At 42.6% G+C, this 134,855-nt stretch overlaps 8 protein-coding genes across 9 annotated transcripts in view; 4 read left to right on the top strand and 4 right to left on the bottom strand.

The window, feature by feature from the left end:
• Nucleotides 1-49,455: 49,455 nt before the first annotated feature.
• Nucleotides 49,456-53,800, bottom strand: LOC131272463 (vesicular inhibitory amino acid transporter). The gene is made up of 4 exons (XM_058274202.1): nucleotides 53,551-53,800; nucleotides 53,282-53,456; nucleotides 53,084-53,207; nucleotides 49,456-52,414 (listed from the first exon to the last, which is right to left on the bottom strand). Exons 1-4 carry the CDS (start codon nucleotides 53,798-53,800, stop codon nucleotides 51,230-51,232), a joined length of 1,734 nt encoding a protein of 577 aa, XP_058130185.1. The 3' UTR covers nucleotides 49,456-51,229.
• Nucleotides 53,801-55,748: 1,948 nt separating this feature from the next.
• LOC131268898 (integumentary mucin C.1-like) lies at nucleotides 55,749-56,432 on the top strand. Its single transcript, XM_058271197.1, has one exon. The coding sequence runs from the start codon at nucleotides 55,749-55,751 to the stop codon at nucleotides 56,430-56,432; it is 684 nt and encodes a 227-aa protein (XP_058127180.1).
• A 53-nt stretch (nucleotides 56,433-56,485) lies between these two features.
• LOC131271260 (BSD domain-containing protein 1-A-like) lies at nucleotides 56,486-60,589 on the bottom strand. Of its 2 annotated transcripts, XM_058272681.1 has the most exons (6): nucleotides 60,469-60,589; nucleotides 60,021-60,404; nucleotides 59,769-59,916; nucleotides 58,432-58,910; nucleotides 58,206-58,357; nucleotides 56,486-58,136 (listed from the first exon to the last, which is right to left on the bottom strand). In XM_058272681.1, the coding sequence occupies exons 2-6, from the start codon at nucleotides 60,032-60,034 to the stop codon at nucleotides 57,532-57,534; spliced, it is 1,398 nt and encodes a 465-aa protein (XP_058128664.1). In that variant the 5' UTR covers nucleotides 60,035-60,404; nucleotides 60,469-60,589; the 3' UTR covers nucleotides 56,486-57,531. The 2 variants fall into 2 exon arrangements, with proteins under 2 accessions (XP_058128664.1, XP_058128657.1); XM_058272674.1 differs by having other exon boundaries at nucleotides 60,021-60,523.
• An 802-nt stretch (nucleotides 60,590-61,391) lies between these two features.
• Nucleotides 61,392-62,773, top strand: LOC131271899 (ribosome biogenesis protein NOP53). The gene has a single exon (XM_058273468.1). It carries the CDS (start codon nucleotides 61,428-61,430, stop codon nucleotides 62,709-62,711), a length of 1,284 nt encoding a protein of 427 aa, XP_058129451.1. The 5' UTR covers nucleotides 61,392-61,427; the 3' UTR covers nucleotides 62,712-62,773.
• A 2,146-nt stretch (nucleotides 62,774-64,919) lies between these two features.
• On the bottom strand, nucleotides 64,920-66,421 carry LOC131272377 (WD repeat-containing protein 18). The gene has a single exon (XM_058274094.1). It carries the CDS (start codon nucleotides 66,355-66,357, stop codon nucleotides 65,062-65,064), a length of 1,296 nt encoding a protein of 431 aa, XP_058130077.1. The 5' UTR covers nucleotides 66,358-66,421; the 3' UTR covers nucleotides 64,920-65,061.
• Nucleotides 66,422-66,704: 283 nt separating this feature from the next.
• On the top strand, nucleotides 66,705-68,389 carry LOC131272077 (m7GpppN-mRNA hydrolase). Its single transcript, XM_058273694.1, has 2 exons — nucleotides 66,705-67,041; nucleotides 67,104-68,389. The coding sequence occupies exons 1-2, from the start codon at nucleotides 66,775-66,777 to the stop codon at nucleotides 68,265-68,267; spliced, it is 1,431 nt and encodes a 476-aa protein (XP_058129677.1). The 5' UTR covers nucleotides 66,705-66,774; the 3' UTR covers nucleotides 68,268-68,389.
• Nucleotides 68,390-75,704: 7,315 nt separating this feature from the next.
• LOC131258580 (potassium voltage-gated channel subfamily KQT member 4-like) lies at nucleotides 75,705-107,980 on the bottom strand. The gene is made up of 8 exons (XM_058259929.1): nucleotides 106,860-107,980; nucleotides 99,421-99,638; nucleotides 89,904-90,079; nucleotides 89,575-89,826; nucleotides 89,236-89,484; nucleotides 79,999-80,383; nucleotides 76,486-76,627; nucleotides 75,705-76,347 (listed from the first exon to the last, which is right to left on the bottom strand). The coding sequence occupies exons 1-8, from the start codon at nucleotides 107,978-107,980 to the stop codon at nucleotides 75,705-75,707; spliced, it is 3,186 nt and encodes a 1,061-aa protein (XP_058115912.1).
• A 23,423-nt stretch (nucleotides 107,981-131,403) lies between these two features.
• LOC131268888 (fibroblast growth factor receptor-like) overlaps nucleotides 131,404-134,855 on the top strand; it is a 14,762-nt gene continuing 11,310 nt past the window's right edge. Inside the window, exons 1-2 of the mRNA XM_058271185.1 lie at nucleotides 131,404-131,533; nucleotides 131,597-132,203. Coding sequence (XP_058127168.1) covers nucleotides 131,404-131,533; nucleotides 131,597-132,203 — 737 coding nt within the window. The remainder of the gene's footprint in view (nucleotides 131,534-131,596; nucleotides 132,204-134,855) is intronic.

Below are 134,855 nucleotides of genomic sequence, written 5' to 3'. Positions count from 1 at the left end.
TACCACCTCTTCCATCAAGTTTCCATGCCAAGGCCAAATGCACAAAGCAACGAAAAGAATTTCTTTGTCTTAGTCTATGCTCAGGATATCAGGCCATCAGCAAAGAGATCCTTCACCGCTCAAGATATCGGTTAGCATTCGATCGTGTCCTCGAACTCCGGAGGTGCGGGACTAGCTCCCAGATATCTTGTGTATATTAATGAAATCGTGCTGCTACTCGGTCACCTGATCGCGGTGAGCAGGGAAGGTGCACCCAAGCGAAACCCGACAACCTTGCACTTGCGGGCAGCGCGTATGTAACATGAAAATGCAATTTGCCTGCAAAAGAGGCTCCGCCGCACAACAAATAGTAAACACCATCGGAACACTCACTAACGACACTTCATCACGATCGAGAGGTGAGGAACGCCATCATCAACAACAAGCGCTGGCCTCTAATGAGCTCAAGGAGAGAAAACGGAATTCGAATCGGCTCGACAATCGGTTGAGGAATGACAGCCTGAATGTTCGTCGAGTACTATCTGAATAATACTTTTAAAACATTTGTTTCCAAATCAAAAATACACATGATCGACAAAGGTTTCTCTCTGTCGACGATCATCTTAATACTTAGACATTCTTCTAGAGAACCCATCGATTTAGAATTCCAATTCGCAAAAACAAAACGACTAAACTGCCGCCATAAAACAAGGAAAGAATGTTGCGTATAAATAAAATGTAAGAAATTCCGTAGTTCAACGTTGAATTCCCATCGCTTGTGGAAGGTTGGTTTGGCATTCTTAGACCATGCGATCACATTTCCGCGACATTGTCACATGGCTGCCGAAGAGGACGTGAGAAGGCACCACCGACTTCTCCCTAATGCCATCTGTCATAAATTGTATTTCTGCGCCACTGTGAACGTCGTTCGGGATTGGGGCGAGTTCGAACTCCACCATCACCACCAAAGACTCGTTTTTAGCTGATGGGCGCGAGTGGTGTAAGTATGTGCAAATAGCACATCCGCTTCGAAGGGAGTTATCGTCTTCTTTTTTTTTGATTTTTCAAACTCCTTCTACTAAAGAGGAGGACGGACCCATGCATATGGATGTGGTTAAAATCAGGCAGAAAGAATGCCACACTCACGTAAAAATATGCAAATTTGATCGATTTTCTTCGGCGCAATGGGTCGTTTCTGTTGGGGAGAGGTGCAACTTCAGAACGGTGTGCAAACTACGCTCGGAATGAGGATGTGTGGCATTTCGATTATGGCCAGACTGTAGAAGTAAACTGCTGCCATTTTCCCAAACATTTGATTTGTGTCGTTTAGCTTGGTTGGGTGTTAAAAGAAACTTATTATAAATGATTTCCAGGCAAAACGAATGGTAAGAATTCTGGAATATAAATGGATTCGTATTAAAAAAAAACAAAAATAAACAGAAAAAGCGAACCGACAATACAGAAACAATTTATTATTAATTTAATATTTAAATTTGAACAAACCCACGAGCCAAATGTGCGTAACCGTTTTCCGTAATCGAAAACTACCGGATGAAACGGGTCACCAGCTGACCATTAAGGCACACGCCTTTCCTGGCGTCCACTAGTAGGTACGCACATACACCTACGAACCTCCCTCCGGGCAAGCGGCTTAACGCGACCCTAATTACCGAATTATGGTAAAACTAACTGTTGTCACGGTTTTAGCACGATACCTTATTTTACAGCCGAGAGAAGGGGCTCTCAACATCGCCCAGGGTGTGGAATGAAGTTGTGTTATTGTGGTTGTTTTTATTTCTATTTGACTCGACGGACCACAAACATTCCTTGCCTAGTTTTGATCGTTGCGAAAGCTCGTGCTCGTAAGCTTGGTTATACTCGCAAAGCGCTCGTTCAAAAGATCTAGCTAATGATCTGCGAATTATGGAATCCTGTGGGACAGTGAAAAAACTAGAGCCCACCCCGCGAACACTGATACTCATTTTTGGGGTGCAGCAACGCGGGAGACAACGCCCTATCGGTTGAAATATCCAGTTGGTCAGCACGAGACGAAAAAGTAAAAGGAAAAGACCACCGCAAGCTACTGGTCAGGAATTATCTGAAACCATAACCGAAAAGTAACAACTGTGGTAAATATCCAGCATGCATGTTAGTTGCAGCTTATCTGACAAATTTCGAGAGTATCGTTGGAGCAAAGACCAGCTGCGGTTTTGTGCCACCGGGTTTTGCGGTTAAACTATCTTGAAATGCCTTTTGCAAAGATAAAGAAAAGCATGTTACATTTCGATACCATAAAGACACAACATCTGTTTGGCTGATATTAAAAGTAGAATGAGTAATAGGAGACAAAAGAGCTGTAAAGATGCATTTCTTAGAGGTACTTCGTCTTTACACTTAAATCGAAATCATTTCAGAAGAAATTCATTTGTACAAGAAATCAAATCAATTAAATAATTGCTCAAAATTCATGAAACCAAATAAAAGGCCACACAGAAAGTAAAAGTCCCGCTTACCGATGCGAATTTCCATAGAATCGTAAACATTGTTGCCCATCGGCGTGAACCAACGGTACAAAAAGACCCCTCTCTTGCTTAATTGATTCCATCCCCAGTGACCCAAAGCAAACATCATAAAACAAAACGAAACCTTTTAAACAGCCCATAATTCCGTCGGAAAGTGTCACGCATCAATCCTTCCCGGCCTTTTCCGCTGCAATGTTCCCGTAGGTCATATATTGTTTTCTCGCATTCACACGCCTCGAGAAAAAGGGCGAAGAGAATTGGAGGCGGAGAAGAAGAAACCCAAGATATAAGTTCACCATAATTCTTGCTCCGACGGAGCGCGATCACGCAGGATTCGAATTCGTAAACCGAAAAATATGCCATCGGGCCGCCGCTCGATTGATTGCGTAACGACCTTTGCATCCGAGCCAAGGCATTCCATTAGCTTGCCGCAAGCCTTTTTCACAAAACAAAAAAAAACATTAAAACACCTCAAGACATCCAATAAACAACAACAACAACAAAAAAGTGTTCCCAAGCGGAATATCTTACGGCAGTCCAAAGGCAAACATAAACAAATCTGAGCACCTATAATTCATCCATGTGTTTGTGGGGTTTGTTTTTCTGTCTCCCTTTCCATTTTTCGGTGGTAATGCCTTAATTTTTCCGCCGTCATCTCCGTCGGGGAGGGAGCCCAGGTGGGGAGGCTGTAAAACCATAAACTACAAGCCACAGTTACTCACTCAATGGCCTAGGTCTGAAGAATCTCGAATGGAGTTTGCGATAAGATTAAGGTGTTTCGGTGCTCGCGCGGTGGCTATGTCTTGGGTGCGCTTGAGATTACGACAGATCCAACCGGTGGATGTCCACCGTCGGCAAGCCTGAGGCGTATGAACTTAACCCTCCCGGTATCTGTAATGGTTCGCCCGTAGACATGGAGTCGCCATCGAAGACAATTCCGAGGACCAGTACCAACGATCTTCCAAAGGCGTAACCGTCCTCGAGCCAACGATCTCGCTTGGTCCCTCGGTGAATACCTCCGTTTCGATGTTGAAGGAACGAGCAGAACGAATTTTGACAGTAGCTAAAATAACCCATAGGTCCGTGGAATGTCACTTTGCGTTTGCAATGGCTCTTTTAGCTTAATTCGGATAACCTTCGCGCGAGATTCGCCACGCTCGGGAGCGAAACCCTTTTAAATCATGATTTATGGGTTCACGCGACTCCCAGAGGGATTCGAAGGACTGGCAAGATCTTTACACCACCGTCGCTCTAGAAAGGTTTCTCCCTCTTGTCCCAAAAAACTGGGCCGTTTGGTTCGGTGCGAAAGTTAAACAAAAACAAAAGTCATAATTGGCGTTCTGGTCGTTCAAGCGTCAGGCGTAGTACGATGCGCACATTCAAGGGACCCACTTGAGGCACACCACTTATGCAACCGAGAAGCGTACCAACCAGCACACACCACACGCTGTCATCAACCCCGACGCCATCGAGGTGGCCACCAGAATTCCAACACCAAGCCGGTAAGAGGTTTAGTCCGTTCGTGCAAGATGCTGCGCCAGAGTCGGAGAGTGAGTTGGACGCGACGGCTTAACATCGCTTTTGCGCATCGACATTTTTGGTGAGTCATTGGATTTGGCTTTGGAGGAGCAGAAGCGCATCCGAAAAGGTGCAGAGAGATGCAAGCGAGTGATAAATGTAGCAGAAAATGCCATCAACTTCTGCAGCGCATCGAAGAAGGGCGCAGGCGAACGCGTCAGGGTTAACGGTTGGGAATGGGTATCCAGTATTTCACATGACTTGCAGAGACAGAAAAGATAGGATTTTGTGTGTTGAGCACACACATCTCCGATGTTTTCGTGCCTAAAGTAATACACCACCGAGGAATGGGGGTGAAACAGCTGACGACGAGCGGCTACATATTGGCCTGTCACGCCAGTGCTGGAACTCCAACGCGCTTCCAGTGCTGAGGATAAGGGACCCGAGGCGATGAAAAGGGAAATAATTTATGCGCACGCACTGCGCGAGTCGTTAAATTTAATATTGCCCTCAATTTAGATGCATTTTCCCAACGGCACGCAGCAGCAGCAGCCAGCTGATCAAAGCGAACGAAAGCGAATGCATGCGCACTTCTGGACGCCATGTGTCGGCCAATGACACCCTGTTGGGTCGTTCCGGGATCAGAGGTGTTGGCTACTTCCATTCCATGCGAATCTATGCAGAAAATGTTGCGGCAAGCGTTGAGGCGGAGTATGATGGTATGACAATTGCAGTGGTGTGTTAACGACAAGCTATCGTTGAGCGGATTTAACATGGTGTTAATAAAAATTTATTATGTTCTTCTTCTATTATAAAATATTCCAGGTTGATAATCAAATTAAACCTAGTTGTAAACATCTATACTAAATAGCTATTCTCAAGATACACATAAAACATAACGGTCTTCGTTAAAGTTAGCAACTTTTAGAGGTACTGTTCGTTCGGCCATTTCGAGAGCTTTTTTCAGATTGATTTTCTATGGAAGACTTATCCATTTTTTGATGAGGTCAAACTAGAGACACATATTGTCAGAAAAGATAATATCAAGAAATAGAAGTTGGAAAACCGAAAAAAGTGATAAGTTTTCATTGCTAATAATTAATTAACTGATTATTTTGTCTAACTACCAAAGCTACAATGTATATACCAAGGTTTTTGTACGTTACTTAAACTGTTAATGTCAATTCTAGAGCGTTTGAAAAACAAGGGACAAAACCCAAAATCTCCAAAACCCCAACTTAAACTCTAAAACATGAACTTGTGATTCATTTCAATTTAACTCAATTTTCCTATCAGGAGAAGCAAACCAAACAAATCTGTAGGGTAAAACAAGGATTTTAATAGCATTTCGTGCATGGAATCACACGTTGATGTTCGACAAACAACTCTATACTATCCTCCAATAAATCGAGTTTAGGTTAAATTCCATTTCGTCGAATTTCATATTCTCCAGCACGTCACAACGTTGCTGTAAAACACCCGGTTGGTCTATTTACCAACTTTCCGGTGCCGTAAAAGTCGGAGACCATCACTAGATGCAATCATTGCCGGGTGCAGATTGCCACCGGAATTGGTGAATGAGCTCGGACAGCGCGCACACGGTTTGTTTGTGTTTCATTTCGATTACGACTTTCGTTTACGTTTCGGTACGGGGAAATTTATTACCACTCAAGGCACGCCGGCACGAGCCACCGATAGCCTTGGTATCGCATGGACTGCATCATGCGAGGAAAAGGTCTATCAACTGAACTGAAGGGCTGGGGGGGGGGGGGAGAGAGTCTTGGCCAACATCTGGGCCACACTTAGCTGAATCGACCATGTCACGTGTGGATGACGACATGCAAGGCAGGCCAGTGTGGACGATTCACCTGGAGTTGGTAGTGGTGACGATGCAAAAGTGATGAGATTGCTCGAAAGCAGTGTCCGCCTTTAGCAGATAGTCTGACCTACAGCCGTAGTTCCTGACGTGACCAGGACCAGCAAACACATTTTGAGCATTTTATTCCCATGTTTTGCTTCCGGAATCGGAAGCTTTGGATGTCACCTGGATGCAGAGATATCTCTTTGGCGGGCTCATAGAATACCTGAGTGCCAATGGAAGTGGAATTGCATATAGAGGTCAGGGACTGGCATAGTGTGTCGTACCGGACTTCTTATCTCGTAGCACATTTGAGTGCCATATGAAGGAGCGTGGGCTTCTCCCATGGGAAAGAACGAAAAGATTTCTGGACTATTCCAGGAAACATGTTCTGTTCTGTGTGATTGCATCGGTGGCATCAGTGCAACCGTATTCATGAAATATGTATGCCACTAGAACCAAACAGGGCATCAGGGATTGAACATGTTTCGAAAGAAAGTAAACGTCATTATATAATGTCCTGGTTTCTGTGAACATCTATTAGTTTATAGACATTGAACTTTTGTATCCAAAACCTTTTGAAGTTCTTATAACAGAAGCAGAGCTTCTGAAGTTCTTATAACATAATTGCATACAAAACAATATTTCATAAATACCTAACAAAAACTCTGACGTAACCAAAAAAGTCTACATAACCGTTACTAAACCAGTTGAGGTTAATGTTTCCGGTTGATGAAAGATCGACTTCAAAAGGGTGGAAAATAATCTCCGAAATGAAAAACCGACTCTAATTACGATGAAGTAATAAGTAACTGAGAACCTCGCCGGACATTGATTTGGAAATACATTGCATCCAAACAAACATAGCCTGCCGGAGGAAAACTGACCCGTACAATGATGAATGCTTGCGCACTGGATTGAATAATTGGACTGCTCAGTCATGATGATGATGATGATGCCATAGGAAAAACATGGTACGGAAGCAAAAGTTTTTGCTTGTGGTTTTCAACCAACGTGCAAAGTAAAGTCGCCCTCCAGTTTCCCATGTGTTTTCCACAGAGCGGCTTCCATTTGCCCTGGAGTTCGGTTCTAACGATAGCGCACTCTCACTCCAGAACCGGGCGAGAAAAAACCAACAACAACCTATCGCCACAACACACAAAAATGCAATGCACATAAACATAAAACTCGCCCCGGACCGTAACGTTTATTGCACCGACGACCGACCGGCCGCATTAGCTACATTTTTATGCTATCATCCTTCTGCCTTCCGTTGGGTTTCCTTCTTTTTTTCCTATCCGACTCAATTTCGGAACGCTCTCGATGATGCCCGACTGAGTTTGCTTTGGCTCGGGGTACATTAAAAACCAACCACACTGTCCATCCGCACTTGTTTAGGTTTTTTTTTCCTCGGTCTCGTCCGATTTTCGATAGCATAAACTGTCTTTCTCCGTTCTCGGATGGCAGCCCATAACGCAAACTGTGCTACCCTCCCCGAAAAGGCAGGACCGGACGAAATGGACCTTCACGAACGATGGGCATGCTTCGGACCAGAACCATCGTTGCCACACGGCTGCCCGGGGTCTTCGAAATCGAAAGTAAACAAATAGAGTTCGGGTTAAGCAAGCGTTTGAGGAAAAAAAAAAGAGCGAACTCAAAATCCAGCTCCCGAATTGCATCGGAAATTGCGTCCAGAAGGCGCAATAGTATTACATCTCCCGGGAATTTGCTGCGCCGAACCTTTTTTTTCTCTCGTGTACAGATGTTTTATATCAAATTAACCAATTAACCATCGGCTATGGGCTGCATATGCGGCCTTTATGCTTCTGTGCTATCTAACAAAGGTCTCTCAGGGCTCATGAATCCCTTACACTCCCTTAGCATACTTCTGTTATGTTAAATTGTTGGTCAAACGCTTTGAGAACTTGGCTTTGGGCCAACGGGTTTTTGTTCCTCTTTGGCGGGAGTGTCCTCATCTCAAACCGTCGTATTTTGTTGACCTTATTTCCAGCAAGATTGTCGTACGATAATTCGGCCAAAGGCAACAGTATCACCACTCTGTGGTGAACCGAGGCAAAGAACAACCGTGCCAGAAGTTGCGCAGCCAACAAAGAATGATTTATGAGTAGCTTCGTGTGGAAGCAAAAAGAACGGGAAGATAAAAAAAAAGTAGAACAACATCTTGATCAACCGAACGAGCGTAAAAGTGAAGATGATGCAATGTTAGAACAAGTAAACTGAGGATTGCAATGGTTGATATAATCTCAACATTATACATTGTAATTTTGAAAAGGAACTCTTATAATATCATATCACATCCTCCAAAACAATGTTTTGGAATCTGAAAACTTAAACCAGAAATACAAAGAAGATAAAATTATTCAACGACATTGTTGCAAATGCCTTTAAGTAAGTATGTGTTTTGAGTGGCCATTTATTTTGCACCCACTTTTTCATTTATGAAATTTATCTTCATCTCCGGTTTTTCATTCCACTCAGAACATTAATTGAAGCGATTTGTCTTCCAACAAAGACTCGCCGCAGCCGACTAAAATCCGAATCACCACCAGATGCAAGTCATCAGCGAGCGATGTGTCGAGGGAAAAAGGTCAAAATACCAAAAAGACTATGGGGCCTCCGTGTGGCACATTCTTGGAAATTCGGATGCTCCAAAACATTAAAACCATCGGCCGGCTGTGTTTTTATACGAAACGATGATTAAAAATAGACCTAAGACACACACACACGCACACACAAACTGACCATTTTAGGCCCCCAAGAAGTTCGTTTCGCCGTTGCCCTGGGGGAGTTTTTCTGCGGGATGCCGAAATCGCCATGAATCATTGATCTCTCTCTCGAAGGGGGATGGGGATCTTCCATCCGGGATGTCGATCATAATCGATACTTTGGTGCACTTCTGGGAAGAAGAGCTGCACGATCGTTGCAGGAATCGTTGCGTTGCACCATCGTAGGTGCGTTACGGTGATCAACCCGATTATGTTGCTTCTACCCATCCCAACCAACAAGCCAAGCAGCCGGTGTTCGCTTTCGCTCCCATATGGAAGCGATTCAATCCGATTCATCCATGGACTGCACGCTCTCCGTGGGATTTCGGATGCCCCTAAGGAGGATGTGCCTCTGCTTGCCTGCGCGGCACCGGGTGGGGTAAAGACTGGATCTCGTTCACAAAGCAGTTATTAATAGCATTTCGAAGAACCATGTTTATCACCCGGCACGATTGCCTTCCCGCCCGCGCTCTCGATCCTCCACCTCGCTGGGCTCCGCTTGGTTTAACCAAGTCTCGTTTGCTTACTTTTCCACGTCTTTGGCACAACACAACACTACTAACCTCAATTTCAACTTCAACCTGCCCAGTTGCTTCGACTATTTACCGAGCCGAATGCCAATGTAAAACCCGTTCAACTAGTCCATCCAACACCGTTTCGTTTGTATGTTTAGGTGGCGAGGCATGCGTTTTAGAGAGTTTTAGAGGCCACGTTGTCCAGGCCCGCCCGAACTCGCCAGCCGATTGTAGTCAATCAGATTGATCTATGTGTTTATGGCCGAAAAGAAATCATTGCTGTCGATAAACCAGCACGCAATGTGATTATATGCGGAGTTCAAAGGAACGTTTGTGCATATTGCAATAAAATATAGAATCAAATGGAATCATAAACTTATCGGATTTATTTTTATTTTATTTTTCTATGATTTCTTACTAGTTTTTCCATGATTTACCACCTCGCAAACCATTATTGATACCTGAGGAAACTATTTAATTTTTATTTAAACCTTTTACAAATCGGCCAGTTCTACGCCTGAAGGTATGCAACACAGATGAACGTTGAGTTTAGCTTCTTCCATTATGTCCAAATTTAAATCATAAGATAAAAACCTACAAAATTCGATAGTAAAACAATACTAGGACCATTTAAACATATCTCCGATATGCCTTTCTATTCGTTTCCAGCCAAAACGCAACACACGCAACCGAACGCAAAGCAAACACAAAGCAAACAGCGTTCGTTTGTTTGACAGATCATATATCTTTTCGCTTTTGCTGATTTTTGTTTCTCCCCCGAGCCATTCGTCCTTAGCATACCCCGATTCTTCTATCGTTTAGAAAAATTCCAAACTCGCCAAACATTGTTGTTGAAAGGTTTAACAAGGAGACTTGCCTCGCTCTTCGACAAACAACGACAAGGACGATATGCCTTGTCTGGGCGGTTGATGGAAAATATTCTAAACAAAATCTGACCGTAAATAAAACAGAGAAGTCTTCCCCCTATCTGAACACCCACGCGGAAAGGACAGAAGAGGAAAAAAAGGGACGACGGACGAGGTCCACGGAGCAACCCTGGCAAGTCAAGTGAAGACGATAAGGTTGTCAAAGGGTAGGATAGGAAGGTTTGATTTAGATGTCGTGGGTCAGTTCCATTAGTTAGAAATGTTGCTTCTTTTAGGCATAAACACACATAGAGATACACAAACAAAAACAAACAGAGCAGTAAACCAATACACTTTCGATTGGAAATCAATTGTTTTGCAGTATGTAAACAACTGTTTCGCTCGAAATAAATCATTTTATGAGCTCACATTTTTCAAAACATATTTGGATGAACTGAAAATGCAAGACACCCAGCAATTTCGAAAATATCTGCAGACTGGTTCAACGATGCAGTGACGTTGATTTCCCGTCTGCAAAGTTCTGCAGTAACCCCGTGCTTTGCATTTATGAGCCGGAGTGAACGGTCGTAGAATCTAGTAGAAGCATTTTTCCCCAGACAGGCAAGCGAGGCAAACTATCTTTTTTTAAAGTCTATTTCATGCCTGCAGAGTCACGATATGGAGAGGCCAGGGAAAAAAATCTCATTCCTAGGCCACATGAAAACCTGTCACGAAAAGCATTGCAATTTCTACCTAACAGTAGAGATAGAGCGAGAGAGGGTGAGAGCATGAAAAACAAAATAAACCGTTGGTGCAATCGCAGAGAAAATGACTTATGAAATATTACGTGAAAACACAAGAAGCAACATGGGCTTTGAAGTCGGAAGTGCAAGTGCAACGAAGTCATAAAACTGCGGCACGTAGCATCGCCGTTGTACGAGAAGCACAGTCATGTTTTATGCAAACGCTACCTTCGAAGCACGAAAGACTATTGTCAGCAGACACGTGAAGCACCGAAATCTTTTTCAGTTTACCTTGAGGTAAGAAAGAAATAGGTAAGAAATGGGAAAGAAACAGTAGCCGACAGCAGCTCAATTTATTTATGTTTCCCATTGTTGAAGTTTTTTTCTCCAACATCCTTCCGACCAATTACCTACACTGATGTTTCATTTTCCTACTATCAATGAGAATGATTCACAACATCTCCATCCTACGGTACGATCTGAGAGCTGGATACACAATCGATAATTCTTCATTCTTCCACCAAACGTTCCGATACGGTAACAAAACATTACGATAGAGAAAAAAAATATGGCGGAAGACACAAATTATTTATGCACCCGCAATCGGTAGCAGATTATCCAGCTTTTTATTATATCTTTCTATCAACCGAACACGTTCGCTATCTCATCGAAATTAATCGAACCTTTCAACATTAATTGCAGCATAATCGCAGCACGTTATCCGATTCACAACCGGCCGGAAATCGCACGAAAAGGAAAGATTGAAACCAGCTATTCGATTAAAACGTCCTAGTCGGATGATTACGAATGCTTCCTTTCGCCCACGTGGAAATGCATCATTAATTCCAACTATAATCACGATAATTTTATGAGGTAGTGTTCACCTACCATCATCATCATCATCTCGATTTTTATCTACTGAATAGTTTCTGAGCGCGATGCGCGAATTTTGCCGAAAAGAATTGCATGACTCATTCACTGGTTTTACTTTTCGTTTCCGTTACTGAGGAAAACATATAAGATGGAAAACGAAATTTAAAAAGGCTTAGTTAAAATGAGAAGCCTCTAACAAAATAGGTAGAGTTTTGAATGATTGAAATGTATGTTCACAATTCACAGATAGCTCCAAAAGATTAAGAGAAAGATAATGACTCTTTAGATTAACAGTAATACTTATCATGTTTGACTTAAACAAGTACACCCAAGCTAAAACTGATCCTTACCTGTGAAAGAATAAAACAAAAATCATGTAAGCATTACGAATTCTTATAATGTTGGTATGTTTTTTTATCAAATAATTTAATAAAACACCATGGCATGTTCACTAAGCTTTTAGTAGCATTCGTTTACATAATACTTACGTTGTGTCCAGGTACTGGAAGTATTGATACACCGGCTTGCGGTATAGAAATCCTTCCGCTTTTTCCACCATCATAATATTTTGTCATAGAACTAGGATCGCAAAAACTTCGGAACGATTGCTGTCGTTATTGTATCTCGTGCCACGAGAGTCGGCAAACAATGAATTCACCTGCCAGGAATGCTCACTGGGTAGAATACTTGCTACGTTATGTGTTAACTGTACGTATTTCACTGGATAAAAATACTAAACGCGTTCAGGAGACGCTTCGATATCGCTCGATTATTCAAGTGTACACAAAAATCACTTTGCATCGCCATAAATCATGCGCTCTCGATCATTTTCGGGACCTTCTTGCACCACTTGGGTTTCAAACAAAAAAAACTGTGACGAAACTTTACCACAACGCCACGCCTTGATTAGTATAACCGTGGTTTTAACGAGGCTCTAAATTGCTTCCCATAAATCATTCGGTCGTTTGAAAACCACTTTTTTACGACTATTTTGGCATCTCGCACGTCTCGAATGCCAGTGGAGAAGTTTTCTCTTCTCCGCTTTGCTCGTAAAAACTATTCACTAGGGAAATGGGCAGCCGATCGTTTTATCTCCGCTTTGCGACGATTTCCTTTTGAAACTTTCCCACAAACGGAAGGGAAAAAATATTATTTCATTTTTCCGATGCAACACTCCCAAATGTGGTTGTGAAAATTCCAAAACGTTTTTGTTTTCTCCTGTTGTGAAGACTTCTTGCGTGCAATGGGTAAACTTTTTCGAAAACTTTCGGCCAAAACACGGTCAATTATGTCGGTTCATTAAAGTGTAAGAAAACAATCTGCTTTTACGATGACAACGAGCCTAGACGCGATGCCGCTTCTGTTTTGGTCAGTTATCACAGCTTTTTACGAGATTTTCTTGTTCACGTTCGGCACGTTCCGCTACTTAAGGCACCGATGTATGTAATGATTTAAAACCTTTGCTTTACAATCAATTAGCTTCCGCGATAACGAGTAGATGGTTCAGCGATTCAGATCTGGAAAGAAAATTCAAGGTTGGTTTGATATTTGTTTTCGCGCGAAACAGCCTTCAATCCGTTTGTAATCCTTTTGGCTCACTGCGTGGGAAATCAATCAATGTTCTTAAAGACCATCTCTGATATGCTAACAACATTAGATATTGGGAGGAAGTTTTCAACAACAATTCCTCCTCCCCCCCCCCCCCCCCCCACCACTCTGGTTGGAACAAATGTAGATGATGACGACAAAACAATGCTAAATATAACAAACGAACGGCATTAAAAATAGACTCTGACATAAGTTTTTGATCCACGAGACGAAATTGCTAAAATTAGAAACTATATATGAAAAAAACCACAGAAAACAATTTAGACAGTTTCAAATAAATAACCTTTTGTTTGTAATCAGGACAATCAAACATAAGCAAAAGACAAACAACAAAACGGTAAACTTAAGAAATTCTCAAGTTTCCTCCGGGCGGTCTGATTTTGTTTACGAATGAAAAACATTTTACATCAACTACCAACCAGCCAACAACCTCATCCCAACACTTGGTATTGGTATCCGTGAGTCATGAACAGGAGGCAGAATGGAAAAATTCTACTTATTTATGGCCGCTAAACAAAGGTCGCTTTTCCACGTCGAGCGGACACGTTTCTGGCGCATCTCGTCCGTACCATCGCTGGTAGAAGGAAAAGTTGGACACGCGATGCGACGAAAATAAACACACAAACACACACTGGTGTGTCCCACCGCGGTAGGATTGAGACCTCAAGAGGCGATAGAGGCCGGGTTGGAACAAATGTGCAACGCGAAGGCAACCGAAGGGACCGAAGAGTCCTGCAGTCCTTGCGGTCATGGTGGTTACGGCGGGTTCAGTCGAGTGCCTTCGCTGCTCACTCACTTTACGACATCCTTCAACGCGACGCGAACATTACGAAACCCAATTGTAAACAAACTAATTAACTCGTGAGGTCCTGGTGGATTCGCTTTCTTGCTCGTTTGGAAAGGAGGTTTTGTTTCTGTTTTCTGGCATTATCCTTCCCGGTTACGCTTGTCGGTTTCCAGCTTGAAGAGTTTCCACGCTCATGCTTCCCTCAACATACGCCTTTCTTATGCACGTTCGAGTAAGAACATATGTTTTATGTAATGTACTTTGAAATTGTCTTCTGCATTCTCAGGAGCTTGCATTCGAAAAGGAGAATGTGTCCTGCTGCAAGCAGCAGAAGTTCTTGCCGTGCAGAGTGAAGATAATAAACAGAAAACAGAAAATGGCTCGAACAGGGTAAACCATTGAACGACTCTATTAGTGTCACCATTTGTCACTTGGAAGTCTTCCTAATTGTGTCGCCTGCCACCAGTACACAGTTGAACAGACGAGTACCAAGGCAATAAATCTAACGGAGAAGGTCCCTTGCAGGGGTAAATCTTATTAAATTTGTTTTAGAAAACTAAGCCTTCATGTAAGAAGGAAAGGATCGGCGGAAAGTATTTCTGGAGTTAACTATTTGAACACAAACAAATAGATAGAACTAATTTATCTTAATTTGTGAGACTAGATTCCAACTGTTACTACTTTCTAAATTTATAATAGAGAGATAACGATACACACATTTAAAAAAAAAAAAATTTTGCATTTTTGTGAGTTTGCAACAAAGTTCCCCAAAACAACCAGGAAGCTCCGTGAGTATGCTGAAAAGGTTGAACATGGTCGAAACACTTCCTGGTTGTCATTCGGAAACCGTACAAACATGCTGAAACCATGCTTCAACACTTATGCGATGACAACGCGCATGATTACTTTTGACACGCCCGAGTGTCAAAATATGATTTAACTCCTTTTCTGAGCCGAACTCCATTAAATTCCTCCAAACATGGCTACATGAGCATTGACCACCAATCAAGAGCCTATGCTCAAGGATAACGGTTGGTTGTAAAACAAAACTTAACAACCATCGATCGGGCGAGGCGCTCTGGTCCATCCATGGTAACGGTCGCTAAATTTTAGGGGCGGACAAGAAAGAACCTCTCTGTTAAACGCCGTTCATATGCAAGTCACAGAACACGCACATGGACTCAGAGAGCTGTGACTAAGTTAGTCCCCGCGACCAGACGCCGAGACATCAAAACAACATCATTTATCATGGCAGGCGCGGGGACCAATGGTTGAGCGTTTGTGTGGCGACTATGGCGTCATGTCATGTATCACGCTGCTTCACTCGATGGAAGGTGCTGCCCAGATGTCTGGAGCGGGAAAAAAAGACCGTCTGCTGTGAGAGATGAGAGAGTCAGTACCGTATCATCGGGCGAGTAATTGTCGTTTCCTTGTGGTCAATCTGCTTCGGAGGAGAAGGTTCACCGGGGAGCTCCTCCGTCCAAGCGGATGGCCATCAGAACTTCCTGGAGTTCCTAATTTGGAGAGCCGTTTAAAGCGTTGCTAATAACACAGCTTCGATCGTGCCACGGTGGTGGTGGAGCTGGTATCCACTGCAAGGAAGAGGATGACGTTGCTCCGGCAAGTTACATGCCGAGAGTGTCGGACAGATATCGTACAGAACACATTCCGTACAGCTGTAGAACTCCGCACCGCAGCCGACGGTCATTAGCATACGATCCTGTTGTTTCCTTTTTTGGAACACTTACTCGGGTCGGCAGTGTCTGGCTTAAGATTAGTTCAACACCACAATTCATAACCAATGTCCATGGCAGCCGTGACTCGAGGTTCGACAGATCCGGCGGAGAGAGGGTTTGGGGATCGTTTCGACTCGGCCGTTTAGCAAATCGATGGATCAATACTCAGGCATCGGTGCATGAAGGGCTATAATTTACCATGCGATGCCTATCCTTCACATCGGCGCGGAATTTAAGTCGCCGAAAAGCTAACGGTGAGATTATTAACACATTAGCGATGATGACCGGTTGGAAGTGAGGTCCGCAACGAATGTCATGGAAATCGTGAATTTGCACCTTTATTTTGCGGGAGCAGTTCCTAGGCGACGCCATGGCTCCCTGGCACGCCTTTAGTTCTAAGCAACATTCAAACTTAGTGAAGGTTTGGAGGCCAGCACTAACTTCCGTTTTGCTACAAGAAAGCGTGCACTGTGTCTAGCGTTTGTGTTTTCGTGTATTTACACCATTTATGGCACACCACGTCCATTGCTGTACACCAGGAAGTACGTACAAAGAGTGCCCTTTGATTCCGACAAACAACCTCAGGTGTCCGTGGATGGCGGCTCTTTCCGTCCGAGCTCAGGTGACGGACCTAATGCGCATTTGATGCGGTCGGACTACACGCATTATCGAATTGATGAGTCGTTTTACGAACAGAGGACTACGGTTTTTAGCTAGCGCCATAAAGTCTTCGATGTTGCCAGCCGACACCGAAGCGGCTTGATGAATATTCAGAAGGAGTCTATAAAATATCTCAAAGAGTTGATTCCTCCCTTCATTAGCATACGTTAGAGCGGGTACTTTAGACCCGTAACTGGATCCCGTTTCTTTCCTCGCACACATAATTTCTAATCGTTATCATCGCCCTTCGCCAAAAAAGGGGTAGGGAGTCCATAAAACTCAAATGCGTGGACACTCCGCACACTCAAGAAAGCCCCCGGAATGGGCGGTGCGGTATGGGGCACACACATCAATGAAGCCGGCCCCTGAGCTGCGCTTTGTGATGTGTTTCTTAATTGACATAAATTGCTCATTTTCCCATCAATAGGCTGCCGCTGCTGCTGCCGCACTCGGGCGAAGCACTCTAATCACGTGCCGGGTCAACATCAGATATCATCAGTGGAACAGACAAGACGAACGTGAGGTTCCTCAAGAGAGGTTCGTCGTACGAAAGGCCTAGATTCATACATTTGAAAAAGTTTCTCTGCAGTTTGAACGTATATTTGGACCTCACTTCAAGCACAAGCTGGAGCTCTCCACTACGTAGCTCTGCATTAGGAATTCGAGGATGACTTCATGCAGCAGCTACTAAAAGAAATAATGTTTTTATCACTTCGAGGTTTCTAGTCCTCGAATATATTTTTCGTCTAGACCTATTTAGACCAACACCAGTCACAATAAACGTTACAAAGATCACCAATTTCGTCATCAATTCAGACGTACGCCGTCACCAAAACCAAATTAGGAACCTCTGTTAACGGGAAGAAGATTTCTCGTGGACCCAGTCCCCCCATAGCCGTCTTTGGTGGTCGCTTCCAGCGGCAACACTAACTCCATTCTGTCGTGCGACTGACGTGTTGAATTTCAATCACGCTAATTACCTGTACCCTGGTGTTAGCGACGGTGAAAAGAATATACCGGTAGCGCCCTCCCCGGGGGTTGTTGAATTAGAAAACCAGTCGGTTCCGGTACGGACCGCGGCCAAGAGAGAGAGCTACAGTATTGATCACTCGGCCGAATCGACAAGGGCCTGGTGTGGCATAATTGATTCTTAAACACACAAACCTTATAATGATATTCAAATAGTGAGACCCCGACCGAATGGAGAGCGCCCTTCTCCATGTCCCACCGCTCAGGTGTACGCCATCTGGATGATTACATCAGAGGCTCTCCATAGTCGGAAGAAAACAAAGCCGTTTGCTGCAAACCCCCGTTAGGTCCAGGCTGCATCCGTTCGGACCTCTAGAGGGGGTTAAGTTGGTCGTTTCAAATGCTAAGCACAGGCGGCAACAAAGTAACGTGAGCGTTCCTGAATGGTTGTCATATTTCATTGATAAAAGAAAACAAACCCTGAACGGGGAGTGAGGCATTCGACTAGCATTCCGATTTCAAGGTAAACTTTAGTGGAAGGGTTTACAAACCCTTCGGCAACGTGGAATGTCAAACCATGTTCAACCCGTGCAGTCAACACTGTTTCTACACAGTCCCACTAATGAGCTAATAGTTCAACTTGTTTCCAGATTACATTAAAAATGCCAAGGGACTCACATAGAACAATGAATACAACGGAACACGAACGAAAGATTTATCAGATTAACCGTTCGGGAAGTTACTTGCAATATATTGCATTTCCATTACCTTTGTCTGGTGCATGTTGCATTCGGAAAGAGCCGCTTGCTATGGCTTACGCTTCTTCTGGTATGAAGAAAAAGACAGGACCGCCAACAAATAACCACCCATTAACCGTGCGGATATCCTCCAGCACTGTTGGTACAAGCAATTAAAAACGAATAATACTTCATTATTCATTCGCGGGAGTTTTCCAAACCCCCCGTTTTTTTTGTGTTGCTCTCCCACATCGACAAACTAATCACAGCCCAAGAAGTTCTTCTGGAACCGAACCGGGACGACTTCTTCTCTCGGTTGCCAGCCATTTTTTAAGATCATCCATCAACGTAACGGTGGTCCCGCCAAGTGTTGCAATCGGTGAAGGATGCATCTGCTCCCCTTCCGACTGAACGCTGCAATGTGGAAGAGGTGTTTTCGTAGATGTGCATATTTATGGTATCTTAACATCTGATAGAAATCGGAATCCGAACCGGGCACCGAACAAATATTGTTCCTTCCTTCCTTCCTCAGCTTTTGCTGAGCCTAGGTCTTATGGATGTAATAAGTTTCATTAGACCACCATCAATTCTTGAACGCAAACAGGAAAACAGAAGGAATACGACAAGAACAAACAGAGACCCCCGTCCAGGCTTCAAAGGGGATTCGCTCGTTCGTACCTTAACGTTTCCCTTTTTCTGCTGCTCGTACCCGTGTTTCTGTACGCCGCCATGCTGCGCGTTGTATGCAATTTATTAACTACCATTGACAATAAAATTAAAAACTCATAATACCCGTTTCGTCGACGGGGAGAGAACGTTTAACTTATAGTGTCCGGTACTATCGCAGGGCAATGCACTGGGCGAGGAGGGGGTGATGTCTCCTAAAGCCGCAGCACAAAAGGTCGCTCGGTCGAAACAAAGGCCCAACATGCAACCGCCAATAGGGGATGGCGTGCAGTTTCTCTAGCCTAGCCAGTGTCGGCTGTGTGGTGGTGCACTTCGGGAATGGACCAACCGTACGTCGAATGCTTGGCCGGACATTGGACGAAACGGTGGATCGCATTTTCCGGTTTCCGCTCGACGGATGACGCACCGGCGACACACCGGGTGTTCGTTTGCATAGAATTTTAAGCCGGTGCTGGTCAGAAGTCACAAATAATGTTGCTTGCCGCACCAGACAAGACGAACACAACGAACCACGTGCGCGCATTAATATGGAAATTTATTGTGAAGGCTCAATTCTGCAAAGTGCTAACGGAGGCGAAGTCGTTCAGCTGTATTTTGCAAATTATTTTTGTACAACAATTCAGGACTAAAAGAAATCAATATTGGAATAAAATAAATATTAAAAGTTGAGTTTTAACAATTGAGTTTAAAATACATTCGGACACCCAATTTTCAACTAACGTATTAAGTTGGTCTCTTTCGGTTATGTTTTGTTTGTTAATTAAGGATGAGCGTTGCAGGAAATGGGAAAAACAATGTCTTAGACAAAAAGACTTAGTTTAAGCTCTGACCACAAACTTTTCTAAATACTTTTAATACTAAAAATGCCATTTCCACTTCTTTTTCAAGCGTTTAACACGTTTACTGCCACGCTGTTTTAGTACAGTTCTTAATACAATCATTTTTATTTAAATTTTGTCAACAAATCCATTTAAACAACCGTTTTCGAATACTTGGCAAAAACTATCAAGGCACTCAACAAGTTTAAATTATATTTTCCATGTACATGTTCCATGTAATTCGATTTCTCATATTTATGAATAAAATTTACTCTATTTTGAAACCTACATTATTTTACAATTCCAAAATCAAGTTTTGAAATATTCTTTCTGATATTAGTGTGGCATTTTATCATTTATAACACATCAATGAAGTATTGATTAGAACAACAAATTTTTCACATCTGTTTATTTTACCTCAAAGCATAAATTGTTTCTTGATGCGCAACATGTGAATTTAATGAGACTTTGCGCGGCTTGTAGAGAAGATGTTCCACATGTCGATTCTCAAGGAAACATTACGGGCATTATTACAGCAATAAGAGCCATATGACCATAGCTTACCGGCCTGTTTATTCACCCTTACTATCTTTAGTTTCGTTTTTTTTTTGTGCATCCTTAAACCCTACGTCAGCACACGGAACCAGTTTTCTCCCAAGACACTGACTGACAACAATCGACCTTCTGTTCGACGGGCGGTAACGGAAACGCCACCGAGATCCCCCGAAACCGTACACGCATCAGCATCGTTTATCATCGATCAACGGGTGGGGTGTGTTGATGGTTGATAATGTCGCATTATTATTATCGTTCGCAGCTGCGGCGGACACGAATATCTATCTCCCTCCAAACAACGGGCTTGAAGAAGCGAAACCTCCGCGGTCTTACCCACAAGCTGATGCATTTTGGGAACCATTGGTGCACCAAACTGCAACGGGATCCATCAGTACCCCCTAGACCCGGGGGCGAGGAGGTCCGGAGAAATTTACTTTTCACACATCGTCGGTTAATGAACTCGAAACGAGCGGACCAACATTAATGTTTCCTGCGCTTTCCTTGAAAACAATTTCCAGCAGTAGCGACCCCAAAAGAAAATGACATCCATATTCCGACCCGTCGTTTTGGCCAGCAGATCATTCCTCCGGGGGGTTCTGGCCGGAACATATTTAGCATGTGTCGACAAGATCGAGCGAACGAAAAACTGAAGCGAGGCGTGAGAAAGTAGGGCGACCGCTTTAACCGTCAGATGGCACGTGTTGCGAGGGGCCAGCCGAAAACTTACACTTTCGAAATTAACGGCCGGAAAATGAAAGTGTCGTTGCTTCTGTTTTATGAGCTTCTTACTTTTAGCGATCTTTAAAAGCTGTCTTTTTGACTGTACATAATTAAGTTAAGTTTCTATTTAAGGAACAAGATGTTTTCATATAGATTTTATGTCAAATAAGATGTACTTATTCACTCTAATTTTTATATTAGATTATCATGTTGTTCTTTCAAAAATATCGACAAACTTTGGGGCTTTTTTCAACTTTCAAAAATATTTCAACTATTTTAAACACTATTTGATTATCGATGTGGCTCAGGTTCGCAATCCCTCTGATTATATTTTACACTAGAGCCTAAGAAAATTGCGTATCCCTCTCACGACGCCGGGCGCTGTAAGCATCAGTATCATGTTTCATTCATAAATCGAGCTACGGCTCGAAACATATGTCACCAGTACGACTGTCAGCTGACAAATGCATACATCCTGTCACGCGTAGTACCACGCACGGAGACATGTGTGTCACTTTTTTTTCCCCACACAACATATCATGCACACAGCAGAGGAAAGAAGTCACCACCCTTGAAGCTCGCCAATGCGTCATATCGATTATTGGTTACGCTTGGAGAAACTGTTAACGCCAGCCATCTCTCCGTAAGCGCTGGCGAATGGCCACCTCTATTTTCCCTCCCCCACCCAGATCAAGATGTGGCCTACCCCCGGGGGTAATGATCGCCATATTTGGCGTTGAAGTTGATACGTTTGATTGATTAATTCTCGTGTGCGCGAGTCCACGTGCGCCATCTCGTCTCCATCGCGGTCTTTGCAGGACCGGTTTTCGCTGAAGTCTCTTCGGCGGAGGTTTCGCAATAAAAAAAAAACAATCGGAGGAAATATATAAAAAAGGAACCCTGAACATACGAGACCACATCCGGCGAGCGTTGAAGTAGTAATCGGTCAATTATTATCTACAAAACTCAATCTCCTTGCCATGGTTCTCGGAAACAAAGCAAAAAACCCATCGGTACCAGGACAACTACTCGGGGACTAGCTTCGTTGGAGGTCGACGTAAAAAACGTACCGAAAGTTTAAGAAAAATAACATCCATGGATAGTTTGAAGCAGGTATCAACAGGCGGTTCTCGACAAAATCAGAGCCTCTGATCTCGACGTTTCGACAATAAAGTCTATCGACAGCTGGCTATCATCGTTAGGGAACTAATAAAATGGTTAGGATGTTTAGGCAACTTGTTTTTGAAGAGTCTGTATTTCGGATGACATTGGCTCTTACGAGATGCGTCATTCAACGAAAGGCGATGTGACAACGATACTCTCCTAAATTAAATATATTATTACTTCTCTAAACCTAAAATTGCAAACTAATAATGTAAGCATTGAAACACTATTGATAAATGACAGGAAATAAGAACACCAACATAAACTCATACGATCATTACGTCTCCCACGTTCTGCTTATTCATCTTTAATGCATTATCGCTATAAACTCGCTCAAACACGAAAAAAGGGCGACGATGGCGTGTGCGCTCCCGCGAGAACTGCTTATTGTTTTCGCCACTGTCGCGCTTTATTCGCGATTTCGTCGCGCCATGAGCGCACACACACACGCTCGCATGGGCGGATGGACGGACCCGACCGAAAGACAGGAAGTCACATAAGATTCGGACTTCCTTTCCCTAATGGAAGGGCGTGCGGGCGCGCCTTTACGCCAAAGAATATAAGCCGATGAAATCAGCATTACATGTCGCCACCGAAACCGCGCCAGACACATTTCATCGAAACCGAACGGTTCGATCGAGACCGTTTGTCCGATCGGTTTTCCGGCATCGTTATTATATTTGTGGCTTTCAAACTGTTTTTTCTTTTCTTTAGGGGACGCCCGGCGAAAACCTCCTTCATGATGAGGGTACAAACCGGGATGGAGTCCTCGGGGGAGGAATTATGCGTCGTTTGTCGGGAACCAGCGCCATGTGGTTCGAACTGGGGGATCGTCCAGCGTTGTCGCGCATTGTGCGTAAACCGGGTAGGGTGAAAAAATCGCCACAACAAAGGTACATTCATGTATGCAAATTCTCGTCGGGCACATTCACACATATTCCCTTTTTTTTTGGGTTGATAAATTATGCATGAGTCATTTCCATCTCCATCCGGCGGTTGTTTTCCTTTCTCCCTTGTTTACCTTTCCGCTCAGGTGCACCGGGATGCGTCTACAAACATATACTAAATGCTACACAAAAAAACCCCGTTGTCAATGGTTCAACAAAATTGACCGATCACAGAACTGAAAAACATAAATTTGTTCACGTCAAACCATTTCAAGCGCCTTGAGATTCATATCCTCGCGGCATCGATTAAGGGTGGTCTTATGTCTTCAGGTTCAAGTTTACCACCGTCCAGACGATGAAAGTTTTAATAGTGCAAGCTACTGTCCAAAGGGAAAATAGAACCGGAACAGAGTGGAAAAATGCAACACTAAAGTAAAAGGAAATGCGACCTACCAAGACGACCCACGAAGTAGACGGCTACTTAATCATTTATTTATTGAATGGAAGAATACGGTAAGCGGCTTAGAAGAGATTCAAGGAAGCAAAAAAGGCATATGATTCTAAAAGGAGCCAGGGTTGTTTGCTGTTTTTTCCAGTATTTTCGAAAAAGATAGTTTCGAATTGGAGATAATCAGCTCTTCTCAGGCTCCTGTTATTCAACTCAAACGATAATAGAACCAATACTCATGACATCTTCTCTTATGTCCTCTTTCCAAGGATTAAATCAAAACGAATGTTTATTTTCAACACTTTTCATTTGCCTATCGAAGTCAGATAATGCGGAGCTCGTGGTTTGTGATTACTATAATGTTGTTCATTCCTCTGTGCCTATCCTTGGTATCTTCTTGAACGTCGTCTGAGCAAAACCTACGCAACCACACCCGATCGGAATGCGATGCATATTTCTGCAGCACCTCGAAGAAGCAGAGGGCCTGTTTGGCAGGGATTACATCCAATTTATGTTAGTATTTCTGTGCTGTTTATTGTACCGAAACCGGTCAATTCCAGCGATTCCACCGGCGTAGCGTATGCATTTAACTACGCTGTCATATATATCGACATTTATCATCAATTATCGAATCTCATCCCGCGACGCAGTGGGGAGGGGATCGTTAAGCAAAAAAAAAAGCGAAACCAAATGCTAAAGGTTTCTTATTAAACCTCGATATGTGTTTCCACCTCAGGCAACGCAAGCCAGAGATCGAAGAACGTGACCAGTTACCGTCAAATGGTATAAGACATCCACTCAATAGCGCATACCGCAACGGATGGGCGGAAATAATTCGTACAAATTGATGAGCATCGGGGAATCCTCTTACCGGTTCCGGTAATTGGCAACGGGACGCACATTTTCTTTCCCTTTGCGACACTTAACATGAAAGTGCGACGAAACGGCGGGAACTCCTTTAAACATGATGTTAGCCAAGTAATTAAAAACGCAAATAATGTCGCATGCACAAACGAGCTAATGTAATAAGGAGTGGTTTAATTCAGGCGATATGTTAATTCCAATTTTAAAAGTGAAATCGATCCAAACAATGTAAAAGAAGCATGTTTTCTCTTCCCAAAACAAGTTTGACAATGATTAAACGCCTGTCAATATGGTTATTCCAAAAAGGCTCGTTAGATATACAAAACGTGATCGAAATATTTGTGTTCCACCATATGGAAGGATCTCCAACACGCACGATTAGCAACGGAAAAGGGCGAAGACAGCCTTTAATATACCGCATCGGAGATCAAGTACCGACAACGGATTGAAGTTCATCTCCGCGTATGCCCGAGAGCATCATAAAATGTAAGCTAATACCGCCACTTGTACGCAACTGTTGGGCGCCACAGGAGGAACAAAAAAAAATCGCTGTAATAAAACCATCCACCCAGGGATGGGATGAGCCGTTGAGGCAAAGCCAGGCAAGCCAACGAGAGGTAAGTCATGTAACTCCATGGTCGAAGAGATGGTGTCGGATATCACCAACCCGCGAATGCTTAATAGACGCCACAGGCGTACAACAGGGTGAGGGCAAGTATATCTTGTTGCACCGTCTCTCGTGAGATGGACGTCCACTAAGTCCACTGAGGACGTGCTGTGAAGCGAGGTTTTTCCTCAACATAGCGCAGGGAGCGCTTTGATGCGCATTCGGTGGCAGAAAGGTATCACTTTACCACCGTCTCCGTTGCAGATCTTCGGCGCCCATTTTCCTCACAGTACTGGGAGCATCGCACGACGGAGTTTCTCTCACCCAACGATAGGAAAATCCCAGCACAAGTGAATCCCTTTTCACGGATTATCGTCAACTCGTCGTTCGGTGGTAGAAATAGACGAAGAGTATCACAAAACAAAACCATCAACCACATTCACCTCGCTAGTCGTCACCTACGACGTCGCGGCTTCGTCACGACGCAGCACGGTGAGTCATTGGGAACGTACGGTTCACGCACGACGCTTGGGACTAAATTTGCACCACACCACGGCGGTTTGCCAGTGGCGAAAGCCGAAAGCAGTGCCATTTTGCGGTACAGGGTCATCAAATTCCATTTTAATTACTTCCTTTTTAAAACTTTATTACGATAATTCCATCCATAACCTAGACTAGGTTGTGGATGAGGATCTAGGAAAGTGGAATGTGAGGCTTAAATTACAAAATTTACAACCGCATATGGCACTTCAATATGTTACTATGCTCGTTTACTTAGGGCTCGATGTGTTCAGCGCAAATAAAGGTTCAAATATGCTGAGCCCCCCCAAACGATCGCTTTCGTTTTCGAACCCATATTGCCAGGCCCAGTTTAATAACATCTCCCCAGTGGAAAACAGGGTTAGCCATTCCGTCATTCTAACACCTCAAACACACAGCGTTAGATACTTCTAAACAAGCGGCGGATAATCGTTTCCAGTGGGAAAGTCACCCGGAGAATTAATTTACTAATGTAATTACACAAACGACAGGCGAGCGGATATCCAGTCTTCCAAGTAAGGGTTGATTTACACAACATTATACAATGAATCACTTGCGTCTATCGGGAAATGTTTTATAGTAGCAGGACGCAAAGCTGAATTTTATTGTAATCGATTGAAACTGGGTACAATTAATTGAGCGTAACGAGGGCCGCATTGTCATTAAATTGTCGTTTTAATGAATTATTATATTTTGAGTTAATAGAAAAATTTAGAACTTATTTTATAAATAACTTGAGATTCGAACATATGTTTAAACTACAACTATCTACTACTTTCATCTACTTTTCATCAACAATAGAGTAGTAAAGTAAACAAATAAACTTTGCAAAAACCACCAAAAACCAACTCTATGGATTTGAACAATAAAGAAAATAAAGAAACTGAACCGAAGAACGTCGTTCTCTAAATTCCAAACGAAAGCGCTAGGCAATTTTCTTCACCGGGTCACGAAAAAACACCAAAAGGATTTCCTCGAGATGCCCGTTTATTGTGATCCGGTGGATTAGAAATTCACAGATCGCTGCTTCAAGAAAGCGAAACACAAGATTCTCCCTTAGTGAACTGGCTTTAGGTCCGTTTGAAATTGGTAGACACGAAACTGAAACCGGGGTTCGGTGGGCGAAACATGATGCCTTGAATTTCCGGACACAAAAACAGGAGGAAAAGTAATCAACCGTTTAGAGCAATCTCATCGCCGCTTTTGAACAGTTTGGGGGGAAAAGCTTTCCTCAACATAAAGCTGTCCGATTTGCCGTCGTCCTGGTTTAGAAACAAGAGTCTATGTTGGGTTTAGTGTATGACGCATTTAAATTTGTTTCCTTTCACTTTACCGCACATAGACTGGGGGGAACTAAATTCGGTGATTTGTCGACATAGTTTAGAATTAAATACTTCCGTGTTTCATAAAGAAAATGTACATAAAACTGAAGGTTACACAAATGGCAGTGAATATTTTACTAACTCTTGGCTTGAGCAACAAAGATTGCGGGCCAGAACAGAATAAATCCCTCCGGCAACACAAAACCCGACTATAATCCTAACGCAGTCGAGCTCTTCTTCATTTTCATAATGGAAGAATTAAAAATAATAAAATAAAAAGGCAACTATGTGTATGTTTATTTATCTAAACCATCACAATGGGTAGGCATAAAAAGGCAACAGTTTTCCTGCTCAACAAAGTTTTCTCCAAATGAGGGTTACAACGCGTTCCGGAGGCGAAGAAAACATCATTTGACCGTCTAGTCTTGGTCGTTTGAATTAAGCACCGGCCGGAAGAAAAAGCGGTACCGCACGAGGGGGAATGTTTTAACCTGCTAACACCTGCTGCAAGGGTAAGTGAAATTTATTCAAAAGCAGAAGCCAAAGCAGAGCAACAAGAACGCTGTTGATTCAGATAGCAAACGATTCGAGAAGGAGAATCATCGTTCCAAACGACAAGGGGCAGATTATTATCACCATCGATGGAATGATGCAAATCCCCGGAATCGGGTAGAACTCGAAAGGGAGTTGGCGGCGATTGGCTTACAACAAAACCACCAAGGTTTAAATATGCAAAGGATAATGTTCCCACCAGTAACAAAAGGAAAACTAACACAACTTTGGCGATAAGCAAGGCGTTACATATTTATGAGAAAGGGAAGGAAACAGTTTTATCGATGCAAACACCCGGATCAGTTCTTGCAATGGGGAAACACACACACACTAATGGAGTGAATTTTAGCCCGCGTTGAATAAAACAAACAAAAATCGGTAAAGGTCAAGAAGGTTAAAATAAGTATCTCACAACTCATACCGAAGTCCAACGCCTTTCCATCCCGCCTATGACCATGACCCTTTTTATGCAGCAAAACCAAAATGGCCCCTGCAGTCTGCTTGCTCTTGCGTGTTTGAGTGGCATATCCCGTTGTTCGGTGGATAAGAACATGAAATATATTTATGTTGACGTGGAGACCCCGAAAGAACGAAAGACAGTTTGCCGTGGCCATTCATAAAACTACCGAACCCCACGCAGTTCGGGCCTCGAGTGCCCCAAAGCACACGCCATCTTGTGGTGGAACGCGCTCAGTGGGGCAGGAAAGCGTGCTGGACATGGACCGACAATCCAGGAATGGGGTTATGTCATGCAACTTGTTTTGTAGCCATGAAGTTGGAAGAAAGATACAGGAGAGTTGGTGACTGCCGATGTTTACAACCGTGAGTATTTGGTTTACATAACAAATATGTAATCAATTCTCAGCAAGCTATGACTTTCTTAAGAACTTAAGGTAGTTATCAACCATAAAAGAGTAACATGGAAGTCAAATGCCAGAAGACGCTATTCTCGCTATATCCGCTGGTATCTCATGTCAGATGGTCAAGGCCAGAGAACCGGTTCCGACAAATCTTACGTTGACATTGAAGCATGTGCAAAAACAACAGAAAAGGGAAGTCCAACACACAACCAACACCCGTTCTGACTCAGACCAACTGATTATAGTAATTTACCGCCTGACAGCAAGTCCATCGGCAAGGTACACCCTGACCCCAACAAGCACCTCCAGACTGTGTGTAACTCCGCGGCTTCAATCCGCTCACTGTTCAATCACTGCCGACTCCCAGCACTTGGCTGATGGCAGTTCACTGACACTCCAGAACTGCTGACACCGGACAAAGCGCGGTACGGTGCTGCAGTTGTAGCTGTCAATCGTGCGCTGGAGTGACTACCACCATGGCGGCAGCCGGAACCACGCGTAACAGGCCGATAATGAATTTCTACCAGGGCCAACCGGGAGGGCATTCGCATCTTCTTATCGTAGACGAAAGCACTCCACATGTAGACTTGTCCTTATTCTAAGACGAATCTTGATAAGCGATTCTCCCAAAACAATACCTCACGAATCTTGCCTTCGGGTGTATAATTTCGTTTACTTTCCACGACACGTGTACGCGCCTTTTTGTTTACGCGCTGCAATTCCATTGCACTCCCTCCTATGGTCGGGGATTTTGGATGAAGTTCCGTGTCCAGTGTGCGGAGGCAAACAACCCTGCCGAACTGCCACTCGAATGCAGCTGACGCAGCGTTCGTATCGTAAAGGAGGCCAACATTGATAACGACCCTTGGTGCTTTATTCGGTTCGATGGACGAAAAACACGCATGGGAAAGAAAACTTTGTGTCCCATAGTTGCGTGCTAATCTATGGAGAGGCTCGGAAGATAAGTGGACGTCATAAGGGCCCCTTGAGAACGTTCCCGCTTGCCACTTCCGAAGGCGCAATTGCATAATGGAAACATTGTTTAAGATACTCGGGTTTAATGGTTTAATATGGGGGAAATTAAATAATTCAAAACAGTTGATCATAAGTAAAACCAAGAAATATAATTCTCCCAAGTTAACACTACAGACATAAATGGGAATACGATGATATTGAATTTATGTTCCCACTATTATCTATGATTTATGATTCAACTGCAAAGTAAATTATATTTAGCTCACCCCATAAACACCTCACCGTTCCAAACGCTGTTAACAACAACTCTGGAAATGATGTAGGTGTGTGTGTGTATGCAAATGGCATAATTTATGTCATGTCAACCTATTTGCACACAAGCAGTAATGTTGCTTCGGTATTTCTGCCTTCCTGTGAGACTTAAAATATGGGGCTCCGGTGATCAAACTGAAGCAAACGGTACGGCAGCCGTAGACATAAATTGTGGAAGGAAATTGAAAAGTCGATCAACTAGGGAAAGCGGTTTATGAGCCTCGTTTGTTTGGGGTGCGACGTCTATGAATGAAATGTTTAAAGTAGGCAAATGGTGTTGGATAATGTTGAATTCAAGGAATCGCATGAAACACGAACTAAGAAATTGAAACAAAAGGGTTTTCAACATGATAAAAGTAAATAAAGTAATAAAGTAGATAAAGTACTAACCATATAAGCAGCTTTAAAAGAAGAATCTCTTTTACTATCAACAAACACTAACCCTTATCTTAAACAAAATCTACTTTAAGAGTATTAAATTCTTTCACAAATCAAACCGAATGGTTCAATTCTCAACCAGTATGGTGGCGTCCGGTAGATGGAATACATAAATCCTTCGGAGGAGTAATGCGGATTTCCTTGCGCCCAAAAATAACCACCACCAGGACGTGACACTTTGCGATCGATTTCTTCAACAGTCCACAAGCAATTTTTCATTCCCTCCACCAACCGGTGCAATGTCATAATTCACTTTCAATCGCGACACATCTCGCACGGGTTTTGCATTTAAAGCATATAGAATGAGGCACAGAAATTGCCTTCCTCGCCTGAAGCAGGCTCTTCGGTGGAAGCAGTTCTGGTTTTGTTCCTTATCTTTTATGCAACGCCTAGCGCCATTGCAGGTTGTCACAGGACCTTCTGAAAGGGAGGAATTTAATCATTGAAAACACGCAGCAGCAATCAGTTGTCGTTTCCGCGGATTTCTCAATACTTGGAACGCAAGGAGTACCAACCAGCGTACTTTACCGCCGATTAGCCGAAGGGTCATCACCAACCAAAAACTCCCAGGAACTTACTTAGTACGAGTACGAGTAATGCAAGTGAAGAAGAAACTCGTTTCTGATTAACCGATTCGCATAAATTTGCATTCGACCATCAGATTAGCATCGAGCCGTCACGAAGCGATCCGGGCGATGAATCACTCGGGCGGCCGGTGCAATCATGTCGAATTCACCCGTGTGTTGATTCACTTTGGGAAAGTCTGCAGGTTGTGGGAGATACGCTATGGATTGTTTTTTTTCAGATATACGAAAACACGACTCTTGGATGGCGGATCGCCAAATGCCACGACGTCTGCGGTATCACATTTCCGATTTCCGTGTAGCCACCACTGCATCCCATCTGAAGTAACATTAGAAAGATCATTATAGGCTTCCTCTGGGAGGCCGCAAAAACCGCGAACATTGTGGTTAGTGAGTGGTTAAAGCGTTTAGGATAGATTGCTGTCAAGTTTCATCTGCGAAACCTTTCATAGACAGACAGAATAGTGCGTGCTTCAAACTTCTGCCTTCTGAGGAATAATAAAAATATAATAACTCCATGTGTGCTTACAAAGAAGAAGCGAAGCTTGCAAGAAACTTAACCAACTCTCAACAACGTTCAGTGCAGCCTTTTTCAAGGCCCCAGCCAAGCCAGCCCCGTGGAAGAGGAAAGAAACAAAAAGCTGATAATGTAATTGCGATGGATTAACCTTCCGCAGTCCATCGACGCAGCGAGAAGCACTATCCTCTGTATCAGCGCCAGCAGCGTATCGCATGGCACAAAAAGAGCATACCGACCGAATGAGGGAACAAAAACATGAGCATGAAGACTGTGTGCATTTTGTTTTGCTGCCTCAAAGCTGGCCGCGGAACATTGGCGAACCTTCTTGCTTCTTGATTGGGAAGCCCACTGGAGGGCTTTATCACTACACAGTCGACACCCAGCGTCTTTATCTGTTATTTTACGAGAAACGCAAAACACATTTGCGTATAATTTATTCCACATTCAAAAAGTGACTTGACTTCTCGAGTTAGTGAAGACATTATCACATTGTATGGGGTTGGTTTCAATTCACTTACTTATGTTCATAGATCATTTGCAAACTCGAAACGCCATAAGCAATCTCCATGTTACGCGATCATAACATAAAATAACATGAGTTTGGTCATGTAATTAATAAAGCAAGCACCAAACAAAGTCACATCAACACCGGACGCAGTGAAAAGATAACTTCTCCACACAATATTAATCTCCGCGTGTCCATTGATGGATTGATGCTGGGCTTAGGTTGCTTTTTTCCCTCTTTCCCAGACGTCTCCACGTGGCAGCAGGACAAGAAAGAAAAAAAATAGAACGCGATAAGAAAGCCAGGATAAGTCTGGAGAAGAACGTTCGCAAGCAGCAAAACGCCAGCTTAACGGGCGCTAACGCGCAAAACGAGAAATCTACGTCTCATAAAAATAAAAACCACCACGCGCAAGAAGAAATCAACCTCTCGCCACGGATGTTAGGCGCCAGCGTTTTAAATATGATAAGCGGCTCTAATGTGGCGAGAGCAAGGGGAAAAAAAGGTTGCAAAATACTTATTCCTGATGATGATGCAATAGGAGAAAACCATCGGTTTGAAAAAGTCGGCACGATCAACATCATCACAAAAAATCGCACGAAACCGGTTCCTGGCTTCGACAGTTATGTTGCCCCTCGAGGCATAAGCCTTTGATGGAATGTTGGGCATAAACGAAATACAAACTATGTTTAAAAAAAGTCAAAAGCCTAAAACACTAAGTTAATAACACAAAATCTATAGTGAAAATAAAATAAAATAAGGAGAAGAAATCTTAACAACTTATAAATGAAACAAACTGACATAAAAGTGTAACAAAGTAATTTAAGACACTTTTTTAACCTGATACGAACATCGATTGATGTTAAAATAAAATCTTAATCTACAAAAAGACATAAATAAATCTAGTTAGGTCCAACGTTAATCATCTGCATGCTGCACCATGTCCTTTTCTAGATCAGCACAAAAAAAGAATAGACCAAATAAATCTTGCACCTCCCACTCGTACAGAGGAAGAAACTGACACGGACGAACTGGCACAACCCGGTCATACGAGTGAGCGCAAATTATTCGTTCAACCATTGCACACATCCAAATCTGTGTCGCCCTTTACTCGCTTCGAGTACCCTCTTTTTATCCTGCTCCAGTATCTCCGGGCGGGCTCGAACGAGGCTGTGTTTTTATAACTTAATTTATAGAACAAATTATCTGTGCTCCGGCATCGGCCCGGGGTGCTTCGGGGGTGCAATCGGAGGAAAACACATCCGTAACCCGTAACGACACACGCTCATTGCCTATTCCACGACGCACCTTGCCTGGGTTGCTGCTTATCGGCCGATCGCCATTGCGAAAAAAAGCCGTAGGAAATCGCCAGCTTCGTTGACAAACGAGCGTTAACATGATTTATGCATGTGCACATCTCAAGAAACGGTCAGGCAGGGTAGGCAAAGGGTGTCATGTTTTCCCTCCCCCAACGTTGGTTGAAGCTGAGCCTTCGGTGCCTTCGGGCCAGCGTCCACCAACCCGATCCGAACGGCTTAGGTTGATGTTCCGGGTGTGATAAAATTGAAAATATTCCACGCAAGGATTACCGGAGGGACCTTTGCGGCGATTACTCGGCCAAGAAAATGGGCTGGAAAATAAATTTCTTTTTTTTCGTAGAAAAGGAAAATAAACCCATGCAATCGATTAAAACAAATCGATCGGAACGGGACCCAATTTGCAACCGTAACCTAAAGGGCACAGAGTGCCATTTCATCTATTTTACATAATTTATACGTCTGCTTTAGGAGGTGAATAAATATGAAAACGAATCGAAGTTATTATCCTTCATGCAGCACACGCCAACGGAAGCGGCCGCATTATCATTTCCACGGGCATTTCCTCGGACTGGAGCCGAGGACAGGAAAGTGTCAATCAAACGAACCCGGCGTAACATGACAAACAGTCGGATTGCAGACAATCCGACTCGCGATGTCTCTCAGAAGCGATAGAACGCGACAGCACCAACACCGGAAGGATGCGAAGTCATGTCCCGTCGATGTCCGATTGGTCGATGCTGACCAGTTCCAGTTGGACGTGGGTAGAAAGGAACGTGAAGAATCTTAGATTGAAATGTCGTCTTAGTACAACTCCGAGCCCAACTGATAAAAGCAGTGGAGTAGAAAAATAATTTGCCGATAGTAAGGATGGGGAGCAATGTTTAATTGCGTTCTTTTATGTGAAATGGTAAAATGATGAAACCTTTTTTATGTAATCAAAATTGATAATAATTTAGAAAACACAAAAATAATAACGAAAAGATTCATGGAAATGTTTGCAGATTTTAAAATTCAAAAAAACCGACTTACCACCATTTTACAAACACAGAAAGTTGTGTTCCAGACATTGTAAGAAAAGTAAAAGTAGCTTGCAATTAACATTAAATAAAACAATCATGTAAATCATAGGAAGTTAATCCTTGTCCTCCCTGTATCTGTAAGGAAGCTTGCCGGTAAAACAAGCAAAACAAGTTTACGTACCAGCACTACAACCCCGAAAGACATTAGCACCAGAAATCCGGGGTTTAATCCCGACTTCCGTCCATTTTCGACATTCCATAATCGCACCCGTCGCCATCTGCGATGTTCGCGGCGTGTTGTCCTTCACGGTGCCTTTTATCGATGGACGGATCGAACGGACGAGGAACGAAACCAAAAGGACACTGGAACCGATGGATCGGCAGAAAACACGCTTTGCCACCAGGAATCGCGATCGAGCGGTTTGGGGGATAAAATAAACCCGGTAGAAGAAGAAGATCGGGAGCCTTTTGGAAGGCAGCCTCATCAAGTGTCGCTTTCCGCAACAACAAGTGGAACAAGAACGACGAACGGCAAGATCCGAGAGCTCGGAACAGCAGGGACGGCGAGATTGGCGCGCGCTACGACAGCGCCGATATCGCGAACGATGACAACGTTCAATTAACAGTAATTGGATATCGTTCGCACGATAATCATCCGAATGCGTTTTTTGCCCCCCGTCGGTGGCTTTGGCCAGCATCGCGAACAAAAACAACATCACATTCACACACAGCATTGTGGAACATGTTTTCGTGGAAATTGGCAACCGGACGCAAACTGATAAATCCGGATCAGAGTCCGATATCAGTAGTTACGCCGAAAAGATTAACGCACTTCGGAGGAAAAGGTGATGAAATAAGATCAAAGCAGAGCTTATCAGTTAGTTTTAATTTATCAGCACTCTGGTTGCATAGATTTCAAGTAATCTTTTAACAAAACCTGTCTCAAGATCGACGTTATCTATGTTCGCTGGTTGAATTACTTGTTCGGAATTCAATCGAAAACTTTAAAGCAGATCCATCGAATTAAGTTCTCAAAGGAAGATATTTAATTTTATTGAACTTGAAAAATAAATCAAATGAAAAACAACAAGTATTGTTTTTCATGTGCCTCTACAGGAAATAAATAAGAAATATTTCAAAACAAAAATAGAAATATAAAAAAATATATATTTCGAATCCTCTAAACGGAAACGAAATGAACAAAAAATTCCATCCTTATATTTGTTCGTTTGTTGTGTTTGTTCGTTTGTTGTATATGTTTGTTTGTTTATAGATCATTCAACCTATTGATTACTGTAATCCACGGTCATAAAAGGACACAATGGACACTCACCATAATGTCTTAGAGAAGTTTCCCTTCAAATGGAAAGGAATTTAAGTATCTACAAAAACAAGATAAGTCCAGCGCTTTAAGAACTTGCATGAAAGGATGAAAGTTCCCTGTTTTTTGTATTTTAATCTTAGTTTAGGTTTAGTTTTTTGTTTTGTAAAATAAATTAAATAAATGTAAATAAATATAAAAATAATTATAAAATATTCCCTGAAGCAATAAAACAGAGAAATCAAAATAACAAATGGACAATGTAATAAGGAATTTTTTTCCATCGTCGAATTTTTGTATTCTAGATTGACCAGTTATTGTCGGCAAAACGGTAGGTGTGTGTTTCATTTTTCATAAATCCACAGTAAATGGAGCAACCAGGGAGCTAACATTTAAAGAGTTAAAGTTTTTTGAATGAAGTGTGAAGAGACAAGACAAAAAAGTATAAAACGATCAACTCTCCACCCGAAACATCCTGCAATAAATCATAACTCAAAATCACTTCCTTCACTGCTCAAAACTACACCGCCCCAACTTCCTTCCCTCGTTCACGCCGTTCACCACGTTCGATCATGACCGAAACAAAATCGCACTCACTCGAAAAGAAACCTTTCTAGGCGAGGCGCGGGGATATTATTTTTCAATCAACCACGGGCCATCATTATCGGACGATTATCTTCGTGGGCTTCCTTTTTTCCTTTCGCTGGCCGATTTCGGTTCCACCAAATGGGCTTCTTAATTTCCGTCCCGGCCTAATGCTTGCCACATTTGTATTTGTATATCCACACGCGCGTGTGCGGGTGTGGCTCGGTTTATTCATTCCTTTGGGGGGGAAGGCATTGTGGTTGCATATGTTGTCCTTCCCGAACGCAGGTTTTTGAACGTCCGGCATCATTACTGTCTACTGCTGGTTCTCCCTCCCCCGGTGGAAAGACTGCTTTATTTGACGCGCCTTAGATGTTTCGTTAACTTCCTTGACGGATCAAAAACCCCAGGCCGGGAAGCCGGGCAGGATCAAATTTCGCTACCACCAAAAAACCCGTCGAACAAAGAGGATCGAATCTCCCGTTTTTACACGCCATCATTTCGCCTCGTCAATGGACTTAATGGCCCCGATGGTTTCCGAACTCTTCGAGGACTTCGGCACACCAGGATAAGAACGGAAGGTGCGGGAACAAATTGGGATCCCGCGTGAAGCGAACGGACGAGCCCAAAATCAAGGCACACACTTCACGGCCTCCGGGCAGTCGGTTGCGCTTAATTTGATTAGTGTTGTCTGTGTGTGTTTAAGATGCCCTCGTCAGCAAGCCAATTTTTCCCGTATCGAATCAATTAGTCCTCGGGGTTGGGAGATAATCCACCCAGAACGTTGCAGCAACCGAAAACTGCATCGATAGCCTGCAGACAGCTGTGATTGCACTCATCTGCAGACGAGTGCCGCCGCTTGGGGCAAGGAAAAATCCAGGCAATGTAGAATTTTCCACACGATTTTTGCAACCGAAGGAAACCCGCAGAAATCACACCGAAAGGGCGGAGCGAGACGTGACGGATCATGCAAAACACAAATGGAAAAGAGAAGGGGGAAATGAAAAGCGTACAAATCCAATTTACTTCTAGCAACGTCGTCGCATTATAGCCTAGTGCAGCATAGTTGCGGGTAGATTGACTCCTACCGGAGCATAGAAGAAGCATTGCGTCAATCGGCGACCCCACAGGCAAAGGGAGACGACCGGACCCGGTCGGCTGATGATTAGATATATATGGGTCGTGTAGAACATACCGCTACGTGGTTAATTAAATTGAACTTATGTTTCCTTCCCGAGCCAAACCCGATGAGACATCGCACCGATTATTATTTCCCACCCTCAAACGGCCGATCCCAAACAATGGCCTCCATGAGAGGCACACAACTGGGTGAGAAAACTCTCCCTTCAACACACACACACACATCGAGAGCATGTTTCTGCTCCACTTTTGCCATCCCCATAGAGGGGGGACCCCACGGGATCAACAACTTTATTGGACCGCCTCGTGGTACGTCAATCATAAAAATTATGTTTTCTCCACTCGAAAACTCGTTGTTGATCTAATTTCCGAGCGAAAACTAAGAAGAATCTCTCTCCACCTAATGAGAACACGACAACCGGAGGGTGGTAAGGGAAAATATTTTCTTTTTCCACATTCACATCTCGCGTACCAAAGTTTTGACTGGCGACCACCACCAAAGATGAGAGGAAAATCTTCCGCCAGACTTGCGGGATTGTTCCTGGCAGCTGGGAAAGTGTTTTATTGTCGCGCCGAGGGGCACAAAAACATCTCAACACTTTTTATTAACCGCTTTTATTAGCATTTGGAGCGGCTTTTTAAAGTTTTTTTGTCTGGTTTTATTTTTTTGAGCCCACCACCGTTATGTAGTTTATTCCACGCCGGTTTGATAAGTGAACGAAAGCAAAGGAAAACAATCGCCACCGAAATATAACATTTAGTACGTTCCGCCCGGGGTGGAAAAACATCTTAATTGTGATAGTTTCTGAGACGACCGTACTCCAAAGAAAAAGTATTTCCCACTACTTCGCATTACTTTAGGGGGTCATTTAATCTTTTGTTTTTTTCCCATTCGTCAAGCAAAACCCACCAAGTGGCCTAAGAGGATTACGAACGGATTTCTCTTCATCTATTAAACATTCGACCGTCATAATCGGCCGCAACCGATTCGTTTACCTTTTTTTCAACCGGAAAATTTGCATTGCTTTGCAAAAGGGGAACACGCGTTTTCCCACTGCAGAGATACTACATTTGCAATGAAAGCACGTTACGTTTTCTCACTCTTTTTTCGCCGAAACCGACTGACGATGAGGAAACACAACTTTTTTGCACTTAGCTGTGGATGTTTTGGACTTTTCAGAGCTCGCACGAAACACTGACACTGAGGCACAATATTAGTATCAGAACATCACTTTATTATTTTTTCCTCTTCGGGAGACTTTCAAATCGACACGTTAATAAACCGAATATTGCAAGGTTTCCACCGGCACAACACTGAACACAGAAAGGAACCGAAATAAAATGGATTCTGACCATCCAAACCCAACAAATCGGGAGGGTTTAATTTGTCGGAAAATTCGGTAAAATATCTCCTACACCCAACACACATATAAACACACGTCTGGGTCGGCCTGTTTTTCCGGGCTCGAGCTGAACCGGTTTGCTGCAGTGAGGACGATGACGCACGTGTGTGACACACTGCCGTCGTTGTTGGTGGGTGTGTAGATCCACCACGAGGACGATCGGAACGGATCCACCTAATATCCTGCCCGGTTTTTTTTTTGGGGCACTTCGGTTCGAAGATTCGTTCGGTCTTTCCCCAAAACAGAGAGAGAGGGAGAGAAACCCGCACTACGGACGCACGAGATGGCACGCGCAAAAGCACACACAACCACACGGCGCGGCTTGGCCAACGTTTCCGTACTCGTATTCGTCGCTGGCGGGGACACGCACGCACGCACGCACGATCCGTCCCGGGGTTGCCTGTGTTCACTTGTTCGAGGTTCGCGGTGCACTGACGGCAGAAACACGGCACCCCAACGTGGCCAACGGTTCCGGAGCGGATCGAAAAACCGGCCCGCGAGTGACCATCGACGCCGAGAGCGCCGCGGTTCCAAGGATCTCATCTCGCCTCAGCGTCGGCCGACGGACAAAAGCGAGTCGCGGATTTTCGGAGAAATAACGCTTCGATGTTGCGCTCTCGCGACGGTCCCGTTGTTTGTTCGCTTATGCTGCATTCTATGCTGCAGCAGCGGAGAGATGCATCCGTTCCTCTCTCGGCAGGATGAGTGGCCGCGAGGTCGTTGAGTTCCGATCGCGATCGCGAACCGCAACGGCTTGTTTTGATCATGCAATGCTCTTTTTGTTTCTTTTTTAGCATAACTCAAAATTTACGACACTGCAGGTGCTCCAAAAGACTGCAGACTGAGCCGAACTAAAATGGAAGGAAGCTTCCAAATTTTGCTTAGGTCAGCTTTTATACCCCAAATCGAAATCGTTTAAGTTTAAAACTAACGAAAACGAAAACAAGAAACCTGTGTATGACGTAATGGATTCGTCATCGTTGAATCAAGTACCGACGTTGTGTTTTAAGAAGATTAAAACTCAAAAATATCGGAAATACCCAAACACACCGGATAAGAATCGCGAGAAAAATCGTAAAAGCCATCTAAAATCAAGCATTAACAGTGACTGTAAAATACCAACAAAAAATAAAACGAAACAAAATGAAGAGAAAAAAAACTTAGAAAAGATTTGAAAACAAATAAATAAACAAAAATGGAAAAAACGAAACTATGTGCCAAAAGACTGGGACTCGATTAAAAAATAAAACCATTTTTTAAGAAATATCAATTGACAGAAATAAATAAATTAACCTAAACATTACGTTTTTGTTCTCGTATGATGAAAAAAGATCATTATCAAGTTTTCTAGATTTATAACTATTTTTTGAAAGGAATTTTTTGAAAAATTCTCAAAAATACATTAAATAAACTTTACGGTGTTATAATTTTAACATCAATTTAAAAATGAAACAAAACATCTTCTCTTCAAATATATTTGTTTTTAAATTGACGACAACAAGAAAAACAGTTGACGGTGGACAAGGAACCCGTCGAGCATCTCATTGCCACAGTCAGTGTCGACATTACAAGATCAATAGCAGCGAAGTTTGTTAGACTAGAAAGGAATAGAATGTAACCCTATAAATTGCAGTCTTGAAGCACCAGGGTTACAGCAAGAGGCGGAATCCTCGCAGTTTTAAGGGCAAAAAAACGAAAAGAAAAACCAAACAACTCGCGCGGCCAAGGCTGCACAGAAACATTTGTCTTGTTTGTCCAATGGCCATCCATCCAGACCAGCAGCCAGCACATCTTTGTGCACATATTACCGGGAGTGCAAACAAGCGGCGATCAGACCGCGGCCAGACCAACGGCACGAGGGAGGGGTGTGGCAGTAGTCAACGGTTCTGTCACAACAGGAAAAACAAACCGTAACTACCGTCGGGCGGTTTCCATCATCATCATCCTTGCCACCTTTTCCGCGACAGGCTAATCGTTTGCAAGGGAAAACGGAACGCGAGGGAGAGTGTAGAAGTGTAAAAATAGTTCGACCACTCACTTCGCGTGTGTGTGTGCAAACGCTAGGTCAATGCACATACAAGCTACCGCCGGTTTAAACCGACCACCGCACAGACCGAGTGTTTTAGTGCGCCCCGAGATCGAGATCAGCGTCATCAGCATCCATTTCGAGATAGGCGAATTTCGTTCGGAGTGCTCCACACGATCAATGTTCCGAAGGGAGGACACGTTGGAGGAAAGTTTCCCAACTGAAGCATCACAGATGACGCAGAGAGTTCCGAAAGGGGTTCTGCAAGTGGCGGAGGAGGTAGCGTGATCGTGGAGCCACCGGCCGGGGGTGGTTTATGGTGAGTCACGGATGCACTTCGTATGCACACCGCACGCTAGATGCATTATTCGGGACATCCGAGTGGGGCCAACAGAGAGGCGCGTAACGAAGCGATGGCGGCGATGCACTATAGCAACGCATCATAAACCAAATGGTGTTAAAAGTTGCTGACTAATGTGGAGAAGGAAGTGCAAGCACCCATAACATATTGTACGATGGGGAGCACCACCAATTACGGAAGTAAAAGGCAACACACAATGTCGGGTGCAATGACGATTTTTTTATTAGTCGCCAGAAATTGGTCTTTAGTGGTTGTTTAGATATCCACACATAAAGTATATCTTTATGAAATGCTATTAAATTCAAAAATGGGTCATAAATTAGTTTATTTTTAAATCAATTATCCAAGTTTATAATTCAACTCAGTACTCAACCACAAGATGCAACATTGAACAGTCACTTCAGATGGTTCCTACAATTCTAGAGGAATGCTTATTTGATTAAAATTTGATATTTTGAAACAGATGCCTTTTAAAAACAAAAATGATCAAGCCAAACGAAAACTGACAAAGAATTTTATTCACTTTGATGAAAATAAATTTCTTTAATAATTGAATGCATATGCATGTAATTACTGAACACATGTAGCAATATGACAAAGTTTATAAGAAATACTTAACGCTAGTTCAATTCGGAATGAAAAAACATGTATTAAACATTTAGACAAAAAAACGTATTTAGTATAATCGAAGAATACTGTTTAACAAAATGATCCCACACTCTTTTACTAAAATATCATTCCAAAATTGAACCTGTACTATTTAAAAAGCTTTTTTATACTTTCGACCATCATAATCCAAATTGCCAGCATCAACAAACAAATGAAGACAAATAAGAAGAGTAAACATGTTTCCATCCAATGTTAAAATCCATTATCATATGTAATAACATATTTCTGGAACAAAATATTAGAACGAATATATCCTTGTGTAGATATCATAAAACACACTTATGCGTGGTAGACATTTTGGTATAATATGAAATAAAAAAATCCCATAGGTTTTAGAGGTAAAACATTTGTAAAAGAAATATCCAACAAAAGAAAACACTTTACACCTCCCTGTATCTGAAGTTCAAAATATTGCGCACCCTCCGCAGATTCATTTCTCCCCTTATGCTATTCAATGCATTCGATCGATCTGTTTGAACCTATGAACCTTCTTTCCCTCCATTACCGATCAAAACTGCGGGAAACACACTGCTTTTGATGCTTCTACGCCCATTTATCGAACAACCCACAAACAAACGCATCGTGTCGGTCTGAATTGATGCAACGAAGGCGACAACGACTTTTCAGTTGGGTCTGGACCGGTTGACAATCGTCCTAGCAGTAGCAGCCGCGCAGGAGACGTATAATGCAGCAAAAGGGAGGGAGTTTGAGGTTGAGTTGCACCGTTGGCAAAGTGTGGGATTTTTAATAAACAACATGACCAAGAACACATAACTGATACAACGCCCGGGAGAGGAAGAAAATCAATTTCTTGCTCCAGGACACGAGCAATGCCGTTAACATTAATGTTCTGTCATGCATTGGACACGAGACAGTTTATTAAATATTTCTCTCCCCTTCGATCAAATGACTTTCCAGTCCGAAACAGAATGCATTGCAGGAATGCTTAAATGATGCAGAAGCTTTCAATATGTTAAGTCATTCACGTTAAAGAAGAAAACATATTTGTGGAAATCAAATCTAAAACTTACAGTGAAAAAAAGAGGACCAGTACATTTTTCACTTTTCATGATGCCATATAAGAGGAACATTTATTTGACCTCATACCTTCAAAGTCTACGTAAGCGATGCACGGAAAAAAGTATGTTAGGGGGGCAAACAACTTCAAGCCGTGCATGAAATGCAAACAGGATTGACATCAGTCGATGCAAAAACAAACATGCAAACACGCAATGCCGTCCTTTGAAACGGTTTGAAACAACATACAAACGGATTCTTTTTCGACAAAATTACAAACCAAAAAAAAAAGTTTGCAATAGTTTTCTGCCTTATGAATCTTTGGGCCAGATTCATTCTTATAAATCCTGGACAAGCTAAGAATCATTCAGATTCGAATCATAAAACATTTATGAATCTTTCGCAACTTGAACTAATGAATCTTCAAGAATCTTTCGTTGAAATGAAAACGATGCAAATAATCATGCAGACTCCTGAATCTTTATCGGCATATACACAACTCTAATTTACCTTTATTTTATAATGTATAATTATATTTTAAGACGCCAGGCACGTTACATTAAGCAACAAAAAGGTTTATAGAATACTTTTAAAAACCATTCAATGAAATAAGCCTTAAAGAGCAAAATTGCGATTAAATTTCTCAACGTCAGTTCCCTCCAAAGTCAGCAACCATACATGCACTCATATTAGAAACCGGAACATCACGTAATTAGATCACAGGCATAAACTTCCACATCAATGTTCCATATGAAATAAATGTGCTCTCCGCCCGGGAAGCGCCACTTCCAAGCGGGAGGATTTTCGTTTAATATCGAACGCTCAAAAACAAACTGAACCGGTCTCTGCGACATCAGCAATGTCTCCCTCGTAAGTAAGTGGCAGCGCTCGGGAAAAATCGTCCCCAACTCACTCAACACAGGAGACAGGGAAAACTTTTGTACTTCGTTTCTCCTAGTTTTCGATTCTTTTTCTTTGTGTAATACTATAAATCGATATAGTCTCATATAAGTCCCGTCCGTCGTAATCCTGGACAAACAACCGTTCGATGCAGTCACGGTGCTCTATCGACCAATCGAGAAAGCAGAAGGAGGAACCGTTGTTGGAGTCAAACAGCAAGCAGCGGTACGAAGAAAGACTTTAAGGCTTACGCCTCCAACTAAAGCTGAAACTGTGGAACATGATACTTGATTCACTCAAGTAAGGTTAGCAAATTAATAATACTTCTATACATCAATTTTATTCATGCCATGGTGTTCTATAAATTAATTTTAAAACTGAAAATATTTTAACTTACCTTGAGTTTACGTTAAACTATTTCTTAAGCAATTCACAATGCAATCGTTTGTAAAGCGGCTCAGACCTATCGACAAGAGAAAAAGAACATTATTAATGCATAGAAAGATGAGAATCATATCTTCTTAAGACTAGTCCGGATGGTCAGCTAACACTCAAGCATGGTCGGAAAGAAGCAACGTCAAGATTACGCCCGTCATTCGCAATCATAACATCGTTATCTTGTCGCTGCTGCCAGCATTACGGCTGATAATGGCACACAGGAAGTCGGGATGTCCTTCCGGTGCTGCAGCAGCAGCAGCATATGTGTATGCACCATAAACCCTATTTACGTCGAAGGGGTGAGAAAGTGTCTCTGACCAATCATCGTGCCATGTTGACCCCACCGCGCCCACTGGACGTGCGTGTGCGCCTTCTGACGCATTCGAACAATAATGTCGGTCCGTAAATCACTTTTCCCCGAACGATGAAAGGTTATGATGGAAGTTGCGGGTTAATGTGAGCCCCCTCCCACCCGAACTGATGACATCAGCAAGGATATAATATCGATTGTGTAAGGGACATTAAAGGGATGCATGTATCCGCACATTTACGTACTTTCCATGGTACGACGAGCGGAAATTAGGCAAGCAACGTTTGCTTTTCTTTGGCATTGATCCAACCGTATAAGCTGTCGAAAAAGGCTCTCATAGAAAGAGGAAAGCCGGAATGATACATGCAGAAGAAATGTAGATGAATGAGATCAAGGTTTTGGGATATAGGTCAAAGCGCTATCTAATAAATTAAAAACTAAGTTCGCTTCTGATGTAACTTACTAAAAAATATGTACCAACGTGTATAACTAAAATTTGTAGAACAAAAACTTATAAATAAATATAACATTAGAAAACATTACACATATCCCAGCACTTGTTTCTAAATTCACGAAAAATGCGAAACAACAAAAAGAAAACGGGTCCATTCATTCATAAAAAGGTGACATCGCTTAGTCTAAACATATGGTAATAATTTTTCCTCATCTTGATGGCGCCCGATTGCGTGAGATTTCCCGCATTGGCAGCTCGTGCAGTGTCAACGCACCAACACGCCATGTTAACAATGAAGTCCACTGTCCCTATGCGCTAATGCCGAACGACACCAGTTGGAGTTCAAGGCGAGGGCATGGAAAATAAGAAAAAAAATTAGAACCTACCCAGACACTTTCTTATTCCGTAAGGAAAAAATAAGATGTCCATCTTGACGTGTTTTCACTATTTTCCACGCACTTTTAACTATCAATTCATGGAAGAATTTTTTTTGTCTGCCCACAAGAAAAGCAATTCCATACTGCTCGACCCGTATCCCGTCGCAAAGGACGGGGACGACAGCCGATTGGCGTCGGTTAAATATTTGCCCACTTGCTTTTACATTTGGACGTGCAAATGCATAAATGCAAATAAGGAACGTGCCACTCGTTCAACCCAGACGAATTGAGTTGTTTTAAAAGTGGCTGGACCCGTGCCGGTAAGAAATAGCCCCACGGAAGTCGGCCATAAGTTTTGCGGCGTAAGTTTGTCGCTGTATGCGGACGGTGAAATAATTGCAAAGGCAAGAGTACGTACGTACGAACCAAAAGATGGCAACAACCATGACCTAACCGACGCGTCCAGCCCGTGGACGGTGAATGAAATTCGTAGAAAAGAATCTTATCTTAACCACACGGCGAACATAAATGGCTTAACGCAACCGGCAGGCAGCGTTTAATTCTATGAGCCATAAACGCAGAACTGTCGTTCAGAACTATCCATCGCCGGGGCGCGATCGGAATACACTGCCACGCCTCCACGCCTTAATAATTCTCACGCACTCCCAGATCCGCTACGACAGCTCGCGCCGTGCGCCGAGTATCACCGTCGTGCCGGCTAATAAAGCGAGGTGATTTTAATAGTTTCCTGTGTTAATCTTATCGCGCCAATGTGCGATTCTTCTACCTCCCTGGGCTACCAATTAGTAGGCCGACAGTCAACGACAATTTGCGTGGCTTAAGCTGGAAGAAAATTGAATATGCAAAGCAGTCAAAAGCGGAGACTCGCGTGATCCACAAAGTCAACAATAAGCTGACGACCACAATGTGCGTGGGTGCAATAGAAAACAACACCATGTAGGAAAAGGCATTGCCCTCAACGCAGCGGACAGACGTGGCACAATAAGGCGAACGGCGAAGGTGGGCAGTTTAGCAGGTGAGAACTGTCTATGTGCTTTATGCTTTTACACATTCTCGAAATGTTAATGCTCGAATGTCTCAATAAAAAAAAAACATATAAATCCATAACCTTAAGGTGAATGAATTATTTATGGCAAATATCGCTGAGCGTCTTAGAACAGAATCTGTATTCGTATGCTTATTTTAAAACTAATTAATTACGCTCACTTTAAAAGGTGAATGCATTTCAAACTAATTTGCTCAAGTATTTCGTAACGATACTCAGCTAAAGGAAGTTTAGGGTAATAAGTAATTGTTATTTTTTAAATGGTGTAGGAGTAACATGCTTCAAATAGAAATGCTGCAAAAAAGTTTATTGAATTACATAGCCTTCGATCATAGAAGTGGATGAGAGTCTTGGGTACGATTTTATCACAAAGTTATTGATTAAGTAGGACCATTTTTAGTGAATATATCCACTCAAATATACCCATCCAAATCACACTTTGTACCAAAAGCAGCATTTGCCTTAAATAAAATTCCTCTAGCTTTGGTTTCTAGTTTCCAATCGGGTTTCACCAAAAAAGTTTCACAGATTAATTTGTTGCGATACGATATCGATATTACTCTGCAATATGTGCCCAAGCCATCGATAACGATTGGCAAACATAAATATAAACCTTACTTAATAAACCTTACGAGCGAAACCAAGAACATACCTCAAAGTTTTCGTTGGTGCAAACGATTCAAAAAGGTCAATATTATTGATTATCAAATCATACCTATCCTCTCTTTATCTACCAAAAAACCTTCTCCTGTACAACTTTTACTCAACCAACTTGCAAGAGCAAACATATTATGCATACAGTAACAATCTTTTAAAATTCGTACAAGCCATTGTAAAATAAAATCCATGTGAATACAAACTCATTGGCTACAGACGGTAATAAAGAAGGTGTTGACCATACTAGCTATGTTTAAAAGCCTGTAAGCTTATCATTTTTTTGTACATCGCTTCATGGACAAAAACAAACGTATGTTTTTACTCCTACTTCCGGCCAGGCAAAGCGTGATACGAAAAGTTGTAATTAAGGCACGTTCAATAAACAAGAACAGAAAAAACGTCCAAAGAGACTTTACTAGCCCAGATAAATTTGCTAGAACAGTCGATGATAGTGTCAACCACTAACACGAAATTTGATTTACCGGCTAGATCCATCCTGTTTTCTATCAAATGGAACTAAAACTACCCAATGATGCCTAACGTGAAATTAAATTGCATCGTCTGGTGCTTAACATTCTCAGCGATTTTTCACGGTCAACTTGCCGATGAAAGGTATATCCAATTATCTTTGCTCGTCGTTATAAAAAAAAGGGGGATGAATTGTGCCTTGAATGCTCTAGAAAGTCCTGGCAGCTTCTGTATCCTTGCGCTTTATGCACATTCTCTCCGAGGATAAACAGACATCCTCTCAAACTCAGTCGGTTCCTCTCAGCCTTTCGTTTCGATTTTGGCGAAATAATTCTCTCGAATCTGTCATCCTGTGACGGTTCGCCATTCGCCGGATGGTGCGAAGGGAGCGCCAGCTACACCCTGCCAGTGTCAGACAGGCCCAAAAAAAAGATCTGCGCGTTGTTATCCTGCGAAAATTTTTGGGGTGGATGCTGTCTCTTCCTGTCGCACACAGATGTACCCCACTTTTGTCACGCAATGTGCGCTGATAGTGCGGGAACAAGGATCCAAGGGAGCGCCATCGATCGACGATGGAAGGAAACGATGGAGATTGCTTCCAAGATTTTACTTTCTTCCATTCTTTGTCGCTTCCTAATGCAGGTGCTTTTGCGTTCACTCCGTTCAGCGGTTGCATTTGCGAGCGAAGGCGGAAATTTAAAACATCCGGGATGGAACACTGAAATAAACAATGATTTGATTCAATTGATGATAGCGAGAGCGGGTGGTTGTCTGACGCCTTACCTTACTGTTGCGGACACCGTTGTCAATGATAAAACCCGGGGGTTGAAGATTCCCGTTTTCCTGCTTGCGTTCGGCGGTGATTGTTAGCGCTGGACAATTTTGGCCGACGACACTGATTGCTGCAAACAAGCACCTCGACCAACACGGTTGCCTTCACTGCGCATTAACACGATATTCAAACAAACTTCGGTGCTGAAAATTACACACTTTTAAGTAAACACCGTACACAAACCACAGCCCCGACGCAGGAGACGGCACATCGAATTTTATCAGACACCTTTTTATTTCTACGCACCTGCCCTACAGATAGAGATTATTTGCACTATTTATCTCGATATCTTCTCTATCTTACTGTGATAAACCGTACACCTTTTCTCCACCGCACGGAGAATGCACTGCACGCTGAAGCTGCGTAAGGTGAAAATATCGCTTTCCCTCTAGCTCTACAAAACAAACGCACACCGAGTGGTCTTCGTCCGCTGGCGAGACCTTCAGCCCCGCGTCGGACCGTTTGAGCTGCTTACCCCTCAAATGTTGCTTACTTTTAGGCTCGGCAAACAAAATACAACACTTTACGCGAAGCCTGCTTCAATCTCGTTCTGCACACGGATGAAACCAGCGTAACCAAAAACAAACCCGTTAGCGACGAAGGTGACGACAGCGACAAAACGATGTTTTTCACCTGCTCCTCAACGCACCGTACGAAATAGTTACTGATATGGCCAGTAGTGCAAAGCTTGACTATCCACTTTGCAAGTTGCAACTACTAGTTCGCGAACAACAGCACAACAAAACAAACTAGTGTTGGCAAAATCGGGATTTGGAAAACTTGAGTCGATCCCTAGATGGATTCCAAAGATTCGAATCCCATCTGATGGATTCTACAGATTTGATTCGATTGGGATACGAATCAGATTTGATTTGTTTGGGATTATTACGTAAAAAGCGAGTTATTAGATGTGGTTTGAAGGGGATTCAGATTAGGATAAACTATTTCCAGACCGGCATTGATTGGTTTCCATCGTCACTGTTTGATGGATTGGGATTCGGATTTGGAGATTCGATATACCCACCACTAGAACGAAGCAGCTAACAAACTTCAAAAACCTTGGTCAGAACAAAAAATAATGGCTGAAATAGCTAATTTGTTAATAACTTTTTAGTCCTTCGGCAGATTTTAATAAATGACTCCTCAAAAGAAAGGTCCTTTTGAGACAAACATTACCGTTGAATGTGCTAATCGCTAACTCTTTTTCTCTCCTTGCTAGAGGATTCGATCATTATTTTCTCCGAGGATCAAGGTGTACATGAAAAGAAGGTGAAACTCAAGATTATCGAACAAATGTCGTATTGCCTAGTGGTTGATGACGGCGTCCAAGAAAAGTAACCATCACGTGAATCTCGCAAAATTTATACTTTTGAAATCGACCGCCAACGCTAGACGCGGATTGAACTAAAAACACGAATTTATATCGTATACTTTCCATGAATTATTTTGTGGTTCCAAAAGATTCTCTTTGAAAATGTGATTTATACTGAACTCGCTGTAATACAGAAACACGTGGCAATCCAAGCACAGGACCACATGCATTCTTAAGCGAACAGAAGATGAACAGTTTTGTTAAGTTGAATTTAAAGTTAAATAACTGTTATTTATTCGGACACCTATAATGTTGCTCTTAAATACATTAATTGCAATAAGTACAATAGAGATTATTGTATAGTGGAACATTCAATATTTTGAACAAAGCCATAAAACAACCGAAATCCGTTACTCTTTGCCGCAATGGCACTAGCAATAAAATCACACTCCTCAAACGGGCAATGCCACAACGATTAATCGTGCACTATGCCAGGGTTGGCATGTAAAGGGTGAAGGATTGCTACAAGAAATATCTTGCCTAAAACCGTAAACGAAACCGTGTGGCCCGAATTGCTCGTCAGCGTTGTTCTTGGAAGACTTTTGGATGATGCACTAAAAATAAATTTCTTATACTATGTATGGGTTGGAAGACGTTGGTATAGCTTTCTTTTCTTGTATAGTAGGAGTATATTATGCGCCTGGTCGCACCGTAAAATGCCTGATATTACTAGCCGAACAGAATATGTGTGCGCACGCTTTTCATTTTCCCCACCAAAATTTTCAAACAATAGGGAGTTAATTTTCAAGCATGAATTTGTGTATCGCACGTGGTCGGATAGGTGTAAAATGGCAGAAGTAAATACGTCTTCTAGCCATTTCCGGCACAGTCCGCCATTGCTTATTGTCACTTGTAGGTAATTGATTCAATTTGAACGATCTTCGCCTTAGGATGGTTGACGTTTTTCCTCGAGCACAGATTCGTGTTCTACAAGTAAATCGCACTGGAATATCCCATGATTGCAAAATGAATTGATCTTGTGTAACGGAATTGTTTTAGCTACTATCGATATTGTCCTCCGTCGTGTTGCCTATGCTCGTCTTCTACTGTCTGACTAACTGACACAGTATAGTTTCGCTCGCTAGCTTAAATATGTTGCATTCTTACATGTTCTATTTGTATTTAATGTTGCTTGATTTTCTTTACCTCTCTGTATATGTATATATGTATATATTTATGGAAGACTGATACTTGTTTTGCATTTGCTTCTGCATGCCATTTAACGCCCCCACCGGGCGCACACGTGTCCCACCGGTGGGTCTTTTGGAGAATATGTATATTTGCTTGCTAAATTTAAAGACCTCTAACAATTACTTTGTTGCTTATTTGCGGAAGTTTGTTCACATGTTTCACTCTATCGCCTCTCGATTACTTTACAGGAAGACATTGATTAACAATTTCTGGTTCGTGCTTGTTTCGTAAGTTGCTTTTCTCTTCATAACGCTTGTTTCTTGCTGGTTGCACCGGATTTTCTGTCGTCTGTATAACATTTTCAGAGTGTGCTCTTATTTTGCACGTACTTAAAAAAAACCCAAATACGAATTTCCGATATGTCGAAGATACGATGTCGCAATGAAATGTGTTAATGTATCGCCGGAACGAACATGGTACATCACATTCATTGACTGTTGCGGGAGAATCGGTACAAGTTCACATGGCTTACCTTCTCCAAGTCGGCGTATTTCAAATTTCTGCAGTAGGACATAACTTTCGTAACGTTTTGCAATCGTTTCTCGGCCCACTTTCCTTATGTTCATAGCGTGTAACTTTTATGAGCTAGCCACAAAATGAACAATCGCATCAAATCGGGAATGTATTCGAGATCAACAGTTTAACAACGTGCGTTTAGAAGTTTTTGGGAAACGACGCGGGGGTGGAAATGTGAGATGAATGTATATATGAACGAGGGTTGAGATGTGGGGCTGCAGTGCGCTGTACAGGTGTCCGACGGGTTCGCAAGGCCCTGCAAACTGGCGGCACTTAGAACGGCAGCCCGATCTCGAACGCATGGATCAAAGCAGTGCCCGAGTCATAGATACCGACCACGCAGAACAGCACACCGAGAAAGATAATGAAGTAGTTGTACGCCCGCTGCTTCTGGTCCAACAGATGGCCCTTGAGCTTGAGATGGAAGTAGCATGGCCAGATGAAGCTCAACATCGTGCCCGTGAAGCTCCCGATGAAGCCCATCAGGATGGAAAAGTGCGGTATGAAGATGGCCATCATGATCGTCCCGAGGATGACGGTCAAGCGCCAGGCGAGACCCCAAACCTTCAGCTCACCGTCGAGCTCCCAGACGACCGGGAAGATTGTCTTCGGTCGGCCACGGAAGAAGGCCCGCTCGAGCAGCTCGCAGGCGGCAAAGAATGGGAGCGGATAGCTGAGGACAGCCTTGATCACCAGGCAGAAGTTAACCAAACCCTTAAACCCGGGCGAGTGCAGATTGTTCGTGATGACCTGCTGCGTATCGTTCTGGAACGTCAGGAAGCAGATGTACCCGAACAGCGCCTTGAACGCGGCCGCCGCAATGTGCGACCAGTCGAGCATCCAGTTGAACTTGGACCGATCCTCCATGTTGCCCTCGAGCGTGGGCAGGAAGATTTGCGACGTGTAGGAGAAGACAATAACACCAAGTGAGATTGGAAAGTTTTCAAAGTCCATTCGCCACTTGACCTTACTCCAGCCCCAGTCGCCGATCTCCAGCAGGCAGTAGCCGACGATGATCGCGTTGATCAGCAGATGGGCCATGGTGCACCAGAACGACAGCAGCGAGACGTGGTGCAGCGACTTCAGGAAGGCCAGCGGCAGCAGGAAGATACCGCACAGCATCATCCAGGAGCGTGTATCGAGCGCCCCGTCCGGGAACGAACCGGCCATCAGGTCGCCGCAGACCACCACGTACAGGATGCAGGTCATGAGCAGCTCGATGATCTGCGCTATGCTGACGACCCGTGCGCCAATCTTCTTGCCGAAGCACACCTTCGCGATGGACACGTAGCTGTCGCGGACCCGTACCGGTTCACCCGTCTGCGGATCCGGTTCGTACAGACACTGGACCAGTATCTTGCCGGTGTAGCAGCAGATGTGCGCTATTCCGACCATCGCAATGATCGCCCAGTAACCGCCTCGAAGTACCGCGAACGGAAGCGACACGATGAACATACCCTGAAACGAGCAAAACTTTCCCCGTTAGATGGACACGAAAGAAAAATCCAAAAAAATTTAACAACATGATAAAAAGGTTTTGAAAATGAAACCAATTCAATTTCAACTAAAACTCAAAAACATTTATAAGAAGTACAACAAAGACTTCCTTTGCGTTACAACACTCCACAAGAAGTCGTTGTCACAAATATTTAAGATATAACAATTCACGTAACAATGAGAAGAACCACGAACTTTGTTCATGGAAATACATACCGTGCTGTTGGAACGCTGAAACTTGTGTAAAAATATCTATCGTGTGGAGAGGGACTATTTCATAAACTAAAAATAAACTTATAGTAAATTGAGCAATCAGATAGACAGGCAATCAGATAGACAGGACACTCTTTGAAACTTTATGACCAGCAAAACCATAAATAGCGGGTTTTTTCCTAATTCCCTTATAAAAATCAAACAGACGATCAATTAAAATAGAATCAGAATCTCTGATTGTTGAAAGGACAGATTTTTGTGACAAGATAAAACTAGGACAATTAATCAAATAAAAAGGTACTCTGAAAAATAGGAATCAATCAACAGGAAAGAGAAACTATACCAAAATGTGGATGGTTGATTGGGCTTTCTTCCCCAGTGGCACTAGTGAGGTGGTTCATAGGGGTATAGCCTTACCTGAATCGCATTGGTAACGTTCCAGGCCGCCTGATACTCGTTGATCTTGGATCCGCCGGGAGTTTCTCCCTCGCAACCGCCCGCAAAGGTGCTATCAGATCCAAACGATTGCACACTGCCTTGTCTGCAATGACAAAGGATATAAATGAATCCCTTTAAATTTGAGAACTCTTATCGAACGATTCTCCAAGTACTTACCTAGGAGGGTAGCCGCCCGCTTGGTAGCCATTTTCGAAATCACCCTGATTGAAGCCCGTCTCCTGGTACTGATTTGCACCGGATTGATCCATACCGTCCTCTTGGTAGTAGGCCTTAGGATTCGTGAATGGATTGAGTGGATTCATCTCTGCCGTTCCACCAGTGTCACCCGCAGCTAAAGCGTTCACAAAAAAAATCATCGCAAAAAGAAATTAGTTCTCCCAAACATCCATTACTTCCAGAAGATCCGCTTGGTACTTATAACTCACTATCCGTTTCGGCAAAGTGTACATTTTGTGGCCTTTGCGGTACCTGCGGTGGAGACCGTAACCCACCGGAGGCACCTCCAGGACCACCGGCACCAGCAGGACCGCCTCCGAAGCTGTCTCCGGCCGCCTCCTCGTAGCCATTCTGTTTCTGCTTGGAGGGAATCGTTTGGCGGGCCGTTTGCAACGCCACGTTCAGCATGTTTTTTACCGGAGGCATCGGAACCGAGCGGAGGTTGTTAAGGAATGCCATCGTGTCGTTTGGCTACAGGCTAACAATGGATGACAGTGACTTCCCGACTAGAAGCTGCCGGGTTGGAAGATCTATCAGTTCTGCTTCTGTGTTCACACACACGCACTTAAGAGGTTTAGCGAGTTTGGTTGCTGTGGAAGACTTTTCAGTGATTTTGCAGAACACGTGATTTAAATCCCTTGCCTCACATTACTCTATTGATCGTCGTCCATTGTTAAACCTGAAAGAAAATATTAGTTTGATGTCGTAAAAAATTACAATAAACATACATTCGTTCTTTGGCGCTCAAGAATGCCTCTTAGGGCATGTAAGAATAATAAAAAAGGTTCTGAGTAAATTGCCAGAGATAGACTCAGATATTGATTTTTTTCCGACTCTCAAACTTGTATCTTGCAATCACCTTCTCTTGCTTAGGCGGAACAGGAACCAACAAAAAAAAAAGAACAATTTATGAATGATTATGTGGATAGGAGAAAAAAGGATATGAAGCAGCGGAAGACATCGTCATGTGCCTTGAAAATTTGGAAAAACGAGTGACAAATTATTGTAATAACTCCGAAAACATGACCTCTTAAAGCACCACGTCAAGGAGGATCCACCATTTTCACTCCGTGTAATACGTAACCTTTTTTTCGTGTGCCATTGAAAAGCCTTCACCAACTCACCTTTTTCACGATGCTGGGAACACAATTTGGAACACTTCCTAGGGCTGCTGGTGCCGAAAACTGCTGTTCGGGTTTCACTGGTGGAAAAACGCGGCACGGTCCGCGAAAAACAACAAAACGATAGGGTTTTGCTGCACGTCTTTTGGGGCGGGTATCCGTTTTTCGCGTTCCTCTTCTGGGGGTGATTTCTGGGCGAACTACACACTCACGACGCCTCTGTCCGATCAGTGTGCCATTTTGATGGAAAATGAGCAACGGTCTGCTCCACTTTCGGGCTCACACTTTTCTCGGCCGCGGGAGAGGCCATACTCTCGCGACCGGATGGGGAGCATGTGCGAGCGCACGCTGGCGCTGGGGAGCACGCGAGAGAGCGAGGACCTCGGAGGATATGGTCCGCAGATGACAGGTAAACATTGGTGTATCCTGCCAAGGAATGAAGAGGCCAAGTTGAGGGAGGACGATAAAAAACCGCTTGCTTTCGAAGGATGCTGTAAGATGACGCTTCATCGGTTCCGACGGATTTTGAAATGTTGGTTTGGAAGGAACATATATTTTTGCTTGCTTCGTGGGGGTTTTTCGATTTCATTTACAACACCGCAATTCCACTATGGAAGCTATGAAAAACGAAAGTTTGATGAATGTTTAAATCTGGACAAAAAGCACCAAAACACGAGGGCTGTTGAGATTGCATTCTTGGATACCTAAGTCAATTTTGCTTTTGGACAACCTTCATTACTTGCAAACTCACTCAGACATTAGAAAATAACTTAACCTCTAAGGGCAGAAAGTTAAATTATTTGAAAAGGAATTGTTAAAAAATGCAGTGTTTTATAAAGTAAAATAATTAAGGATTGAAAGAAGAGAAGAAGTTTTAGAAGAGTGGCATAATTGTATTAGGAAAGAAACATACCTAAGAATGTGGTACTTAGTCAGTTAAATGTTTACCCCGTGTTAAATGCCACGTTTTAGTTGTTCGTGTAACCATTTTGTGGCTACAAACCTACACCACGCTTACATAATTTGTTCAAAGAAATTCAATTTTTGAATGTTATGTCCCTAAGGGTTCGAGAATGGAGAACAATCTTGAGGTCGTAGCCAAAGATGGGTGGGTAACCGGTTTGGTTGGTCATTATTTATTTACCGGTCTGTTTAAAGAGACACTCTAATTAGCAAATAAAACTCTGGTGGCTCTGGACGTATAAAAATTCCCGCTACGGTACACGAGCGATCAGTTTCTGTTGGCGTATGGCCGTTTCGTGTTTATCCGTAGAACCAAAGTGAAAATGAATAAAATCATCGTGGTAACGTTCTTGGTGGTTTGTGTGCTTGGCTATCTGTCGTCCACTGTCGACGGGAGTCCCGCGCGTCGCAAGCAGCAGTCCAGCTCGTCGGAAGAATCCGACGAACGGAAGCAAATGGTGCGCGATCGGAAGAAAGGTAGAAGGCCTGATGGCGGCGATCGGGAAATGTCCCGGAGAGGATCGGGCAACCGAAGAAAGGGACATTCTTCGGAAGAAAGCGGTGAAATGAAGATGCGCCGACCGGCATCGGGGTCGGGAAAGAAAAAGAATAAAAATCGATATAGGAACAGGAAGCCAACGACGACGACGGCTACCACTTCTACTAGCACAACCACCACCACCACCACAACCGCTGCTCCGTCAAGTTCAAACCCCCCTACTGTAGGATCAACTAGGGCGGACATCTCAACAACAACAGCTTCTTCGTCCACGACTTCAACGACACCAACCACCACCACCTCTTCAAGCCCATCGATCACAAGTTCTACAACTCCTTCAATGACACCAACCACAACCACCTCTTCAAGCCCATCGACCACAAGTTCTACAACTCCTTCAACGACGACCACTCAGAATCCTACGTCAACCACAACGTCCTCACCAAGTTCTACAACAGCTGCCCCTTCCTCCACCACTCGCCGGCAACAATCCCGCCGGGACGATTAAATTCCTTGTTGTTGAACTTTTTAATGAATAGAAACTATCGACAGTAAATTGGTAATAAAATATGATTCAATTTATTTATCATTTAATGTGACACAAACGATTGAAGAACCATGCAAGCATGTATGCACGAATTGGGATGTCTTCCTCGTTCCACCGTCACAAACGATCACGTGTTTTTTTACCAGCATGTACGGATACAGGAGATAAGGGGTTACATTTAAAAGAGGAAACAATTAAAAACTATACGTCGATTAACTAGTTGAGCCCACGTGTTGGAGTTGCGTGTCCGTGTGTGCACGAACTCCGTGTTCTTGTTCCGTCCTCTAATCCCACGCCCCCGTGGGTTGTCCACCATGATGCGCGTTGGTCACCGGAGGAGAATTTGCGCAAGGATCTTTTGCCCCGATGCGTTTTACTCAAAGTGCGCCCATTTTGACGAAAGAAACTATCGATTATCTATTAGACACGGTGCCAAATAAGCAAGTGTACATAGGATATAATTTTGCTTCCGTTTGGTGATGCATAAAAATAACATAAACAATTAGTTTCTTGCGGAAGTTGACCTCTTACCCCTGCGGCGCAAGCTCTGAATAGCCCTTCTGAGCCTGCAAAACTGTCATTAGAAAACGATCTGCGCTTAACTAAACAACTATTCGTTATAACCTACACAATAATTCAAAAAGATTACATAAACTAGACACGTGCGTGGCACGCGTTGTCTTTCCGCTGTCTTCTGCGGAAGTCCATAATTTTTTTTTTTGCATCTTAGACAAGCATATTTGCACAAAACCACACACAATTAATGCACGCAAGTGTGTAACCCGCAAAACGGGGAATGAGGGTACGAAAACGTGCCACCACGTGCTTTTGCTTGCAACACAGGACGTGGACGTGAAAGGACGAACGCTACAGTAAACGTTCATCCTTTCCACGCGGCAACATTTACGGACTTTAGTAAAAAGCGTTCGCCAAAGAATCGGTTCATTCGTACGCAAGGTCTAATTCTTTTGTTGTGGAGCATTGGAATAAAACGAAAACGAGACATTTAGGACCAATCGGCGCACTCGGCTAGCTCCCGGCGCAGATCGATCGGTTCGCCTCATTCCAGCTCGAACTCCTTCTCCCAGCTTTCGTCCGAGTTCGACGAGGACGCTTCCGCTTCCTTCGTGAAATGGTTCTTGTCCATCTTTAGCTGGTCCTTCTTCTTACCGGCCGGCGTTGCCGTCTGTGCCGCCTTCTTGTTGGCCGCACTCGGTTGGTTTTTGCTGGTATTTACATTCCTACCGGTGGCACCAGCGTTCGATGATTTGTTAGCTCCTTTTTCCGCTTGAGGCTGCGAGGTGGCGGTCGGTTTTCCCTGGCTGGACTTTTGGTTGTTTGTGGCTTTCGGCCCGGCAGCGCTTTTGGCTGCAGCGGGCGAGTCTTTCTTCGCCGTCGATTTGGCGGCTTCCGGGGCAACCTTCGGGGTCTTCTGTGGGGTGCCCTCGATGTCGGACTGGATCAGGAGCGACTCGTCGACAATGTCCAGCTTGCCGATGCTGGTCGTGAGCGACTTCTCGCGCTCCCGTATCTCCTGCTCGTATTCCTCCAGCAGACGGGCTTGCTCCTCCTCGGACAGCTCGATGTTCGTTGCGTCGAATTCAGGCACTTCGCCCCAGGCAAGCTCGTCGGCGATGGGGTACGATGGCGTTTCATCACTATCAGCTGCAAACGGTATTGAGGTTTTGGATTACTATCCCCTCGCTCGCTCCACCTAAGAAATTGCATTGTTACCTTCTTCGATGGTTCGTCTCGGTTGATCGGTTTGCACGATCGTCTTGGCTGGAGCGATCGTTTCCGTGGTGGCAAGGGCAGCCTTTGCTTTGCGTTCAGCAATTTCTGCATTTGCAATTGCGTCCTCTAGAAGGGCTTTCTTAAATAGATACCTTTACGTTGGGTGGAATAACATAAATCTATTAGAACACGTGAAAACGGACAATTGGTATGTCATTGTCAGTACCTCTTCCAAAAATCCATATGAGCAACTTTGGCAGGCACCAGGGTGACATACTTGTCGTTAAGTATCGTACTGCTGGCCAGATGTTTCGCCAGCCGCGGCTCGGTGAATTGCTCCTGCTCGACCACCTCCATCCAGCGCTTATACTTCTCCCGCAGCTCATCGGCCGGCTCCTGCAGGTATGTCTCGTCGTTGGCCTGCATCTCGGCCAGGTGCTTGTAGAAACCGGTCAGCGTAAGCGTCCCGTCCGCCGTTATCATGACCGCTTCCGTTTCTTCGTCCTCCTCGAGCGACGGCACCAGTGCCTCCGTGACCTGTCCGAGGAAGCTGCTGAAGCTTTTCTTCATCGCACCGACGGTCGAGTCGGGTTCGCCTAGGTTAAGCGAACGACCGATCGCCTCGGTGGCGCTGGAGGCTTCCGTTTTCACCACCGTTGTGAGCTCTGTTAGATCATTCTTGACCGCCTCCAGTACCGACGCAGACTAGAAAAGGGAAATCAAGTAACGTTATGAACATTTTGTGTTTCATTTCCTACTTTAAATATCAAATAAAGGCTGAGAAGTGTTTGAGTGAGAAGCTCAAATAAAAAACATATAAAAAAAGATTTTTAACAGAGGAATTCGTCAATTTTAGATAATTCAAGTATAAAGTGGACTGATGATCAAGTGAAAAGATGGACTGCTGATGATCTTTTCATAAATTACAGGCCATCAAATTGGTCATGCATTACATGATTATGCTGTTTGAAGTAAATTTTTTGCTCCGATATTAATGAAGCTAAAAACATATTATGCACACGAAAATTGAATCAGTTTTTGTTGAGATCGATTCCAATTTATAGCCAAATTTATAAGCAGTAGAGCCAAATTAATTTAAAAAAAATGGAAACAAACAATTTGATGTACTGGTTATTGAAAAATAACAGTGATTGTTCACAATTCAGTAATCGACTACGAGTGAATTCATATCGAGCAAAATATCAAATTGTAATTATAATAGATGTATATTTTTTGTTATTTTCTGTACTAAGCTGGAGATAAAACTCATTCCAGTCACAAAATAAAATTATTACCCCTACTGAATATTATTTTAATATTATGACGAACGGTAGAGTAAATAATATAACAAATTGTGCAGTTTTAATTCTCTTTCGCAAGTTTGTGACAATAGTGCAAGTGTTAAAAGGTTGAAAAGGTTCAGGAAGCAAGTTACTACATAACCATAAAATCCTAGAAATTAGGCGACACTGCGCAAAGATTCCTCCGAAAAAAAGGAAAAAAAACCTGCTATGGAAAAGCTGTTTTCAGTGCCTACTTCTTACAGGCGTTTTGTTTGTTTACCTTTGTGCGGGCCGTATCAATCCACGAGCCCCACCAGCTGGACGAGCTGGCCGAAGCGGTACTTCCCGTTGGACTCGTCGGAACATCCGTCCCCTTACCCTTGGCCGGGCTGCTCGGTGCATCCGCGGAAGTGTTTTCATCGCTGGTGCTACAACGGCGGGGGTAGGGAAAGGAAAGAACATAATAACATTACGTTTGTCAACCAACAAAGTGATCTCATCGTCCGTAGCAGGTTTTCATCGGTGCAGTTACCTTTTATCCGCCATATCGACACACTTTGTTGCAGCCGTGTTTTTATTTACGCACTAGAAGGAAGTTGCAGTTGACACCACCGAACAACGGCACTGGCACGGAAGTGGCCCACGGCAGACACGAAACATGCAACAAAAGGGGCAAGGAGTTCCGAGAAAGTGCACGATGACCCCAACCTTCCGGTGGTGTAAAAAATGTGCAAAAGTTCGATGGAATCTGCTTCGAAATCGGAATTACGCCCGTTGCGCACGTACGCAGACACTTTTTCACGAGCTTTGTTGGAATTAATTGTAGCTCAATCACTCGCAGCCGCGGGTTTGAATTGACATGTTCGTCTCACGACGTCGCCATTCACCAATGGGCACGCATTCGGACAAACGGTTCCTTCGAAAATAAAGAGAGTAATGCACCGAAATATCTAATCGCGATCTGGTACGGAAAAAAGTACCTGTTCCGTTTCACAACTTTGTAAATAGATAGCACACCACAAGAAAGTCAGGTCTGGATTCTACACACGCAAAAAGAATGACAGAAAACAGTCTCGCACAAGAAAGAGCGCACGAATGCTACCACAAAGGTGCAGCTGTAGGATGTGAAAGAGATGGCATGATGGAGCGATTGTGTGAAGGGATCGAAAAGGGAGCGCTGGGACGCTCCTCTTGACTGTGGCTTTTGGGCAAGAGAGGGAGACGTCGAGAAGATTTGCTTTTGTTGTTGTTTTTGTTCCAATTTTCTTGTACGATGATTTTGTCAACAAAAACATCAAACCAGCTGTTTGTGATCAATAAAGGTTTCGTATAAGTAAGGAAATTATGATTATGATTTTTAATAGTGTATTGATGGTTTTGTATAATAATGACTGCAAAAGTTGCGGAAGGATTAATTTCTTCAAGGAATCCCGAACAATAGTACCATCTTTTAAAGGGTGCAAAGGAAGCCTAGAGAAGATAAACAAGCTTTATCGGTGTCAATTGTAAATCTTGGTTATTGCACCATATCTTGAGGTATCGCATTACATTTATCAAATTGAATGTACAATTTACCGTTGTCTGCTAACTTGGAAACAGTTCTGTACAATTACAAAATCTTTCAACAGTAAAGGTAAATGCTTTAGTATCATTTGACAATACCTTTTGTTTACCAGATTTCATTATCGTTTTTGTAATAAATGGCATAATATATAGCATAAAAAACAATGGTCGAAATTCTCAGAAGACGGTGTTATTTATTAACATATCTTTCGGCACTAAATTTTCCAATTCTTTGCAAAATAAATTCCTTAACTTTTTGACATTCATACCGAACTGTCAGCGTGGTTTTACCCACCACCTGCGAAAACCAACTGTTTTGTTTACGAGCTGTCAGTTGAGCGGCTAGGAGACGGTAAATACACGTGTTAAAGCCAAAATGATAAAACTCGGAGTGAACCCGGTAAATAAAGTGGCCAAAAAACATGTATCCCGCAAGCTGAAGTCGTCCTGGCGCAAGCACATCGATACCACAGAAATCGACAATTTCCTCGAGGAAAAACGGCAAGATGAACGAATCGGTAATGTGGAGGAGAAACCAAACACCGAACTGTTCATCGAGGAGGCGAAACCGAGTCGACCGAAGCTGACACAGAAGGAGCTACGGAAGAAGAAGTTCAATGCAATGCCCCGATCGTTGCAGTCACTGAAGAACACTTCGCAGGTGTCAGATCCGACCATTAAGCGGAACGTCAAGGTACCGAAAGCTCCGTCCGTTAAGCGGAACATCAAGGCAGCGAAAGCTCCGGTAGTTGCTAACTCTGTACCACGTCAAGCAGGATCCCGAAAGGCAAAGACTTTGAGCAAGTTTGCCGTACCACAAAAGGATCTTTGGGAGGAAGAAAAACTCCCGGAGGAGCTTCGTAGCGAGTGGGTCGATCAGGAACAACTTTTGCATACGCTGAAAAATACTGGTAAAACGCTGATAATCAAGCAGCCCGCGAAAATGGACATAGCGTATAAGGCTGCAGCAGAGAAGAAACATCTTCCGAGGGAAGGCACCAGCTATAATCCGGCGATCGACGATTACATTCAATTGAAGAACGAAGTCGTCGAGCAGGAGAAAGCGTTACTGAAACGAAAGGCCCATTTCGATCGGGTTGTGACAAACATGTTCAAGATGGTTACTTCGGAACAGAAGCAGCGTACGTACCAGGAGGAAATGTCTGAAGGTTTGAACAAATCGCAACACAGTGAAGAAGAGGATGAAGATGAAGACACTAGCAAAGAGGGGGCAAAGGTTGTGCTGGCTAAACCGAGGAAGCGGATTTCAAATGCGAAAAAGCAGGAACAGTACCATCGAAAATTTAATGCCAAGAAGCTGAAGCAGGAACTGGCCAAGCTGAAGGAAATCAATAGGATCGAGGAAATCGGCGAAGAAATCAACGAAGTGGAACAGAAGTTAGAGAAAAAGGCATTGAAGAGAGCAAACGCACCGCCAGTAACGATTGACCTACCGATAGATTTTATCGAGCCAGAACGCCTGGCCGGCAACTTGCGTACGATTACACCGCTGAACAATTTGATCGCCACCGGCCTTCCTAAGGTGCGCAAGGTTAGCATTCACAGATATTCGCGAGCCGAACTAGCGCGCAAGAAACCCCGACAAAAAAAGAAGGTACGTTCTGTGCGTCGTTCTCACAAGATAACTGATGATGATTGAGTATGTTTAGAACTGAGGGCTACATATATTTGAATAAATGTTGGCAATGTACCATGAATTATCCACAATCTGTAAGGGGTCAATCCTGTTTTTATTGATAATGAGAAAATGTTTTTCTAGCCTTTTAACAGAGGTTCGCTGGAAGCTGCAAAAAATATTCAGATGAATGCTAGTCGTTTCTACTGCGATTTTTATTGAAACATTTATTACGCTTTTTATTTGAAAGTCAAACATTCTTAATTCCCGAGCTTTCTACTGCAACGAACTAGATAAATGTAGTTCGAGTTATTCATTTCTAATACTTACACCCGTTTCCACTTAGGGTGGAAGCGCGCCCGCCTTCTGTGCAATGGCGCGCTATAACGGTGGAAACGCGAGTATCTACGGTGGTACGCGGCGCATGATGACTGAATCTCGCTTGCCTACTGTTGAAACGCGGACGCGGTCTGTTGGAGTGACGTAAATTTTGACGGCCGCACAAGATCTGTGAAGTGAGAGGTCTGCTCATACCATGGTATAGCAAAACCTGTCAAACTACCGCATAATCAACAAACTGACCTGCTTTAAATGATGATACTGTACTGTGGTAATTGCTCTCAATAAAGTTAGCGGGTGGAAAATTAGATATTTTTAAATATTGTAACAAATACTGCTTTGCATCCGTACAGTATCATCATTTAAAGCAGGTCAGTTTGTTGATTATGCGGTAGTTTGACAGGTTTTGCTATACCATGGTATGAGCAGACCTCTCACTTCACAGATCTTGTGCGGCCGTCAAAATTTACGTCACTCCAACAGACCGCGTCCGCGTTTCAACAGTAGGCAAGCGAGATTCAGTCATCATGCGCCGCGTACCACCGTAGATACTCGCGTTTCCACCGTTATAGCGCGCCATTGCACAGAAGGCGGGCGTGCTTCCACCCTAAGTGGAAACGGGTGTATAATAGAAATGCGTTTTAGAAACCTTCACAGCCATTGCATATCGACAGTGACTAACTTGTTTTCTATCAATGGTACAAGAGATGGCTGGCGTTCATCGTGGTAGACGCTCAAGACCGTGCAGTGCAAGACCGTCTAAACCCGGGCAATGAATGCTGGAACTAAGCCGATGGAAAAATCTAAGAGTCAGGTTTGAACTTACACTAGATGGATGATATTTTCTCAAACTCCAAGATGCATCTAACCTTTGTACCTACTAGGTTCTCTGAAATAGCATATAAAAGTCTTATATTGGATGACAAATTACATCTGTTTCATCAGGCTGCTTGCAACTCCTAAAATATTGATCGGAATCTAAGTTCAGGCACAGATTTCGAATTGAATATTATAATGCTGGTTTATGCTTAACCTATTGCCATTGATCGAAATTGTAAAAAATTGAGATGTAATGCATATCTTCTTCCAATCCAGCTTTTTTTTTTACTATATATTACCTATTATCGTACCTTATATAGCAGGCAAAGTTTACCACTTACCAGGCGCCTCCATCATGCCACATGGATTAACGGTGTGTTTTGACATGAAATCTTTGGAATTGTAATTCGGAATGTCGTGTTTATTCTCCTTGGGGCTTTCCCCTGCCAACAGTGTACCATTCTGAGCGATTCGAATCCCAAAAGAGCGAATGAATGAGTGAAAGACTTGCACAATCGTAGGGATTCGCATCCCAAGAGTGGGTAAACGAGTTACTACTAATCGCCACATGAGAATTGAATGTGCAAAGTGAATCGAATCCCAATTAGAGATTTCGAATCCTCAAAGAGTAAATGAAAACGAAGCGCTGCACCGTCAAGCGATGTTTGTTAAGCAAAAAGGATGGAATGTTCTGTTGCCGCTTGACTTGAAACGATATACGAAATTCTACACTCAACGAGAAGCAACGCAAAGGTAAGTGCTTGAAGAATTTGAAGGTTTCATAAAACATGCTAATCACATGTTTATAACAAACCGGGTTTCTGGAAAAGGGTATTTTGTCTAAAATTCAAGAGCTTGGAATAATATTTCGCACGCTAATGCCTCGTTCACATAGTTGAGACGCATGATCGTTCCACCTGACCATCGATCGGGTATTCGATGTCGCGTTCAAAGCGCACGGTGCAAAAGTAGAAACTTCGGGCTCAGTAGATAGCTCTACTTCGAGTAGACAACTTAATTACAGGATGGGTTTACATTAGAAGAAGAAAATAAGATAAACGAAAACAATTGATGGTTTATAGTTCGATGGCGGGAACGTATTTATTTCGGTTTTGAAAATCCTATACTCATTGAGTATGCATGAAAAAGTGAATTGTAGCTCTAAATAAATTCAGGTGTTTTCATTTTAACGCCGCTTACGGGGCCACCTGCGTGATTAACCTTCTGCTACCTGTTTGGTAGCTCCTTTACTATGTCCATTCACATCCGACATCATAAAACGTATGCTTTGTTCGTACAAATCGCGATTGATGGTTTTCAATTTATGCACAACCTTTTCCAACCGCTGAACCTCGCTGATCTCATTGTCCTTCGTCGCTTGACCGCTGAGTCTATTTATTACTACCGGTGCTGTATCCGTCCGTTCACGCAATGAATGCTTGGTGGTCGTTAACTCCATGCTTACAGCTTCTCTAGAGCCGCGCGTGATGGGCTTTTTATGGAACGCCGGAAAGGGTACGTTGACTGTTACCGATTGGTCAAACATGAGCTTCGGCGTGATGAGGAAAAATGCATTCGTTATGGGGCCCTTGTGTGGTATTACTTTTAACTGTGTCCGAGTTTTGACGTGCCAAACTATGACCACTGCGTCCTCGCCACCAGAAAGCAGGGTTTCGTTGTCCATCGACATCGAGAGACAAGTGACGGCCTTCTGGTGTCCCTTGAGCGTGTTTGGCACCAGCAAACTCTGGGGTAAGTGAATTTCCTTCGAGCGTGGCGTGGACTGTAGGTTGCATATAAAGATTGACCCTTGCTTGTTGCCAACGTACAGCTCCGTTTCGAGTCCATTCATGGTTACGACGGAAAGGGCAACTGGAAACACTAAGTTCAATACCATCTTTCCGGATGCTAGGTCGTATATTTTGCACGACCGATCCAGGGACGCAACGGCCAGCAATGCTTTCATTCCACCCTTTCCGACGTAAATATCAGACACGGGTAGGGTGAAGTCGGCGAATTCGTACAACAATTTGTTGTCTTTCTGAAGCACCGTCTTGGCCAGACTCCACACGACGACACGACAGTCTTGGGCGGCGGACACGAAGTGTGATCCATCGTCGGTGAACTTTAGGGCCGTAATTTTTCCGAAATGGTGTGATACGGCGGCCACGTTTATTCCGTTGACAAGCATGTAAACATTAAACGAATCTTCGTGCGCAACAATACAATAGTTTCCATCCGGTGACACAGCAACCGCTTGCGGAGAGCCGGCCAGCAGGTACTTCACGTTGGACGGGTCCTGCTTATTGATGGGCCATATGTGCAGCAACGGTTTGGCCTGATGTCCAGCAACTATGTATCGGTTGCTGACGACCTGCAGCGTCTTTACTGCTGGAGCTCCTCCGTGTCGGTACGGCATCAGCTGCGTCCCGGTCCGCACGTTCCACGCACAACAGCTCCAAAGTTGTTCCGACCCATCGCTTGTGATTGCAATTTCCACACAATCGGTCATTGTTACTGCTTACTTTGTAGAACTTTTACTGAAACCACGTTGTTCTTGGCACGCCAGTCTCGTGCCGCTTCGTTTACATTTGAGTGACAGCCGTCAGTTTGACGTTGAGAACTGTCACGGAACAAAACCAAAAGTAAAATAATAATTTCGTTATAAAAAGCCTTCAATTGGTTTAAAATAACTTTTGAAGATTGTATTAAACTATTCAAAAATTATTGCAAGTTCCTATTCTGATATTTGAACGATATTTTCTGAATATAACACCATAGCCGGCCTACTAAATATGACGTACGGACGCCGTCAAAACTGTCAAACAAAGAAAAAGGCACAAAATTCCAAATAACAACAGAACGACTGCGGAGTAAAATTCCTTACTGTGAATTTTGTGATAATAAAAATAGCGTGTATCTCATCCATATGGCGACAAATAGTCCAGTAAGCGCAATGCAGCAGGGCCCAGCAACCGGGCAGAAGCTGAAAAAGAATGCTTCGTTCACGATCTCGAGCGACATACTGGACGATCTGGCTAGTCGGTTCATCATCAACGTGCCCGTCGAGGAGCGACAAAACCTAATCCGCATCTGCTTCCAAGTGGAGCTGGCCCACTGGTTCTACCTGGACTTTTACTGCTCGGAAATGAAGCAAAAGTGTGGCATCAAACAGTTCGCGCAGCAAATGTTCAAGGTATGTTGGCATTGTTTCACGGATTGGATTGTTTCTAGTTGGGTTTTTGTTTCGAATTGTAGCACGTCCCGTGTTTGCAACCGTACTGCCCAACCGTTGACGATGTGCTGGATAACTGGAAGCAGTATAAAGTAACCGTCCCGACCTGCGGCGCCATATTGCTATCGGAAGACCTCAAGCACGTGCTGCTGGTGCAGTCGTACTGGGCCAAATCTTCCTGGGGCTTCCCGAAGGGCAAGATTAACGAAAACGAAGAACCGATCAAGTGTGCGATCCGCGAGGTGTACGAGGAGACGGGCTACGACATCAGTAATCTCATCGTACAGACCGAGTACATCGAGCTGGTCATCAACTATCAGTACACCCGGCTGTACCTGGTGTCGGGCGTTCCGCTAACGACCGTCTTTGTGCCGAAGACGCGCAACGAAATCAAATGCTGCGAATGGTTTCCGGTCGACCTGCTGCCAGTGACCAAGCACGAGAACATCGTAAAAGACAACCATCAGCTGACGGGTAACTCGTTTTTCATGATCCTTCCGTTCGTAAAGCGATTGAAGAAGTGGCTGGAGTCGTATCAGAAAGGTAAACCGGGTAACAAGGGTGGCGGGAAGGGGTTGAACAACATGCAGATGGGCAACTCGCCCGTGTTCGGTCGAGAATCGGCCGGAAAGCAGAAGCTTTTCTATGGCACCAACATGAGCGGAGGTGGAAGTACAAACAAAAATACCTACGACCAGCAGGCACTACAGCAGGATAAATCACAACGGCAGCGGCAGCGGCACAAATCGATGGGAGAGCTCGAACAGCCCGGTATGCCACGGCCGAAGAACAATAGCGGCACACCGCAGGTGAACCAGCAGCAGTTCTACAAAAACTCTTCCAACGCCAACCAACCGCCACAGTACCAGATACTGAAGCGCGAGGACACCATGCTGGCACAGAAGGTGGGTTTTATGTCGGTTGGACCCGCACAGGATCTTTCGCCCGCCCCAACCGAGGGAATGGGAACGTCGAAGAAAAAACAGAGCAAAAGCAAGCAGGAACCATCGTCCGCGGGAGGAGGGATTGCAGGTTCCGGGGGCGTGGTGCCGCAAGTTGGTCAGGTGGAGCGACCCGGAAAACAACAGATAAAGCGAAAGCTGTTCGCCAACGATCCCTACGCCGAGTTCAACGAGATTTCCGGATGGGTTAGGTTCCAGTTGGATTACAACAAATTTGTATTCTAACGCGTTTCTCGAATTATACGTCAGGTCACAAACATGTCGAATTTATTACCCGTCCCTTTTCGATAACTGTGACGGCAACATTCGTTTATACAACCAAAAGAAATTAATTTTACAATAAAACGGTAATACTTTCGAACTCGGTTTCTACTTGTTTATCGTAAAGAAACATACACTAAATAGAACAATCCAAGGAAGCCATTATAAAACACAAGTCGGACAAATAAAAAATCGGTGTAGGTTTTTTTTTTCTTTTTCAAAGATTTTATTTGTTCCGTTTTAAGAAGATATAGTTAAAAACTCGTAGCCCATTTTACATACAACTTGTTTTAAGATTTTTTTTTCCGTTTTGCGTTCACTTCTTTGCATTTGCAGACGGTGCCCTGCGGTGGACTGCTAATGCGCCATTCTAGCATAGAAACCCGTGTAAGTTCTTGTCGTTTCAGAAACTGTAGTTTATTTTTAAAATTTCGTCTGCTCTCGCCGTCACCGCCACCATCCACTCCCTGGCGCCCTATTATTTATACTGTATATATGTACACAACTGGTATGCAGTACTACAAACTACGAGATAGAAAAAAACGAGTGCATTTTGACTATAAGATTTGACTTAATTTTTGTATCGCAATGTAAAACTAGTGTGTCATTACGGATTGGTATTGTATATGTTATCATTTTTCTCTTGTAAGAAATACGCCCCCAACGGTCCCCTCGGAGCCCTTCCCGTTCCGGTGTCTTTTATTTGTGTATTGTTTGTTTGTTTGTGTAAGGGGTATGTTTCGTAATTTACCTTTTACCTTATGCCTATTATTCAGGGCGTAGTTCAGTATTATATGCCTTACGCGTCTAATTTTTCTATCAGTAAAGCTGTAGTTATAGCTAAAACGAGTGATGATTGTACGCTTGAGAGAACTGTTTCACTTGCCGTTTTGGTCGGTTCGGTGAACTGTTGACCGTTTTTGTTTCGCATCCTACTCCATTCCGTTCTTTCGCTACGCTACTACGAATTTTAACTTGAGATGGTTTTAGCTACTGTTTCTTTTCTCTGCTTTATATTCTCAATAGTTTTATAGCTGGTTTGGTTCCACTCTTATGTTTTCTTAAATTTCTTTTTTGCAAGTTTTTCCTTTCTTTTTATAAGATGCCTTAGTACTTGTCTGCTGATTTTCTACTTTTACTCTAGTAGGAACCGGAGAGATAAAAACAGTGTTTTATAACTTCTAGTTTAATCTTACGAATTACGAACTTTTCAAACCAGGCCTGAAAGTAGAGTGTTTGCAAACGCAAAAAATAGAAGGTTGAAAAATAAGAATATTTTGTTTATGTACAATAGAGCAAATTCTATGCTGCATCTAGATGAAAATAACAATTGTTTTCACTGTTTTAATTTCTTTATAATCAAAAAAGATAAATTGTGTTTGTTTTCCGATATAATAACTCAACAAATTGTGAAAAAACACACAGTTAGTAAAACCTAGAGAAACTCTTAATAAGGCGAAGAGATGAGTATGGTACTAAAAAGAGGAATATAGAGCTGTCCATCTAAATGCAGCTACCTAAATATCATCATATCACTAGAGTAACGCATTTCTAAAGCTTTCAGTTGTAGATTTTTCTCGCTTGCTCAATGTTCGTTAGATAGAGGCCCCTACGGTATAAGTGTTCGATTTGTTTAGTGAAGAGTATAGTGTGTCCGGCTGTGCGCCATGCCTTGAGAGCGTGTAGGTGCGTGTTTGTGTGTCGCTTTTTTTGTTACATAATTAGTTCCTGTTCATAAATGATCATGCTGCAATCATGGCACGATTTTTAGTTGGACATGTTTGTTTTGGGAATTCGTTCGGTTTCTATGCAATTTACTAATCGCCTCGCTTAGATATTTCCCTTTCGCTACCAATAATTAACAAGTGTTTGATTGCTAGGGAAAAGGAGTAATATGATTCTGCTTCGGTACATTTTCCGTCCGATACGGTTGGTTGTTTAAATTCTTGCTCTTGCTTATAACGGGATCGTTAAATTGTCCAATAGTTATCAACATTTTTTTTAAATAAATTATCCATCCGTTGATTTAAAACTCCAATCTTTAACTCATCGCTAGACTTTTATGAATGAATAAATCTCCATGTTTCGGTTAGTTTAAGCCATTGCTTAGTATGTTCTTTTGTTTTGAAAATATATCACCCTAGGTGAGGGATTTTCATTTCCATCCGTGTGCATGTTCTGAACTTTAAGTTCGCCTATTGGACTCACTCATAGCAATAGTGGGAAAGATCATGTTTGCAAGGGGAAAAATCCAGCAGCTCGATAGAAGTAGAGAAACCATCAGTTGTTGTTTGTATGTTTGTCGGTAAGTTTGTTTGGTTCTTTGATGAACGGATTCTGGTCAGCTCAGGGCCTTAAACGACCCATGTTTACTGGAAGCTTGATACTGTCGATTCCTTTAGCGTTTTTCTATTTTCAATCGTCTTACGACTAAAGTGTCCAGCAAATGACAAGTTAGTTTGCTTTTAAGTGGCAACAATATGTTTCGATATCTTTTTTTTATCTCTTCATTGAAAGGTAAAAAATCGCCTCTTCATCTGTCTTCAAAACGGTTGATTCTACCCGCACTGCGCAAGGATATGTAGATTCTATGTTGCTATATATTTAATGTACTGGTTGTAGTTATATTTTTCATTGTAGCCGGATTTGTTCGAAAATGGATATTTAAAGTACGAAACTGCTTATGAGACTCCTTTCGGGAGTGATTCGGCTCTTTCCTCGAAACGGGAGTGGAGCGTTTATTGTTAGGTACCAATGCTAATAGAAGGTGGTCCGGGGTTTAAAGCCATCTTGGTTACAGATTTGGTTCGGGCGTTCTAAAGTGTATTGAGTTTTGGTAGTACACGGGACTATTATGGGCATTCAGTGTTTTTAAACAAATTTTGTATTCTTTAGAGTTCTTGTATTATTTGTTAGATGTTTAAAAGTGGTTTTGAAATGTATAAATGGGATGCTATATATTGACTGTAGTAAGCTGACTGTTTTGAAATGAAATGGAGTGAATGATCAGCCCAATTCAAACGAATGTGATCGTTTACAAAAATACATTCTCGTTATGATTTAATGCAATTCAGCATCCCAACTGTTACACACTTTTATTTATTGATGATGCAGATTTGATTATCCGGCACATCGATTGCAAAGATCAGAAAATCAATGGCTGTTTACTACTTTTTATTTTATACCTTTCTCCTACATCTCCAAATGGGTCAAGTTTAGCTTTTGCTTCGTTAAAACGCTTTAGATATTCATGATTGTTGGTATGTAACGCAATCTTGGTTTTATGTTTGTTTTCTTATTTTCTTGTCAAGTGTTGTTTTTTTTACCTTCGTTCTTCTCATCGTTTGCTTCTATTAACGTATATTATTTTATTTTCCTATCTTGAAGTTTTTTATGTTGATAAAAGCCGCTTCACTTTCTGCCTCGGATTGCAACTTGAATCTTGGACTTTCTTCGCACCGTGCATCAGTGGATCGTCGTTCTCTTCTTTATTGGCTTAGACTTGTGTTTATTTATTGAGTTCTGGTAGAGGCAAACAGGTTTGGACCCTTCAGCGTCATTATCATCAATCGTGCATGAGATGGTGTCTAAAATATGTCTACCTAGTAGCTAATTGCTTCGCAGACATCGGGATAAACTTTTCGTCACATTTCGTTTTTCTCAATCGATGTCAATCACAAAGGGCTTTCCGTGTCGATTAATTTCGTATAGAATTTTTTAACGTGCTTGTTGCTCCAAATGGAACTTTGCTTCGATCAAATGTTGGTCGTTATATTTGGGAGGAGAGGATAGCCTTATACAAATAGCTGCAGTCCGAACTTTTATATCGCCGCAGATCCATCGGAAACGCTCCGTCATATTTACATCTTTTATGATTTCTTTTTTGTACATGTCTGATGACGCTTTTCACGCCACTTTTATACCGAAAAATTAAATAAAGAAACTATTTGCAACTATGTTCGTATTTGATTACAGAACTATTCTACTCTTTTGTTAAATTTCGTTCGAGAGAGAGACAGAAATTGTGTTGCAGAAATAGAGAGCATTCGAAAACGCTTTCATGGCTGTACAAATGTTGCGTTTAGGGTTTTACATTATATTGTTGTCAACTGACTTTATCTGGCTTTATTAGATTCGTTCTCTTATTTATTTTTTCCTCTCATCGCGTAATCACAGTAAGTATGCGTTTTACTCCTATTTTTCCCATCTCATATATGTGTATGTTTGTGTGTGTGTGTGTTTTTTTGTATTTTGATCTACATAAGATGCATAAATCTGCCTTCGAATTATTTATCGTTAGGTATGGAGCTTCCATTTCAAACACTTTACTTGTATCACGTAAACGTTTTATTTGTTTATTTTGTGTCGAGAGCCCAATCATTATGGTTCATTCGGTTTATATTCGTTTCATTATATTTAGCTTATAAAATTCTTATTGATGTTTTCTAAGCCATTTTACTATGGGGCGTTTAGAAAGTTTAGCTAACTTATGGTGACGAGTTTAAGTACAGTTTCATTAATTCCCCCCACAAACAAACTGAAACAAGTTAACATTTAAAAGAAAAAGAAAAAATGTGTCAGTTGACTGCTTTTATAATCTTTAAATCTTTTACACTAGTCTACACGAAGCACAAATTTTAGTGCCCTTTAAATCGCACAAAGCTGGGTGCACCTTTTTTAAAGTAGTTCCGTCAGCTTTTCGGGTGATAATTTCGGCCTTTTCGAACAGTATTTTTGTACGAGTTTGAGTGTGTTTGTGTTTGCAGCTCAATCGTTTTTTGTTTTTAAATACTACAAAATCGGCAACGAAACATAATGGATGCCTACATTTAGCCCATACGAATCTCTGCTTCGAGACTTTTAATTCGTTGCTGCAACTTCCAACTAAAAAAATCGCTGTATGAACCATTCCGAAAGCAAATTTGTGCGCAGTTCGAAAGTGTACAGTTAATATAAAGCACAAAAAAGAACGAGTGGTTCAGTAATCATTTCACTTCATTTATACATAGTTTTTTTTTACAAGTTTTCGGATGTAAGTAGTTTTGCTTTGGTTTTGTTTTATGATTTCACTGAACCACCGTAAACACGTACTGAACGTAGAGAAGTATTGTAAGAGTCGTGTCGTGTTAGTTAAAACGTGTGCACAAGGGCGTGTTAAAGGCACCAAACGGACAAACTTTTAAAACTGCTAACATTCAAAAGGACCAACAGAAAATCAACGACAATTTTGTTTGTTTAACTGAAATAACCACTGAAGCGCATTGCCCGGGAATGGCCGCAAGAATATGAAAACTTTTTTGCATATTTCTGTAACACGTACAAAAACAGATTCCACATTCTAATGGTCATCCCTGGGCCATTATGGGTTGAGTGAGGGCAAGTTAATGGCGTTTCAGAGCGCAAGCCAAGCACGAGGATTGTTTTTTGCTATTCTCTTTGTTTGAACTCGTCGTTCACTCCTGGAAGAAACATGAAAATTATACACTGCACAACAATGTGATGTAAAACTAAAGCAAATAAGAGAAACGAAATAAAACTTTCGAGGATTTTTTTTATATATTTAACTAAAATTTCAAACTATGTAACGAGTGCACGCTCTGTTGGTTTAGCTGCATGTGCAACAGAAAGCATGCGTGAGTTTACGTGATGCAGCTTCGTCCCACCCTTATACACCACAATGCACAGAATAGTTTCGAGGCATTTGAGTTGCGTTAGTTATTGCTTGCAATATTCATCTTGTGTGTGTGTCTGTGTGTTTTCTTTGTTTTGTTTCATTTCATTTTCACCTTTAACTTTGCTCCGTCCGAACGCACCATTTTGGGAGTTGCATCCCATGGCTGGAAATGCTATTTATCGTACCATGCACCTTGTTTGGGGCACGTTAACATTCTTCGACGATTTACTATAATTTAGCACACAGAGCACAATGGATTTACATCGTTCGGTGAACTTATCGGATGATGAGTGAGTGTTGTGTACCTTGAATGCTTAAAGTAAAACTTAACAAAGACTAACAAAAATCTACAAAAAATAGTACAGATAATAAGTAGGTTCAAATAAAAAAACTTAAATTAGTAGTAGCGTTTAAAAGTAAACAAAAAAATTGAAATAGGCAACGTGTCTTCATCAAACGGTAGAATAAAAATAACGAACTCTTTCGATGAATGAGAAAACAAACCAGATGAAAATTAAAAGTAAATCAATACAACAACAATCGTTAGCATACATCGCATTACAGGCCACTGATACAGTTTCGATGAATCGGTTCGGTTCAACACTGGCCGCCACTGCGTTGAACGTTTCGTCGCACGGCTCACTATCACAGTCTCAAGTCCTCTTAAAATTAATTCGGTTGCATAGGCATTTTATCCGCGCGGAGAGAAAAGATTGCTAGCTTTGTGTACGTGTATGGGGGTTTTTCCCCCGCCCCTTACGGTACGGCTTGTTTTGCCCCCGTTCGAAAGTGGTTCGAAAAGCAAAGCAAAAGTCCAGTTCCAGATTCGATCTCAGGTACGGAAAAGAAAAGGGCAAAACTTGTATCTACAACAGCAGTCACACTTTCTTTCTTCCGTTTATATTACTCCATCGCTGTGGTAGTTGACTTTTTTGGCATTCCCAAGCCACATCAGTAGGCGTTGTTGACGGAAGCCCATCATCTGTAAATTTAAACCGACCGTTATCTTCCCCGTACGCCTTCATGATACATGTGATCCTTTTACTACTTGATTTTTTACTACTTGAAGGAGAAATTAAACCGATTTGGTCAAAGTAAAAAAAAGCATAGTATGTGCTGCACCTATGGCTCGGGAACTCCATGTTTCTTGCTCCAAATATCTAGAGAGGGCGTCTGATTAGCTCATTTAGCTTCATGATGACCATATTTGTTTTTTTGGTTTGTCATTCAACTTATGTTTTTCACTTGATTTTAGTTTTCCGGCAGATTGCCCTCGTAACGCGTCAACGTAGTTGTGCAATTCGTTTGTCATTTTCGTCTCATCTTAAAGTCTAAGTTACATGCCTTTGATAGTGCTTGTGTTTTTCTTTTCTTCTCTTTTTACACGTCTCTGCTTCCCCGTGCCACCGTTTAGTAGAAGCTAATGTAGCCCGTTTGTAGTGTTGTTTCCACGTATCTCGTCACTCTTATCGCGGTAAATTGTTCGAATTCGACGCACACACACACACATAGAACGTTTTTTAAACTTTCAAAATTCTTAATCACTTTGCGTTTATCTGGTCGTTTTGAAGGGTTTTATGTACAAGCTTACGTGTCTTTAAAGTGTGTGTATGTGTGTTTGGTTTGCTTCGTTGAACACATAAATGTCCCCGGCCCCTCACACTCCCCGCGCAGCCCCTGGTGCCCTAAGTGGTGCGTCGTGCAGGAGGAAGAGCTTAGATTAAATATTATACATCGTCCTCGAGACACTTCATCGCCAGCGACGGCGAGGAGGCCTGCGAGGGTGCGGCCGGCAGCTGGAGGGGCGAGATTTGCTGGGGCTGAGGGGCTGGCACGATCTGCATCTGCTGCTGGTGCTGCACGATCGCCCCGAGCGTGGCGGGTGAGTGAAGTGCGTGCTGCTGCATCGACTGCTGCAACGATTGGTGCATTTGCTGCTGCTGCTGCTGTTGCTGCTGCTGCTGCATCGGGTGGGAATGCAGCGGGTGCGGCTGGTAGGACTGCATCGGCGGTAATATCATCTTCTGCTGCAGCGTCATCGAGTTGATGGCGTGCGTTAATTGATCCAGTTTCTTGTCCATCACAGATAGTTGCTGCTCGACCCGGTACAGCCGGGCCCCGACCGTCATCGGCTTGATGTTGCCGACCCGGTCGATGCCGGCCAGGTAGCTGCCCGGCTTGCCGAGCGTTTGGTCCAGCCGGCGCTGCAGCTCCTTGATGCGCACCATCATGTTGAGGTGGCCCTGCGAGTACTGCTCGATCACGTCCCGCACGTCGTACGGTTTGCGCGCCTGCTGGAACTTTCGGCGGGCCACGAAGTACTTGATCTTCCGGATCGCCCGGATTGCGTTCCGGTGCGCTTCCGTCAATCTGGGTGGGAAAGAGGAAAGAGGAACGAAGAGAAAACGTTAAATGAGTGAACGCATCAGCACTGTGCGGATCATTTCATTCTCATTAGCGAACAAGTTTTCCCGTTTTGCCTTCTTTTTTTCCCATCCGGCCACTTACTGTGTTACACGCGCCGGTTCCGGCTCGTCATCTGGTTCCGGTTCCGCTTCCACCTCATCGCTCGGCGCTTCCGTCACGGAACTGTTCTGGCTAACGAACACTCCCCGGTTTGGATCGTTACGTCGCGTTCGCAATGGTGTGCCTTGGGAGAAATGAAGTCAGATACGAAATTATTCATCCATCTACTTTCTTTTAAATTTTCTTCACCTATTCACCTAGTTTCCTACCATGGTTTTATTACTTTTTTAAACATTTTTAAAGCTTTCTTAAACATTTTGATGAATATCACATTTGTGTGCAATGTTTAAAATTTGTTTTAATCAATGCATTGATATTTTTTTAAGACACACGTATGTTTTCAATAATTTTTACTTATTTTTAAGTAACAGGTTTCTGGGTGAATTGTCAGAAGGAGTTGAATCAAGAAGTGTTAATATTTTTTACAATTATACCCAAGGAATGTTTTGGTGATATTCATTCATATACGTTTTTCACCCGTGATTCATTCGAAATGATTAATGAATCTTCAAAAGATTTGAATCTCAAAACATTCATGAATAAATTGACGAAAAAAGAGGTTTTTCCTACCATTATTTCGGAATCTTTGGGCTTTATGAACATGTTATTCATAGATGAATGAATCTCTCTTTTCAATGCTCATGAATACTAAAATCAATCTGGCTTTTCTAACGTATTATGGATTTTTAAAAATATGGAGGCGCCTGGTCTTTCTTAAAAATGTCAGGGATAAAATTATCCGTACACACATTTTCCTGGAAAATGAGACACATTTCTGACCCAACATTTATGCCGTTGTGGAGCTGTTCCTTTGTTAGAAATAGGTTACTAGAAACGAGTTCAGCAAGAACAGCATATGTTCATTAGCAAACGGGTTTATTGTTGTAAAAGAAACATTGAAACAACCGTAGAAAAAACGGAAACTCCAGCATATACATGCGAGGCCGATCGGATTGAGGAAAAATAGATAAACAAAGACAGTACCTCCCACAACCCCTCTAGTGTTCCTTTATTCCCGGTTTCATTTCACTGTTTCCTACAAGCGGTCAATGTTGCGTGTCAACACGAAAGAATGTGGTCCGTTCAAATAAAATGTTCCTCGTACGAGCACATGTTTTACAAGGCCCTTTTAAGCCCGTTCCATACTTTTTCTGCGTGGGGTTTTTTTTTTGTGTTTTTGGATGGTGTTTTCAAATGATGATTTTTTCCCCATTCGGCCGCCGCGGCACGATTGTTGGCGTGACATTAGGGCCCGGCCGCCTCGATCACGAACGAGCGGTGTGCGTATGTGTGTACGGCTGTTTGCAAATAAACGGAAGCTTAGTGGAGTTTCCGTGCGTGCGGGTAATTAGAGTGAAAATATGTTTTCCGTCGACGTCAGGCTGGTTGGTTTGTTAGATCTAATACTCTCTCCAACTGGGTTAGATAAAACGTAGTTCAATGACCCCAAGAGGCTTTTAGTTTTTACAGGTCTTTAGTGAGAACATAAATTTTGATACATTTTTATTGAAATGGAGACGCCTGGTTGTTCATTAATGGAGACGCCTGGTGGTTCATAAAAGTAGAATTTTTCCACGTGTTCGATAGTACGCGATACGAAAAGTATGCATTTGTGTACCTTGCTTGTAAGAAAAATAGTATCACATGTTTCACGGGAAAGCATCTAAAGCATTTTCCCAGCATCAGTGCGAGGTGCCTTTCATTCCAGTCACACACTTCTCGCCCGAGCAGGAATGACATACCGAAGCATTCCGGTCCGGTATCGAAAGCACGTGTCCTGACATACGTAGGTCTGTCTGCACCGAAGACCGGTCCCCAAGTAGCGCATTCCTTCCGATGGGTTTCCCTTACTCGAAATGGGTTTCCCGATGGCGGACTCCGCAAACAAAGAAATCAAATTTTCCACTACATTTTCCTCGCATTCCGAAGCACGGATGAACGGGCGGGATCGCGGGCCGGATGGGTTGACCGGAACGAGGGAGGCCAGGGGAAATTGAATACAATTTCCGTGACCCACTCCGGGGTCCGGAATCGAAACGGAGTCATTCGTTCGCCTTCAGTTCGTGCGTCGTTCGCAGCGTCGTTTGGCAGCGGAAGCTCGGCGAAACGAAATTGACCAATTAATTAAGTGCACGAGAATTTTCTGGGAAACGGACGGGCCAGCTGACCAGCGGGTTCATTATTCATCGTACGCTGTTAACACCTTTATTACATGTGCCACGCTGAGTACGAGAAACGACATAATCCTTCCCTTTAGTCGACCAATTTATCGATGATTGCTGCCGGAGCGAAACGAAGCGAGGAAAACAAAAAACCACTCATTCAATAGTGTACCCCGTACGAAGGGAGGGGTAGTTGGGAGTGATCGATGGAAAAAGGGAAAACAGAAATGGGGTTATTTTGTCATCAAACTCCTCCCCAATCGTCAAAAAAAAAACCGAATGGGTTTTTGGGTCATTTTTGTCCCTAGTTTTCGTCTTGTCGTTCAATTCAGTATTGTTGGGGTTGTTTGGTTGGGTAGAAATATTTTCCCCAATGTGCTCGGGCAACGATACAAGCGACCCACACGGCACAAGGACGCCGTTAAAAGGGGTTTTCATATTTGAGATATTTCTACAAAAATTCTTCTGCTGTTGAAAAACGTGCAGCACATACTTCAATCGAAGAAGAGAACGGAAATATTTCAATCAAGAAAGTCTCGGTCGAAGAGTCAAAATTAATCAATGGTTCCATATTAAAAATATTACTGACGTGGTTTATCAACAGCAAATTAAAAGTAGTGATGCGAAATCGAAACTTTCCATCCCATTTGTAGATAATAACTAATACAAAATATCGATCCAGCAGAGTTGACAAGCATTAAAAAACGTTAATAAAACTCAAACCAAATTCGTTCAAAAATCGAATGAGATCACTTTACAAAGATTTAAACTTTGAAGCTACCAAAGATTTAAAAATCATGTAGGTTTGTTGAAAGTGCTAGCAAAGAAAGAATGTTTTTGATTGACTTGTAAAACATGTATACCTAATCGCCATATGAAAGATTATAATCAATGGATTAGTTATGTAATGATGCCAGCATGTTATTTGTCCTTCTTGCTTTCATTTAATTTTGGCGTTTGTCACTTCGATGGATAACAATTTTCTTCTTTGCTCGAAAATTTAAAGCATTCAATTTTTGACAGTTGGTGGGTAATATGAAATTGTACGTAAATTTATTATTGATTTTTGCTTCTTTCTTTTTATATCCTCAAGGCATCAGACGTCATTAACGCATTAAAAATCGTTAAAAAACTCAAACCAACTTAACTACCTTCTGTCCTTCTTGCTTTCATTTAGTTTAGGAATTTGTTACTTCAATAGATAGAACTTTTATTCGTTGCTCGAAAATTTAAAGCATTCCCATTTTACAGTTGATTGGTAATATTAAATTGTACGTAAATTTATTCTTCATGTTTCCTAATATTTTTTTATTGCCTTAGGCATCACACGTACCTGCAGATCGCGGTTCCTCCATGTAGAATACCACGTCTCCGTCGGACTCACTTTTCGCGAGCTCTCCCGAAGGTCCTCCACCACTGCCGCCGCCCATGGTCGCCCCTCCCGGCGTGTTGGGTGATGTCCCGAGGACTGCTCCACCTTCCCCGGCACTTGTCGAGCCTCCCGGTTGAGTCCCACTGGACGCAGCACAGCCCGCCCCGGAAGCGTTCGAGCCGGTGGTGGCCGTCGCCATCGTTGTCGCCGTCGCTGAGGAAGGACCGACGCCCGGCACCGGGCCGGCACTGAGCGGGGGCTTCATCTGGGGCGCCTCCATGCGGTTCCGGGACTTCCGCCGCTTCAGCACCGATGCACCGCGCCGCGCCACCTGTACCATTAGGGTCTGAGCCCGAATGTATCGAATAAAGGCACAACGAACAACGAACACATTGATACACACCGAGGAGCGGACAACACACACAAACAGACACTGTTCAGTGTTGGCGTTTTGCAAGCGATTGCAGTGCAGAGGGAAGGAGGGAATAGCAGAGCAGGACAACCGGAGGACTTGGAGGGGGGTGAGGCATTTTACACAGTGAGCATCAGAGGATAAGAAGCAGAAGTGGGAAGTGGTGCAATAAGCGTTTATCTTTCTCGGGTGGTAATGAGCGATTCACAGTTTAAAGGATTTCTTTTTCTCTCCTTCGCTTTAAATGTAAATTTAGCAGATAGTTTAGTTCTGGAAAGATTACAGTACAAAATAAAGCTGCTGTAAACTAATATAATTCGGCGATGAGAGCAAAGATAAAGAAACAAAGTGCAGACAACAGACCTTTGAACAGTCGTTCAATTGATCATCTTGATTTATGGCACTTTTGTGGTGACGTAAGTTCGACAATTCGATGGCCAGGGGTCGGCAAACTATACCCACACCCGTTCTGCCAGATGATTCTGAATTGATTAAATCTTTTTGAGTCAGATTTCAACAATTATTCAACGAACCTTAAATTTTAGCTGCAAGAGCAACAAGAAGAAAAAACTTAACATAATAAAGAAAAAGAATTTGACAAGAAAAGATCACGACAGTTTAGTCCAAACGTTTTTAACTAATTGAGTAAAAATAATTATAATATCGGAACTGTTTTGCATTATTTGTTTATAATTTAAAAAGTTAAACGTTTTCCCACATTGAAAATATGTTTCTACTTTTTAACTCGCATTTAATATGTTTTTCTACTAATTAACCATCTCCAGGAAACGCTTGTCAAACCCAGAAACAAAGTTATTGATATAAATTGTTTCATTTCACCAAATGAGTTTTATCATGTCGATCGACACCAATATGGAAGCTTGCTTCGTTTGTCATGCGATGTTGATTTATGCGTGGAAAAGTTCTACATTTCGCTTTTTTTTCTCTCGTCAAGGGAAATAAATGGAGCATTCCATCTTTGAGGAAGGGGAAATATTGAAATGAAGTGGAAAAAAGTTCTGAGAGAAAAAGTAACGCCAGTTTTGAGTCAAATGAAGTTTGTGTACACATTGTACAGGGAAAAAGGAACGAATTAAAAAAACTGTCCATCGTTCGAAAGGACAACACCGATGCTATACACAATGGTAGATGAAAACAAAACCATCCTGCCAGCAGCACACTTCCACGGGCATTAATATTTAATGGTGATGCTTTTACCACTCTCGAAAAGAAAGAACACAAACCGAATGTGGCACACGGTAGAAGATCGGGCATATTGAATTGGATTGCAATTTGATTATCTGCCCCCACAACGCACGGTGGATTTTGGGCCGTTCTTTCACCAGCTGCGTTGTCTCTTCTCCAAAACCGTTTCGGTGGACGTGTGTTTTCGTGTCGTTATGTCGGTTCGTTTCTTTTTTTATTTTATTACCCCCAGTGATGTTCGTGCCAGCGTTCCGCCGATCGGTCATCGGTAACAAATCAATCAACGCCGCTCGTCATCGGGATCATCAATCGGCTTCGGTTCTTTTTTTCCGGCGCGACGAAAACTCATTCCACGCGTTACGTGTCTGCGTCCAGACGGTCCCGAGGGTTGAAAAGCAATAGCACCTTCACTTTCCCGAACGAGGCGCGATGGTTTGATTGTTTGAAGTGGGAAAACTTTTGCCTCCGGCGAGTGTCGAGGAAGCCACTCACGAGAATTGGAGGATCTTGGGTGATTGAAAAGAAATAATACCAAGGAAGGTTCCTACACAGGATGAGCTTGTTATTTAATTACAGCAAACCCCAATAATATTTGTGGTTTTCGTTGATGCTTACGAACTCGTTTCCTATTAATCAAAAGCCCTTGTGAGAAGTGTTTTTCCGAGAAAACTTTAACAAAACATGTCTATTAAATCCTTTTCCGTAGAAAATTCCCTAGGAAAATCGTAAAAAATCACTGGTTTAAACGGTAGGGGCATGCATGCCACTCGTGTAATTACCTTATCACATTCCGCAGTGCTTAAGCTCTCGGTGATTTTCAGTTCCGCCCACAACCCATCCCACAACCCTCTTGGCCTGGCTTCCTGGTGTAATTACTTTCGCATAATTGCTGTAAACAATTCCCGTTAATTGGCAGTATCACAGAGCGTATGCGTCGGATGCTTCACCTTCCGCTTGCTCGGTTTGCCGTCGGTCGAGGCAACGGAGTGGAGTCACACAAACGGGAGCGCAGCAGCAGCAGGATAGCACCCTTCTCCCAAGGTTACGAAATAAAATAAAAACACTCAAACACACCTTGTACGGCAAACCGAAGGGCTCTAGAACTTCATAGCGGGTTCTCGGCTTAGAGATCTTCATTTCGGTGGTAAGCATTCCGGAGAAGAGGAGTTTGTTTGACCGAAGGAGGCAAAAAACAAGACACAGAAAACGTACATCTGTGCACGTGTTGCGTTTCTTGCCGTTGGCCGGGGGAGGGAAACAAAAATCCAACCGCTCGCAACATATTTAAACATTGCCGGCTGCAAAAAGCCAACCCGTTGCCGCACAAAGACTGAAAGGTTGAAGAATTTCAATGGAATGTAAAAAGTAGAGGCTGCAAACGGCCCAGAAAAAGGAGGAGGGAGGTTGGGCAGCAAGGGTTAGAAGGGGGAAACAATCTCACATGAAAATGTAGCAACCCGAGACCGCAAAGCGCAAGGTAGGTTTTGTCTTACCCGGTTCTCGAGCGCGTGGAATGATACATAAGTATATTTGTGGGAGAGGAAAAACAAAAAAAAAGGCATCCATTGTCTTAACGATGGTTGGGAAATAGAACTAAGTTTTATGGAAAGTTTTGATAGAGAGGAAAAAACCCGCCGCTAATGTAAACCCACTACGTTGCTTCAGTTGTTCCGTATTATACTGGAAGAAAAGGGTAATAGGAAGAAAGGGAACGAAAAAAAGGAGGCCTCCATTTTCCCACCTTTCCAAACACCTGTTCATACATTTTCCTCCTCCCTCTCCCCCCTCCACCCAACTAACTCTCGGTGTAATAATTCGTCACTGGAGAAGGCTAATGTGTCTGGGAAAAAGTTTTTCCCACTCATCCCTCCCATTCGTCCCGCGGCACGTCATACGCCCGGAACAATCCATCACTGGCGCGATTCGTGAAAGAAAATGTTTTCCCCCGGAGTTTTTCTTTCCCACGTTTTTTCCCTCCCCAGCCGTGAAACCCACCTGAGCGCTATCTTTCGAGCGGTTCCCTTTTCAACACGAATCCTTCCTGGTACATGACAGGAAGTAGGAGGGGTGAGAAGGAGGGGGAGGTAGGAGTGAAGCAGATGGAAAGGGGAAGGGGAGGGAGGTGGTTTTCCTGGAAACTCCGGACACCCGCTTCGGGGTAGCTTTTGAGGCGTTGCCTCCGGCACTCCGACTCGGTCGTTTTCCCGGTTCAATATCAAAGCGGAAGTTTTTCCTCCACCGGAACCCATCGGAGCCGCTTCAGCCATCAGCAAACCACAAACATTAACAGCATTTCACATTCAACCGCAACACGGTACGACGGGGGGCGATGGCCGCATATCGAGAACCATTTTTCAGTCTTTGAGGATGCTTTCTGTTTGTTTCACTTCGTTATTCCCATTCATTCCTTTTACCTACCGCAAGGCACACAGACGGATTTCCCCGCGGTTGACGTTAGGTTTGGGAAGTTATCAATTCAGTGATTTTTTGTCTTTTCCCGGACCATTCGGTGGGCGTTGTAAAATTGGAGATTGCAAACGAGCGTTGCCAAAAATGAACAAATTGAGCAACGAGTTACAGGGGATACTCAAACCTACAACAAACAAGCCCCAAAGGCCAATGGAATGTGGAAAATAGGGTGGAAATTTGCAAACACAACGCCGTGCCCCTGTTGGTTTGTTTTCCGTTTGTTTAGTTCTCCCTATTTCCCATGAACGTACCTTCCGCACAACGGATGGCGTCAAAATGGAAAACAGAAATGAAAGACGAACTCTTTTTTCTTTCGTTGAGGCAGAAAAAAGGAAAACACCTCCATCGCTCGTGGAGCTTTTGAGTGCCGGAGTTTTCCGGGAGGCGTGATTTCTGTTTGATCAGAACATGATAACCGAAAAGACGAAACAATCGTAAACGAAGTCGTATACCTAATTGACAAATGTTGCTACCATAAAATCCCACCTTCCATACGGTTATGGGGTAGCCGAGACCGAACATAAAGTAGGAAAATGCTCGTAGAGGATCTTTTTAGGTGTTGCGAAATGAAAATTCACTCAGATAACGTTGAAAGGAACATATTTCCACCGGAAGCACAGACTAGAATCAGTCGGGAAATGTGTTTTTTTCACGTCGAGGTTGGAAAGGGGAGTTGGTGAAAGAAGGGATCATCATCACCGTTGATGAGTGATTTTCTTCCTGACGCGAGGAAAAGGAAAATGTTACCGCTGATGTTGGGAACAAAAACGTGTAAGCTTTTTCTTTCGTCAAAAAGCTTCAGCAATATTTTGAAGCGAAGTGTCCGGGGGCGAACGGTGGGAGAAACGAATAAATTCCACCGACGAAAACATAACGCGCCGTTGATGATTTGATCCTGGTGCTATTTTTACTCACTCCGTACTAAACCACACCGGGGATGGAAGTGAAGTTCTCGTTGATAAATGAACAATAGTATAAATTCGGACACTACTGGCTAGTTTCCACGCGAGAGTGATGTGAAAACTCCACCAATCCATGGACGGTGGGCGCCCTGGAGGTGAATTTACTCTTCCGAAAATTGGCGAATCTTTTTCGAAACTGTCTACATTCTAGAATTAAAATCGAATTCGACCCCAAACCCCTTTTATGCAAATGGATACCGCCTTCCGGAGTGACTTCGATATTGAGGTTTACTGCCTTCCGAGCTTTCGGCCGGGAGGTTCAGCTTTTCGCGACTGATTGCCTTTTTCGAGGAACACTCTTGCGCCAGGCAAATGCAAATTAATTTGACCGCGGGTTTGAATACATTTTCCATTTTCGGTCGATACGGACCAAGGAATGCCCGACGGAATATTTAAAATTATGTCATCTAAAAATAGACGATCGTCGCAGCATCGTCGCAATTCGGTCGTTCAATTTAGCTTTTTAATCTGCGTCGAAATACTTTCACACCCGGCGGGAATGTTTTCGAGGCGTGGAATTTACGAGAACAATCCGAAGGAAAATGCTTCGATAATTAAATGTTTGCTTCTACTTTTGATCTTCTTTATCAAATTTAACTCAGTTTAAATAATTTAAAACACAGATGGATTTGCATCGTTGAAATCGAATTCCTGCAAATAAAATCAATTCTTCACCTCGAAACATATAAAATCGATCAAATTTCACTCACATGGGAATTGATACTAGGTACAAGACCAAAGTACATTCCACGTTTCAATTTTCTCATTGAGTAAACACGCCCCTCACGGTATCGCGCTTTGAAATGGCTTTATCGAATCATGTTTTGATCAAAGCACTTTCGAATCGAATCATCCCGCTGCTGATGGAAATAAAAACAACTTTATCTCAATCATACGGTACGTAGCTACAAACAAGAAAACGTTTCGCGAATGGAATGTGATATGAGATGAATCACTTTTGTTTTGCGGCACTCAGGTCGACAAACTCCAAAAGTAAAAACAAAAAAAAGAACGACCTTATTCTTGGACGGATCGGTTCCACGATCGGTTTCCCCGCTTTTGGCACGGGCCACGCGAAACAAAGAAAAATCGTTAGTCAAATAACAAAAAAATAATCACCCCAACAAAATGGCCCGCGAAAAACCCATCCCGAACCCGACGGAAGGGGTTCGCGTTGGGGAAAATGGATCTTTTCGCTTCCCAGTTCGGCTTGCCCAGAAGGTTGCCGGAAGGTGTTTTTTAATGTTTTATTTTTGCCGAATTTCGCTAATGGAATTTATGCGCCCCGGAAACGTTTGCCCATGTTTTTATCGAATAATGCGATTTGAATAATTCATTCCAAATGGAATCGAAGTCGAAAGCGTCAGTGTGAGAGAGGGAAAATACACAACAAAATACGGAAATCAACAGGAGAACGGGATGTAAAAAAGCAAAACAGCTAAAACAAATCGCAGAATAACAAATGCAAGTATTAGTAACAAAAAAACCTAAACACGCCATTTTTCACAAATCACTAGATGGGTGGAACAACTTTAGATCTACGATCCTCGAAAATGGTTCCATAATGCTGCAGTTTTATAAATCTAAAACCAGTTGCGTTAGACTATTTTTTTATTTTTTATTTTCTCCTCGTCCTTTGATCTTTGTTTTCGTTCGCTCTTTCGCGAAACCATTTGAATGTGCTTTGTTCTTATGTCCTCGTTGGATGGCAATAAAACAGACACAACATCGAAACCACTTCGCAAAGCTGTCAAAATTTAAATTTGATCACAAAACCGTTTTTTTGCCACACTCCCCGCTTGCTTTGAGTGCCTCTGTTGTTCTGTTTTATTTTGCCAATTTGCCGCTAATGCAATGCGCGACGATGAAGGCTCGGTTTGACGGATGGGTACCATTCGTTTGATTGAGAGTTTGTGCCTGATTGATTGATTGGTTTGTGTGTGTGTATTCCACCCCAAAACGGATGTTCGGTTTCGGGAGGGTTCCGGTCGGGTTTGGGACTTTGTTTGACTTTGGCCAAAGCAAACGAAGGAACCCGGAAAACCCGGAAGCAAACGAGACCGGAAGTCGCAACGGAAAAAAACCGGGCTCAAAACACCATCGGAAAGAGGGAGGGAAAATTGAAAACAATACGCTTTCCACTCCCCCGCCGGTTGGCGCAAAATTGGCTCATTTGCGATTGGATGGTTGATCGTTGGCGGAAAGTTTGCTGTTGGCCGCAGTCATCTGACGGACGGAAATAGATTTGTTTCAGTAGTGGCGCACTTTAGCGAACGTTGTCACGACACTGCGTCGGGTGGGAAATTGTGCAGCGAGCAATCCATTATTTTGCCCCACTTTGGATGCAGCAATGTTGCTGAGAGAGAGTGAAAAATGTACGGATTCGATTACTCGTGTTTGCAAAGAAGGGCAAAAGGCAGAAGGGAAATGGCCATGGTTAAGAAGCACAAACAAATTGCAAATTTTTGTTGCTTCCTTCCATGATCGCCGTGAAAATAATGAGGAATTATGTATTATGAAGAGTTTTACAGTGAGCATGGATTACATTGTTTATTGTTGAGTCGTTTTACGTCAAACGTCTTATTCAAACGATGGTTTGTTGTGTAGATTATGTAACAAAGAAGTTAAAGGCAGTTAGAATTAAAGTACAATACTTCATTTTAAAAATATTTTACAAAAATATGTTGAACTATTTCCACCTTTTTTATTTTTTGAAGGATATTAATTATTTTAATCAATTAATCGATCGAACAATTAATATCGTTAAAAAAATAAGAAAAGTGGGAATTGTTAAACACACATTATTTATCAATTACGAATGATACAGAAAAGTTTCCTGCCTCACTCTGTATTAAAATATTTTTCGTGGACCTTGGAGACATCTTGGGAATTAAAAGTTGATGTAATCTAAACCACCTTTTGGTGATATTTGTCAAATAAAACGCTTTGTTTGAAACAAACGAAAAGTTAAGGTACTGAACAACCACTTTGATATTAGAGAAGAGGAGTTAATCCTCGGCTTAAGACACAAATTGGGTTAAGCGGGGTTTTCATCTTTATGGATATGGAACAGCGGAAGCAGTTAAAAGCACACTAGCGAACAAACTTGCCCAATCTAGCCCCATCCACAAACAACAACGACACTCTAATGTACAACCATCGCAACACTTATCCACCGAACACTGATTCCGTTTAACAAGCCCATACATCCAACAAGACAACGGGAAAGCTGGTACACATTCAGTTTCTACAAGCGGGTTCCGTGGTTCCGTGCTCCTACACGATTGTTACATGTTTTGCAATCAAACCTTACAACTGGACGCGGGGAAGGGGGAAATATAAAGTGGGAAACCTTAACAAGCGTTCCAAATACTTAGCCGGGGTTGGAGTATCGCTTTCTTCTCAGAACCTCAGAACAAAAAATTGATTTATAATAGGAGGAGGAAGTGGAAAACGGGCAAAGCAGTGTGCGAATTCCTTCTAACATCATTCGCGAACGGGGAACTTTTGGTAGGGAAAATGGAAAAGTACAACAGGGCAGTAAGAACACGTTGAAGAATGGAGGTGACCGACGAGAAAAAAAGTTCAAGTAACCGAACAGGCTAAACCATGTCCAGTGCGGTAGATGTTACGACATCAACGTACAAATCGAACGTCCGGTTCGTTGAACACGTGATGTAATATTTGAAGGACTTGATGAAGAAAACTGCATTCTGCAGGTCAGTAGCGGCAGTAAAATGGAGAACTTTAAACAACCGCAATGAAGCCATAGGAAAATGAAACAGAAGTTTCAGAACGGTCGAACACATTATGTCATTATGCCGTAAAGCGAGGTTGACGGAATTAAAAGTGTTTTAGTAAGGAATTGAACCTTACTGAAGACAAATGGTGGATAGGAAATGAATTCAAAGACAGTAAGGTTAGATTACAGTGTGTTAAGCAATCGAGAACGAAATAAACCAAAAGGAAGGCAACATTAAGGAAACGACACGAATAAGCTGTACAGAAAACAAACAATCGGAAACAGAAAAAAAACAGAGCCAATGTCGAATGTCGACTACTAATCGGAGGGATACCACACATCACCACCCTAGAGGTATATTAGATGCGAATATGCCAGGAAAGTACCACCAAAACATACAAACGTACACCGCTAAACATCGCACTCACTTTGCCCAACTGCGATGGAAGGGCTGTGCTGCTGTTGCCGTTGCCGTTGCCGTTGTCGTTCGACTTGACGTAGATCTGCCAGGTGGCGTCACTGTGGAAGCTCTTGTCGGCGGCGTAGCAGCGCCAGAGGCACTGGATCAGCATGGCGGCGGCCGGTATCTGGCGGTTGAAGTGCTTCTGGCGTTGCTTCTGTTGTACTTTTAAGGCGAATCCGGACCCCAGGATACCCTACCGGGGGAAAGTTGTTTCCAAAACAAAAGAGATAGACCATAATGAACCTGGGTTTGATGCACCGGATGTTCAGCTAGTGTTACTTACGGCCGGCAGTGCGAAGAACGAGATTGCGAACACACTAAAGCAGGAGGCGACGATCTTGCCCATCCAGGTCTGCGGCACCGTGTCCCCGTAGCCGATCGTCGTGACGGTGATGACGCCCCACCAGAGCGCGTCGGCGTAGCTGGCGAAGTCGGCCTTCCCGTCCGGCCCGAGCACGTCCTTCTCGGCTAGGTACACGAAGTACGAGCTGAAGATGAGCCCCAGGAAACCGATGTACAGCGTGGTTATCAACTCCTGCGGAAATGCAAGTCCGAACAAATCGGTGTATAAGTATTGAAGAAAACTGTCACCCAGCCAACGGAGTCCCTTACCTGCCGATGGATGAAGACGACGGAGCCGAGTAACCGCCAGGTGCCACCCTGCCGATCGACGTGCAACATGCGGAGAATCTGCAGGAAACGGATGCCGCGGATGGCGCTCGTCGCGAACACCTGACCATTTGAGCCCCATGACAACACAATCATTGACGCTACGACTACAATAAGATCTGCGAATGAGACGGGAAGAGTGGAAGAGTTCATTAATAGAAGAACTTGTTTGTGTACTGATGTAATGTAAAGAAAACTAAATATTTTAATTAAGCAATTCTTATATGGTTCAATTATGTCTATGTCTTATGTGTTACCTTTCGCAGGTTATGCTTAAAAGTACTCAAAGTCCAATAAAGTGATATGAAACGTGTATTCCGTGTCATGATAATTCTTTAGTGAGGCCTTCAGCTTATGTTTGATGTATTTAGTAATTGATGTAACCCAAGTGCATTTTCTTGTTAATTGAAGAGTATAACTATAAGTCAGAAGTATATTCCGAACTTTTCCGTACTTATGACCTAGGAGTTCTGTAGGAAGTTCGTTAACATTTTTAACCCTACTTTAACTGTATTTATTTGAAATAGTTCGAATATGTCATGACCTATTGCTTTATACTGCAGCTTAGTGATGTCATTATTATATTTGAAGTTCGTTGTTATGTGTGGTTATTGATTCATGTACAATTTGTGTCGAAGTAATGCAGAAAAACTTGATACACTCTAAAACTTCTTCGTTGACTGACAAGAGACGACGTATCTGTGCTATAAGCTGGTTTATTTACTAACTTAAAATATATGAAACGCATGCCTGAAATGTTTTTTTTTCATAATTCTGTATAGACGACTCCAGTTTTTAGTTTTCATCATAAAAGTCAGATACATCAGGGACATCGTTGAAATGATAGTCAATTTATAACTGATATCAATTATCAGATTTGAATCATTCAACCTTGTACGGAAACCTTAATAATTTACAGGGATCTCTGACCCTTTTAGATGCGCTTCTGGAAAACTTACACAAAGGAACCATTTCTATCGATGCGTTAAAAGGCTCTAAATCCTACCGATATTAAAATTTGTATCCATCATCTGCATAGACCATCGGACCAGCAAATGGTTTAAAAAATCGTGCCGAACAAAATAAAACGACCGTCTAGATTTCCCCTGAGCCGCACGACTGACCGGGGACATCATCTTCGGAAGACACTGACAAATGGGTGCTTTCAATTTTCCAACCAACCGCGTGGTGTCGGGGCAAAGACACAGCGTACATGGAACACATTGCCGCAGCAAATCATCTTCCACTTGCGTCGTCGTCGGTCGCTGGGCACTGGGAGTGTGAGGTATGTGGAACCGAGTTTGGAGCGGGAGATAGATTTCCCGCCTGACATCATCATCAATTGTTCACATCTTTCTCAACAATGGACCCCGTGGCAGGCCGGATGACAAATGAAGTTGCCAGAGACCGCTGCTCCGTACGGAAGACGGTTCGTTGAACGTTGCGTTCCGAGATCGACGCGGGAAAGAAATGAATTGGTCCCATGTTGGATGACATGGTATTTCTACTGGCACACAATCATACAAAACGAAGAACCATGTTGACAAATCGAGTTTAAAAATTAAAAATAAAACGAAGTTTTACATTTAAGCTTAGAGGAAAAAAAGTATCAAACTAATACCAACTAAAAAAACCTATGCTAACTTTAATGGAAAAAAACTATTAAACTCTTGGTTGGTTCAGTTTTTAAATTTGATTGAGAAAAACAAACCTTCTATTTTATATTACTTTATATTATCTATTCTTCCAAGGTTTGTATATGTTTAAAGCGTGTCGATTTTAGTTTTTAATTGTTCTCCGTTCCTCCGAACAAGTTCGTAAATAATATATCTCATCTTGGAAAGACCATTTACACGAATATGGCGATGTCACCAAGAGCCCATTAAATTTGTGGAACATGTGGCCATCGAACCCCCCATTCGCTCGGAAATACCACAACTTTTCAACACCACAGCTGCTGGAGATGGGATGGGATGCAATGGTTTGGATTATTTTTTTACCCCATTTGGGAGAAGGCGAACACCAATTGTCCGCAAAAGATTTGTCCTTTCGTAATCATCATAAATTGGAGACCGTTTTAACCCAAAAAGGCGTTTCCGAGCCGGTGCAACAGCTCGGCGATGGCGATTTCAATTACATTTCGGGTGGACCCGTCCGGTCACGAAGACTCTCCCGGGAGAAGGTTGTTGAAAATTGGTTCATATTAATAGCCCACGAAGGACGTTAGAGGGTGGTGGTGGTTCTCAAAAATGTTCTAATCTCATTCTTGGCGAAACAGCGGAACACTGTCGTTGGTTTGAAATGGGAAATAAAAATGTTAGTGACGCTAATTGGCCACCATTTTCTGGATATTGTTTTGTTTTTATTTTTTTAGTTAAAACACTTTAATTGTTTGCGAGGATTTTTCCCACCAATATCCAAACAACTATTCCAGCAGGTATTACCTTTCATCGGTAAAATACAAGGACACGTTTTACTCACAAAAAAACAACGGAACAACCTGTCACGCTTGCAAATGGCAAATGTTATTGTACGGAGTGTGAGTTGGATTGGTACAAGGCATGAAATAGGGAAAGCCGTTGAAATTTGAAGCTGTACCGTTCGATCACGATAGGGAACGGTCGAAAATGGCTGACAAACCTGGCGAAACGTTGCGTGCCACCGTTCAACCGTGAGCCGTAGCTTTTAATGCACGTTTCATGTTTCAGTACCGTCATCCTTTATTCCTGTGCCGACGATAATTCGACGAGTCACCTTAATTTTGTGTCCTCCTCTCCTCGTGACGATTATTTCTCATCATTTCGTTCATTTTCATTAGCGACCGTGGGGTTTGTTTTTTTTCATTTCCCCAACCAACATTCAACATTTTATCGACGCTGCTTTGTTTCCATTCGGCCACAAATTAACTTCCGGAACCGGGAAAGGGAAAATCATAATGAATAAATAAACGGCCAGGCAGTAAATGGTGACAATTTTACGGAATGTCATCATTGGCACACCTGAAAATATGTCACCGTTGGCTACCGGGTCGGGTTTTTATGTCCCGTTTCGTACGGTGGGCTTAACTTCTGGGCCCGAGCAAACAACAAATGCGAACACGCGCCGGATCGCGGAAGTGAGGGAAAAATCAGATGGAGGCGCCTGGTGGCCCAAGTCCCCCCACCCCGCGGGCAAACAATGAAATGAAAGCATCGCATTCGAGCACTGGAATGACGTTTAGCATCAAACAGTCACACAGAAGAACGCTTTTCGGTCACTCTTTCGTGCCCGAAGCGACAGAACGCTAAACGCCTTTTAGCTACGCCAATACTGACTCTATTCGGTCAATTTGGCGTCGAGGCGGAAACAACACCTGTTTGGTTTGGGAGAGAAAGGAAACGGTTTCAAATTAAGTTCGTCCTCATTTTTTGAGGACAAGGATAGTTGTTTTAAACAGTAGAAACCTTGAGAAGAATCATGGAACTTGCGAGGAAAAATGGATCATTTGTGGTTTTCGGGTTTTTGTTTCAGCTTTTGCGACAAAGAAATTCGACGCTCCGTTTCGTTGTGTGCGGGAACAAAGAATGGTAACAGTGTTGGCCCAAGCTGATTATCAAATATTTACTCTTTAATTGTTCACCACATCGTGCAGCACGGCAGATGGGTCTGGAAAAGTCAACAACCAGGGACCGGGGGCCGCTGATCCGTGTGCCAACAAAGGGAAGGTTTTAAAGCTCCCCGGAGCTCCAAACAAACATCATTATCGAAGGCTTAAACCTAAAGCCTGAAACTACTGCAGCCGGTGACCGATGGTGAACTGCTTGCAAGGAAAATATTTGCCCATCAACACCAATAGATAAGGTACGGTGCTAAAGGCAAAGATAATTCTGACAAAAAGTGTGTTTAAACTTTGCATAGGATTCATAACGGTTTGCTTGAACAAAACATCAACTAGGGAATGAAATAAATAAAACAAAATTAGTATAAACAATAAAGTGTTTTTAACTATTCAACCCATTCTAAATTGGACATAAACAAACAAACCCATTCGTAAATATTTATCATTGGATGTAAGCCAACGGGAAAATAACAACAAGAACCCTTAAACACGTTTTATTACCTTATACATAAACATCCTTCCTATGAGCTGCCCTCCAAACATCATCATCGTTTTGCAGCGGAAATGGCAAATTGCACCTCGAAACTGCAGCTATTATTAGCGTCAATTCAACTGCATCGGCAATGTGTGCGAAAGCGATGAAAAAACAAAAACAAACTAGAGCAAACGCACGATAAAACTTTGATGAAATTACGTGCTCGAATTTTGCAAACCCCGCGGCCAGCAGCAGTGTTGTCGTTTTATGGGCCATAATTTGCGAATAAACTTCAAACATAGACAACGGCAAACGTCCGCCGCAAAGGGCACGAGGCTGGACAAGTTTTGGGCGCTTGTCTTAGCGATGCACGAAAATATTTGCACTGCGCTTGGCGAGCGGCGAAGTTTGCGTGGACTGGCGTTGCCAGCGTTTTTCTATAATGACAACATGGCATGTGACCGTTGAAATGCGTCGCAACGTTTTCTGAAATTGCAATGCACTTTCCGATGCAACACTTCTAGCAAACATCATAGGAAAAACTAATAGATGGGGTTATGCTAATGTAGTTGAATTCAATTCGATGTGAATGTGAATGACAAAAATTACTGTGTACAAATCAGAACTTAAAGTATATTATGGTAGCAAAGATTTGACCAAACTTTCACATTGTGAATAAATGTTTTTAAAAACTGATTCAAGTAGCAATTAAAAAAGAAACTTACAGTAGAAACTAGAAAACATATCTGGAACAATTGTTTAAATTGTTGATTCAGCAAGAGAATATAAAAGAAGATGACAATAGAAACTAGTAAACATGCCTTGATCAATTGTTTAACATTTAGAATTTATAGACAAAAATAGTATTCATCCTGGCTCAACAAATATCATCTTTTTATAACAACCATCGAAAAATAACAAACGTTGCAACGATTTTAAATGGTGTACATAATTGAAACATGTCGAGATCTAATTGAATACCCGTAAAAAATACTTTTCCAAACCGTTCAAAGCCACCCATCAGCGGCAAACAATGTTTTCCAAAAGAAAACAGTATCGGATGGGGGTAAGCTAGACTCACGCCTCGAACACTTATTGCGCCGCTGTTCACTTCATTTCTTGCAAATCTTTTCACTGGCCGCCGGCGGGCAAAGGCCGGAGGAAATTCATGGGAAATTGCACTTGATAGCCATCGCACAAAACGCGTGGTGAGGAGGGGGGCCGAAGCCCCTGCGGCGTGGTGAAATTAAAGCCCGACGATGAAAGAGAAATTCGTTCCCGAGCCGCTTCTAGACGGGTCTCGAGACCATCCAGAAAAAAAACAAAACACAAACAAACGTGCACAAAGATGATCAAAGTGAAACTTCAGAAAGTGAACTAACTTCAACCGAGCAGTTAAGAGTGGGAATGGGGGGAAATCAAAGACGTGCGGAGGAGAAAAGCGAAAGAAAAAAGGCAGAGTACACGAGGGAAACGAAGAGAGACGAACAAAAAAAGCCAGTTAAAGCCACTAACATTTACTAAGCAGCCCCGCCTGGCTGTTTTAAACAAAGCCATGCATAAGAAAAGAGCATTAGAATGTAATGGAAAAAGGAAAAGCTTGAATGGATGAAAAAAATATCCTTTTTGTTTCAACGCGGTTAAGCAGCGACTTTAGAAACACAAGCACGATTGAAATAAGATGAGTGGAAAGTCGAGTACTAGTCGTGAACGACATTGTTGCCGGTTCTATTTTCATTTCCCTCGCTCGTGGTCTGGCCAGTAGGAGTGAAAAAAGAAGCTTAAGGAATGAGCGGGAAAAATGATCCTCGACGGAAAACGGCCTCTCCTCTTTCAAGCGGAAACTCCTCGACGCTTTTTCGCTTTAGGGTGAAGGGTGCTGATGGCACTTGTTGCTGCGAAAAATTCTACCCAAACAGGACACTGAGGGACCATTGTGCCACTGTTGAGTAGGAAAAACAACACTAACACACACACGCACACCGACCCAAAGCGGGATGTTATTGTTTCACTTTGTGTTGGTGGAGATTAGCATGATGTTATTGTTTTAATTTCCCTTCATGTCTAGGATGGACGAGGGTTATGAGTCATTAAATCAGAGCACCGTGCGCTCGTTATGTTTGTTAATTCGCTTCGTTTTTTTCACCCTGCATCAGTTGCAATACAGAAAGAGCCCAATTAAAATCACGAAGAAAGATCGCGTTCGGGATTAGCGTAAGTGTAAAAATAATTAATCCGTCAACATAAAGGAGCGCCACTATTTTTCATTCGTGTCTTCATTTAGTTATGATAATTTCTAGGAAAACGCAGTGAAGTTTTGTGATGCATCCGAACATCAAACCTAGATTTTGTTTCACATAGATTCAAATTTCGTTGTTTATATTCCTTTCACTTTAATTTTTAATTTATATAGTCAGAAATTATAACTTCGTTTACTTTTCTTTTCCTATAATGTAACATAAACATACAACCCTCTTCCAGAATATGTTATAAAATGAATAACTATTTTATGATCAAGTTTTCAAATATATTTTACAAAAAAGGATAAAAATATCGAGGTTAATTTGAAGGAAAATGATGGTCTACCTAATTACACTAAGGCAGTGTGAAACTCATTATCGTTGTTGAGTCGGTTGCAATATTCAAATCTTGGCGACGGTCGACCTTCACGATGGACCATAAGCATTTCAATTAGTTTTTATTTATCTTCCTACTGCCGTTTTCAGGTCAGAGCTTACTTCATGGCATAAGCGCTCTGACAGCAAACGAAAAAGCAATGGATTTTAATCGCTAGTGGGAAAAAGCGTGTTCAGTAAATTTCATAAGCTAGTATCAAATTAGTTCGGCACGAAGGTACAAGAAAATGGAAAAACCTCCGTAGAACTCGATGGAATCGTAAGAAAACTGCAGGAAAGTCCGCAAGCTTCGTGAATCATATTTCTCATCGGGGTTTTCCCCACGCTGCCGAAGAAAGACTGCTTTCGTTGCACTCTTTTTCTAACCCGTTGAAGATCGTTTCTTTATGTCTCAGTCTCAGGGTGAAGGCCAACAAGGCAGGTAATACTTTGAATGAGTGCTGCGCAAAAAGAAAAAAAATGCACGGACAAATCACGACGACATTGAAATGGATGGAACGAAACCTTGTAGAACGAGTAACTTTTTCGCCAACACAAATTGAAATGCTAATGAGCGGCAATGTTCCACGGGGAACGCGGGCGACTGGGCACACGGAAAAACCTTCCCGCCAGGGTTGCTGTATTCTGCTCGTGGGTTGCAGCATTCCGTTTTGCTCCAAGGGCCCCTGAAGTACAGTGGAACATATGGCGCCGGTTTGGGCATAGTTTGCGGCCATGCTACATCGTTTTATCTAGCGTGGGACGAGAAAAAGAACGGAACAGCCGAAAGCTGGTACAAGTACCAGCCACCAAATGACCGCCGAAAGGGAACTTTGGCCCCAAATATACAGTAGGCCGTGTCCAGGCCCAGGGCATATGAATAATTCATGAGATTTAACCGCATTTCGAGCGCCATCGGAAGACTAGATCAGCAGGCTCTATGATCGTGCGATGGAGTGAGGCCACAGCTGTCCACTCGCTGAATAGTTTGATAGTACCACGAAGTCCATTAAAGGAACTCAAACAAGGTCCATGATGCACACTACGACTGAGGCCAAGCAAAAGAAATTTCCTTGAACAATGATCTAGTTTAATGCTTTTACGTTGTTAAATACTTTATTACTTTATTTAGCTTTCCATGATACATTATCCGATAGCCTTGCAATGTTATAAAATTAGGCTTTTACAAATTGTCTGGCTAATACTAGACAAATTGCTATCACAAAGTCGCACGAAATTTAATATGAAACTTAACAAAAGCAGAGATCCGGTTGATTTAATTTAATCTTCTCAGAGGATTTAATTCTGTTATTTGCAAGTAATTTAAGATAAAAATTATTACATTCACTTGGTATTTTGACGGACCAGTTCAACCGTGCTCTATTTATGTCGGTTAACGATTTACTTTTCTATCTTTGTTTTGAGTTTAATTTTAGGACTTTGAGATTTTTTGTCCAAACTCCAGCACACCAAGGCTCCATTGTGTTTACGAGTCCAGGAAAGGCTCAATTTTCAACAAGCTTCTACTTAGCAGGGCACGCGTAATAACAATTCTGTCTTACGGTGCCGAGCCTGGTTGTGGGTCATCCGGTTTTGGCAAATTCATGGCGTGAAGCCTTAAAAGAGCAGGATTCTGGCATATAAAATAAAAATCACGCTAAGAGTCTCGATGCGAATTCGTATCACTGTAGATGTTTTAGTTGATAGTACCTTACCGCAAGGCGTCGTGTTTCAACGATGCTTAGCAGAAGCATTAGAACACGATGGGCAAACAAGTCATGGTGGTGGTGGTGTACAATTATTTATGCACCAAGTTGCGGTGAACCCTTAAATTGACGCTCATTTATTAGCCTTTCGGAAACAGGGGGTCCACATTAGCACCTGGACTGGCAGCTCTGCCGCTCGCAAGGTGCAGCACCGGGTCCTCGTTTAAATTATTCCATTCGGTGTCGTGGAGAAAGGGGTCGGGCTTTGGTAAGGACACCTCGGGACGCAAACCGGAAAGAAGGCATGAAAAATAAAACAACAGCACCCGACACCAGGCACCAAGGAAAGCACCACCATGACCGGAATTAACGCAACGCGCTAAAGTAGAAGTGGAAGAATAAATAAAGGCAGCCACGTCGTCGTGCAGGGAATATCTGCCAGCGCTAGACGATCCTGCGACCGTACCGTCGGCGCATGCATACATCACCGGAGGCACCTTGAAAGTGCTGCAGTTAAATATGTACGAGTGTATGCATTTCAAATCGAAGTGTCGTGTTTTAATTTAATTTCTAATGAATTTGAAATTAGTTGCAAAGGTGACTACGCTACGCCGGGGACGGTGGCATCACGAACAGGCTGCATGAGCTATAAAGAAGGTTCTAGTCTGTATGTGTGTCGTGCCGTTGGGTCCTTGGAAGAGGTAACGGTTCTTCGCTTTTTGCTATCGATTGCTGCAAACTCTGACCTTTGCTAGTTGATGACTGTTTTATTTGAAGAGGAAAACGTTTTATCTAGCTCCTATTTCATTCAGTGAGATGTGATGGTTATAACATGCACAGGTCTTACTTGGAGTCGATCTCCTGGTTTTAGATGAAGTATCTTGGACTTGTGTTACATTTATAGAGCCTGAATGTTTACTGCTATAGAGAAGAGCCTTAAGTAGTTCTCATCACATAGAAAAACAGAGGAAAAGGAACGTCAAGAAAAACTTTTCATACCACCGCAAATAAATTCGGCTGAGGAAAAGGAACGTAAATTCATACCATTTCCCGTTCGTTCACTTACCTATAATACAGATTGGCTTGCGGATGAAGCGTAACCGGCCGCAGAAGCCCATGTACTTCGACCGGCAGCCGGCGGACCAGAGCCGGACGAGATATTCCACGCCGAAGAACACCACCAGGCATATCTCCATCCAGAATAAGGTCTCGTTCGCGAACTTACTATACTCGTCTATCGTCGATAATACGCTAAATATTAGACACACCAACACAAGCAGAAATCTGTGAACGAGAAGGGCGGAAGGGAATGATTAGAATTGGAGAATTGAACAATAAATACAAAAGGTGTTTTAGAGGACACAAATCGAATGTACTCTGTTTTATTTGCTTGAATATACTCTGTTTTATCTGCTTTTCTGGATCGATATAGCTTGGGAATGGTATAATAAAAATGAGGTGTTGGATATAGAGTTTGATCCATCAATCATTGATGGTTTGTTAAATTTTCACGACTCTTATAAAGTTTAGAAAATCGTTTTTTCGAAGTCCTGATCTACTAGAACTGTGGCAAGCACTCTTCACAATGGAAATTCCCGACGCCAGAGTACTTTGTCGATTATTGTACTTTTACTTTTTAGCATAATTACCTCCACCACGATTGAAGTGAAAGAAAGCAACGTTTGATTGGCGTTGCAAAAGTGCAAAAATTGAAGCACTACTTTACGACCACGGCGCTGACCACTATGACGCCTGGCACGCCTTAACACGCGGATCACCATTTTTGTGGCGCTTCCACCACGAAACGGGCACCAAACTCCAAAGCGCAGTAAAGCGATTCTTCATCATTTTTATGCGAACCCGTTTGCGATGGCGGAGTTGTTGCTGCGGGTTTTACGACCGGAAACCGGCAAACCGCCGCGGAGTGCATCGCCGCACGGCTGTCGACTCGTCGAACCGGGTGAAATCCGTTCCGCTTTATGGGATTTTACAGCGAGCTAAGCAGTTTCGCAGTTTGAAATGATCGCCCCACTTTAATGGTTCTTTGTTGGGATACGCCGAGCGTCTCGAGACACCCGGTGTGAAGGGGGGGGGGGGGGGGGGGGCCGTCTGCCAGGAAAAGGCGAGATGCTTGCGAGGTTATACGGCGAACATATTTCATCATCTTCAAGTTGGTTTCTCGTCGGTGTTTTCCCATCACCGAGCTCTATCGCTTCACTCAAGATGCACGACGGAACGGGTGCGCGAATGGGGATTGTATAATATTTTCTGGAAATAGAATTTAAATCATGTGCATGCGCTCCATAAACACGTCCTTCGCTTAAGCATTCAACATGCTCTGGACTCGAGAAGATGAAGCAAAAAAATAAAAAAAACCCCCATCGCAAAATGTGTCACCGTATTCTGGTTTGGATGCAACAAAGCAACAACAAAAACTGGCAACCACGTCTTCCACCCTTTTCCGCGATCCCGATTTATCCAGCAAGAGTTCCACTCCGCTACAGCTCGTGGATAACCCCCTCCATCCGGGTGGGATCGGGTGTCATCCACCGTAAGTGTTCATTTTCCGGCGAATCAAGAAGTCCTTGTGGTGAAGATCATCGCTTTCCAGCCGTTGAGAACATTCGCGAGAGTGTGATGGGAGCCGGTGTTCGCATTGGCGAAGTGGCTCTGAGGCCGGGAAACCAATTTACGCGATTGGAAGACAGCCTCGCGCTGATATAGGCTAATATAGCTACATCCCCGGCAGTTCTGGTTCGTTCGTGCTCCGTACCGACGAGTGGGTGGATATTTCGGTACCAGCAATTTTCCACCACCATCACCAACGTATGTCGCTGTCAAAAGGAGGAACCAACCGTCACCAACGGATGATGAAAAGGGTAGGCCGTGGCTCACAAAAAGCGCCCTGCTCCGAACATTGGGTCTGTTGCTTTTCCGGCCGAAAGTCAGGTATTTCTTCCGCTTTCGCAAAACACTGACACCGGTTTTTCGGCATGACAGACCGATGAGGAGCTCGCTAACCTCCGGTAGCCCGTCCGTCAGACGGTGCAGATGACACTTGCTGTCACGAAGCGCTTCACCAGGGTCGAACGTGCCGAAAAGCCTCGCCAGATAGGCGTAATTCGGGTTGCTGGATGTTTTCTTTGTTCGCTGACAGATTGGCCAGGATTAGATGGAGCGCGTTGTGTGAATCGGAATGATCTGAAGAGTTTTCCAAACCGTTTGTATAACAAGCCGTGCGATTATTGTGACGCGTTGAACAGACCCGGTTCATTTGATTTCATTTTGTAATCCGGACTCAATACTTAAAATTCATTATTAATTCTCAGGTTTCCCTCCGGAAATATTTGTGTTTATGTTTTAACAAAGTGTGTTTGAAGTTCCGTTGGTTACATTTCCTTTTTAATGAGCTCAAAAGTAACTGTGTACATAGTGATGGATATGAAATGTGAAACGGGATACTATTGATGATGAAATGGTCCAACGAAAGTCCATAGTGAAATTGTATTTTATTTCGATAGCAAAGTGCTGCTTTTATTTTAACTCCTCTGCATGGAAACAACACCTTCACTAACTAAATAATGGCACACCAAAACATTTGCGAAAACCGGTATCTATTATCTATAATTCAATCTTTTAATTCAATCAGACGCACCTGTCATCGCACTAATTAAAGAGCAAATCGATCGTTTTCCATTACTACCCCAAAGCGATTTGAACGTTTAGGATCGTTTTGTTGATAGCGTGATTGAGGGTTTATGTATTTGATCGAGCGCGCCGTAAAATGCGTGTGCGTAAAATGCAAATGTTCGATTTTAATTTGCACCGTTTGCCAAAGTAATTGCCGCTAATGATGATGGGGCGTGCACGTGTGCCACGATAATCGAAACGTGTTACGGTTTCCTGAAGAAAACGCAACTTAGCTTCGAAGAAATTTTCAAGTTTTGAATGATTGAATACGGACCTAATTGAAAATGTTTGCTTCCATCAAACTTAATCATCGTGTAGGAAACATTACTTTCTCTTTCTCTCCTTATGCCGGTGCGACCTTTTTCCCCATTTCTTAGAAAGCATACCTACGTCACCGGAGATGCATCGTGCAGCTTCCTTAATCCTAAAGGATTCCCTCGAATCTGCTCGTCAAGGTACACTGATTGATGCACATTAATTTTAGATTAATGTAATGGAACGGTGAGCGTCGAACGGTGGAATGGGAATCATGAAGCACAATCTTCTCGGGATTTCGGCCGTTTCTGGGACGGGGTTTGAGGAACGAGCAGATGAAGTGCCCTAGTTAACTTTCCACGCGCGGAAAAAGGTATCCAGAAGAGGATTGTGGGAAAAAAGGATAGATCAGATCACTTCCGTTTTGCAGAAAATCTGTTCACTATCTCGCGCACTTTCATTGGCAAAGGGTAAGAACAATGGAACAACAGAGAGATGAAAATGGTTAAAATTTACAGATTTTGGAAGCAGAACAATATAAACAGACTTTTATCCAAAAAATAATAAGGTCGATAAAATATATGAAATATAATTTTCGTGTATCTTTTTCATATCTTGCAAGAACAGTGTTCCTAACTAAATATGACAAATCCTATATAACAAGCAGTTCGTACTGCTGCTTGTGAATTATTAGATGAATTGGTGCAGTTAAGCAAAATTTTAGTTTGCTTATTTGATGTGTTTTCATTCTTTTATTTATTATCGAGTTCTTCTTTGATTCTATTGTTCAAGGTATACTTTTTTTTGTTAACAATTAACAAATGGTATCGTATGTATTCTGTAGTTCACTTCAAATTTGTTAATTTAGTAAAGGATATCACATTTTATCAATTGCGAAGTTAAAATTAAAAAAATTGTTTTAAAGATTTCTCCTACGAACAACCATAGTTCGATTTCGTGAACCATTTTGAACAAACGTACTTATCTGTCTCACCGAAATCTGAACGAGAATCAATTCGGATGAAGGTTTGGAAGGTCTGATACATTTCTGAGGAAGCAGAATAAGTCGAGGAGAACAAAGCATGAGGACAATTTGAAGAAACGTGGTGGTAGGCTGGCGGTAGTATTGATATCCCGGTTTGCGCTGGTAGTGGATTGAAAAATTCCACCGGTATTAGATTCAAATATTTCGTATCGTTACGAACAATCTTCTTCCTCCTTCTCCACTTCTCCGGTGGAAGCTCACGGTGCCCGCGGGTATCGTTGGAAGATTACGAAAAGATTGTATTAAATCTCTCGAAGAGTGATTTGTTTAAGCTACCCGCGTTAGAGTACGGAAGGTTTGCCCGGCAAGCGGGATTTCCTCAAGAACGCGCGGTTCCTAAAGCTCCAACCATGAACCATGATTGGACCCAAGAGTGCTGCTAGGCCGACGGATGGTAACAATGGCTCCGGTTGGGGCTGGATCTCCCAACCAACCCTACAACGAGCTATGATTGATAAATTGAAACCGACCGAAGCAGCGAAGCGGGCAAGTTCTCAGCTTTGCAGTTCATTTCGTGGACGTGTACGATGCGGCAGGTGCTTGACTAGGATTTACTTCGGTAGCATTTGAAAGGACCGCTTCCGCACGCCAAACCCTCCCAGTCGTTCCAAAGGTTATCAGGTCCTCACAACCGTGAAAACGTGGAACCCAAGTAGCTCGATGGAAAGGATTGTAGGGTAGGGTTTTACACCCTAGGCCGTACGCTTGCGAGATAGTGGAAAATTAAATACCTCAAATTCCTGCCAGAATTCGGACTCACAGGTCTCTGAATGAAGGCGAGGAATGTTTCAGCTACGCCAGGTTTGATTGGTGATGAGCTTGAAATAGGCTTCAACGCGAAAAGAATTCTAGCGATGACATTATTTTTAAGCCGGATTAAATTTATGAATCGCCATTGAATACCAAAATATCAAGCAAAGAATATGGAAAATTCCATTTTATTTACATTCTTTGTATTTCTTACACATTCTGCTTTCGTAAAAATGTCAAAAGAAATGTTTTGCGTAATTCAGCAGATTTAAGAAGAAAAGGAAACAAAAGTATCTGCATCCTCACTTCCATTCTATCAACTCTGGTTCACTTTAAAATAAGAGAAGCAAATACACCTACAGTACAACCATTGCTTTCCATGTTGTGGATGTGCTCACGCTATAAAATTTCAATAAGTGCATCTGCTCAACAAGTGCTCAACCAAATCCTTCCCCAAACTGCAGAGCTCCAACAAAGTACTACCCGTGCTGTCGAACTGCATTTGTTTCCTCGTCTTTGCGGCACATAAAGCACTACATTGTATACTCCACAAAGTACTGCACGAACTTCAGAACCTTGCTGTCTGTAATCATGGATTTCCCTGGAGCACACTCGAACCAACCCCACCCAGAATGAAGGGCAACATTGCAGCATTGCACCCGACGTCGCTCGACGCTGGTTTTGTTTCGGCACAATCATTATGATGACTACATGTGACGACGAAAAACATGAAACCATAATGCGACATTCTGATTCCTCGCGGTGTTGTTGATGGTTTGTGCTGACGTTGTTCCCAACCACCTGCTAGTCTCCGATCGGAAATGATGCCACCGTTTGCGAACTCAGCACTCGGCGGACGCTCGGTGAATTCCAGAATGCAATTAAAAATACATTTTCCCACGCACGCACAGCATTGGGTGGGGTGGGTGGTTTTGCAACGGTGCAGGCGAACAAGAAACTGCCATTAATTAATGCTACAGAGACGCCATAAACCCACACACAGTTCCTTGAACAAGGACCAACCGGGAACAATGCCACTGGAGGTAGCACAACGGAACTATCTAGCGGGAAAATTTCCCAGGAATTAGATTCATCCGGAAGAGTGGTTCGGGAGTTTACTTGACAACGCTGTCAAGCGTGCAATTTTCCGCGATGTCCCACTAAAATCGGCAAACGGATGGTATCGCTAACATTGGCGCACCAATTTCCTAGATTGTTGTGGGCGCGTTTTTCCTGCCCTCCGCTTCCGCAACTGGCTCCTTTTCCGGATGACATCGGCTTCAAAAACCACGGCTTATCAATGTAACCACTTTCAGAACTCTCCTCATTCCCTGTGTCTTTCTGCTGTACAAAGCGACAAGTCACTCTCGCATCTCCTTGTTCCCGTAAGTACACAAATTATGTGCTTATGTGGTTCATTAATTAAATAATAGCTACAACAAGTTGCTCCGTAGCAGCGTGGTTCTGGCGCTCCACTTGTTTCATATTTGAACAAGACAACATGAAGGCATGAACTCCGGAAGCGGAAGATAGCTGCGAACTTTTTAGCCACATTTGTGGGATTATAAAATTGGCAAAGTTCCTACACCGTAGCAAGGATTGTCTCTCCCCTTCTTAACGTTTGTGTTTGAGCTACAAAACCATATTGGCTCCCGTGACAGGCAATAAATTATGCCTATAAACACAGTACATATTTCAAACTTGAGTACGCGCCCAAGAAAAAGATTCATTTTAAATCGGGGGTTCCAAGGTGCTTGACTGGGATGGATGAATGAGCCTTTTTAGAGTTTCATATCGAGCACAAATGACAGGATAATATCATGTTTATATTGCTTTGGAATCTTGCCCGAATGCTTTTTGGCGTTCATTTTGACATTTCGTTTACACACGCCATTACTTGTATAATAATAATGTGTAATGTAAAATAGGTATGCGCTATAGTGCTTATATAATAGGCCACAAAACAATTTTATATTTTTTAGATAACAAATGACGCCACAATTTGACCTTGAAGACGTGGATTTTAGAATCATCCATAGGTTGTTACTATGGTAATTGGCGTTAATTTGGATTTGAGGACAATTGATGGCATCATTTGTACTTGCAAAAATATGATTTTATTTTTTAAATGCTGCTTAACGTTCTAGCTTTCTAGAGCATGCTTTTTTCTAGATTTACATTGAACATTTTGAAAAGAAAAACACTGAAAAAACTTTATTTAGACCTTTTTTGCATTACACCGAGCTAGCAGAATGATGAAGAGGTGTATCAAAAAATAAGAAAAGGCCAGAAGATATTCAACAAATGTACTAAAAAGAAACCGTTTACTGATTTGCAAAATTCTCAAAAATAGCGAAGCTGTAGCGTGATAAAAAGAGCGGTGGAAATTACCGCAAAAAAGCATTCTAGGGGAAGTCAAGTTGGTTCTCGGAACTGTTCGAACAGAAAATCCTGAAATTTTTGTTTTAGATAAAGCTTTGCCTTTTAAGAAGGGCCTTATTTTTTTGTAAAAATATTCAGCCGTTTTCGACATATTTGACCGAAAATTGACCGCTGTTTGGATTCCACTTTGAACTAAGAACAAGATTTATTTCAACATGGCCAAAGTAATTTTTTTAACTAAAAAATGTACGTAATGAATGTTGATTCTCGAACATATACATGAGGATTCTAGAACATATACAATATACAATTTAATTACATCATGGAACACGTCAAACTGCGAAACGAAAAGGTTAAAAAGATAATTGCAATGCAATACTTACACAGAAAAGTGATATACAAAACACAGCCAGCCACAAGGATGCTCGAGAAAGACGTAGAACCGCTCCTGGACGGTTTTTCCGCGCCGGTGATGGAAAACGTATTTGGCCTTGAACGCCTGATCGATCGGCAGCGCGATCGGGTAGTACGGGTTCGGGACGCCCAGGTTCTTCCCACCGCTCCCGGGCACCCCGGGCTCCCCCGTGCCCACCCCGCCCAGCGAGACACCCTGAATCTCGTGCGCGTCCTCGTCCAGATCGACGTCATCGTCGTCGTCATCGTCGTCCACGATGTTGCCCGGGCTCGCACCGACCCCGTCGAGGATGTCGGTCGAGCGGGACCTCGAGCGGCCCCGATTCTTGCGCCTCATCGGCGTCGGAACACGCTTGTGGTGGGGCTCGAAGGCGCGGGCCGGCTTTCCCGGCCGAAAGCGCCGCAGAAACTTGAGGGCCCGCGGGGACGAGGAAGAAGGGCCGGAGGACCCTGGGTGGAGACTCTTGTACGCGTGGTGATCGCTCGCGTTCAGCTCGGTCGTCTCGATCGCCGACTCGACGTCGTCCACCAGGTCGTCCTCGGAGCCCTGCAGCGTCCGGTAGCTCATCATCCCGCCACCCCCACCGCCCGAGTTCCTCATCTCGCCGCCCGCGCACGGGCTCGGCGTCTGCGTGAGCGTCCCGCCCGTCCCGGTCGAGCCCATCGCGATGCCGTTACTACCGGCGCTGGTACTCGCCGAGATCGCCGACCGGCTGCCGGCCAGCAGGTTCGTCGTCTCCTTCACCGGAGACTTGAGCACGCTCAGCACCAGATCATCGCACGCCGTCCCACCCTGGTGCTGGTGCTGATGCTGCTGCTGCTGCTGAAGGTGATGGTCGTCCAGCCCGAACGAACCGAGACCGCGCGCGATCATGGCGGCGTCGGGCGGTAGTCCAATGCTGGCGCTGCTGTACTGGTGGATGTTTCCGTAGGAGTAGTGGCGCTGCCTGCCACCACCGGGTTGCTGCTCTTGGTGCGCTTTCGCTTCCTGCTGCTGCAGCCGAAGATTGCGTGACTGCCGGTAGAGATTCTCCTGCTCGCCTCTGTTCATTGTTATCGTGGTGGTTGCACTCAGCACTACCGACAACATTTGGCAGTATCGGTCGGGCGTGCGGTCGCCGGACGCGAGTTGCTAGCAGCGGGTCGGCGGACCACGACCGTCGTTCGACTGGCCGCCCACATCCGGCATCCTCGTCCCCCTTCGGGTACGCCTCACGAACGCGCAGCACTACGACCACCACCACCACCAGCACCACTACTTGCTCGCTCTACTCCTCCTCGCTCAGAGCCGTCTGAGGTTTGACCCCGGTATGTCTTCTCCCTAGCACCGTACACTGCTGTCACTGACACTGCTGCTGCTGCTGCTGCTTCTGGTTGCACTACAATGACGCGCGGCACTACTGTCAACATTATTCCGGACGGACTGTCTGGGGACGCGGGTTGCGGACGCTCATTTATCACCAACGGCTCATTTTTTCCACGCACATCACTGTTTCACTGCGAACGTGCACCGCCTGCTGATCGTCAATGCTGAGTTGATTCGTCGTCGTATCTACTGAAGTGCACTTGAGAACGAAAACAACACCCTTGATGAAAATGCTCCTTTGTTTTGGGGCAACAAGGAGAGAGAGAGTGTGAGAGAAGGTTCTAACACATTTTCACTTGTTAGAAGCGGCGCAGAGTTCTTTCCACAAATCTTCGTCCCAAACCAATTCCGAACCTCCGTCAATTTCTACCCACTTTGATCGTTTCCATGTGAAAAGGTGGCACATTCGGCCAGACGAGCTATGATTACATTCCACTGAATCGTTTGCGAAAAGTTCTTCGAGGGGAATCCATTTTCCTCGCTTTACGTTTGTTTTATTTTCCTCCTCTCATTGGATTCGCTTCTATCGACTCGGGGCGACACCTCTTGAGAAACAAATTAATGATTTTACCCGGACACCCTTTCCCGAGCGAGTTTCCCTTCGCGACGAACGGCCAGAGTGGAGATAATTAGAAAAAGTGTTAATCAACTTAAATTCTGCTTCTGCAGAATGCCCGTCCGCTGTTCGAATCGTTGGCGCAACGTGTGCACATTAAGACACCATTTTGCCACCGTCATCGTTACGTGCCGGGTGGAATTTTATCTCATGCTTGCTACACTTACGTTTTACGCTTAATGCACAGGGTGATTAGTGAAGATAATGTAATTTAGATTCTCGCTGTTTTCCAGAAAATAATTTCCAAACAATCGTATTAGCAGCACACAAGGTATAAGAATTATTGTAGACTTGGTTCCACAGTTATTTAATAAACTGTGAACAATTAATAACACCATTTTTTATTTTGAAGAAAAATTTTACTACAAAGGCGAAACAGTATTAAAGACAAATTGTTGATATAATTAAAGTTGAAGGGTAAAGAAATCAAGTCTCGACTGTCTAATTTATCAAAATTAAAATCTTAAAAGAAGCGAGAATAAAGAAAATCTCATTTTTCAACTTCTCGCTAAAACGCATCATTCTCGAAACCCTTTTTCGAGTTTTGTTTCACCCAAGTTAACAACGATTTAGAAATCATTCTATTATGCTTTGCTTCGTTCGGGTGTTTTCTGCTTCTGCGTTCGTTGATTGATCGTGGTTGAAAAACAGAAGAAAAACTGGCCCATAATCCTGGGAAAAGCCCTGCCAAAAGTCGTGCTACTCGACCACTGCGAGATGCAAGATTAACTTCCCCGTTCTCAATTAGAGCGTGCGATCGTCCGGCGTCGTTGTTACGTTGGTCCCGGTTTGATTTATGTTCGCTTCATGGCGATGATGATAATGACGGGTACACCCGGAAAAATCGACAGGAAGGGAAACAAAAGCAAAAAAAGCCCCACAAAAAAATGCAATCCGTTGGCTAGTTCAGCCTGTCAGCGGAGCATTATTTTCAACCTCAGCTCAGCCCCGCCGGGAATCGGGAAATAGATGAGGTGAGGTGAGATTGTGATCACCCATCGTCGGAACCGGCCAACGCATCCATAATATATCGCCCTGCAGCAAAAGCGAGGCAGCTTTTCCGTCGTCGTCGTCGTTCCGCGGGCACGGAAAGCGGTGAAAATCGAACGTAAACAGTTGATAGCCGTAAATCATGAAAAATTACCATTATCCGTGATCGCGTGCTCCGGCATCGCTTTACGACCGTCCAGGCTTTCCCTCACCCAGTCTTTTTCCACCTTCCGTTTGCTCCGAGCTTTTCTGTTTCCTCAACTTGTTTCACCAGCAGGCGTAAAGTGGCGATCATAGTGGTTTCTCTGGTTGAATGAAAAAAAAAAAATGGTGGAACAAAAACATCGGCCCGATTGCGGCAGGGGTTTTTCCTGCTTTTTCTGCATCACTTTCCGCTGTGGAAAAATTATGCCACGTGGAAGCAAGTGTTTTGACCCATAGCATACAAAAGCATGCAGATGAAAAGCACAAAAAAACTCAAGTACTCAAGAGTTCGCCGAATGAAGCCGTGATGCTCCATTTTCCACGCCAATGTTTTGCAAGATAGCTTCCTGAGTGATTTATTTACGGCATTTATTTTTGCATGCTATAAAGCATCGTACGGTATTGATAAAATGAGCTAAGTACCCTTTTTTCTCGCACAATTTTCAAAACAGTGTTCCGGGCTGTTTAGTAACTTTATTTTTTCAATCAAGTTTTAAATTCTACTTGACACTAGAATCCTCCTGTTCATTGTTTTCAAGCTTTTTGGCCTTTCTTGAAAATTTGTGTATTTTTTTTTGTAACCGTTGTAGCATCAGCCAAGTTTCAATAATTGATGAGCTTGTTGGAAGTTTTCGTTCTCACGCCGTTCCCGATGGGAGCACGAGTTCGGTTTCGTTGAAATCTATACGCCCGCTGGAAAAGTGGGAAAGTGGCGTTTTGGCAGCGGACATTAATAATATGGTTGAGTAAGAGTTTCAACGACGTTCTAATTGATTCGTGGAATGAAAAGCCACCGGTCTGTGTTTTTTTTGTAAGTTAAATTAATTAACCCTTGTAATTTGTGCGCTTCCTTAACAGGGGCAAGTTTGTTTGGATCCTTGTAAACAAAAAATATTCTACAACACGAACCCTGAACGAAATTTTAACCTTTAATTGCCCTTGACAAGAACGCAAATGGGAATAAAATACTGCTTCTAAGTGAAGTTGTCGCTGTCAATAACTATAAAATCGAACTAATGAGCTTTTGTAAGAAGATTATTCCCAATTATTGATTCTCTCCATCGTTGAATATTGTCGTTAGGAAAAGGAACAATAAACGAATAGATGAACCCATTGAATGATGATTTCAGTAACCTGCAAAAAGTGAAGTTTTTTTGTGGTTATTAATTGGGTTCGGTTTCTTCCTGAGGCTCTAACCAATTAGCGTTAGACTCATTCTTTGGCCGTTTAATGTGTCAGCCGCGGGCATCAACAAGCTCGAGTAAAAAGTAAGATTTATTTTTAGTTCTCATTCTACATGATTCTGCTAACAAGCTGTTTCATCTATTTGTTTACTTTGATTTTACGATGCTGCCAGGTCAAATAAATTATCACGAAGCTTGCGATCGCTTGCAAGAAAACAGCAACAGGCACGTCCCCACCGGCGACCGTTTTAACTTTGGTTTTGAAGGGTTTTTTTCCCCCACAGCCCCTTCTGGTGTGCGAGCAAAAGTGAAAATTCTCGAGAGGATTATGTTTTTGTTTGGGATTATGTTGCGTTAATATTCCTTCTGCCTCGAAGCACCACCGATTGCAAAGCGGTACAAGTACCAAAGGCGAGAAAGAAACTCCGTAAGTTACTGCAAATTGAATGCTGCGGCTCTTTTTCGCAGTGAGAAATTGTTAAATTGTTTGTTTGCTTAATAGCTCAGTGTGTTGCTTAGCCCCGAGCGACGGCATGGGTTTCGCTTCCCATACCGAACATTCGAGCGCGTCTTGTTGCGGTTTGCTTAATCGCTGATGAAAATATTATTGGTGTTTGTTTTCGTTTTTCCTTTTTTGTCGGTAAGAGAAACATTTTCTTTGCAAAGCTGTTAAAACATTGACTTTCAGCACAATTTTGTTACACGATTTTTTTTTTGTGGCAAAGGCCAAAAATCGAAGCCAGCGTTTCTACAGTGTTCAGGGTCCCTTATATTCCCTCCAAGCGCTCCAATATCAGCGCATGTCGAAAACCCCAACTAAACTACCGCAGAAACGCATCGTGATTTTTCGTGGCCATAAATCGTGCCACCGACTACTTTCCACGTCAACCTGGCGGAAGTTAATTGCCAGCTTACTGTAGGGTGGCATGATGTATTGTACATGCACATGCACACGACGCAGTGGAGGCCGTTATCGTGATTCTACTTTGCACACGTCGGTGGGAGCGTCGGGCGGCTAATAAAGAGAGTGAAAGATTTATTTGATAAATCAATTTTGGCAATGTCGTGATGGGGCTCGATTAAGCCAACAAGACTCAGTTTGATCGATTTACAGTGGAAAAGATTGTTCCAAAAAGACATGTTTTCCGGACAATACTATGTGCCGCATGGTTGTTTTGATAGTATCAGTGGATGGTAAATTTCATTCGTTTTCATCGTGATCGTTTTTTTGTCGTGATAATTGAGCTTGTTCAAGCCAAGTTTGACATTTCAATTTAGCTATACTTGATGCTAACTTAAGTTGTTTGGATGAAACATTTTACAATAAAATATCTGATAATATTTAAATTAAATTTTAAGGCACATTGCTTAGTAGGAAAACAACTAGCCAAACACTTGAAGTGGAAGACTGTACTAGAAAGATTACATGAATAAGAGTTGGTTCTTTTTTGTTGATTCGTAAGCCAATTTTAATACAAAAGATTTCTGATGATTTATAAGTACCATTTTGAAGAATTTTTTTATGAAAATTAAACAACTTTCGGCTCATGCACTTACAATAGTACCACTAATTAGTTATCTGATCTGTTGATTATTTCAAATGATCATTAGTTTAATGATTTTTCTTAGTTCTCTTGATAAAATATACAACCTGTATGTATCATCATAAAGATTGTAAAAAAAATGATTTCAAATCTTCGTTAATCAGTATTTTTAAGTATTTGTTTTTGTAGTATTTGTGTAACAGCCACAACTGCAGGTCCTAATTGAGAGAATTATAAGCTTCCCCAATTGGTCACTTTGGTGACGAACAAATTACATGCAATAAATTATGAAACGTGGATAAAGCTCATAAATTTCAATTTGGAAAGCAACCCACCCCCACGCCCTGTTAAAATTTTGAAGCGTTCTGTTTTTTTCCATGCGTACGATACGTAAATACTTCTGTCCAAAAAGACCGCTTCTTGTTTCCTCCCACACATCCACCCAAATGGCAGAGAGGAAGGAACCGGCCTGACCTAAAAACGTGTCATTAGTTGCCATACGGTGCCGGTGAGGATGGATTACGTTCGGACCACTTCATTCAGCCTGTTTCCGGAGCTTATCGAAGTGCCATCCCGTCCGAGACTGTGCTTATTTGCTTCCCCAGGAACACCCCTCCCCCCCTGTGTGATTGTGTGCGTGTGTGTGGCCTGAAACGACCAGCAGCACGCTAATTTATTATTAAATTTGCTTTCATTATTCATAATCCGGTCCCTGCTTAAAAGCTTTCGTGATTCGGTCGATTTAAAATCTGACGTTAAAACTACGGGGCGCTAGGATTATTGCCGACACACCGAGGCGTGGCATGCGCCGGTGTCGTGTTTGTCGTTGTCTTTCCACCCAACGTAAGCAGCTCAAAGAAGCTCCGTTTGGGGGCGGAGGAGGTGAATGTATGTAGGGTTTGGTAGGGGTTTGCAAAAGGCAGAACAGAATTATGAACAATTGCCCCTCGTGGATAATTAATGCTTGTTTTCTTAATCCCACCGAAGCTTCGACATGCTTAAAGTGGTTCAGGATATGGGTCTCATCGAAATGATACTGCATCAATAAATCGGATAAGGCTCAGATGTCAGTTCTGGTGGATGAAAGTTGTAGCAAAAGACCGTCGATAGAAAACCGCGTACCCCATCAACTGAAGTCGAATGAAGTTCCACATGTCTTTTGCGTTTCCCTTAATTACTTCCCATGCCAAGATGGACGTACGTCACTCACCAGAACGTCAGAAGAGCACACATCACAGCTGATGGCTCCCGGTTTCGACTGGCGCCTGGCGTTGGCAAAAGGAAAACAGTGACGCTTCGTCAACATTGAACCGCTTCCAACCGCGATGCGTTGCGAATCCGGTGGATCTACAAGGGCTCTATGTTTGAAAATGCCGCTGGGTACCTCGTATGACTAACATAGGAATCTTCAACGAGGAATCGTGCACCATGGGATAGAGAGAAGGTATTAACTGAAACGCCACACAAGTTTTAGGTTTCAGTGAGATTTTTTGTTCTGTTTGAAAATGTTAATAGAAGCTCAATATTTAGATGTATGAATGGTTTCTAGAGGCTTTTGTTAAATATTACAACATATGCACTATTTTTATCAAAATGAAATTAGTAAAATTAATAAAATAATTGTTAACATTTCGTATACTTGATTGAAAAATCTCTTTCCTTAGTAAGAGAAAATAAAACTACTTGAATGCAAACACAATATCGCCTCTTATTGGCCAGGATAAAGCTCACTGTGCAACCCACCAAAGAAGCTTAGCGGAGGCGTTTGATTTTTCCAAAAGGTCAAACTTCATTCCAATACTGGGCATTTGGGGCTTGTGAAATCCGTTTGATGGCAAGTATCAGCCGCTTACGGAGGGTCGAAAAAACTTGTACCAGCGATTACCATCCGCCATTTTCCCTAGCAAGTGTTGTACGCTGTGCGCTTTCGACGACCGCACTGTCGATATCGAAGCCAGCCGCCTCGAGCTTGTCGACTCGTGACACGCTTCACGATGCAGCGCCGTTCTTCGCTGGTGCTTTGAAACTGATTTCTAACCCAAGCCAGTGCTGTCCGCCATGAAGTTCTGGACGGTTCTTCCAGTGCCGGATCTGTCGGAACATCTGCCAATCTTGCAAGTCGCCTGCCAGGCATAAGAACTCTCATCTTTCACGGAACCGCCCGTTGGTAGATTTCATTTTCTATTATTCTTTTCCAACTGCCGTGCTGGCTGAAATAATAAACCTTACCAAAGGATAAGCGTCTCGGTGGGAGAGAAAAGGCTGACATTCTACCCACTACGCACATTAGCAGGAAATCGGAGCGTAGCTCGCTCGGGATTGGATGTGTGTTTGATTGTATCCATCACCGACATTGACGTACCGCTGATGGATATGTAATGGATGGCGGAAAACATGAAGAGCAGGTTGAGAGAAAAATCTTTTTTTCTCGGAAAAATCAGTTCCAATTTAATGGGAACATGGCGTAAAATCTTACCACGCTTAAGCCTTAGGCTACTAAAGAGATGTTTGTAAATAAAAATACTTTGGGCTTTACAATCAAATACGGCGTTCTGGGATATCACAATTATCAGCTTCGCTGGACTTGCGTTGTGGCTTTTGTTAAAACTTCTTCTAAGGCACAATTTATCTGAGAGTGAAATCTTACTGTTGTTTATCTAGAGTTCTACTATAACAATAGAAAATCAAGAAAGGGTTGGTCTGTTCTTAATTTACTTCATCGGATTGAAATCCAACAAACTTTTCTGCAAGACTGTAAAAGAAGCGGCGAACGACTGACGAACATTTTGTCCATTAAACTTTTTCGAAGAAAACATCAAAGGATAAGAAGAAAGATTTCAAATTTTAACAAATTTTAGCATCAACATGTTTCTTGGAATGAAGTGTAAAATTACTTTAGCATGTTTCAACATGATTGAATTACAAGCTCCAAACACTATAGCCCGCTTTTAAAGATAAATATTATGCAAAAACATTTTATGCGTTTGAACTTTCGGTTAGAAAATGGAAAAGTCCTTGCAAGATATTTACCAAAACACACCTGAGTGGATTAGGAAACATTCAAACAGATTAATATTTTGAATAAAGGTTGTTTCAATCCATTGGTAAGTTATCCTTGTTACTCCTTATTTAAAATTGCATAAAACTTAGTCTGTTTTCGAATTTTTAGCATAATTTGTTGTTAGCAAAAGCGCTAAACCTTTGTATAACCAGATAAGTGGTTTTGGCTAGAGTGATTTTTTGTTGATGTTAACTATATTGATCATTATTTTATTTTCAACCAATTTTAGCACGCTAATGTGGCAGGAAAGGATCCCAAAACTGACCCTCTTCAGGTATAGAAAAATGCAGTAAAAATGAAAAAAGCAAACCGAAAAACAAAAAAAGAACGGATTCCGTGTGGAAAGCCAAAATATCATGCGGCGTCCGAATCGGTGGCAGCAATTTCGGCGGTTTCTGTGGTCCTCAACCTTCGTTAGATGGTTATGCTAATAAATCTTCGTGTCAAGGTCTTTCCGCTTTTTCCTTAGGAGCGATGAATACAACACAGGGAGTTTTGGGGTGTAGGGGGGTTGTAGTATCGTAAAAGCGATTTTGACCATTTGTTTTCTTCCTCGCCGAACCTCCAGGCGGGTTCGACCCCCCACCCGTCTCGGCTATCTGTTTCGCGTGTCTGATGTGTCAGTCGAAAAGGATCCTTTTCTGCTTCTTTTTTCCCTCTACACCACACCATAGTTAGTTTTCCTTTCTTCCTTTTTCGGACATACGTTTCCGGAAGGTTGGCCCCTCGGGGAAAGGCACATTTTTCGACCATTACACGCGCGCCCCGATGTTTCGTTATCGCCGGCAAGCATGTAAAGGTTGCACGAGAGTATAATTAGCACCAGTCTTTCCTCGTTTGCGCTTCCAGGGTTGTTCCGTAGTTTTGTTTTTTTATGTTTCAAATGCAAGGATAGTTCGTTGTTCGCAGGACACGGGTAAGAAACTGCCAGTTTGGGCGCTTATTTTTTCGTTAGCTTATTTTTTCCGGTCCTCCCTTTTTTTCGCATACAACCCCACCTGCCATACAAGCCCAAACTCCTACATTCGTTCGGCTACCGTAATTGACTTTTATTGCCACCGTTACGATGGAAAGTGATACTGACAGAGTTTTTCCTACGGGGAGAGAATGGGCTCAATGCTGCAGTACTATTAGATAACGGAACCGAGGTAAAATAGTGCCGCTGGGGATCGTTGGCGCAGTTCCGGAAGCTCTCGGCACGGTGCTGCATTTTCTCGGGTTGTTTTGGAAGATTTGAGTGTTGGGAATAATGAGCCAGTGCGAATGTCCTTATCGGAAGTGAAAATATCAATTTTAGACAACCAACAATCGGGTGGTTACGAGAATTTTTACACAGCTTCATTCTTTTCGAAACAAATTTAAGGAAAAAAGGTTGAAAAAGAGGATTTATTATTTTCAAATCACAAGAAATAATCTTCTTCTTCTTGGCGTAACGACCTCTTGGTCATGCCTACCCGTTAAGGGCTTACGAGACTTGTTTCCCTGTTGTACGTGGATAGTCAGTCCTCTCGTACAGGGGAGGGTCCGGTCTCGGCTGGGATTCGAACCCACGCCGTCGAGGTGGTGAGCCCCGGCGCTCATGGGCCGATTTTCTAACCGGCGCTACCGCTCGGCTGTCGCGGACCCCCAAGATCGAACAAGAAATAATCACATAATCTATAAATAAAACTCCCGTACCGATTTGGTACGATTCTTGTGGAAAGACCTTTAGCCCCGCCGACTAATTCGATGACATTAAATTTAAAAGCATTTTTCCTATATTTTACCCACCCAAAAACACTTTGAAGGACGAGGAATCCCTGCAGAGCAGGGAACCCACCCCATAAAGGAAGGGGCCCAGGACCGAGCCAGGCGAATTTTCAATGTACATCCTGCTGAGGTCGAATGTCAATCACGATCGCTTGCTGGCTACCGATTGGGGTCCAAGAAATTTAATTAAAAATATCGATTATTTCAGCCCGGGGCAGCACCATTTGGCCATTTGCATACGGCCCTGATTCAGCAGATCGTCGGCCGATGGGGCTTTCGATGGGCTTTCGGGGCATTACCGGCCGAAGTAGAGAAGTTCTCCGTTATCTTCAGCTACCCCGAAAGTCGCTCGGCTACCAGCAAAGTTTAAAGGCTCGGGTAGGTCGGTATGCGCCGAAAGAGTTTTTCCATCCCCTTATTAAGCCTTTTCTGATGGTTCTAAGTGCTTCTCAGAGAAATGGTTCTTCGATGATGGCGTACGGTTCAGAGTTGTCTTATGCTTCGTAGAACGAACGAGGTTAATTTTTGTTGCGGAACTTTGAGCCACAAAAAAACAGTATCATGTAATACCTTTGGAATAAAAATATTGTTCTAGGTAAAACACTTAGCTTGTTTTACCACAAGCATCATTTGCAATGGGATATCGAGTGAAACAACACTGTTATTTAGGGATTAATAAATATTGATAATATTATATAGAATTTAAGTATTAAAAAAAATAGCTGGACAAACAATTCAATAAAAGTTTTCATAAGTAAAAACCACATTTTTTTCCTAGTATTTTCCTTTCGATCCTTCATCCACATAATATATGACTTCGATAAACATCTAATCGATAAAAAAAATGTTAATTATTTTGAAACACTGCAATAGCAACGGCGTAAAGTGATACGTCTTATGAATATTACAAATATTTTACCATTTAAGTCCTTGGGAAATGTTTAACAAGCAATGAGTTGATTGCAATCATAAAGAGTAATCCTTCTTTGGTCTATCAAAGTAGAATTTTAGTTTTCTTGAGGTGGTTTAAAATTCAAAATAAAATTCCTTCCTTTGCAGAAACTACTTCGTACGAAGCAAAGATTAGAAATATCTCTCCCCATTTGCTCCGGAGAGTGATGAGAACGGTGTGAAATTATTCCACAAATTCAATTAAAAACCTGTTTGCTAGTAAATCATTATTTTCCTACACCATCAGGGGTGGTTTCTGAAGGAGTGAAAAATCCAGCCTCCCGCAATGACAGGCTTCGTCACGAGTGGGGCGATAATGGAACAATTTACCACTTAAGTATCGGTGATGTTTAGCACGTTGCGACGGAATCGTGTGACACCGAGCCATTCAAGCCGAACGGAAGCATTTTTTCGGGGCGCCTTCGCTATCTCGCTATCGCGAGCAAAGTGCTCTATATATCATTGTGTGTGTGTGTGTGTTTTTCCGGTCCGTTACTGCTCTCAGCTGCTGCAGCTTCTTCACGGCGCGAAGGTGTAATCAAGTTTCCCTACCATCCCATCCCAGCAAAACCACTAAGCATCGTTCAGCGAATTTCCACGGAGTCGAGCGTTGATGCTTCTGCGCCTCCCCTCCCCCGAGAGGACAATCAACAAATTGCACTTCCGCTTAATTGCAGTAATTTATCGGCGTTCGTTTTTCACCTCCCAATCGCCCGCCACAAAAGGGGTGGGCGCTAATTAATTCTTCTTTTACCTGGTGCGGAGGTTTGCTCCAGCTTCCTTTTAATGGGTTCGTGAGGAAAGTGGGTTAGGTCGAAGCGAAAAATCTTCATGGTAAACTGTTCTGTGTGTGTGTGTGTGTGCGAGTGTTTTTTCCTCCCCCCGAGAACATAAAATATTAAAGGCAATATTGGATGGCACGATGTCTAGAGGGTGACAAGTTGCACGTAGTCTGAACGATAAGTTATGTTTGAATGAACGTGACGGGAAAACTTTTATACAGAAGTGAAGTCGCGTAATCACCGTTTGATACACATCCAATCAAGCACACACTTCCGTTCGGATCGTTCCTGTCCAAAAGTCGGACGGGACGTGAAAAAAAAAAACAAACAGAAAACAACCCGTTCTATCACGCCACCGGGCGGGAGAGAACACTCGCGTGTTTGAACTGAATTTTCTAGTGACCTTCGGTAAAAATTTGCCCAATTTGCCTTTGCGTCGCACGAAACGTCGAGTTAATTTAGCTGGCATGAATTTTCGGCAATTGTTTTTATGTTTTACCTTTTGTTTGTGGGCGATAAAAAACCGATGAGGGTTAGGAGTGTCGGCCCTGAGTGGGGAAAAAAGCTAACGATGCTGATGAAGAGTTGTTCTAATTGACGTGACATTGCACGCAATTGTACAGTTTCGTGCAAAATTCATCCAATTTCTAGAAAAGCAATTACAGTTTTTAAAGTTCCCTACAACAATAATAGTAGTGGGTTTCTAAAAGTTTTAAATAAAAAACACAAGAGAGTATAGGTCACTTGGAAATGATTGCTGTATTCATATTTGAAAAGTTTGCATACCGGAAGAAAACATCATAAAAAAATGTTTCACGCATGATGGACATATGTGCACTCTACAACATAAATCAAAACGTAAAGAAAATAAACTACAAATAACTAGTTAACCTTTATTAAATGAAACCAACAAAGGTTTAGTTGAAATGAACCAAACGAAAACAAGGATCAGAAAGGAAAAGGCTACCGAAGGAAACGGAAATTCTTATTGATAAAATAATAAGCAAATTTAACACCTGGTCAAGTAGGCGTGTTTTAAATCAGGAAAATACTAAAAGCAAAAAATAGGATATTACTAAAACGAAAATTCACAGCAGTGAAATGAAAAATGTACGCAGTGGCTTCTAAGAAGACCGAATAAAAAAGAGAATATAGCGGATTTTTCATCATAATACCGTGATCAAACGCAACCCTTGGTAGCTGTATGTGAAGCTTCATAAGAGATATTATCCTGGATAGTGATTTCATGAGAGAGCAGCTGAGAGCCAGACAAATACTTAAAGCTATCTTGTGGCATACGAGTTCGTAAAGGGATGGATGGACGTTTAAAATTGAGGCAAAACCTAAAGCCAGGGGAACTCCGAACCTTAAGACGGCGAGTCGAAGTCGCCGAAACGATCGACCTTTTAATCGAGCTCACGTGCTATCATGAACAAACCCGGCTGCACGGAATTGGTTCCGAAGGCTCGTAAAACGAAACCTATGGCCTAAGCAGTGGATCAAAAGTTGGTTCCGGGTTGGAAAATTACTCACGACGCCGTCGGTTGTCTCAAGTGGACGAGCAGGGAAATAAATCACTAACGAAAAAACGAAACCAACCAAGGGAGCGTAAAAGCTTTTCGTCGAGCAATCGTTAGACAAGGGAAGTTACATAACGCTCACTGGTTTAACTTTAAGACGAATGGTACAAAGGTAGAGTGGAAAGGAAAAATCTTATTTTTAGCATATTGAAAGGGTTTTTTCTATAAAATGTTCTAAAAGCCTTGCAATTATAATACACATTAACTTATGTATGAATAGGTTAGGGTGGCAAAAAGAAAATATAAACCATCTTCAATTGATTTATTCCAAAGATTTGAAGTTGATTGGATTGCTCGCTTTTTATTCTAAGAAATTCGATTGAAAACCAATTTTGAAGTTCACACGGCGAACAAACAAAATTGAAGTTCGGTCAGTTTGGGGCAACAGTTGGTTTAATCCAATTGGGTCTTTACCATATCCAGCCAAATATGGAAAACTCTCCGACCCACGAGCCATTCGGGTCTCTTGAGGAGATGATTGGACTTTAATCTTATTTTACACAAAAGAAAAGCGAGACACCTTTCTTAGACTGCCGATTGAAGGAACTAGAAAAGTTAATCGTGTATTTATTATCGGTTTCAACGAACAAAAGTGCGCTCGATCAAAAGTGGCGAATCTGGGGAGAATATGTTGTCAACCCAGGGGTTGTGGGCGGGAAACCTCTGTGGGCAACCGCGAAGAAAGCGTATGTGAAAAGTGGCAAAATTATTTCAACCATTTGCAACAGACTGGGGTCGGTGGCGGATGGGTGGACCACCTAACGCCATTTTAAGGCTTCTTTGTTCGACATGTTCCGGGTCCGTGAGAGGAGTTGCTGGCTCCGTTACTTCGACAGCCCATTAATCCGTGCTTGGATAATAGATTACACCACATTCGACTTTATCTTGTTCTCCTTTGCTTTTCTGGCAATTTTCATTGAAGAAAAAAACCACATCAAAAATTAAATTAAACTAATAATTCCAGCTTCGTTTAATTGCTACACATACTAAGAGTTGTTGAAAAGGTAAGCTACAGTAAATATACAATGATGTTAGTAACATTCATCTTGTCCATTAACGTATTTTTAAAACAGCTTTATCAAATAAGCAACATCGACGTCACGAGAAAAAAAACTCTTGTTTAAACATGGCACACGGAATCCGTTTATCAACTTGAGCTCACTAAAACCAACGTTACAAGATGAAAGGATCATAGCGAGACCTTAATACCCTCTGGCAGCCTGTTTTTCCCTGAGTAATCAGCTCAATCGTAAACCTATCACACTTCTCCAGCTATGTGTCATTTGTTCACGCCTTGCCATGCAAATTTATTTAACTGAGAAACAAAAAATCTAAATATGTGTCCCAAAGAAATAATCGCACGGGTGAAAAGACGATTTTTCCCTCCGCAAAAGCCTGCGATGTCAAATATTGAACAACTGGCGGCCGTTTTTGTCATCATACGAAGGCGAGCAGATGCTCTCTTTCCTTAGGCAAGAAAGTTGCCACAGACACAACTGTTTGAGTTTCGATTTCGAAGTTAAGAACGTCACCGCAAGACACACACATACACACTCAATCGGGTTAGGAAAGTTTCGAATCGAAAAAGTTATCTAACCAGTTTCCACGCGTTCTCTTTTCTTACCCCCCGTCGGGTCTCAGTCCATCGCCGCCCGCTGTTCTTATCCACCCAAACCACGTCCACCTAACGCTACGGTAATCGGGACGGAGGTTTACAACTGTCATAAATGTCATCGACACACTTTTCGAAGTAACGGGGCGCTGTGGTATGGGGTGTTAGGTTCTAGGATAAATGGAAGCTGCATGACGTAGAATCGCGTACCGTATGTTGTTTCGTTCGCAGCGGACAGGACGAAGTATTGCGTTCGAAGGTAGCACAAACCATGTGGCAAAGTTATTAGGAACCTTTGTGGTATATTTAGGAAAAGATCAATCAGTAATTGATCCTCAAACGAGACAATTTTAAAGCCACGGAAAAAATCTTGGAAGGGATTTTTTGTAGACGGCGTGTCTGTTTTCATAAATAATTGATAAATTCTTTCATGAATAATTGAAATACTAGGAACTTTTGGTTAACTTAAAGAGTAAGTTGAAAAATATGTTATTTAACTACTGGAAAACAGTTCAAACTATAGAATACCACTTTCAAACTCAAAGCTTGAAGTTGAAGCTGGTAAAGTTATTAAGAACCATTGTGGCATATTTAGGAAAAGGTCAATCAGTAATGGATCCTCAAACGGGACAATTTCAAAGTTCCGGGAAAAATCTTGAAAGAGAAATTGGTTCGAATGATTTTAAAAAATGGTATTCGTAAACGATCAATACGACTAGGAGTTTGTGGTTAATTTGAAGAGCAAGTAGGAAAATGTGGAAATAAATTACTAGAAAATTGGTATAACCCAAACTATGGTATACTACCTTCAAATTCAAAGCTTCAAAATCATTCATGTTACTAACAAAAAGTACGAAAAATCAAAAGATCAATCGTATTATGCAAATGTTATACATGTAATACTACAAATCTCTTTCCACGTTAGACTTTAATTTTTTTCTTGTTTTCGAATAGAAGAACTATTTTATTTATCACCACCGTTAAGACGAGAAATGGAAATTTTGTATCTTTTTTTATTCTTCTTCTTCTTCTTCTTCTTCTTGGCGTAACGACCTCTTGGTAATGCCTGCCCGTTAAGGGCTTACGAGACTTGTTTCCCTGTTGTACGTGGATAGTCAATCCTCTCGTACAGGGGAGGGTCCGGTCTCGGTTGGGATTCGAACCCACGCCGTCGAGGTGGCGAGCCCCGGCGCTCATGGGCCGATTTTCTAACCGGCGCTACCGCTCGGCTGTCGCGGACCCCTTTATCTTTTTTTATTAAACTATAATTTAATTGGCTTACCTTATGCTCTAGTATATTTAGGGACAATCTCAAATCATTAAAAAAATATAGTTGTTTTAGCATAAGAAATATGTCACTAAAGTTTCATGTATAAAACTAAGCATCAAACGAAAACCGTCACACGAAAGACTTGCCGTATCAACAGCTCTAGGGCGTTTTGCTCTGAATTGTTCAAACATTTCGCAAGAAAAATATTACCCTCTCGCAGAAACGTCGGTCCCCGGCACGGGAAGCAGCAAGAAATGGAAAAGGCCAACACGACTGGAACGCCGCGAACGGAACTTGCCGGCTCTGTGTGATATGTTTATCCTCTTACCCGTAACTGGAGCAAATGACAGTTGCTGAGCTCTCCCCGGGTGACAACATCCTCTCCCGGCATCGGTGACACCTTTTGATGTTCCACCGATGGGGATTGAGTGTGAGGGAAGGGGTGCGCGGTGGCATAAATCCTCCATTAACGGAAGCTCGCTTCCCGCCAGCAAGGGAGGGGGCGTGGGAAAGGAAAATAGGATATCATCGTACGGTAAAAACCACCCAATCGGCAGCCAGAGGGAAAAACGCCCTGGAAATGGACTGCAAATCGGTTGACGGTTCCCTCCAGCATTACCCCATTACCCCTGTTACCATTTACGGGGACCTTTCCGAGGTGAACATCGGAAGGCATCGATCTTGAGACGAGCATGCCACCGGACGGTGTCACTGTTGTTGTTGCATGGCCTGGGTGCACCGGGGGAAATTAGTTTAAGTATAAAGCTGACTAGCAGTGAGCCGCTTTTTCCCATCACCATTACCATCACCATCATCATCAGCGCCAACGCCATCACCGTCGTCATCTTTATCAGCTTCGTCATTGTACATGCAACACGTAGTAAAAGGATCACTGACACGACCGGGAGCTCGGGGATGGCAAATGGGTGTCGTGCTTAATCCTAGAAACTAAATATAAACTTTCCCGAGGCACCGTCCGATAGTTGCGTTAGCTGGAGCACACTGATCGTGGTCCGGGATGGGGTCAGCTGGTTGAAAAGTGTGGTGTTTTTATCCGGGGTTTTCCTTCCCCACTCCACGCCCTAGAACGATGGATCCTTTTTCACACGTCACATGTCTTTTGCTTTTTGCTTTTCACCCATTTCATCCGCTACCGGTGAGAGTTGAATAAAATATCAACAGTTGTGCCATGTGTTTCGGAAAACCCCTGGACCGACCGATGCGAGCCAATAAAAGTTTCCATTCCTCCGACGTGCCACCGAACCAATAAACAAACGCTACAGGTGGGGTCAGATACGGGGGAGCTGGGGAAAATGTGCTCTATCGAAAAAGCGAAATAGGGCTGTCCTTTTTTACGTTTATTTTTTCCCCCCGTTCTACATTCCTTCCGGGAACCTCGTGCAACCTTTGAGCGTAAATAAACCGGAAAGAAAACTTAGCTCAAAAATGTCTGGCATGCCCGGTTTGCCCTCCCGGGTACGATCGCTCGCGAATTGAAAGGCGTTTCATTCCGAGGAACCGAATTTTCCGAATTCGCCACCCACCTTGCCTAAACAAGAGGCAAAAAAAAACACCAAACCGGATCCTTCCTCCTTTGTTCGTGGCGCTGAATGAATATCATCATCGGATTTGGGAATTTTCTGTACAATTTTCCTATTTTTTTTTTTTTGCTTTGCCTTTCCTTTGCATTCCCGGACCGGTTTCGCTTTCTTTTCGACGTTCCGGGAAGCTGCGGACAGGCTTCAGAGTTTTGATTGAGAATTTAAAAATTCATGTTCGAGCCGGAACCAGGCCGTGCACCAAACTAACGAGTGTCTGCATACGCCCATCGCGAATGCTTTTGAGTTTTTTGGAGCCTAACACATCTTTATCCACTGGAAGGAAACAGTACACATATCCTTAACGGGAAACGTGAACCGGAAAAGAAATGAAAAAATGCTGCAACCGTCCGCTGGTAACTGTTGGAATTAATCTTTTTGTCCGCTTTTCGGTGAAAAGATTTACGGTAACCACCTTATCGGTTTTGTTAAGGGTACACCGGAAACCGGGAAGGTGGTTCCATAATTCCTTCGCATAACAAATCAGCCGCTAAGAAGGTAGAATGGTTGGGCCTTTTTTTTTCCTCGTTGTATTTTCTACGAATATTCTCATTCATGCGAATATTACCGTTTCAGAGAGTGGATTTGCTTTGATCTCGTTCCATCGTTCCACGGTAATATAATACCGATGATTGGGAATTGATTCATTGATCGAGGAAACCAAGTGAGCGATAGCGGGCACAGTCACTGATGAATTGAGTGATTGCAAAATTCACCGTTCCATTATGGAACCGTGCGAGGCTGGTTGAATGATGCAGCCTCGGATGTTGATTAGAAAACAATGGAGAAATGAATATTAATTGAACAGTTAATAACTAATGGAAGTGATTGATTGGTATATTCGTTTGGAAGAGCAACCCAGGGGAGTTAGTAATTCAAAACTAATGTTGGCTATGCTGTAATCAAGCACCGCGCCATAATGCCACAATAACATTTCAAACCCAAACGATTTTTGAGAATAGTAATTTAAACAGACTTTTATAAATAGGAGGGTGGATGCATTTCAACAAATTATTATGTCAAAATAAATAAGACAATGGTTGAAATCCTCAGACCTAGAGACAGGCTTCCTTAAAATCTTTAAAATGAAACCCATGTGTCCTGAGTCATTTGTTTTACATAACTGTGAGTCAGGCTGCTATTGAATTCGTTGACCATTGCAACGTTAAGGCCAGTCACCGTTAGCGATACTGAAAAATGTAAAAACCACGGTTTATCAAAGACGTTAGTCAACATTTGTTTTTTTGGTCATTATGAGTCAAATCCTATCGAGTTTGATTGCAAATAATTTAAGTTGAAAAAAATACGGTAGCACATTATAGAATTTAACATGAAAAGGCTTGTAAAACATGCCAGTGAATCGGAATCTTACTACAGATTACATTAGTTACTTCATTTTAGCACCACCTTTTTGAAAATAGCGATTCTCACTCTATGTTGAAACCCTTTGTAAAAAGGGGTAGGCTATGTCATATCAATATTAAATTATCTTAATGACGACGGATGCAGCTTTTTCACAAAACATGGACATTTTATCATCATAATAACAATAGTAATGAACAAATAAATTATGTTCGCAACCCTGTGTGTTTCATTACTTTGCGCGTATGACCATGCGTTGTTATTAATTTAGATTTGACTCATAATAGTGCTGTTGCAATCGGTCTACGCTATCGAAGGTTGTTTTTTCTACATTATAAAATTTGGGAGCATTGAAATGAAACTATTCCAAAAAACGGGCATTATTTAGCGAACAAGAAATACCCAGCATCGAATGTTCAGTATTCTTTCCGACGTTGAACGAGGCATACCAAAATTTGTACAAGAATTTGTGTGTGGTTTAATGAACAGCTTTCATTAAAAACGAACAAATCAATAAGACGAATAGTATCTATTAGTTCACGTGCTAGTGCTTTATCGTGATGCTACCAGCCGTAGAGTTATCAATGTGTAGCCGAAAAGTATTTTTGAGTGAAATTTGGACTGTTTTGTTATGTGTACTGTTATCGTCAAACGTTGTAGGTGAGTTATTGGAAATTAATCATTGAACCGGTACGATGTTTAGCCAATATAAGGGCTATTTCGTAGCCTGATACGAAAGTTTAGCCAATATAAGGGAAAAAGGATTTTGAAACTAGAAATAACTGATGATGATGAACTTATTACGAGTTCCAGAACGAAAATACGTCATCGAAAATTCTTAATTTTGGTTACGGCTGAACTTAAGAAAACTATGAACCTTATGAGATTTAGCAGTAATCGATATTTATTAGTGTAAACCATGATAGTTTTCTATCTTTCAATTAAATTTGGTTAAGCTTCTTTCTCAATGGTTTGGAAAAGTGAATCAAAACTAAGTGTTATAGAATAATGGAGATTTCTGACGTTTCATCAGCAATATCTTATCAGGTTTTTGAACCATTAGCATGCCAGTTTGCCTTCTTTCGTTTACGACCGGCGTATCAGGCGTAATTGTTACTCATATTTTTGTAATTTTTATTCGATTAGTCATAGAATTTTAAAAACTATTTAGTGATTGATAGTGATTTAAAAAGTAGGTTTTTTTTTAAACATAAAACATCCTTGAGTGCGGCATTCCTTTTCAACGAATATGATAAGCAAAAAAAAACTTAACCATTAGAGTTGTCGAGTAGTAACAAAGCATTTAAGCTAATAGGCCATTTATTTAATGATAAAGGGTATAACGGAAGGGATTTTTTAAATGTAAATTTACCATGTTTTATATAAAAAAACTAATTTGTAAGCATTACCTAAAACAATCTCCGGGATGATGGTATTAAACTTATATTTTACTCCGAATTCGTATTCGTATGGAATTGTTAGATGGTTTTGAAAATGAAAAAAGTATATGTAGACAGTGTTGTTCGTTATCATTCTGGTACCAGTGTTTTTCAATTCTAAAATATGATTTTAAAGTTGTACAATTATTTCACAGTATTTAGCGTTCGTTCCTTATGGTTTTTTTTATCCAGCTATCGATATTGATGGGCCACGGATTGCAGCGGAAGGAACCCATGTGGAATTGAAATGCGTCGACAATGCATCGAACAATCGGATGTTATCTACGGGCGTATGGGATTTTAAAAATCGTTTTCAAAGGATTAACATTACATCTAAAACTAATCCGTTGATTATTTCAAGCGTTGATGGAAAACATGCTGGAATTTTCATATGCTGTTCCAAATATGGCGAGTGTGTGGAACAGCAATTATTGGTGATAAGCCTAAATAGTGGGCTTGACTATACCGGAGTAAATAACTCTGCCGGACGATTGGTGATACGCAAGAAGTCAACTACGTTTGATGTTATCCATAACCTTGGCAATGCAACTGTTCATATTAAAGATGAAAGAGACCATGGTTTGTGTTATCGGTTTCGCGGGAATTTTTGCAGACAAACGAATGAATATGGAAATACTAGATACAGTTTTGAAAATGCAAAAGTACCGCAGAGCGGTTGGTTTACCATCACGGTTTCCTACAGCAATGCAGAGCACATCTTCCATTTACAAATTGTGATCAATGGTAGGTTCACAAATGAAAAATTGAATCAAAAATTGATTGTTGATTAGCTATAATTAAATGGTTTTTCATTGGCCTAGGAGCACCTGTAGTGGAAATTAGACGCAATGTTTTACAGCCGAGGGCGAAAATGGTTGAATTCACCTGTCACGGAATAGCACATCCTCCTCCGATAAAGTTTAAATTTCGATCAATTCTATACTTGCGAAATACGCTCCGCAAGTTACAAGTGGTAAGTTGTATTATGGACAGTTCCTTAAAACTGCAGTGCATCTTTCCTAGGATGTTAGTTAAAGAATATTTTTATTTTATTTCAGATAAAACAATCAAATGATACGTTAAAATCGAGCGCATCCACGCTTGTCAGGGTTCCGTCATCTGGACCTACTACCGTTATTTGCAAAGCATCGAACGGTGAGGGAAGTTCAACGGTGAAATCATTCTTGTATCCGGAAGACTTTAACGACCAAGTCAAGATAAATGTTATATCTCCGGCAGGCGAGAAATTTTTGGGTGACACAGTTGTAGTGCAGTGCCTTTTGCATAGCTATTACAATTTCACAAACACCATCATTTTTATACACGATGCGTACGAGATCGAGACAGAAGGATCAAATGTTAAGTATGGTTTGGCGGCCAACTTTTCAATGTTCAATGTTTCGTCAGAACTGTTTAAATGCCGAGCGAAGTTGAAGAATGGAACGATCAAAGAAGCAGTGTTAACAGTAAAACTGACCGTTCCACACGCACTACATTTCAAAAGTGGCAATGCCAACAAAACAACAATTTATTTGAATCCGGGTGAAAATACTATGTTGGATTGTGATGCGGACGGAAATCCAGTTCCAAAGATATATTGGTTCGAAAATGACATATTTTTCGAACACAAAAATGATTCATACAACGCAACCCTGGACTCCGCAACGATCATCCAGAAATACCAATGTTTGGCCAAATCAGGCAAGCAAGAAATTTGGAAATCATGGAAAATCAAAGGTGAATATTGAAGTAACTTCTAGGGTAGTTATAGTTGGATTTATTTTCTCATCAAACGACCATTTTTTGTATAACCTTAGCGCCAAACCAAACGGTTCAAATAGATGGCCCAAGCAAAGTTTATGTAAATAGTGAGGTTACATTCGAATGCATTGTTCGTTCATCGGCGGGAAGGAATGCTTCAGTTTCTTGGTACTTCTATGATAAGAATAATTTTAAGAAGGTACAGTTTATTCCAAAGAATAGTTGTTAAAAACTGGGTATTGTTGTTTGACGTCCTATCTGATCTTTCTTTTTGCAGGAAAATTTACAGTCCAGTGACAATAAGGAATACAAAATACAGGGTAAAACATTAGTTATTAAAAAGGCGAAATATTCTCTCGCTGGAAGATACGAATGTTGCGTAACGAAACGCACCTGTGCTAAAATTAAATTGTCCGTTTTAGAACCTCGTAAGTATTTGTTGACAAATGTATAATGAATACACAAGGAACGATTAACTTCGGTTCGATAAATTTCTAGATGGCTATCGTCGTTTGATGAACAATGAGACCGCGCTCTGGAACGATGGCGGCGTCGACTTTTTTTGTCACTTTCAATTTGTGCCTTCTGATCCATGGGCATTTTACTCTCCCTATACTGTAGATAATGAAGGAAAACGGGTTGTAACTGCTGAAAAAGATGGTCTAATGATAAATGCTAGCAAGGTGAGCCTACAATTGTTCGATGCTAATTTATTAGAAATGGTGTAACATCAAGAAAACTTTAATCTTATTCTTTAAAGGTCGAGCCTTTCTACCCTCCGTACGTGGTACGTTACAGATTTCACATTCCTGGACCGATACAAGAGCCAGGAACCGTCGATTGTAACAATTTAGGAAATCCTAGTCTAACATCATATCTAATGGTACGAAATTTCCATGAGCCGATGAAACTCGATATCGTGAGTACTAACGGCAATACTATGACTGTACGATGCCAAGTGCACGTCTACGAATTTAGAGGAGACCTCATCATATATGGCGATGAACTATTATACCATGTAATGGGACATCAAGAAGCATATGCATGGGTCGTAAATCATTCACTGAGCATCAACACCAAACAAGTCTCGTGTAAGGCCATGCGAAAGACTACAGGGTACTTAAAAAAGACTCTTGTGGTTAACTCGCACCAAGAAATCCCGTTGGTACCTCAACAACAAACATTTGAAAAGGCTGTGGTTGCCATTTGCACGATCACAGTGATTTGTGCAATCGTGTTCCTGGTCATACGAAAACTGATGAATTCCCAGCATAAGGCATCATTGAACGATACCGCTGTACAACTTGTTCCATCGGAATATGAGTTTTCAACGGATAAACTGACACTGGGTGAAACAATCGGACAAGGTGCGTTTGGAGTCGTAAGGAAGGCTGTTGCTAGAAACATCTTTGTTCATGAACCATCGACGACCGTTGCTGTGAAAATGCTGAAAGCGAACCACTCGGCTGATGCTATAAACAGTTTAGCTACCGAACTCAGCATGATGATCCAAACTGGACAACATATGAACATTGTGTATTTCTTGGGAGCCGTGACCAAAAACACAGCGAGAGGTTAGTGTAATCTTGCATTTGAATTTGTAATCGTTTGATAATCATATTCGGTATTTGCTTCAGGCCAGATCATGTTAATTTTTGAATTCTGCCAGTTCGGGAGCGTGGATATTTTCTTACGTGACAACGCGCAACGGTTCGTTAGTTGCTTGGACACACTGCAGAACTATGAAGTTATCAATGCTCAATCACAAATGACACATACAGATCGAGAGGATAATACTGATACTGACGAGATGCAGCTGAGGACTACAGATCTCATTAGCTGGGCCTCGCAGGTGGCGAACGGTATGGACTATCTTTCATCCAAAAACATTCTGCACGGTGATCTTGCCGCCCGGAATGTGCTTCTCTACTCTCTGCAGGTGGTCAAGATAAGTGACTTTGGGTTATCGCGAAAGCTGGAACGAGGTGTATACATTAAATCAAGTGATAGCCCCCTTCCATACAAATGGCTCGCCTTGGAGTGCTTCACAAATCACACCTTCAGCGTAAAGACCGACGTCTGGGCGTTTGGAGTGTTCTTGTGGGAGCTGTTTTCGCTTGGTGCAATGCCTTATCCAGGTGTAACAGATGGTAAGAAGCTGTTAACTATGCTGCAAAACGCATATCGTTTGGAAAATCCCGTACACAGTAACAGGGAGCTGTACGACGTAATGCTGTCGTGTTGGTACGTTGTTCCGCAGCGTAGACCTGATTTTAGGGAATTGGCCTCGGTCTTTAACGCAATGCTGCCCGTAGAGCTACGTGATGTAAGTTGAACAATTTGAAGAATTAGCTAGTTTTCTAACATTTATTTTCCTACAGATCTACATAGCCTTGAAGAGCAAATATATCCAACATGCAATTTTGACGAATTCTGGCGCTCCAACAATGGAAGAAAGTAGTGTGTGATCACGTTGTGCACGATCACGGAAGAAAGTTGATCTATAATTCCTTGCTATCTTGATAACACCGGAACTCTTGAAGCAAACCCATTTCACCATGTGTACCATCATAGAGAAATGGTTTTGCTTCAATAGTTCCGGTGTTATCAAGATAGCCAGGAATAGTAGATCAAAGGATCATCATTAAGTCTAAATAATAAGTTGAAAAAATAAGGAATCATCGAATAAGTAACGAATATTGTAGAGCAAACCAGTATCTAGAAAATTAGAGCAAGAGTATTTAAAGGATTATAAATCAATAGACTCCTGATTATTCGTGGATTTCAGTTAATAAGAAACACAATGTTTCATATCATTTTTTCCCCTCATAACTGAGCGTATGACATTAAAAACTTGGCTAAATATAATCGCTCATGATCCGTAAAATGGTCACAGGTAATCGGTTGTGTATTTTAGTTATTAGAGGTTGGAAGATGGGTCCTCGACAGCCGAGCGGTAGTGCAGTTTCTACAACGCTGTTCGCCCGAATCCGTTGGCAGAGGTAAACGATGCATGATCGGAAACCGGCAGCAATGCCTCGTACAGATGGAGAAGGAAGGGAACATCTTCTATATAAACAGAAAACTACACACGTCAACACCCACTATCACCTGGCCTGAGGTTTAATTCCTTTTATCCGCCAAACTACAGTATACTTGAAAAATATTAAGTTGTTAGAAGTTTACAATAGAATTGATTACACAATGATTAATAACACAACTTAATTAATTTGAACAACCAACGAAAATCAATAATTTACTTAGTATACTCAATATTCAGTGTAAAACATTCTTTTTTTATATATACGATCTCGATCTTTTTCGATCGATCGGCGATGTATTCAGATTGATTCCGATATAGAATTTGAGGTAGACAATGTAAGTGTAACTATGTATTATTGATTTGAATTAAAAAAAAAACATCCTTATTCATGCAATGATAGCGTATCAATAAAAAAATAAATTATTATTTTTCAAACTCAAAGCATTCGAATAAAGATAACTCTAATAACCACTCATATTATTTTATCGCAACATGAAAATAAGTAGCATCGAATGATTAAACAATAGTATCTGCATTACATCAAATACAAAAAAAAACAAAACTTGTGCAGCTACACGATTGAAAAGAAAGAGTAACACAAAAGCTATTGAAGAAGATGTAAACGACAACCATAAGGTTAATCGACCGCGCTGCAGTAAAATTTGTAACCTGGAAAGACCACACAATAACTGGTAAGTAGAAGTGACAACGTCTCTTTCTGTTTGCCAACACAAATTCTGGTAGGATTACGCTAACCACATTAGCCTACTTTGACAATTGTCTTGCGTAATGGATTCGATTTCATACGCTTTTCAGTAAATGCCATGGATAGAGTTTACAGTATCCGTGTCCGGTTTCTCTGGAACGCAAGAAGACAAACCGACATCAACTCCTGAGAGGTGGAAATGGACCCGGAGAAACCTCTTTCCGACCCGGACAATAAGAACACGTCATTTAATGTGCCAACCATGGATGAAAGTTTCCAGTTTTCCTACCCATTTCACACCAGATAAAGTCGACGGGGGGATCAATCGGTTCTGAGTTCCATTTCCTTTACGTTTGGCGGAAGGGAATCAAACATCCCCTCGGTGGTTCGTCTTCGTTCCATGCTCATTTGAAGATTATCCTCAACGATGCTAAGCAGGATGCGAAACTTTCATTCCCTCGAGGCAAAGCGAAGTAACAAACCCCTTTTTATTCGAACGAATAGGTTTTATTGTAGTGGCGTAATTCGCGGGAAACATGCGATAACACCGGGAGCACTAATGTGCATATCCTCATAACGACGGCGAAACGTATTATATTTCCTTTTAAGATAAGGTAGCCCGGGGCCTCGTTTGAATGGGTCGAAATGATTGCCATAGCTCGATGAAGATGACGACTGTAGGAAAAGCCGGATTTCTTCATGTCGAGCCACAGCCTTAGGCTTCCCGAGTGCCATGGAAAAAGGGAGAAGAAAGCCGACCAGAACATGGCATGATCCACATTCCCGGAACGTCGCCGGAATGGATCGATCCCGAACGGAAACTGGTGGGGGTGGGAAAGGCGATTTCAATCCATCGGAGAAGGGATGGCACGGTGACAACCGTTGGGAAAATCTTCTCCCTTCTCCCATTCCAGAGGATGAACACCCTTGTCGTCGTCGTCGTCGTGTGTGACGCGTATTTCTTAAGCTCGTAGCGCCCGAGGCGAAATGGTGAAATGCCTCGATTTGGCCGCCAGGGCACGCGTTATCGGAATGCTGACGGTCTTTCCGACCTCCGACCAATCGTGGAATGAAACCCTGCTCGAGTCCGATCCGGGTAAGCCCTTTCCGCGCGCCGGCGGAAATCAAAGGAACTCATTTCCCATGG

This window comes from Anopheles coustani, chromosome 3 (assembly GCF_943734705.1).
Source record: "Anopheles coustani chromosome 3, idAnoCousDA_361_x.2, whole genome shotgun sequence".
Lineage (NCBI taxonomy): Eukaryota > Metazoa > Arthropoda > Insecta > Diptera > Culicidae > Anopheles > Anopheles coustani.
The sequence above is the reverse complement of the archived record's forward strand: the minus strand, read 5'-3'. Positions and strand labels throughout refer to the sequence as shown.

Excerpts from the sequence above, each read along its gene's own strand:
- LOC131272377 (XM_058274094.1), bottom strand. The coding sequence starts at position 66,357 with ATGACCGATTGTGTGGAAATTGCAATCACAAGCGATGGGTCGGAACAA.
- LOC131272077 (XM_058273694.1), top strand. The coding sequence starts at position 66,775 with ATGGCGACAAATAGTCCAGTAAGCGCAATGCAGCAGGGCCCAGCAACC. Across the intron at positions 67,042-67,103 it reads TCGCGCAGCAAATGTTCAAG|CACGTCCCGTGTTTGCAACC; the intron begins GTATGTTGGCAT and ends TTCGAATTGTAG.
- LOC131271260 (XM_058272681.1), bottom strand. Across the intron at positions 58,911-59,768 it reads TTGATACGGCCCGCACAAAG|TCTGCGTCGGTACTGGAGGC; the intron begins GTAAACAAACAA and ends TCCCTTTTCTAG. Across the intron at positions 58,358-58,431 it reads CATATGGATTTTTGGAAGAG|GTATCTATTTAAGAAAGCCC; the intron begins GTACTGACAATG and ends CCCAACGTAAAG.
- LOC131271899 (XM_058273468.1), top strand. The coding sequence starts at position 61,428 with ATGATAAAACTCGGAGTGAACCCGGTAAATAAAGTGGCCAAAAAACAT.
- LOC131272463 (XM_058274202.1), bottom strand. The coding sequence starts at position 53,800 with ATGGCATTCCTTAACAACCTCCGCTCGGTTCCGATGCCTCCGGTAAAA. Across the intron at positions 53,457-53,550 it reads ACACTTTGCCGAAACGGATA|CTGCGGGTGACACTGGTGGA; the intron begins GTGAGTTATAAG and ends TGAACGCTTTAG. Across the intron at positions 53,208-53,281 it reads GCGGGCGGCTACCCTCCTAG|ACAAGGCAGTGTGCAATCGT; the intron begins GTAAGTACTTGG and ends TTGTCATTGCAG.
- LOC131258580 (XM_058259929.1), bottom strand. The coding sequence starts at position 107,980 with ATGTTGTCGGTAGTGCTGAGTGCAACCACCACGATAACAATGAACAGA. Across the intron at positions 99,639-106,859 it reads TTTGTATATCACTTTTCTGT|ATTTCTGCTTGTGTTGGTGT; the intron begins GTAAGTATTGCA and ends TCTCGTTCACAG. Across the intron at positions 76,628-79,998 it reads GGAGGAACCGCGATCTGCAG|GCACACCATTGCGAACGCGA; the intron begins GTACGTGTGATG and ends ATTTCTCCCAAG.
- LOC131268898 (XM_058271197.1), top strand. The coding sequence starts at position 55,749 with ATGAATAAAATCATCGTGGTAACGTTCTTGGTGGTTTGTGTGCTTGGC.